The sequence below is a fragment of the Ovis canadensis genome, chromosome 15 (genome assembly GCF_042477335.2).
Source record: "Ovis canadensis isolate MfBH-ARS-UI-01 breed Bighorn chromosome 15, ARS-UI_OviCan_v2, whole genome shotgun sequence".
Taxonomy (NCBI): domain Eukaryota; kingdom Metazoa; phylum Chordata; class Mammalia; order Artiodactyla; family Bovidae; genus Ovis; species Ovis canadensis.
The window spans coordinates 85,773,213-85,917,391 of NC_091259.1; the positions used below are offsets into that span (position 1 = coordinate 85,773,213).

Genomic DNA, 144,179 nt, shown 5'->3' on the forward strand with positions numbered 1-144,179 from the left:
TTCAGCTTCAGCCTCAGTCCTTCCAATGAGAATTCAGGGTTGATCTCCTGTAGGACTGACCTGGTTTGATCTCCTTGCTGTTCAATGGGTTCTTAAGAGTTTTCTCCAGCACCACAATTTGAAAGCTACAATTCAGCCCTCAGCCTTCTTTATGGTCCAACACTCACATCTATACATGACTATTGGAAAAACCATAACTTGGACTATATGGACCTTTGTCAACAAAGTGATGCCTCTGCTTTTTAATACACTGTCTATGATCATCATAGCTTTCTTTCCAAGGAATCATAGGTGAATGAATCATAGATGCAAACATAAAAATGAAAACTAAAAAAATATTTAGTATAAAACAGAAAAGATCTTTCAAAAGTTAGGATGATAATTTTTTGAATGAACATAAAAAGGATGGATCTTTAAAAAACAATAAAAGGAGCTTCATGGCATTAAAAAATGTTTGGTGAAAGTTTCTTAAGCATAAATGACACCATTAATAAGGTGAAAATACAAGCCATAGATTGTGAGTAGGTATTTGCAGAACTAATATTTGATAAATGATTTCAATGTAAAACATACAGAGGAAGTCTTCATACTCAATACAAGAAAAAAGCCTACTTAAGGTTTTGATGAACCATCTGAGCACACATTTGACAAAACAGAACACACAAATACACACATGAAAAAATGCTAAGGATAGCTAGTCATCAATGACATTCTTATTAAAGTTAAAGCTTAAACCACAAGGAGAAACTACTGTACTCCATTTAGAATAGCTAAAATGAATAAAAGTTTCAAATGCTGGTGAAAACGTGGAGCAAGTTAAATGCTTATACATGTCAGATAAGACTACAGGGTTAAATAACTTTGAAAATAGTTTAGCAGTATCTTATGAAGTTACAAAAGGACTTCCCCGATTATTATGTGACAGAAACTGTGATAGCAGTTTAAGCCTCAAAGTTGGTGGCAATTTGTTGTGCAGCATGGAAAACTAATGTCCAACAAGGTTGCTAGCTCTGGGGGACTAGGATGTAGACATTGGCTCCAAAGCTAGTCTAGGGGACAGAGGTGTCAGCAATCGGGGGAAGATGCATTGTGGAACTCAAGCCTATCTCAGTGAAAGAATAACCATGCAGACTTGTGGGATTTTGGATCAAGCCATACTATGTACAATACTACTATGCCTGGTGGGAAACAGCCCCTGGTGTGTTATGCCTTCCTGGTAGAGTCTGGCAAGTGTTAGTCAGGTTGTCAGGAGCCTAGGGAAAGCATTTGTTGCTGTTGTTTAGTCACTAAATTGTGTCCAAATCTTGTGCATATCCATGGACTGCAGCCCACCAGGCTTCTCTGTCCAAAAGATTTCCCAGGCAAGAACACTGGAGTGGGTGGCCGTTTTCGCTACCAAGGGTTATTCCCAACTCCAAGCAGGGATAGAACCTATGTCTCTTGCACTGCAGATGATTTTCTTTTTTTTTCTTACCACCGAACCACCAGGCAAGACAGTGGATCTAATTGTGTGATATTTCAGTATGGTAGAACCAGTGGATTGATTGACACTCAGAGGTTTTAGAGATTTAAACATGTTTCCAAAATGCATTTTCCATTTATGAGACTGTATTATTTAATTGTATTAATATAAGCTTGAAAGTGTGGATTGCTTATATGTATTGCTTATAAGAAAACACAGTTTAGTTTCAGTAAAGAACATCACTGTTTCTGAAGACAATAATATTTATTTAGGTTAAGCAATAAAATCAGAGACCAAGTTATATTGTTTATACATCTCAAAGCACATGCACTTCATACACAGAATGGCAAAGAAAAATCACACTGGAAATATATATGATAGCAGTTAATATCTCTGAACAGTTTCATTTTAGCTTATTTATCTTTTGTTTGGGGTTTTATTATAGTCACCAAGTTTTCTTATTCAGTTCATATACTTTTTTATAATTATTTTTAAAGAAATTAATGAAATGGGGTATTTGAGGTGCCATCTCCAGTGATTCAGAAGGAACTACCTTCTTGCAAATTGCCACATGAAAAAAGCATTCAAGCTAGTTTATTCATGTGTGATATAAAAATAAAGACCTCAAGAAATGCTCTCTGGGGCCTAAATCCCCGAGGTCCTGGAAGCATACACAAGCCCTACGTTTTGTTCATAGGAGTCAGATTCAGCTTCCACATCCCTCTCCCCCTCTCTCTGTTTCTTCTTTCTCTGAGTTTTTCTGGATGTTAAGAAAGAAGTATATTCCGGTCACATTAAATTTTTGTGGGCTCCTCCTATATTGGTTCACTCCTTAAGGTTTTACATGATGTTTGAATTCTGAGTGGAAACGCCCCTGGAGACAATTAATAGTAGAAACAGAATCTTCAGGTGAGTTGGTTTCAGGTGGGATGATCTATCTTGTTTCTTTTCCCTCCTTTGGGGAACACTGAGATCCTGAAACCTCTAAAGCAGTGGACACTGTCAGTCTCCGTGCGGCAATGTCTCCCAAGTCCGTTTTCCTGAAGGCTGAGCTTTGATCTCCTCCCCCGTCACTGGGGTATCATCCTGGATTTTGCTTTGAGAATATCCACACTGTGCTTTGCAGAGTAGTCACAATGAACTTTTTAAAAAGAATATTATAATTCCTCAACACCTCAAAATTGACTCGAAAGAAGATAAGAATCATCTGTATAAAATAACAATAAACCCCATAATATACAATTCCATTTTTCTGACAGTAATGTGTGCAGGTATGTCAAGGGTGTGGAAAACATGGCTGAAGTGAAAAGGAAACGTGTCCTCGTGACAGTAATTTGCATGAAATGCTGTATATACTGTTCAAGTGCTGCATCAGTGTGTAAGAAAAAAGGAAATTGCAGGCATTATCTTCTGAGAATACTGACTTGATTAAAGAGGGTTGAAAATTGAATATAGCTAGGATAAGGGTTTAGGTAAAATGGAGCAGAGAAATTTAGATTTGATAAATTAGTTAATAGGGAGAAATGAAAGTTTTTAAGAGTCAGAAACTGTCATAACAGCCACAGTAATCAAGAAAAGAAGAAAGTGATTTTCTCACAGTGCAGGTTACCAGCAGCACAGAGCAGCTGGCTGAGCCTCGGTGACCAGGAGATTAAAGAGGGCTGATTAATAAGAGTCAGATAATGATGAGAAAACACAAGGGGAACAGAGACAGTTATTGAAGGACAGTGATTGATGAATTAGCATGAACAGGGCCAAGAGGAAATAGAGAAAAAGAGCTGAGCTACTCTTTGACCTCACAAACTGTTCCTGCAGTTCTGTTGCTGCCAACTTTGAACCTTGATCTGTTTCTTAGATTGTTTAAAATAATAGGTGTTTAAAAATAATACCAGTTATTCAGAGTATTAAGAATTAAAATGGATGAGGGTGGGAAAACCTATATATTTTGAATTGCACAACTGTCAGACTTGGTGCTAATTATATTAACGTCATCTCCTAACTTAATACTTATACACCTATAAAATATATATTTTCATGTCATTATTATTGATAAAGAAGCTGAGGCTCATAAAATCTGAGTGATTCACCAAAGATCATACGGTAAATGCCTAAGCTTGGAGCTGAATTTAAATGTCTGTTTCCAACTCCTTGCTTCTTGCACTGTGCCAGGCTGCCTGTCACTAACTCTCTTCCACTTCCCACCCATTCCCTTTTCTGCATATGGGAAATACATTTTTTGAGTGTCAAAAGTACCATGAAGCTATTAAGAAATAATGAATTATTTCTCCCTTCACAGGGTCAGACAAAACTAAAATTGCATCTGTGTTTATGAGAGTCAAACTAACAGTCCCTTTATTAATGAATATTTCAGATGTGTGCTTGTTATTGGTTAAACTTATTTTAAAATCTTTGCTAAATAAATATACTTCTGTTGTTATAAACTGCTTACCAGTACAAGATGCTTTTGGTTTCTCAAAATAATGTATACAAATAATGACTGTATGACTCAAAGCAAGGTTATCACCTGTAGTTTTAATCAAACTCAATATTCCTGTCACCAGAAGTCTTGAGGGTGATAATGTAACCTCTTGTGTTTATTACTGTATTTTCTGATTTTCTTGAGAAACAGTATAGAATGTGAAAGAGTTGAGCAAAATATATTTTAAGTTTCTCTGTAACTGAGATATTCTATAAGCCTTTAGTGCTATAAGATTCCTAATAAATTTATTGGATTAGAAATATTGATAGCAGGTTAAGAGATATTGATCAAAGAGTTTAAAAGGCTATACTGAGAGCATCAGTGAGAAAGAGAGAGACATCAGTGGCGCTGTGTGAGATAAAATGATAAACGGCCACAAATAGGAAAGAAACAAAAGGGAGGGTACAAATTATAATACAGCTTCCTGACTTTACCAGGTCGCTGCGTTGAACCCAAGGCCAGTAATTTTAGCATCAAACTGCAGTCGTTGGAAAACTTGAAGATAGAGCTTTATTTTCTTCAATGTCCATTTATGCTTTCCAAGATGTGAAAATTCTTGTGGTGACTCATGACCTCTGCCTTTTCAATGATCTTCAGTTAGAACGTAACGACAGAAGTACTACGGCCTCTAACAACATTACGCCTCCTGCTTTTAAACATAAATCTGAGTGCCATGTTTTCCTTTATTGTTCTGTTACTCCCACCAAACAACACCGACCTTCAGAATGGTGGAACTGTGAAAAACACGTTTTTCTGCAACACTATAGAAAATATTTCTCTCTCACTCTACACTAAATTCAATTTCTGTCACTCATGATCAACTTCAAACCTAACTCATCACTAGCACGCTGTGTTAATTCAAACAAGTGTCTTAACTCAGATATGCTTCCATTTCCCTTTGTAAAATATGAGACTGCTTGTTTTGAAATTCAAAGTCTTTTTTTTTCAAAGTCTCGTTTAGTGGTCAAAACTGCTACTGCTAAGTTGCTTTAGTCGTGTCTGACTCTCTTCAACCCCATAGACGGCAGCCCACCAGGCTTCCCCGTCTCTGGGATTCTCCAGGCAAGAACACCGGAGTGGGTTGCCATTTCCTTCTCCAATGCAGGAAAGTGAAAAGTGTAAGTGAAGTCGCTCAGTCGTGCCCGACTCTTAGCGACCCCATGGACTGCAGCCTCCCAGGCTCCTCCGTCCATGGGATTTTCCAGGCAAGAGTACTGGAGTGGGTTGCCATCGCCTTCTCCGAAGTGGTCAAAACTAAGGCACTAGTATTTTAAGACAATGTCTGCTGCACGATAAATGAGCTATCCATGCACTGTCATCATTATCCTTGTTATTTTATTATCGCTGTCTCAGATTTTCTCCAACAACAATTATGTGGTTTGCTGAAGGAAATCAGAGTGCTGGAGCCATCTTCACCCTTTGGGCTTCTCAGAATATCCCGACCTCCAGGTTCCCTTGTTCCTGGTTTTCCTCACCGTCTATGCAGTCACCGTGGTGGGGAACCTGGGCATGGTCACCATCATCAGGATCAGTCCCAAACTCCACACCCCCATGTACTTTTTTCTCAGTCACTTGTCCTTGGTTGATTTCTGCTATTCCACCACAGTTACACCCAAACTCTTGGAGAATTTGGTTGTGGAAGACAGAACCCTCTCGTTCACGGGATGCATCATGCGATTGTTCTCGGCTTGTATGTTTGCAGTGGCAGAGGCATTCATGTTGGCAGTCATGGCCTGTGACCGATTTGTGGCCATTTGTAAGCCTCTGCTCTATACAGCAGTCATGTCCCCAAAGCTCTGTGCATCCTTAGTGGCCTGTCCCTATATGTGGGGTGTAGTCTCCTCCCTGACACTCACCTGTCCTCTCCAGACATTATCCTTCTGTGGGTTTAACATCATAAATAATTTCCCCTGTGAGCACTCTGCCATTGTCTCCGTCTCCCGCTCTGACCCCTTTATCAGCCAAGTGATCTCTTTTGCCATCTCCATATTCAACGAGGTGAGCAGCCTGGCAATTATCCTCACTACGTATATTTCCATTTTTGGCACTATCATAAAATGCCCTCTGCTGGGGGGCGCCAAAAAGCCTTCTCTACTTGTGCCCGCCATCTGACCACCATCACCATGCTCCACGGGATAATCTTGTTCCTTATTGTGTACCCAGGCCCCAAACTCATGGCTCAGGGTCAAAGTAGGTTCTGTGTTTTATATAGTAGTGAGTCCCATGCTGAACCCTCTAATCTATAGCCTCAGGAACAAAGATGTGAAAGAGAGTGTCAGGAAATTAATGAATCACTTAATACAATTTGGTCGAAGATCTGTATGTCCAAAAGAAATATGATCTATTACATAGTGTTGATTAAATCTTCTTGTAGAGATGATGACTCAAATTACGTAGTCAACTCACTAGATTGTTAATTTAGAGTCATAAATTGGCTATTTGATCTCTTAGTTTTTGTTCCGTTCAATGCCAAATAAAACAGCTGTATATCATGTGTAAAATGATGTGTGTTGTGGGTGTATGAAAGTGAAACTGTGAGTTGTTCAGTCATGTTTGACTCTTTGCCGCCCCACGGACTGTAGCCTGCCAGGTTCTTCTGTCCGTGGAAGTCTCCAGGAAAGAATAATGGAGCGGGTAGCCATTGCCTTCTCCAGGGGATCTTCCTCACCCAGGGATTAAACCTGGGTTTCCTGCATTTCAGGGAGCTTCTTCAACTTCTGAGCCAACATGGAAGTGCTGTGGGTGAAGAGTATCTCCCAGATATCCATGTCACCCAGCACTCAGAATGTCACCTTATTTGGAAATAAGAGCTTTGCAGATGTAATTAAAGAAAGAGTCAAGATGAGCTTAAAGTGAACCCAAAATCCATTGAGAGTGTCCTTATAAGAGACAGAAAAAGATACACAGAGACACAGGGAAGGAGGGTGTGTGACTTCTGCTTCTCTCTCTTTCCTCCTAAACCACACACAACTCTTAAACAACAACAACAACAACTAATTTTTAGTATTGTTGCACATAACTGCTTCTTGGCTGTTTGTAAACCTGCACTCTACACAGCTGTTGTGCCCCAGAAGCTGTGTTCCATCCTCCTGGCTGGTGCTACAGCTGAGCATAGACTGTTTCTCACACTCATCCTTTCAGTTGTACTCCCTACTGTGAGTCCATCTTAGTAAACATATTTTGTATGAGTATTCTGCTGCCCTTTTGGATCTTGTTTTACTTTAGCCAATTCAATGAACTAAGAAAGTTCATAGCCATCATTTCCTAGCTTTCCCTTCTGTCACTATTTTAAAGATACTTTCTACCTGTGGGCATCACAGAGTCCTGTCTACCTGTGCCTTCCACACATCATCATCCTTTCTCTCTATAGCACGTGCATGCTGTGTGCTAAGTCACTTCACTCATGTCTGGCTCTTTGAGACCCTGGACTGTAGCCTGCCAGGCTCCTCTGCCCATGGGATTCTCCAGGCAAGAATACAGGAGTTGGTTGCCAAGCCTTCTTCCAGGGCATCTCCCAGATGCAGGGACTGAACCAGAATCGCTTATGTCTCCTGCAGGTACCTTATCACTAGCGCCAACTGGGAAGCCCTCTATAGTATGCTCAGTTCCAAATGCTCATAAGTGATTGTTCAAGTAGAGTCTGTTTTATACCATGCCAATCCTCACACTGAACTCAGTGACATACAGTATACATACTGCCACACTCACTGACATAATAACTTGAAATGGAGAAAGATGAAACACCTTGTAAGGAAGTTAATAGGCTCCAAAATATTTTAGTGCTCAATCCACTGTTAATAAATATATTTCTATTAAATCATGTATGTGCCTATTCAAATACCACCTACCAAGAAAAGTCTTTTCTGAAAATCTAATAAAATGAGATAATCACTCTTTACCCCCTTAATGATAATCTTTTTGCAGGAACAGATGATATGTTAAGTACACGCAATAATTTATTTGCCTCATTTCCTTCTCCCTCTATACACTCCAAGAGAGTAGAAATTTCTGGTATTATTATTGGATCTTATATCTCTAATGCCTAGAAATTTACCTAGAAAACAAATTCGGCCTTCAATGAATACTTGCTGGATGAATAAAAATGAAAATTTCTGACTAAATTCATAACATTTACTACTGTGCTCACCTAGGTAAGGGAGATTCCCTGGTGGCTCAGATGGTAAAGAATCTCCGTGCAATGCAGGAGACCCAGGCTCAATCCCTGGGTCAGGAAGATGCCCTGGAGAAGGAATGGCAACCCACTCCATATTCTTGTCTGGAGAATCCCAGGGACAGAATAACCTAACTACAGTCCATGGGGTCACAAAGAGATGGACACGACTAGGTGACTGACTATTCACCTGGGTAAGACTTTAGATGACGTCTCCTTAATGAATATAGTTGTCACAGGAGATTTAAAAAGCTAAAATAGCATACATAATACACTCAATGACTTAAATGAGTGCTTCTATTGCTAAGTACTCTAACTTGAAGTATATTTCTTTGTCTAATTTTAAGTCTTTAGCTGTAGCTGCACATTCTATAAACATTTGACTCTCCTGCAGTTTTCAGAACCACAAAATGACACTTCCATTATAAAAAGGGTATCTCACAAATAGTTCTTGAATGTAGTTTATTGGCACTGGTCATGTTCAATTTAGAGATCCTGCCGTTTCTAAGCTAATACCGATTTCAGAAAGTCTGGAGTTTATTCAAAATTCTCCAAGCCAGGCTTCAACAATACATGAACTGTGAACTTCCTGATGTTCAAGCTGGTTTTAGAAAAGGCAGAGGAACCAGAGATCAAATTGCCAACATATGCTGAATCATCGAAAAAGCAAGAGAGTTTCAGAAAAACATCTATTTCTGCTTTATTGACTATGCCAAAACTTTTGACTGCGTGGATCACCATAAACTGTGAAAAATTCTGAAGGGGATGGGAATACCAAACCACCAGACCTGCCTCTTGAGAAACCTGCATGCAGGTCAGGAAGTAACAGTTAGAACCGGACATGGGACAACAGAATGGTTCTGAATAGGAAAAGGAGTACATCAAGGCTGTATATTGTCACCCTGCTTATTTAACTTATATGCAGAGTACATCATGAGAAACGCTGGGCTGGAGGAAGCACAAGCTAGAATCAAGATTGCCAGGAGAAATGTCAATAACCTCAAATAGCAGATGACATCACCCTTAGGGCAGAAAGTGAAGAGGAACTAAAGAGCCTCTTGATGAAAGTGAAAGAGGAGAGTGAAAATGTTGGCTTAAAGCTCAACATTCAGAAAACGAAGATCATGGCATCTGGTCCCATCACTTCATGGCAAATAGATGAGGAAACAGTGGAAACAGTGGCTGACTTAAATTTTTTTGGCTCCAAAATCACTGCAGATTGTGATTGCAGCCATGAAATTAAAAGACGCTTACTCCTTGGAAGGAAAGTTATCACCAGCTTAGACCGCATATTAAAAAGCAGAGACATTACTTTGTCAACAAAGATCTATCTAGTCAAGGATATGGTTTTTCCAGTAGTCATGTATGGATGTGAGATTTGGACTACAGAGAAAGCTGAGCGCCGAAGAATTGATGCTTTTGAACTGTGATGTTGGAGAAGACTCTTGAGAGTCCCTTGGACTACAAGGAGATCCAACAAGTCCATCCTAAAGGAGATCTATCCTCTGTGTTCATTGGAAGGACTGATGTTGAAGCTGAAACTCCAATACTTCAGCCATGTGATGTGAAGAGCTGACTCATTTGAAAAGACCCTGATACTGGGAAAGATTGAGGGCAGGAGGAGAATGGGACGACAGAGGATGAGATGGTTGGATGGCATCACCAACTCGATGGACACTGATTTGGGTAGACTCCGGGAGTTGGTGATGGACAGGGAGGCCTGGTGTGCTGCGGTTTATGGGGTCGAAAAGAGTCAGACACGACTGAGCGACTGAACTGAACTGAAACTGAGGGGGTGTTTATATCACTCAAGAGCTTTACTACCACTATCTGCTTCTCTAGTCACATATTTGAACATTGGAGTTTGTCCTTGCTTACTTCATTATGATTATTTTCCAAAATCACTTTCCATCAGGCACTTCTCTATTTCCAGGGATACCAGATCTCTTAGGGTTTCACTCTATTGAGAAGCACTTAAATTCTTGTCTTGTTCCTTATCTTTGAGGGAAAGATTTTACCTTTTCACTGTTTAATGTGATGAAGGAATGATGCTGAAGCTGAAACTCCAGTACTCTGGCCACCTCATGTGAAGAATTGACTCATTGAAAAATACTCCGATGCTGGGAGGGATTGGGGGCAGGAGGAGAACGGGACGACAGAGGATGAGATGGCTGGATGGCATCACTGATTCGATGGATGTGAGTCTGAGTGAACTCCGGGAGTTGGTGATGGACAGGGAGGCCTGGCGTGCTGCGATTCATGGGGTCGCAAAGAGCTGGACATGACTGAGCGACTGAACTGAAGCTGAGTTTGTCACATATGTCCTTTATTTATGTTGAGACAGTTTCCCTCCCTAACTGGTTTGCTGAGAATTTCATCATGAAAAATTTTTGAATTTTGTAATTTGTTTTCTGCATTTATTGAGATGATTAATTACTTTTATTTGTGTTTGTTAATGTGGCATATCACACTAGTTGATTCGCACATGTTGAACTGTCCTTGCATGCTTGGAATAAATAACACTTGATCATAGTGTATGATCTTTTCAATGCAGTTTTGAATTTGGTTTTCCAACAGAAATTTTTGCATTTATGTTCAATAGGAATATTGACTCTTAATTTTCATTCCTTGTTGTGTTTTTTCTGGTATTGAGATAAAGGTAATGCTGGATTCATAATATGAGTTTGGAAGTACTGCCTATGCTTCTATTTTTTTTTAAAAGATTAAAAATTACTAATTCTTCAAATGTTAAAGTTCACCAATGAAGCCATGTGGTCCTGGACTTATCTTGTGGGGGAGCTTTGGATAACTGATTCAATCTCCTTATCAGTATTTTGTCTATTCAGATTTTCTATTTTTTCTTCATTCAGTCTTTGTAGGGTGTTATGCTTTAGGAATTTAACAATTTCTTCTAAGTCATTTGATTTCTTTTTTTTGGGGGGGGGAAGGGATGTATATTGTTCATAGTAGTTTCTTATGATCCTTGGTTTTTGTGTAGTATCAATGGTCATATCCCTTCTGCCATTTATAGTATTTATTTGAGACTTCTCCCTTATTCTTGATAAATTTAGCTATTTTTCCCTCCATTTTGCTTACCTTTTCAAAAGTACAGCCTTCATGTTGATTGACTTTTTCTATTGCATTTGTTTTAACTCTGATCTTTGTTATTTCTTTTCTTTTACTAACTTTTGACTTAGCATGTTGTGCGTTTCTAGTTCCTTGGGGTATAGAAAGGTCTTAGCTTTTTTTTTTCTTAATGTAAGCATTTTTTCACTGCAAACTTTTCTCTTAAAGCTGTATTTATTGTAATTTGTTATTGTCCTCTAATTTTGGTCATGATATTTTTCTATTTCCATTTGTCTCAGGATATTTTTAAATTCTTTTTTTGTTTCTTCTCTGAACTACTGGTTGTTCAGGGATATGTTTAATCTCCATACATTTGTAAAATTTTTAAACTTATTTCTCTAGCTGATTTCTAGTTTTACACTGTCGGGGTTGGGAAAGTGTTTGATATGGCTTAAATTTTCTGTGACATCCTTGAATGAAGGTCTTACTGTCTGCCAGAGTCAGATGGTATGGAGACATGTCAGCCTCAGTCATGTCAGACTCTTTGTGACCTCATGGACTGTAACCCACCAGGCACCTATGTCCACAGAATTCTCCAGGCAAGAATACTGAAGTGGGTAGCCATTTCCTTCTCCAAGGGATCTTCCAGACCCAGGGGTCAAACCCAGGTCTCCCATATTCCGGGCAGATTCTTTACCATATCCCTAGGATAGTCAGAAAAGCTGAGGTATATCTATGTGTACAAGTTCCTTCCAGGGAGATACTGGTAAATTGAGGTTGGAGGCCCTCAGACAGTTGAATAAGTCAATTTTAATTTTATAATTCCATTGATAGGACTTAAAATATTCTTGCCTTTTGTTCACATCCACTAGATCTCATAATAACAGCCAATTTGTAGATCAAATGAATCTCTACATGCTCTGATACAGGGCAGTCAAATAGAGATTACTTAACCAGATTACACATTTATATTCCCTAAATTAGCAACAATCCACCAACACTCCATTTTTCTTGGACAATATAGCTCAAAAAATGATTTCTACCATGTTTCTGCTGATAAAGAACAGTTCTAAAATATTGTGTGTAAAATGAGAAAACATAGTACAGGTGAAAACCTCTGAGGTCTTTTTTTTTAAAAAAATTATTCATAAGTTCTTTCCAGTATGATTCTGTGGAAGAGGTCAGTTTCTCACAAATGCCCCCTGTGGAAGCCAGAGAATCTTCTTGGGCTTTAATTTCATTCTGAAATGTTTTTTGCACAAAGTCACTCTACAATAATAGCTAGAAAATCTAACAAACAGTGGGCTTTTTAACTTTTGCAACTGTAATAAATAAGTACATGAATTTTACATGTTTCTTCAAATATATCTGTATTGTTTAGACATGCTGATTCAGTGGTTTAGCATCAGATTCTAGAGCAGAAACCCACAAAATAGATACACATTAAGAGTGTATCCAGATGAATGCTCTTTACTTCTAGTGTAATATGTATCTTCTTTATAGATCAGCACCCTGGTATTCACAACCATTTTATATTCTTTCTTAACATTTATTATATATATATGCATTCAAGCCACATACCATATCTTCAGTTAATTTTTATTTTGTTAATTATTGATGTCTAATGAACACTCACAAATGTTATCTACTCTGTTTATTCCTTCCTTTTTCTTTACTTTGTTCTCCCTCTCTCTCTTTCTCCACTTGTGTCCCAAACATTAGGTAAGTGCTTTGGATAATACAGACAGAATGTAGGATCCTTGAGCAAAGATTGTTCACAATCTCATACTGTAGGTCATGATTTCACAAACAGGACAATATTAAATAGACTGATTAAAGAAAATGGTTGTCTGTGAACTATAAAAAGGAACATTTAATCAGAGCTAAGAATGGGAGGAGTTGATAGCTAATTATTAAGGAAAACTATGCAATTTACCAAGGCACTTTATTTTTTATTTATTTGTTTCTGCTAGGGAAATGTAATTTTATTTATTTATTTATTTTTTACATATAAATTTATTTATTTTAATTAGAGGTTAATTACTTTACAATATTGTATTGGTTTTGCCATACATCAACATGAATCTGCCACAGGTATACACGTGTTCCCCATCCTGAACCCTCTCCCTCCTCCCTCCCTGTACCATCCCTCTCGGTAGTCTCAGGGCACCAGCCCCAAGCATCCAGTATCCTGCATCGAACCTGGACTAGTTATTCGTTTCATATATGATATTATACATGTTTCAGTGACATTCTTCCAAATCATCCCACCCTCTCCCTCTCCCACGGAGTCCAAATTGCTTTCAGTTTTGGATTTCTTAAGTCTAAAAAGGTGTGTGTATGTATGTGTCTGTGTGTTCAGTTGCATCCAGCTCTTTGTGACCCCAGGAACCACAGCCTGCCCAGCTCCTCAGTTAATGGAACTTTCCAAGCAAGAATACTGGAGCAAGTTGCCATTTCCTATTCCAGGGGATATGCCTGACCCAAGGATTAAATTCGAGTCCCCTGCATCTCTTGCATTGGCAGGCAGATTGTTTACCACTGAGCCACTGGGAATCCCCTGAAAAGGTATACAGCTGCTCAACTCAAGACCTCTATAAGTGTCAAATTATCTTCCTAGAATCATTTCCTTCCCAAAGTTTTGGATCTGACAATATCTCCTTTAAAGAAAACCTTTCTTCTGCACACTATGTTTTGACATTTTTTCCTAGATTTTTAACCCTACTTTTTTTTTGTTTTTAATTAATGAAAGTCTTAAACTTTACTATGAATTGTATGTGTGGTTAGTTAGTAAATGTTTCTTTATTCATCTAGATTATACGGTTCATTTTTATACAAACTAATGGGTTTTTAAAGAAATGTAAAGCACTTAGAGACAGACAAAGAAGAATTAAATAGTTGATAAATATTAATACACTTGAAATAATAATGTTTGAATGAATGGATACATACAAAACGTATGATAGAATTTGAAGAGCCAGGAAGTTTTACACAGGGTTTCACAGATAAGGTCAAGACATAAAATGAAGCATGACAAGTTTTGAAAACTGCAACAATTTCCTATGGCTTAACTTTACTATAGATACTCATTTATTAAGTAATTTGATAAAATTATATTTCTCATGCATCATACCGTATAATTTTGCAAAAATAATAACTACTATATGTGTGTGCATATGTGTTATATAAATCTTTGAAACCATCTTTTATTTTTTAGTTTTCCTAGAGCATTTTTCACATCCTTGTTCCGTAGGCTATAAATCAGAGGATTTAACATGGGAATCATAAGGGTGTAAAACAATGAGGTCATTTTGTCTTGATCTAAAGAGTAGATTGAACTTGGCCTAAAGTACATAAAAAGCATAGTTCCCTGGAAAATTGCCACAGCGGTTAAGTGGGAGGCGCAGGTGGAGAAAGCTTTGAACCTCCCCTTAGTAGAATGGATCTTTGAGACTGCTAGGATGATATAACAGTAAGAGACAAGAACTCCTGAAATTGAGCTCAATTCAATGAAGCCGAAAACAATAAATACTATCCATTCATTGACCTGTGTATCAGAGCAGGAAAGAAGGTAGAGTGGAGGTAAGTCACAGAAGAAGTGGTTAATCTCATTTGACCCACAAAAGCATAAGTGGAATGCTAATGTCGTGTGGATCAAAGCATCTGTCATTCCCACCAGGTAAACCCCAGCCACCAGCAGGGAGCACACCCCACTGGACATGCTGACTGCATAGAGCAAGGGGCTGCTGATGGCCCTGTGTCGATCATAGGCCATCACTGCCAGCAGGAGACACTCAGAATCTGCAAAGGTACAGGCAATCAAGAACTGTAGGGCACAGCCATAGAAGGGGATTGATTTGTTCTTGGCTAAAAGGTCAACCAGCATTTTGGGCCCAATGGCTGTGGAATAGCAGAGGTCACAGAAGGAGAGGTGGCTGAGGAAAAAGTACATTGGCGTTTGCAGCTGGGGATCCATTCTAATCAAAATGATCATACCAAGATTTCCCAGAAGATTAATGAGATAGACCATCAGCAACATGGCAAATAAGGTCACTTTCACTTCCAGATCACTGGTAATCCCCAAGAAAATGAATTCAGTCACAGAGGAGCAATTTTCTTTCTCCATTCTTTAATTTTTCTTATCTAAATTTTTGACAAAATGATCAGGAAAAGTGTAGACAAATGTACGGACATCTGCAAAATATCTGTAAAGGAGAGCACAGTCTCTTTGTGTAAATGTCATTTTATACTCAGAAAATTACCCAATCATGCCCCTACTTTTTGAAGGAACATTGTTACCTACCTGGCAAAATAAAAACAAACAAAAAACTATATTACACATTGAAAAAGTTTTATCTAAGTCTGCATGTCATTATGATGTATATAAAACTCTATGAGTTTTTCATTTTCCTAGGTTTTTGCCTTCTTACCTCTGGAGGTATAATTGGAAGAATTAATGTCTTATTTTATGTTCAAAATACCATAGAAGAGACACCAATGTTTGAGAGACCTGGCTGTTAGTTATAGGATTAAGCATTTTCCATCTCTGGAAATAGTCATTTGGGCACAAAAATTTGTTACCATTGTTATGTTTCTCAGAATACAGCTCAGCTAATGTTGATTTGAAATGATTGTCTATACATTCTAGAGCATATCAGCAACCATTCATAATGAAAATTACTATGTTACCGTCCTGGTCTGTTACCTTCAGCATCTGGTAGACATAAAATAGGCACTATTGAGCTTTACTGTAGAAACGTGTTGCTCCTTTGCCACAGTTCTCTTTACTGATCTCTGCTTCGCCCTGGTGCCAGAGGATGGATCCCTTGACCAGCCAAAGAAGAACAATACAAAGAAGTGAAAACAACAGAATTTAACACACACATCTGTGTGTCTTTGATTTTAATTGACTTTTGTATTAAAAAGAAAATGAGATGAGGTGTAATGAACACTTCCGATGTGTCGAGTGTCCTCCTTGTGTATGTATCTGCTTGCGTCATGTCTGCATGTCTCTACTGATCTAAGAATTAGCATATTGGAGACAGGTTTTCTTTAAGTACATATTGGCGTATGATTTACATGGAGTTAAGTTTCCAAATATTGCTATTTATACTGTTCTGCCTATATTATGTTTGAAATAAAATTTTAAAAAATATGTATATGCTTCCCCAGTGACAAAGAGTAAAGGCTTTCCTGTGAATCTAAATTAAAAGAAAATAATTAAACAATCATTTTATAGATACTAGAGACAGATTCTTCCAATTCTGAGAAGAAAATATTTTCTGATTTTTTAACTCATGAGTTTATTATATTGAATTGGTAGGCATAAGTAATTAATTGAGAAATTTCTCATTTTTTAATGCTAAAAAAATTTTATTCCTCTATTCTTAAATCTGGAGACTCAAGAACATACCTGGAATGAGCAGGTCTTTCTGTCTTTGCTGCTGCTGCTAAGTTGCTTCAGTCGTGTCCGACTCTGTGCGACTCCATGTCCTTGCTACTGATGTCTAAAAAATAAACAGCTAACCTTTTATTTTGCCAGGTAGCATTTGGGACTTAAGTCTCTGAAGCATCCACCCTCTGGCTCAGTGTTTGCTAACATTTGGCTAATTATATTTTCTGCTCTGCATTTTCCCCTGTGAAAACAGTAACAATCTTTGCAAAAAATAAGCTTCATTTCTTCACTATTGTCAACATACTGATCTGACAGTAAGAAAAATACAGATTATGTTAAGTCTAAGCTGCACAGTTACACTGAATCTGAACTCCCCTTACCTAGTCAAAGCAGAGATCCCAGGAATTACAAGATTTCCCAACTTAGTAATTTACATCTTCCTATTATTCATTTGGTTTCTTTCTTTTTGAAATATTCACCTTCTCTATGTCATTTAGCAATATTTCTAGTAATAAAAATATATGAAGAAATGTCAAAGCAATGCATGAAAAGCCAATAGATTCAAATAATCCATACCTAAAATCAATTATTTTTGATTAAGGCAATGATTTGACATAGTTTGTGGGGATACTTGGATTCAAACAAACATTAGAAATGAAAAGTGGGGAAAATGCACTTATTTTATTCCTGCACTATATCTTTTTAGAATAAAGATTGACTCAGGTGTTAAAGCCTTTTTATGACTCACAATTTCCTCTCTTATTAAAGAGGCAAAAACAAGATATGTGTATTAAAGAAAATTGATGATGAATTTAAGTCCTCTTAGGCTTCAAATTACTGCAGATGATGACTACAGCCATGAAACAAAAAGATGCTTGTGACTTGCCTGGTGGCTAGATGGTAAAGCGTCTGTCTACAATGCAGGAGACCCGGGTTCGAGACTTGGGTTGGGAAGGTTGCCTGGAGAAGGAAATGGCAATCCACTCCAGTACTATTGCCTGGAAAATCCCATGGATAGAGGAGCCTGGTAGGCCTGAGTCTATGGGGTTGCAAAGAGTCGGACACAACTGAGTGACTTCACTTCACTGTGCCTTGGAAGAAAAGCTAGGACTAACCTTGGAAGGAAAGTTATGACCAACCTAGATAGCATATTCAAAAGCAGAGATATTACTTTGCCAAAAAAGTCTGTCTATCAAGGCTATGGCTTTTCCAGTGGTCGTGTATGGATGTGACAGTTGGACTGTGAAGAAAGCTGAGTGCCAAAGAATTGATGCTTTTGAACTGTGGTGTTGGAGAAGACTCTTGAGAGTCTCTTGGACTGCAAGGAGACTCAACCAGTCCATTCTGAAGGAGATCAGTCCTGAATGATCATTGGAAAGACTTATGCTAAAGCTGCAACTCCAGTACCTTGGCCACCTCCTGCAAACAGTTGACTCATTGGAAAAGACCCTGATGCTGGGAGGGATTGGGGGCAGGAGGAGAAGGGGACGACAGAGGATAAGATGGCTGGGTGGCATCACGGACTCAATGAACGTGAGTCTGAGTGAACTCCGGGAGATGGTGATGGACAGGGAGGCCTGGTGTGCTGAAATACATGAGATCACAAAGAGTTGGACACGACTCAAGCGACTTAACAGCAGCAGCAGCAGTAGGCATAAAATGTTTTATTTACAAATTTATTTTACCAAAACAGTAGCTATGACTGTGGCTTTGTAGTATAGCCTGAAGTCAGGCAGGTTTATTCCTCCAGTTCCATTCTTCTTTCTCAAGATTGCTTTGGCTATTCGAGGTTTTTTGTATTTCCATACAAATTGTGAAATTATTTGTTCTAGCTCTGTGAAAAATACCTCTGGTAGTTTGATAGGGATTGTGTTGAACTGCTTTGGGTAGTATACTCATTTTCACTATATTGATTCTTCTGATCCATGAACATGGTATATTTCTCCATCTATTAGTGTCCTCTTTGTTTTCTTTCATCAGTGTTTTATAGTTTTCTATATATAGGTCTTTAGTTTCTTTAGGTAGATATATTCCTAAGTATTTTATTCTTTTGGTTGCAATGGTGAATGGAATTGTTTCCTTAATTTCCTTTTCTACTTTCTCATTATTAGTGTATAGGAATGCAAGGGATTACTGTGTGTTGATTTTATATCCTGCAACTTTACTATATTCATTGATTAGCTCTAGTAATTTTCTGGTAAAAGAATGAAATTAAATCACTTTCTAAAACCATACACAAAAATAAACTCAAAATGGATTAAAGATCCAAACGTAAGACCAGAAACTATAAAACTCCTAGAGGAGAACATCGGCAAAACACTCTCTGACATAAATCATAGCAGGATCCTCTAAGATTCACCTCTCAGAATACTGGAAATAAAAACAAAAATAAACAAATGGGATCTAATTAAAATTAAAAGTTTCTGCACAATAAAGGAAACTATAAGCAAGGTGAAAAGACAGCCTCCTGAATGGGAGAAAATAATAGCAAATGAAGCAAATGACAAGCAACTTACCTCAAAAATATACAAGCAACTTATGCAGCTCAATTCCAGAAAAATAAATGACCCAATCAAAAAATGGGCCAAAGAACTAAATAGACATTTCTCCAAAGAAGACATATGGATGGCTAACAAACACATGAAAAGATGCTCAACATCTCTCATTATCAGAGAAATGCAAATCAAGACCACAATGAGGTACCATTTCACGCCAGTCAGAATGGCTGCAATCCAAAAGTCTACAAGCAATAATGCTGGAGAGGGTGTGGAAAAAAGGGAACCCTCTTATACTCTTGGTGGGAATGCAAACTAGTACAGCCACTATGGAGAACAGTGTGGAGATTCCTTAAAAAACTGGAAATAGAACTGCCTTATGACCCAGCAATCCCACCGCTGGGCATACACACTGAGGAAACCAGAATTGAAAGAGACACATGTACCCTAATGTTCATCGCAGCACTGTTTATAATAGCCAGGACATGGAAACAACCTAGATGTCCATCAGCAGATGAATGGATAAGAAAGCTGTGGTACATATACACAATGGAATATTACTCAGCCATTAAAAAGAATACATTTGAATCAGTTCTAATGAGGTGGATGAAACTGGAGCCTATTATACAGAGTGAAGTAAGCCAGAAAGAAAAACACCAACACAGTGTACTAACACACATATATGGAATTTAGAAAGATAGTAATGATAACCCTGTATGTGAGACAGCAAAAGAGACCCAGATGTATAGGATGGACTTTTGGACTCTGAGGGAGAGGGAGAGTGTGGGATGATTTGGGAGAATGGCACTGAAACATGTATACTATCATGTAAGAAATGAATCGCCAGTCTATGTTTGATACAGGATACAGGATGCTTGGGGCTGGTGCAAGGGATGATCCAGAGAGATGATATGGGGAGGGAGGTGAGAGGGGGGCTCAGGACTGGGAACTCATGTACACCCATGGTGGATTCATGTCAATGTATGGCAAAACCAATACAGTATTGTAAAGTAAAATAAAGTAAAAAATAAAAATTAAAAAAAAGAAAGATTAAATGGGAAAAGAATGAAGACTATTGAGATAGACAGAGTGTTAATATATATTAGTTAGCCAATAATTAATGGCATAACATTGAAACCATGGGCTTCCCTTGTGGCTCAGCTGGTAAAGAATTTGCCTGTAATGCGAGAGCCCTGGGTTTGATCTCTGGATTGGGAAGATCCCCTGGAGAAGGGAACAGCTACCCACCCCAGTATTCTGGCCTGGAGAATTCCATGGACTGTTTAGTCCATGAGGTGGCAAAGAGTCAGACATGACTGAATGCCTTTCAGTCACTCATTGACACCATATTTTATCTGACTTTAATATATTCTAGCCAATGTTTTCTTATAAGCAACAGTTGAAAAGAAGTTTGAGTAAAGTAATAAAATATACCAGAAATAGAAACCCATAAATCTTTTATAATATAGAATAGCTATTTTACGGTGTTTTTACCATGATAACTCTTCTTAACATGCCATCAGTTCAGTTCAGTTCAGTCACTCAGTCGTGTCCGACTCTTTGCGACCCCATGAATCACAGCACGCCAGGCCTCCCTGTCCAACCCCAACTCCCTGAGTTCACTCAGACTCTCGTCCATCAAGTCAGTGATGTTATCCAGCCATCTCACCCTCTGTCGTCCCCTTCTCCTCCTGCCCCCAATCCCTCCCAGCATCAGAGTCTTTTCCAGTGAGTCAATTCTTCACATGAGGTGGCCAAAGTACTGGAGCTTCAGCTTTATCATCATTCCTTCCAAAGAAATCCCAGGGCTGATCTCCTTCAGAATGGACTGGTTGGATCTCCTTGCAGTCCAAGGGACTCTCAAGAGTCTTCTCCAACACCACAGTTCAAAGGCATCAATTCTTTGGCACTCAGCCTTCTTCACAGTCCAACTCTCACATCCATACATGACTACTGGAAAAACCACAGCCTTGACTAGACAGACCTTAGTTGGCAAAGTAATGTCTCTGCTTTTGAATATGCTATCTAGGTTGCTCATAACTTTTCTTCCAAGGAGTAAGCGTCTTTTAATTTCATGGCTGCAATCACCATAGTGTTTTACAAATACCACCATGAAAAGCAAAGTAATTTCATAGGCTTTATTTTTTCACTCTGAAATACTTTTACATAAGGACGTTTTATTTACAATGGCAGCTGGAAAGTTTAAGACCATCTGAGGCTTTTAACTTTGCAATTTTAATGTGTAAATAAGAGTGTTCTTCAGTAGTTTATGGCATTTCAAAAATATGATTGGACTGTAGCCTAGCTTTCTCAGCAAACTGATTCAGTGTTTTAGCCTTCAGGAAGCCATATCAAAGTCAGATGTAATAGTCAAATATCAAGAAGTTATAGCTTCTTACTTCTAGTGCAATTAACAAATACATGTGTCTTTATAAGAATATTATCTTAGTGTCCATAACAATTTTATGCATCTTCCAAAAAACTGTTGTGTATATACATACAATATATATACACTGTTGTGAGGTATGTGTCTATGTGTGTGTGTGTGTGTTAAGATACTTAACAAATCTTCAATGAATTTTGTATTATTGAGACATAAGTAATAGTCAAAAAATGTTGCCGACTGTTTTTAGGTAAATTCATGTTTATTTATTTTATATCCCGGGCAAAATTCAGTGCTTGTTAACAAGGATGAAATGCTAGTTCTTTAGCAAAGAATGCTCACAAAAAGGGTGATATAAAGCAATGCCTTAAAGGTGATCGTTTGTAAACCACAGAGAGGTGGGCATTTAACCAGGGTTGAAGATGAGGAGGCAGGAAAGAAAATTATCTTGGAAGAAGTGCAGAAGAATTGATAGTTGATAACAACAGCACAATATTGTACTTTAACAAGTAGAGAGCTCTTCTGTATGTCTTTAAAATCTAATCTTTAGATATCTTATTTTTGTCAAACTTTAACTTATATGCAGAGTACATCATGAGAAACGCTGGGCTGGAAGAAGCACAAGCTGGAATCAAGATTGCTGGGAGAAATATCAATAACCTCAGATATGCAGATGACACCCCCTTATGGCAGAAAGTGAAGAGGAACTCAAAAGCCTCCTGATGAGAGTGAAAGAAGCGAGTGAAAAAGTTGGCTTAAAGCTCAACATTCAAAAAACCAAGATCATGGCATCTTGTTCCATCACTTCATGGGAAATAGATGGGGAAACAGTGGAAACAGTGACACAAAACTTTATTTTGGGGGGCTTCAAAATCACTGCAGATGGTGATAGCAGCCATGAAATTAAAAGACGCTTATTCCTTGGAAGGAAAGTTATGACCAACCTAGATAGCCTATTCAAAAGCAGAGACATTACTTTGCCAATAAATGTCCGTCTAGTCAAGGTTTTGGTTTTTCCAGTGGTTATGTATGGATGTGAGATTTGGACTGTGAAGAAAGCTGAGCACCGAAGAATTGATGCTTTTGAACTGTGGTGTTGGAGAAGACTCTTGAGAGTCCCTTGGACTGCAAGGAGATCCAACCAGTCCATCCTAAAGGAAATCAACCCTGAATATTCATTAAAAGGAATGATGTTGAAGCTGAAACTCCAGTACTTTGGCCACTTCATGTGAAGAATTGACTCACTGGAAAGACTCTGATGCTGGGAGGGATTGGGGGCAGGAGAAGAAGGGGACGACAGAGGATGAGATGGCTGGATGGCATCACCAACTCAATGGACATGAGTTTGGGTAAACTCCAGGAGTTAGTGATGTACAGGGAGGCCTGCCGTGCTGCGATTCATGGGATCTCAAGGAGTCAGACACGAATGAGAGACTGAACTGAAGTGAACTTATTCAAATGTGATGTGAACTTATTCAAATGTACACCATGTGTAATTATTAGTACAGAATGTGATATAATGTATGCATTGAGAAATGATTAACACAATAAGGTTGATTAACACAGGCTTCATCTCACAGTGTTACCATTTTGAGTGTGTGTATAGTGAGGACAGTTAAGATATACTTTTTTTTGCAAATTTCTCAAGTTTTCATTATTGTTAACTAGATATACCATATACATTTAGATCCCCTTAATTATTCGTCAAATAACAAAGTTTGTACACTTTTTCTTATATCACCAATTTCCCCTACCTTTTGGGCCCTAGCAACATTCAACTCAGTCTGTTTTTGTGAATTTCATCTTCTTCTTCTTATTATTATTTTTGGACTGTAGCACTCAGCTTGCCGGGATCTTAGTTCCCTGATCAGGGATCAAACTGGACCCAGTTCGTGAATGCATTGAGTTCTAATCACTGGGCTGTCAGGGAGTTCCTGAATTTGACTTTTTAGATTTTACACATATGTGAGATCATACAGTACTTGTCTTCCTCTCTATTGATATTTCACATAACACATGACCTCACAGTTCTTCCATGTTGTAGAAAACATGACTTCTAAAAGACATAGACATGCACACTTCAGTTCAGTTCAGTTCAGTCACTCGGTTGTGTCCAACTCTTTGGGACCCCATGGACTGCAGCACGCCAGGCCTCCTTGTCCATCACCAATGCTGGAGTTTACTTAAACTCATGTCCATTGAGTCAGTAATGCCACTTTAAGATCTGAATAACTGTCAGATCCTTTGACTACAACCTTTTCATTTCCCAGATTGAATCTTTTTAAAATTTGACTGAAGATCTCTATCCAAAGTAGCTTTTCATTTTGAATAGTTTTAGATATTTTTGTTTTGAAATTATAGCCCTTTATGTTTTATGTCATGATGAATTTGAGGCCAATGATGAATTACTTGACTGTTTTTTTAAATTTGTTTTTAGTACTAACTTCTGTAGTACATAAACTATAAGATCTAGAATAATATATAAAAAGGCTACAGGCTCAAAGATCACTGAGTAAACGCACAATAAATCTTAGTGTAATTGAAAACAATGTTTGAATTAAACAATGAACAAAATTACTACAATGGAAAAGACAGAAAAGGTTTTCACACAGACAAAGTGCTACACACACACACACACACACACACACACACACACAAATCCTTAAAGCATAATGAAACACGACATGTGTGGGGGAAACAAAATTAAGATTTAGTACAAATATCACTTTAATAATTTGAGAAATTATTATTCTCATGTATCCTATCATTTAATTTTAGTAAATCAACAAACAATATATGTATTTGAATGCATAGGTATACACAAATGCCTAATACAAAAAACTAAAACCATTTATTTTTCAATTTTTCCAGGGCCTGTTTCACATCCTTGTTCCTTAGGCTGTAAATCAGAGGGTTTAACATGGGAATCACGAGGGTGTAAAACAATGAGGCCATTTTGTCTTCATCTAGAGAGTAGGATGAGCTCGGCCTGAAATACATGAAGAGCAGAGTTCCCTGGAAAATTGCCACAGCAGTTAGGTGGGAGGTGCAGGTGGAGAAAGCTTTGAACCTCCCTTCAGCAGAGTGGATCTTCAAGACTGCTAGGATGATATAACAATAAGAGACAAGGACTCCTGAAATGGAGCTTAATTCAATGAAGCCAAAAATCATGAATATCACTAACTCATTGACCTGCGTGTCTGAGCAAGATATCAACAGGAGAGGAGGAACATCACAAAAAAAGTGGTTAATCTCATTTGACCCACAGAAGCATAAATGGAATGCTAATGTCGTGTTTATCAAACCATCTATCATTCCCACCAGGTAAACCCCCACCATGAGCAGGGAGCACACCCTGCTGGACATGCTGACTGCGTAGAGCAAGGGGCTGCTGATGGCCTTGTACCGGTCATAGGCCATCACTGCCAGCAGGAGACACTCAGAATCGACAAAGATACAGAAAACCAAAAATTGCAGAGCACAGCTATAGGAGGGGATTGATTTGTTCTTGGCAAACAGGTCCACCAGCATCTTAGGGCCGATGGCTGTGGAATAGCAGAGGTCACAGAAGGAGAGGTGGCTGAGGAAAAAGTACATGGGTGTGTGCAGCTGGGGATCCATCCTAATGAGGGTGATCATTCCCAGATTTGCCAGAAGATTGATGAGATAAACAAGGAGAAACATTGTAAATAGGATGAGTTTGTTCTCAGCGTTATCAGTAATTCCCAAGAAAATGAACTCAGTCACGGAGGAGCAATTCTCTCTTTCCATTCTTCTTTGATCTTGTGCAAACTTTTGAGAAAGTTATCAAGAAAATCACATATGCGTGTTCAATGCTTCTGCACAACAACAACAAAAATCATAAGGCAGAGCCTGCTGTTTTTCCTTAATTGTCTTTTTATCCTTAGAAAATAATCCAGTCTTGTACCTACTCTTTGAAGAGGCATAACTGTCTATTCTGCAATAATAAAAGGCATATGAGGAAGACCTTTGAGAATGTTTCAAGTCAATCTGGTTGCCACTCATGAGGTTGCTACTTTCTACAAACTCTTCTCTGAGCCTTATTTTTCTTATATCAGAGAGAAGAGCTGGATGATTTTGCCTTTCTAAAGTTCTTTAAAACCACATGGAAGAGACACCAGTGTTAGCAAGACCAGATTCTAAGACTTTGTACTGAGCTTTCCCTTTGTTTAAAAATATTCACTTGAATACAAAAAAGATTACTATTTTTTGTCTCTCAAAAAGACATGATTGGTTTAAGAATGTTCTTCTTAGTTCCAGAAACAGTGAGTACATCAATGACTAGTAATAGTAAAAATCATTGTGTTGCTGGTTTTAGCTTATCTTCTGCTTAGCATTTGGTGAGACATGAAATAAGTTATTACTGACCTGCTCCTAGAAACTTGCTATTGCTTTCCCATAATGCTCATTACCTCTTTGTGGAGAGGTTACCGTCTAGGATGACTCTCTTGACCAGTGGAAGAAAAAGAGCTAAAGAAGTGAAAACAACAGAATGTACCACATATATTTGCATCACTTTAGATTTTAAATGACTTTCAATTTAATTGAATGTAAATTAGATGAGGGATAATAAATGCTTCTAAAATGCAAAGACCTTGCTCTCTCTGTTGTGTTTATGTGTATGCCTGTGTATATATCTAAATTGAAGTGAAAGCAATGGACTTTTTTTTTTAGACCTAAGTAAATATAGTACCTGGTTTACATGGAGGTGAATTTGGACAGGTTTTTGTTTTTATTGTGGTACCTATGCTATAAAAGAAAACACACCTTAATTTTTTTGTTTCTATAAAGCAAAACACACTTTATATTCATGAACAGTTGCTCATTGAAAAAAGAGCAAAGACTTTTATGTGAGCCAGCATGAAAATAAAATTACATTATGAATGTTAACAAGTTCAGACAGACTCTTCCAATTTTGTGAAGAAAATATTATTTGCTATTAAATGCAGATTTTAGTGAGTAGGTAGGCATAAAGTCCTTCATTTACAAACTTTTATCCCCCCGCCCCCAGTTTAAATATTTTCTCTTATTTTTCTTCAGTTAGGATCTGGAAACATACCTGGAAAGAGCAGGTCTTGGTTAGTTGAACAGTAATGTGCATTTGGTCTTTTATTTCACCAGGTATATTGGGACTTAAATCCCTGTGCTATGGCCCTTAGGCTTTAGTGTTATTCAAACACTTCATTAATTATATTTCTGCTTCCGTATATTCCCCTGGCAGAGGAAGACATGGCTAGATAGCATCACTGACTCAATGGACGTTAATTTGAGCAAACTCTGGGAGATAGTGGAGGACAGAGGAGCCTGGTGCGCTGCCATCCCTGAGGGTGCAGAGTCAGACAGACTTTGAAACAGGACAACCAGCACAACATTCCCCTGTGAATTCAGAAACAATTTAGCAGAAACGGAGTTTTTCTGCTTCATTATTGTGTCCAAATTGCTCTGTGGAAGGAAGGGTACAGCAAATGGTGTGTATGGTGTGTGTCAGCTACCCGAAAACTACCTCCTCTTTCTTGAGTCAAAGAGGAAACTTAGTGAAATTCTAAAAGATCCCCCTTCATCCAACTCTTTTTGATTGTTCATTGTGTTTTTGAACACAAAATATTCTCCTTCACTACCTCATGTCAGAATATTACACTTTGATCACATTTTCTTTTATCTTGAAATATAATCCTATGTCATAAAATCATCCTTCTAATGTATACAGTTCTCTGATTTTTAGTGCACTTTCAAATTTGTTCACTCATTACTACAATCTACTTCCAGAACATCTTCATCAGCCCCAGAAGAAATCTACACCTTCTAGCTCTCACTCTCCTTTCCTCCCTCTTGAGCCTGGCAACTGCTAATCTACTTTCTGATCCTGTGTGGTTTCCTATTATTGGCCTTGCGTATAAAGAGAATCATGCTGTGTGTGTGTGCTTCTTGTCAGGTTTATTTTCTTTGGTAAAATATTTACAAGTTTCATCCATGTTGTTACATGTGTTAGAATTCCGTTTCATTATATGGCTGAGTAGCATTTCATGTTAAGGATATAATATACTTTAGTGATCCATTTTTTGGAAGGATGAACACTGGCTTGCTTCTACTGTTCAGCTGATATGACTAATGACACTGTAAACATTCCTGTCAATCCCTTTCAAGATAGCCCTCATTACCAAATATCAGCTTTTTCCCATTCTCCAACCACATATCATCCAAGGACATTTCACTGATTTTGTGACTTCATCACATCGTCTAAATAGTGCACTCTTTTCTGAATTATGTTTATTTTATTTATTTAAGGTTTTTTTTTTTTTTTTTTTTTTTACTACATTAAAGGCCACAGGAATGAAATCAATGGTTGCTTTGTACTTCCTAAACTATATGGTGTTAGGATTTGTAAAGGTAGTGGTTTCTAAATATTTATTGTTATGCATTTTTCACTATCAAATGAAGAACAGAGAACAATTACAAGGATAAAAACATACTTGCTTTGGGAATTTTTTATGTATATAGATCACATGAGTGAAGATGTCTCATTTAAAAATTGTACAGGGTGACGATTTTTTCTAAATCAACGGAGTTCTTTTCAGTTCAGTTCAGTTCAGTCGCTCAGTCGTGTCCAACTCTTTGCGACCCCATGAATTGCAGTACGCCAGGCCTCCCTGTCCATCATCAACTCCTGGAGTTCACTCAGATTCATGTCCATAGAGTCGGTGATGCCATCCAGCCATCTCATCCTCTGTCGTCCCCTTCTCCTCCTGCCCCCCCAATCCCTCCCAGCATCAGTCTTTTCCAATGAGTCCACTCTTCGCATGAGGTGGCCAAAGTACTGGAGTTTCAACTTTAGCATCATTCCTTCCAAAGAACACCCAGGACTGATCTCCTTTAGAATGGACTGGTTAGATCTCCTTGCAGTCCAAGGGACCCTCAAGAGTCTTCTCCAACACCACAGTTCAAAAGCATCAATTCTTTGGTTCTCAGCTTTCTTCACAGTCCAACTCTCATATCCATACATGACTACTGGAGAAACCATAGCCTTGACTAATGTCTCTGCTTTTGAATATGCTGTCTAGGTTGGTCATAACTTTTCTTCCATGGAGTAAGTGTCTTTTAATTTCATGGCTGCAATCACCATCTGCAGTGATTTTGGAGCCCCCCAGAATAAAGTCTGACACTGTTTCCATTGTTTCCCCGTCTATTTCCCATGAAGTGATGGGACCAGATACCATAATCCTAGTTTTCTGAATGTTGAGCTTTAAGCCAACTTTTTCACTCTCCTCTTTCACTTTCATCAAGAGGCTTTTTAGTTCCTCTTCACTTTCTGCCATAAGGGTGGTTTCATCTGCATATCTAAGATTACTGATATTTCTCCTGGCAATCTTGATTCCACCTTGTGCTTCTTCCAGCCCAGCGTTTCTCATGATGTACTCTGCATATAAGTTCAATAAGCAGGGTGACAATATACAGCCTTGACGTACTCCTTTTCCTATTTGGAACCAGTCTGTTGCTCCATGTGCAGTTGTAATATTTTTCTTAAAATAATTTGTTTTTTATTATTTATATTAGTTATACATAAAATTGGAAAAAAAACATCTTGGACATTACACTTTTATGTCCTCCTTAAGCCCTCCCAAACAGATAGCAATTGAATTCTCCATACTCCTCAAACATGGTCTTCCATCTTGGTATCTGGTGTGACTGGGCTGCTTCCTAAGGTCACAGAAAGTAAAATAATGCCTTAAGTAGATGGTTGTTTGTGGAATTCAAAGAGACAAAGAACAATGTTTAACAATGGTGGAAAATGAGGGAAAAGGAAAGGCAATCATCTTAGGCGATATGACACACTGTTGATAGCTGATAATGGCAGCGCAGTAATACAGTTTACCAAGGCTTTCCCCATTGCTCTTTGTAACCTAATTTCCAACTTCCTTTCTTCTTTTTTCCCCTGATTTATTCAGATATAACTGTCATATAGCATTTGCATTCAATAGATAAACAAAGTGATGATTTGCTATATGTATACATTGTGAAATGATTACAACACTAAAATTGTTTAACAGATTCACACCTCACATAGTTACCATTGTAGTGTATAGTGAGACCATTTAAGATCCACTTTTGTAGCTCATTTCAAGCTTATAATATGGCATGGTTAACTAGAGTCACCATGGATATTAGATCCCCAGAACTTATTCGTCAAATGTAATAACAAAAGCTTTGCACACTTTGAACAGCATCACCCATTTCTCCCACCTTCCAACTCCTAGCAACCAATAATCTTTCTGTTTCTATGAGTTCATTCTACCTTTTTAGGTCCCACATGTACATGAGATCATACATTACTAGTTTTTCTCCGACTGACATAGTTTACTTAGATTAACATCCTTGGAATACCCCATGTTGCAGAAAACATGACTTCTTTACCGCTAAAGACAGGGGATTCTCTACTTCAAGACTTGTCCAATGGTCACATCCTCTGACGGCTATCTGTTCATCACCCAAAATGGATCTTTCTTAGATATGAGACGGAATATCTTTATCCGAAGATGCTTTTACTTTATACTAGTTTTATAGAGTTTGCTTTTGGATTTACAGCACTCAATTTTTTATTCCATGATGATTTTAAGTCTAATTATGACTTACTTGACTGTTTAGTTCATTATTGTCTAATATTAGCACCAACTTAAGTTCATTAAAATCTAAAAAAAAAAGTACTATATAAAATATAAAGAACCTAAGTGGTGGAAGATTGCTCAATACATGCATAATGTCTTAGTGAAATTGAAATAATGTTTGAATGGAAAATTAGTCCAGAATTAGCACAGCTAGAAATGTCAAAAGGTTTTTCAAAAATAGCAAGTGCCTTATAGAAACTCTGGCCACATATTAAGCATAACATTTGAGGGGAACTGCAATACCTCTTAAGAGCGGGGTTTAATACAAATAATTGTTCATTTAGGAATCTGGAAAAATTATGTTTCTCATGTATCATGCCATATAATTTTAATTAAGCAATTACTATATGTGTATAGCCATATGTAGAGATATATAATAAAATATTTAAAAATATAGTTTATTTTTCAATTTCTCTAGGGCCTCTTTTACATCATTGTTCCGCAAACTATAAATCAGAGGGTTTAACGTGGGAATCACAAGGGTGTAAAACAATGAGGTCATTTTGTCTGATCGAGAGAGTAGGAAGAGCTTGGTCGGAAATTCATGAAGAGCAGAGATCCCTGGAAAATGGCCACCGCAGTTAGGTGGAAAGTGCAGGTGGAGAAAGCTTTGAACCTCCCCTCAGCAGAGTGGATTTTCAAGACTGAAAGGATGATATAACAATAAGAGACAAGGACTCCTGAAATTGTACTCAGCTCAATGAAACCGAAAACAAGAAACAACACCAACTCATTGACCTGTATATCAGAGCAGGAAAGGAGGAAAAGTGGAGGTAAATCACAGAAGAAATGGTTAATCACATTTGACCCACAGAAACATAAGCGGAATGCTAATGTAGTGTGTATCAGAGCATCTGCCATTGCCACCAGGTAAACCCCAGCCACCAGCAGGGAGCGCACCCTGCTGGACATGCTGACTGCATAGAGCAAGGGGCTGCTGATGGCCTTGTACTGGTCATAGGCCATCACTGCCAGCAGGAGACACTCCGAATCGGCAAAGATACAGAAGACCAAGAATTGCAGAGCGCAGCCACAGAAAGAGATTGACTTGTTCTTGGCAAATAGGTCCACCAGCATCTTAGGGCCGATGGCTGTAGAATAGCAGAGGTCACAGAAGGAGAGGTGGCTGAGGAAAAAGTACATGGGTGTGTGCAGCTGGGGATCCATCCTAATGAGGGGGTGATCATTCCCAGATTTGCCAGAAGATTGATGAGATAAACAAGGAGAAACATTGTAAATAGGATCACTTTGTTCTCAGTGTTCTCAGTAATTCCTAAGAAAATGAACTCAGTCAAGGAGGAGCAATTCTCTCTAATCATTCTTCTTTGTTCTTGTCTAAAGTTTTAGCAAGTGATCAAGAAAATGACACCTGGATGTGTAACACTTCTGCACATCTGCAAAATATAAAATAGAGCATGATTTTTTTCTGTATCTTTATATTTAGAAAATAATTCATGTCAGGTGTATGTATACTTGAAGAGGGATATCTATATATCAAGCAGTAATAAAAATTATCTGGAATTGAGCTTTGAGAAATAGTGATGTAAATTTAGATATCATTCATGAGGTATGCTCCTTTCCACAAGCTCTTCTCTGAGCATTATTTTCCTTATCTCAGTGGGTAGATATCAACAAATTCCACTCTCCTTATCTCTTCAAAATAATTTGTAAGAGACATCAGTGATAGAGAAGCCAGGTTTAAGATATGAGACTAAGCATTTTCTATGTTTGAAAATATTCACTTGAATACAAAAAATGATTAGAAAAGATAATTACAAAATTTATGTTTCTCAAAAACACATGATAAATTTAAGAGTCTTTAACTTAGTTCCAGAAACAATGAGTATAACACTGTCTAGCAGTAATAAAAAAATTATTATGGTACAGATTTTAGTTTATGTTGTGTTTAGTATTTGGAGATACATGAAGTAAGTATTATTTACCTTTTTGCTAGAAATTTATAATTGCTTTCCCAAAATGCTCATTATCTCTTTTGTAATAGTTGTAGTCAAGGGATGAATCTATTGACCAGTGGAAGAAAAAAGTTAAAAAGAAATAAAAGCAACAGAATGAACCACATACATTTGCATCACTTTAGATTTTAAATCTCCTTTCTGGATTCAATTTATGATAGGAACATATTTCTATCTCAATTTGTAAACACTGGACCATTCAGAGATGGCTTAGTTATTTCAGCACCAAAGTATCAAATCAGTAGTTTAAAAAAAGAGTCAGCATAGCAGTTGGCGAAAGTAATTTGGAGGTAAATGGAGTCCACAAGTGAGAAAACAATAAAGAAGTGTAGGAACAACAGCATGCCATAAAAAAGAAATCTGAAGAAAAAGCCACATGCTCTTTCTGGCTCATCAACAAGGATTTGTAGGGACTTCCCAGAGGAAGGTGCACTTCCTGGGGCTGTGGGAGGCCTGGGAGAGAATTAATTAGGCCTGACCTTGAGGCTAAGTCGCCAAGTTGCCTTTCCCCTGTAAAACAGCATCATTCCTGTGGTTAGGAGAAGGCCCGGCCTGCAGGTCTGCCAAAGTGAAGGTAGTGCTGAAGGAAAGAGGGGAAAGGTTTAGCACTGGGATGGTTCTGTGAGAACAGAGGGTGATGTGGGTAACCAGCTGTCCCAGTTTGTCTGGGATTAAGGTTTCCTGAGTGCAGAGCTGTCACTGAGCCTGGACCAGCAAGGCATTAGCAGCCATATGTCTATTCATTGCCAGGTACCTCATGTTCTTTCCCCTGAAATCTCAGATCCTGTTATGAGCTTTCATAAGTATATCAGCAAATGTTACGCAACTCCCCCAAGTGCAGGCATAGCTTGTTTTGTTGGGCTTCACTTCATTGTGCTTCTTGCATGTGGTATGTTTCACAGATTGAAGGACTGTGGCACTCCTTCATTGAGCAAGTCTACTGGCGCCATTTTTCCAACAGCATTTGCTCACTTTGTGTCTTTGGGTCACATGTTGGTAATGCTCACAATATTTCAACATTTTTCATTATTACTATGTTTGTTATGGTGATCAGTGATCTTTGATGTTACTGTTGTGATTGTTCTGGTATTTTTTAGCAATAAAGTGATTTTAAATAAAAAAAAATCTCCTTTAATTTAATAAAATATAAATGAAAAGAGTGACAATAAATACTTCTAAAATATATAGATTTCTCCCTGTGTTATATGTATGTATTTATGTGTGTGAATGTGTATATACATATTTAATGTATCTGAGAACAGAATATAAGTAATAGACTTTTTCTTTTAGTTCAGTTCAGTCGCTCATTCATATCTGACTCTTTGTGACCCCCGGGGCATATGGTTCATGTGGAGATGAATTTCTACATGTTTTTATTTTTACTGTGGTATGTACACTATTTTTTCAATAAAACAATATATACCTTAAGTTGTTTTTTAGTACTTACAAAATGATAAAAAGAGTGAAGGTGTTCCCATGAACCAAGAATAAAATGAAATAAATTAAAAGTAATTATGTGTGGATATTAACAAGTTCAGACTCATTCAGTTCTGAGAAGAAAATATTACTAGCCATTAAATGCAGATTTTAGAGATAGGAGGTATAAATATTCCATTTACAAAACTTTTTCTCAAAAAGTTAAGTGTTTTCTCCTATATTCCTTAAGTTAGGATCTAGAAACTTATCTGAGATGAGCAGGGCTTGAGTAGCTGAACAACCACCAGGGTGTGTTAGTCACTCAGTCGTGTCCAGCTCTTTGTGACCCCGTGTGACCCTCTCTGGCTCCTCTGTCCATGGACTTCTCCAAGCAAGAATACTGGAGTGGGTTGCTATTCCCTTCTCCCAGGGATCTTCCCCATCCAGGGATCACACCTCAGTCTCTTGTACTGCAAGCGGGAGCTTTACCACCTGAGCCACCAGGGAAGACCCACAGGCAGGTGGCCTTTTACTTTACCAGGTACATTAGGACTTAAATCCCAATGCTACTGCCCTTAGGCTTTGATGTTATATAAACACTCCATTAATTATATTTCTGTTTCTCTATATTCCCTTGAGAATTCAAAACAGCTTAGCACCAGCTGAGCTTTTGTGCTCACTATTGTTACCAAATCGCTCTGTGTTAGGAAGAAAACTGCAAATTTTAGGACTGCTTAACAGTTACCCTGAAACCATCTCCTCCTTCTCTCGTAAAACAGGAAACCTAAGGAAACTCAAAAAAGGTCCCTCCCTCCATCACTTCTACCTTCTTCACATTATTCATTGTTTTTGAAACATTCTCTTTCATACCTCATTTAGGAGTATTACTACATTCCTATTGTATTTTCTTTTATATTGAAATATAATACTCATATCACATATACCATAAAATTCACCCTTTTAATGTAGATAGTTTTTTTTAAAAAATTTTATTGTGTTGTCAAGGCTTTTCAGTCATCACTACTATCTACCTCCAGAACACTTTCATCAGTTCAGTAAGAAGCCCACACCTATTAGCTCTCATTCCCTGTCCCTGCTGACCCCAGCCCTGGCAACCACTAATCTATATTCTGACTCTGAGCAGTTTCTTATTCTTAGTCTTGCATATAAACAGAATTATGCAATATGTATTGTATTTTTTCTTCTCTCAAGCTTCTTTTCTTCAGTGAAATATTATCAAGGCTCATCCATGTTGTTCACGTGTCAGAATCAGAATTCTGTTTCATTGAAGGGCACAATAATATTTCCTTTTATGGATATTACACACTTATTGACCCATTGTTCAGTTGGATAAATGTTGGGTTGTTTCTACTCTCTATCTGTCATGGATAATGATGCTAAGTTATTCTTGTCAATGCTACCTTTCAAGGCAGCCATCATCACCAAACATTATCTTACTCCTATCTTCCAACCACATACCAAAGGGTATTTCATAGATTTTATGTCCCTCTCACATTCTCTAAACTATGCACTGTTTTTCTGAGTTATGTTGATTTGTTCTTGTAAGAATCTCTGCTAAATTTAAGACCTCCTAAATTAGAGCACTGATTATTGTGTATTTTCTAAACTGAATGGCACAAGGATTTGAAAAGGTAGCACTTTCTAAAGATTTGCCATTAAGTATTTATGACTATAAGGGTAGAAAACAGTGTGCTGTGCTCAGTTGCTCGATCATGTGCAACTGTTTGCAACCCCCTGGACCATAATCAGCCAGGATCCTCTGTCCATGGAATTTTCCCAGCAAGAAAACTGACGCTCCTCCAGTCTATCTTCCCAACCCAAGGATGGAACCTGTGTCTCCTGCATCTCCTGCACTGGCTTGCAGATTCTTTATCACTGAGCCACCTGGGAAAACAATGTAAAAAATAGTAGTATACCTGCTTTGAAAATTTTTCTACAGATATAGCTCAATTGTACAAAAAAAGGTTTTAGTGACCTGGATAACTACGATGGTGTGGACATAAACTTAAAGCCAGACATTCTAGAGTGTGAAGCCAAGTGGGCCTTGGAAAGCAGTACTATGAACAAAGCTAGTGGAAGTGATGGAATTATAGCTGAGTTATTTCAAATCTTAAAAAGATGCTGTTAAATTGCTGCTTTCAATATGCCAGCAAACTTGGAAAACTCACAAGACTGGAAAAGGTCAGATTTCATTCCAATGTGAAAGAAGAGCAATGGCAAAGAATGCTCAGACTACCATGCATTTGTGCTCATTACACATGCTTGCCAAGGAAATGCTCAAAATCCTTCAAGCTAGGCTTCAACAGACATGAGGTAAGAGCTTCCAGATGTACAAGCTGGCTTTAGAAAGGGCAGAGGAACCAGAGATCAAATTGCAAACATCAGTTATTCCAGAAAAAAAAAATTTATTTCTGCTTCATTGACTGTGCAAAAGCCTTTGACTGTGTGGATCACAAAGAACTGCGGAAAATTCTTAAAGAGATGCAAATACCAGACCACATTACCTGCCTCCTGATAAACCTGTATGCAGTCAAGAAACAACAGTCAGAATTGGGACTTACATCAAGGTTGTATATTGTCACCATGTTTATTTAGCTTGTATATGCAGAGTACATCATGCAAAATTCCAGATAGGATGAAGCCCAAGCTGGAATCAAGATTGCCTTAAGAAATATCAACAACCTCAGGTATGCAGATGATACCACTCTAATGGCAGAAATGAAGAGGAACTAAAGAGTCTCTTGATGAAGGTGAAAGAAGAGAGTGAAAACGATGTCTTAACACTCAATATTCAAAAAACAAAGATTACAGCATCTGGTCCCATCACTTCATGGCAAATAGATGAGGAAAAAGTGGAAGCAGTGATAGATTTTATTTTCTTGGGTTTCAAAATCCCTATGGACATTGAAATTAAAAGATGCTTGCTCCTTGGAAGGAAAGCTATGACAAACCTAGAGTGTGTATTAAAAAGCAGAGATACCACTTTGCTGACAAAGACCCAAACAGCTAAAGCTATGGTTTTCCCAGTAGTCATGTAAGGTTGCGAGAGCAGGACCATAAAGAAGGCTGAGGCTAGAGAATGGATTCTTTCAAGTTGTGGTGCTGGAAAAGACTCTTGAAAGTCCCTTAGGAGCAAAGGGATCAAATCAGTTAATCCTGAAAGAAATAAACCCTGAATATTCATTGCAAAGACTGATGCTGATGCTGAAGCTCCAATATTTTGGCCATCTGCTATGAAGAGGCAACTCACTGGAAAAGACCTTGATGCTGGGAAAGATTGAGGGCAGGAGGAGAAGGGGGTTACCATGTATGAGATTGTTGGATGGCATCACTGACTCATTGGACATGAGTTTAAGCAAACTCAGAGAGATACTGGAGGATAGGAGAGCCTGGCATGCTACAGCTCATGGGGTCACAAAGAGTCCAACATGACTTGGCAACTGAACAATAATAACAATATTGGAAAGTGAGGAAAATGTTTGAAAATCATGTATGTATATATCTGACAAAGAACTTGTATGCAAACTTTATGAAAATCTCTCATAAATAATACAAATCAAATTAATAAAATTTATACAAAGGATTGGCTAGATAATCTCACCAAGAAGATGTATAAATAGCAAGGTCATGTATAACAGTTTGCTCAGCATCTTTACTTGCTAGGGACATGACAATAAAGTAAATTATGATCATGCCTAATTTTCTGTTTTATCTGAATTTTCATTATATATTAAAAGGAACAAAGATTATATTTTTATTTGTTTGGGTTACATTTCTATTGTTTGTTTCCTGCTTTTTGTGTGTGTGTGTAAACCTAAGAAACTCATCAAGCTAAATTTTGTATCATTAGCACAGTTTTAATTTGGGAAGAAAGATTTATAGGGACAATTGTTGATTCACTTTTAATGTGTTGCCATTCTCGGTGTGATCAACCCAATACTCAGATATAGCTGAGTCCCTTCATTGTTCACCTGAAACTACCATAACATTGTTAAATGGCTGTACCCCAATAAAAAACAAAAAGATTAAAAAATAAAAGAACTATGACTTATGAAAAAAAATCAAATATCTAATGTGTTACGTGTAGATATTGTTGAGACAAAGCTCAAAGCACATAGCTAATTGCCAATAATTTTCCACTGGTTAAAATCAAGAAATTGATGCATTTATGTCACAAAAGAATTTCAGTGTCATTATTAACCTCTCTGGCACATATTTGCTGTATGTAGAATTGTCCTTGATTACCTAATTCTATTTCTATCCAAATTAATTTTCCCTCAGGTACTTCCTGATCTTCTGGGATTCAAAAATCCCTTGAGTTGCATTTTATTCCCCCAGAACCTGACTTTAGCTTTGTAACAGCTCCTCAAAACCATGTAGACTATTGTGGCTTCAATCTGGTCCCACCTAGCCACTTAAAACTGAGTTTGGATAGCTACATTACAATTGTAAGTTGGATAAACTAAAGTATTTCCCAAAGGGATCTATGTCTCATTACAAATGGAGACCTGAAATAATTGGAAAACATGTCTTAAGGAGAAAATATATTCCTCTGGTACAAACGAGTGAGAGGAAAGCAATCTATACTTAGGGTTTCTCAAGTGCCCCTAGTGACAGTGCAATTGTGTGTAGGTAGATGTCTACCCAGAAGGTCACCTTTTCAGGACACAGTTGTATGTTCCTCACACTTGGAGTTTTGAGATGCAGAGTTCACTGCATGATCGGGCACCAAAGTTCATTATGTCCCACTGCTGGTGGGAGTAAGACTAGGAGAACCTGTGAATGGATGCAGACTGTGCTGTTCCCCAAACAGAGCAATGCTCTAGTAGCATAAAGATTAATTATGCTCTGAGATAATCTACAAAACAATGCACCACATCATTTTCACAAATATATCAACACTTATTTGCACAAGAAACTGTTAGATAAAAAGTTAACAACCTGCAGTGAGCATATTTTGTTTATGGAAATTTCTTTTTAGAGTATGATACACATAAAGAAAACATTCTTCTATAAAAGTATACCACAAGAAAATTTTCAATAATGAAAAGATGCTAATCCCAGAACACCAAAGATAAAACATGCCTAGTGTCTCAGAAACTGTCATCCCACATCTGTCACAAATTGATATCCAATACAGTGCTTTGTGTTTCCCTGATGGCTCAGTGGTAAAGAATCTGCTTGCAATGCAGGAGACAGGGGTTCTATCCCTGGGTCAGGAAGATCACCTGAGAAGAGGAAATGGCAACCAACTCCAGTATTCTTGTCTAAGAAGTCCCATGAATAGAGGAGCCTTGTGGATCTATGGGGTGGCAAAAGAGTCAGACAAGACTTAGCAACTAAACTACCACCACCACCACAATAATTTAGTTTTAATATTTTGAGTTATATAGTAGTATAATCATAGGTTTTATATTTTCATTTCTGACTTCTTCCACTCAATATTTTTTTATGAAATTTCTCTACACTTTTGTGTCTCAAGGCAGTTCATTCATCCTCATTGTTGTGTAGTCTTCCTAGGTATAAACTTACCATATAGTAATTTATTTAATCAAGAGCAGGCATCAGTATACTTGACCCATAAGTTTTCATTGGAACTGAACATACCATTTATTTATATGCTATTCATGGTTGCTTTCATGATTCAGAGAAAACCTGAGGGTTGTGACGTAGTTTATGAACTGTGACCTCTAAAATGTACATTATGAACACTACTTAAAACTTTGTTAGGTCTTTAATGTGTTGAAGAAAATTGAGTTTAAGAAGAAAAGCTGAAGAAAATTTTAGTTCTATATTATTATAAATAAAGCAATGAAGAATAGTTTGTGTACATCTTTTGGTTGGCATAGTCACTCATTTATTTTGGGTAACATTCAAAGAATTGCATTTTTTGAGTTGTATGACATGTACATGTCCAGCTATATTAGACCCCCCTTAGAGTTTTACAAGACTTCCCTGGTGGCTCAGAGGGTAAAGCGTCTGTCTACAATGTGAGAGACTTGGGTTCGATCCCTGGGTTGGGAAGATTCCCTGGAGAAGGAAATGGCAACCCACTCCAGTACTCTTGTCTTGAAAATCCCATGGACGGAGGAGCTTGGTGCAGGCTACTATCCATGGGGTCACAAAGAGTCGGGCATGACTGAGCGACTTCAGTTTTACGAAGTGTAGCAACAATTTTTATTCTGCTGTTAATGTGTCAAAGGTTGTTCCACATCCTCACCAAGAGTTTCTAATTCAAATATTTGCATCTTGCAATCTTTTAGGTTGATTAATTTGATCAAACCAGTCAATCCTAAGGAAATCAACTCTGGATATGTATTGGAAGAACTGGTGCTGAAAACAGACCTCCAATACTTTGACCACCTGATGTGAAGGGCTGACTCATTGGAAAAGACCCTGATGGTGGGAAAGGTTGAGGGCAGGAGAGAAGAGGGTGACAGAGGATGAGATGGTTGGATGGCATCACTGTCTCAGTGGACATGAGCTTGAGCAAACTCTGGGAGATCATGAAAGACAGGGAAACCTGGTGCTACAGTTCATGGGGTCACAGATAATTGGACGATTTAGTGACTGAACAATGAAGAAAATCTTTAGATGGATCATAATACTGTGTTTATTTACTGTTTTAATTTGTTTTACTTACTGGAGTGCCGGGGTCCAGCCCCGGGAGATCCAGGGAATTCGAAGCGGGGACGGCGTTGGCGTGGAAAGACTTATTTGTTTATTGATATAAGATTAGATTAAGAAACAATAGTGTAGTAGGAAAATTAAGTGGAGAAAGAGGGCTGAATGACTTAGATTACGTGGAAGACCAATAAAATTCCAGACAAGGAATTTGCACCATCTACGTTGGGCCACTGGCGCCCGCTTGAATATCTAAGGGTGCCTCACCTTAGGCTCCCTTTTGCGCGGGTCTTAACAGCCAGGGCAAGTAAGTAGACTTGGCGAGCTGGGATTCAGCCTGAAATTAAAGTAAAGAGGAGAGGGAGGGAAAGGGAGAAAAGGAGAGAGAGAGAGAGACACGGGGGAAACCAGTCCAGCGACTGGCTCTGTCCTCTATTGTTCAGAAGGCCTTTTATACTTTTGATAAAACATGGAGATCAATGGGTAACACAAAGTTATGCAGCGTTAGCAGTCCAGACTCTTATCAAAACCAGGCTTTTCTCTCTGCATACCTAGTTGTATACACAAGTCTTAGGTAATTTACATCATCTTCCAGCCAAAAGGGTCTATTAACATTTTACAGCCTTTTTTCTGATAAGGGTTTGTCAACCAGAAGACTTATTTGTGTTGATCTTCCCAAAGTCTGGTGCCATTCTCAGAAAGCACTAAATAAAGTTACATTCTTACATAGCAAGGACACAAGAGGAGTGCAGTGATATATAACAAAGAGAAAAGTAATTAACTCAAAAGTCTAGTGTTGCTAACATCAAAACTACTATATACCTTTTTCCATATCCCGTTTACATTGATTAACATCCTCCCAGGTGCCTAAAAGATAAAGAATATGGAGGCCTGGTGGCAATCATTGAGTCAACAGTGAAAACCCGTCACCAATATGATTTTTAACTCTTTAGAAAAGGCTCTGTATCTTTAAAATGCTTTTAAGCTTTGTGCCTCTTGCGGTTGGGGGCTGCAAGCAATTCACAAGCTGTAAGAGGTCAGGGAAGATATTAGGCAAGCTAGAGAGCAATCAGAGGAGGTTTAACTGAAACATCCCTTTCAAATGCAGAAGACTAAAGCCCTGAATTGACTTTTGTCCAGAGAATATCAGAAGAGTGGAAAAGCAGAGTACAAAGGCCAGCAGTTTTTTGGTTTGGGGGGTACATGCTCAGGAAATGCCAGGGGGAACTCCTGAAGTCTGATCACGACCTTGCGTATGTCAGCTTCCTCCCTCATGACCTTGTCACGGGTGGGATTCCTCACACTGGCTTCCGGCACTGGAGGGCTACTAAATTTGGATATCCACTTCTGTGAGGAGTCTATATGATTCTGAATTTGAATAACAAGCCACACCAAAGAGTCATGATTAAAAGCTTATGGCTTCCTGAAACTCATTCTATCCCCAGAGCTTCATGTCATCATTATTGCAGGTTAATACAGCCTAGATTAATAGTATAATTTTTTTCCCTTGAAATTAAACAATTTTTAAAAACATTTTCCAAATTTTTAGTACTTTTCAATAGTAGGCATGGATTGAAACACCAGCAGAGTCATATTTTATAGACAAAGAGTGTATCAGCTGGAGAGGACATTACAGGTAATCTAGTTGAAGTCTTGTTTTACACAGGGGGCTCAGAGGCATTGAAAAGAAGTTTTGCTTTAGAGTTGCACTGCTATCTGAATCATAGCACATTTCTAGAGAGAGATATCCAGGGACATTAAATGTTGCTGCCTCTGTATTTAACACAGAACTTTGTGCTTATTGAATTGATGAAAACTCATACTGCTCTATTTTCACAAATATAGTTATACAGCCAGTGACCCACATGTATCTCTCTATTTTCTGCATTGGACATATGCTCAAATCTATCATTGTTGCATCATATTTGTACTTAAGTATTTCGGTGACAGATGCTTCTTTGATGGCTCAACAGTTACAGAATCTACCTGCAATTCAGGAGACATAGGAGTTGTGGGTTTGATCCCTGGGTCTGAAAGATGTCCTGGAGAAGGAAATGGCAACTCACTGCAGTATTCTTGCCTGAGAATTTCATGGACAGAGGAGCCTGGCAGGTTCCATGGGGCTGCAAAGAGTCAGACATGACTGAGCAACTAAGCACACACACACATTTCAGTTGCAAAGATGAAGGGGTCAAACTACAGGAACTTGACTATAGTATTAGTCTACCAATGGGGTTCCCAGGTGCACAGAGGTAAAGAATATGCCTGTCAATGCAGGAGACACAAGAGGCACAGGTTCAACTCCTAGGCAGGGAAGATCCCCTGGAGGAGAAAATGGTAACCCACTCCAGTAGTCTTAGCAGGAAAGTTCTCTGAACAGATGGGCCTGGCAGGGTACAGTTCATGGTGCCACAAGAGTTGGACACAACTGAGGGACTGAGTACACAAACACAAATTAGCCTACTACACACTGTCATTGATAACACTGCAGTTGTACGATGACACTTTTTATTAGTCATTGGTGGATATATGAGATGGAAGTGATGTAAGAAGGGGAGTGAAGTGATGAGATTGAAGCAGATAGGCTAGAACACATCAATGTCTTTAGTGTAGATTTCTTATTTTGTAAAATCTCAAGATAGAAGAGTTATTATACATTCTTATACTTTTTTTTAATTTTAGATTTTGATTCCTAAAATAATTTTCCCATAATTGGTTATTCAACCATGCAAGGAGAAGGCAATGGCAACCCACTCCAGTACTCTTGCTTGGAGAATCCCAGGGATGGAGGGGCCTGGTGGGCTGCCATCTATGGGGTCGCACAGAGTCGGACACAACTGAAGCGACTTAGCAGCAGCAGCAGCAACCATGCAAATTCTGGGAGAGGCAGAATCAGTCAGGCAGTTCCATTTTTGGCCTTCCATTTAATGGGCTTTATATATATATATATATATATATATATATATATATATATATATATATATATATATACCACACAAGTAGATCTAATAAAATGAGCCAATTTTAGGTGAAATTAGTCTTTAGATACTATAATAAATTTCCATTATATAGATGAAAGTTGGTTATTCATGGCAATCTATTGACAGTCTATTCTGCTTGGAATTTAATATATTTCAAAGTTTTTCTGCCATATTTCTGCTCATAAGCAGCAATTCCAAAAGAGTTAGCATGAATTGATAAAATACGTTAGAGATAGACTTTTGAAGCTTTTCCCTAAAACAATAATTTTCTGGAGGTTTTTAATCTACCATGAGATCTTTGCCTAAAATGCCATAATCTCTAACAAAGGCCTTCCTGAGTATCAGAGGCATTTCTTAGACTTTACTTATATCTAGAATATTTTCACACAGGAAATTGTATAGGGCAGTGTGAACACCTAAAACCTCAGTGGCTTTTAGCTTTATCATTTTAATAGGTAATTAAGAATGTCTTTCAGTCTTGCAAGGTTTTTCAAATACATGACCACATCCACACTTTCTCAACAAATAGATTTAGCTTTAGCCTTCAAGAAACAAAAACAAAAACAGATGAAGTAGTCAAATATCAAGAGCCTATAGCTCTTTGTACCTGTATGTGTGTGTGCTCAGTCATGTCCTACGCTTTATGACCCCATGAACTGTAGTCTGCCAGAATCCTCTCTCCACGGAATTTTCCAGGTAAGAATACTTTAGTAGGTTGCTGTTTCCTCCTCCAGGGGATCTCCCGACCCAGGGATTGAACTTGCATCTCTTGCATTGGCAGGTAGATTCTTGGCCATTGTACCACCTAGTATAATTAATATGCACGTCTTCATCGTGCCATTATTTTAGTATCCACACGGTGTGACGGACCTTCCCCTAAATCTGTTGTGTATACAATGCATATACTGTAATATATGTATATGTTTGTACTATTCCTCTGGTCATTTTTTATTAGGTGTTTGTTTATTTTCCTTTTGTGACCCAGACAACATGGAGTGTTTTGGATAACAGTATGGCATGCTCAGTCCTTCAACAAAGAATGCTCACACATAGGATGAAATAAAATAACACTTAAATAGATGACTGTTCATCACAAAAAGACAGAGACATTAAAACAGGCATGAGAAGAGGAAACAAGGGAAGGAAATGATCATGGAGAAAGTGATGAAATTGATAGTTGATAAATATTTTCAAAAAACCAAACACTCAGTTGATGGCATCCAGCCCCATTACTGCCTGCGAACAGAAGGGGAAAATGTGGACGCGGTGACAGATTTCCTCTTCTTGGGCAAATCACTGTGGAGGGCAGCTGCAGCCATGATAGCAGAAGGCAATTGCTTCTTGGCAGGAAAGCACTGACAAGCCCAGACAGTGTGTTGAAAAGCAGAGACATTACTCTGCCGACAAAGGTCTGTATGGTCAAGGATATGGTCTTCCCAGTGGTCACATATGGTTGTGGGAGCTGGACCATAAAGAAAGCAGAGTGACAAAGAATTTAAGCCCTGGAACTGTGGTGCTGGAGAAGACTCCTGAAGGTCCCTTGGACAGCAAGGAGACCAAACCTGTCAATCTTAAGTGAGATCAACCCTGACTATTCACTAGAAGGACTGATGCTGAAGCTGAAGCTCCAATATTTTGATCATCTGATGCAAACAGATCACTCATTGGAAAAATCCCTGATGCTGGGAAAGATTGCGAGCAGAAGGAAAAGAGGGCATCAGAGGATGAGATGGCTGGATGGCATCACCGATGCAATGAATGTGAACTTGTGCAAACTCTGGGAGATGGCCAGGGACAGGGAGGCCCGGTGTGCTACAGACCACGGGGTTGCAAAGAGTCGGACATGGCTGAGCGACTGGACAACAACAAAGACAGCATGGTGATGCACGAAACTAATGTCCTGTCCATTGGTCTTTATATCAATACTACTGTCCTGTCCATCAGTCCTTATAATGAAACGACTGTCCTGTCCATCAGTTCTATAACGAAACTACTGTCCTGTCCATTGGTCCTTATAATGAAACTACTGTCCTGTCCATCGGTCCTTATACCAATACTACTGTCCTGTCCATCGGTCCTTATAATGAAACTACTGTCCTGTCCATCTGTCTTTATACCGATACTATTGTCCTATCCATTGGTCTTGATACTACTGTCCTATCCATTGGTCTTGATACTACTGTCCTGTCCCTTGGTCTTTAAACCGATACTACTGTCCTGTCCATTGGTCCTTATAACGATACTACTCTTCTGTCTATTGGTCCTTATAGCCTTCTTTCCTTCCTTTTATCCAAGCTTTATTGAGTTAAAATTCACAAATAGCACGTATAAGGTATTCAAAATGAAGATCTGATATATGCATGTGTTGTGAAATGGTCACCACCGTATGGTTAGTAAACAGTTTGTTAATTCATAGAGTTAACATTTAGAGTATGTGTATGATAAGGACCATTAAGATCTACTCTCCTGGGAAATTTCAAGTTTATAACATAGAATGATTTCCTAGAGTCATCATATACATTAGATCCCCAGAACTTATTCACTAAATAATAGTAAGTTTGGCCATTATTACTCATTTCACCCACCTTTGAGACTCTGGAAAAAAAACACCAGTCTATGCTCTAGTTCTATAAGTTTGAACTTTTAAGATTCAATGTATATGTGAAGCTATACAGTATTTATCTTTATCTGTTTGCCTATTTTAGTCAGCATAATGCATTTATGGTTCTTCCATATGTGGTAAACAAAGCTTCTTGAATTCTGAAAGACAGTCTTGTCCCTCTCAAGACCCATCTAATTGTCAGATCCTCTGCCCACTATCATTTTATCTCCCAAGTAGAATAATTATTAGAGCTAAGCCTGAATATATCTATCAAAAGATACACTAGTTTTAGATTTTATTTTGGATTTTAAATCCTCATTTTTTATTTCATAGATTTTGAGATTTCTTAAAAGTTATATACTATTTAATCAATTAATGCTTCTTATTAGCATTAGCTTATATTCATTTGTATAGAAAGTACAGTGTATACCATAGAACATAAAGAGACTCAAAGATTTCTCAGGAAATACAATAATTCTTAAGGTAGCCAAAATATTATTCAAATGAAAGAATAAAGCAGAAATACTTGACAAAATTAGAAAATTCTGGAAAGTTTTCAACAAAGGGAAAGCATCATATGCAAACTCTTGATACATGAATCGAAGTAAGCAATATTTCAGAACCAAAATATTTTCTAAAACTTAGACTTTATAACAACAAATTCTCATTTGAACTGTTTAAGACAACTGTTTCTCTTGCATTGCTCAGTATAAGTTTATATTAAAAAAACACAACAATGTGTGTGTACTTGTGACTATGAGAGTGTGTGAAATAAAAACCTTTAAAGTCACATTTAAAGTTTCAGTTTTTCCAGGGCCTGTTTCACATCCTTGTTCCTTAGGCTGTAAATCAGAGGGTTTAACATGGGAATCACGAGGGTGTAAAACAACGAGGACCTTTTGTCTTCATCGAGAGAGTAGGATGAACTCGGCCTGAAATACATGAAGAGCAGAGTTCCCTGGAAAATTGCCACGGCAGTTAGGTGGGAGGTGCAGGTGGAGAAAGCTTTGAACCTCCCTTCGGCAGAGTGGATCTTCAAGACTGCTAGGATGATATAACAATAAGAGACAAAGACTCCTGAAACGGAGGTCAGTTCAACACAGCCAAAAAAAATGAATAATGCCAATTCATTGACCCGTGTATCAGAGCATGAAAGGGAGAGAAGTGGAGGTAAGTCACAAAAAAAGTGGTTAATCACATTTGACCCACAGAAGCATAAGCGGAATGCTAATGTCGTGCGTATCAAAGTATCTGTCATTCCCAACAGGTAAACCCCTGCCATGAGCAGGGAGCACACCCTGCTGGACATGCTGACCGCATAGAGCAAGGGGCTGCTGACGGCCTTGTACCTGTCATAGGCCATCACTGCCAGCAGGAGACACTCACAGTCTATAAAGTTAGAGAAGACCAAAAATTGCAGAGCGCAGCCATAGAAGGAGATTGATCTCTTTTTGGCTAAAAGGTCCACCAGCATCTTGGGGCCAATAGCTGTGGAATAGCAGAGGTCACAGAAGGAGAGGTGGCTGAGGAAAAAGTACATGGGTGTGTGCAGCTGGGGATCCATCCTAATGAGGGTGATCATTCCCAGATTTGCCAGAAGGTTAATTAGATAGACAATAACAAACATGGTAAATAAGATCATCTTGACTCCAGGCTTCTCCGTGATTCCCCACAATATGAACTCAGTGAAGGAGGAGCAGTTTCCTCTTTGAATTCTTCTGTCTTCTGGTCTAAAGTCTTGAGGAATGATCAAGAAAATGATACACGTCAGGGTACCACTTCGGGGTGTTTGCAAATATCTGCAGGGGAGAACACAATTTATTTCTGCAATGGTCTTTTTTGTTTTTTTTTTCTTTAACATTCTCAGCCTGATGTGTCTAAGATCAGTGTTTTCTGCACACTATTTTGAAGATGTGATGAGATATCAGTTCATCCAAATATCCCTCTTGATACAAGGAAGGTGGTGCTCAGAGGAACTGAAGAGTTCATGGCAGCAACCAGTCTATCCCTAAAGGAAATTGGAAGGACCCACTGATGCTGCAGCTGAAGCTCCAATACTTTGGCCACCTGTTGCAAAGAACCAACTCATTAGAAAAATCCTAATGCTGGGAAAGATTGAAGGCAGAAGAAGAGGCAGCAGAAGATGAGATGGTTAGATAGCATCACCAGCTCTATTGACATAGATTTGAACAAACTCCAAGAGACAGTGAGGGACAAGGAAGCCTAGAGTGCTGCAGTCCATGGGGTCACAGAGAGTCAGACATGACTTAGTGACTGGACAACAACGTAGGCAGTGACATACTTCAGCAATTACATCTAGATTTGCACAGGTTTCTCAACTGCCCATCTCAGATACTTTTATTATTATCAGGCTGATAGCAATACCTCTTTAAAGAGTGCCCACTGATCCAGTCATTTTCTGAGTGTGTGCCTCCATGCATGCTCTGTCGCTCAGCTCTGTTTGACTCGTTGCGTTCTCATAGACTGCAGCCCTCCAGGCTCCCTATCCACGGGATTTTCCAGGCACAATTCTTATCCCGTGGAGAAGGAAGCCTGGTGGGCTGCAGTTCATGAGGTCGCAACGAGTGAGACAGAACGTAGCAACAGAGCATACACTCAGAAAATGACTAAGTCAGTGGGCATTCTTTAAAGAGGTATTGCCATCTACTTGATAATAATAAAAAAGACCCGAGATAGATAGTTTTGAAACTTCTGTCTATTTCTAGATGTTGTTCCTAACTAAACTACTACCATAAGCTCTTTAATTTCTCTGAGCACTGTATTCTTTGTATCGAGAAGGATATTTAGATGAATTGACATCTCGTTACATCGCCAAAGCAATGTGAAAAAAACACCGATGCTGGAGACAGCAGGTTGAAAGTATATAAATAATCATTCACTATGCTGAAAAAATTCCTTGGCTACAAAATTTTATTTTCATTATCATGTTGCAAACATAATTTAAAATACTTATTATTAGTTTACAATCTATAGCATGCACTGATAGCAATGAAAATAACTGTTATTGATCCTAGTCTTTAGTATTTAGTGAGACATGAAATAAGTAACATTGAAACCTTTCTCTAAATATTCATCACTGCTTTGCCACATGACTTATTACCTACTTACAGAGTTTCTGCTGCCAAAGGAGGAGGCTCTTGAACAAAGAAAAATGCTAAAATGAAGTGAAGACCACAGAATCTAACACCTACTGTTGCATCTCTTTGGATTTTAACGGACTTTTATATTATAAAAATGGAAATAGGTTTAGGGACGCTAAGTGCTTCTGCGATACGTAGGTCTCTCTGTCTAGGATGAACGCATTATGGGTCTGCCGTATGTTTGCATGCAGGTTACATGTCTCTGATGTAGATAAGAACAGTGAGTGGGTAAGGAATTTTTTCTTCTGATCTTAGCAGCTATGGGGCTTCACATGAAGATGAATATGCACATTTTAACTTTTAAATTCACTCATACATTATATTTTAAATAAAAGAGAACAAACCCACCAAGCTCCCTTTAAACTCACCTGTATGCTACTCTGATTATAAAAGGAGTAATATCTTTCCTATAAACCAGAATCAAAATAAATTAATTTAATAGTTATATTATGGATATTAACAAGTACAGAATCTGCCAGTTCCGAGAAGAAAATATTGTTCCTGAACATTAAGCTACAGAATGTACTCAACTGAGTAAACAGGTATAAAATGTTGTATTTATAAATTGATTTTCCACCAAATGGGAATGTTTTTGTCCTATGTTCTTTAAATCAGGACCTCAAAACCTACCTGAGATGAGCTGGTCTTAGGTAGCTGAACAAGCAGATAGCATTTTATTTTACCAGGTACATTGGGATTTAAATCCCTGGGCCACTGCCTTTGGATGTTGGTGTTGTACAAACATGTCATTAATTATGTTTCTGCTTCTGCGTTTTGGCTCATGAATCAGGGACAATTTTAGCACAGGATGACCTTGTACACATCAGTTATTTAGTGACCTTGTCACTAAATTTATCTAGCATAAGGGGGGCTTCCCTCATAGATCAGTCGGTAAAGGATATGCCTGCAATGCAGGAGACCCGGGTTTGATTCCTGGGTCAGGAAGATCCCTGGAGAAGGAAATGGCAACCCACTCCAGTACTCTTGCCTGGAAAATCCCATGGATAGAGGAGCCTGGCGGGCTACAGTCCATGGGGTCCCAAGGGTTGTACAAGACTTAGTGACTAAACCACCACCACCAAGGATGAAGCAGTGTGAGAGAATACAGAGAGAAATGTCTTCATAATATATGATGAAAATACTTAAAATATTGAAAAACCATACATTTGTATATATAACAATTTGTATCCAAAATATATGAACATTCATCAATAGTAAAAAAAAAAAAAAAAAGTGAGCAAAAAAAAAAATTGAACAAATACTCTCAACAAGATGATAAATCAGCAAGACGTTAATGCTTAAGAATTTCATTCTTATGTGAATCAGTAGGTTTTAAGGCAGTGACATGGAGAAGGCAATGGCACCCCACTCCAGTACTCTTGCCTGGAAAATCCCATGGACGGAGGAGACTGGTAGGCTGCAGTCCATGGGGTCGTGAAGAGTCAGACATGACTGAGGGACTTCACTTTCACTTTTCCTTTCATGCATTGGAGAAGGAAATGGCAACCCACTCCAGTGTTCTTGCCTGGAGAATCCCAGGGACGGCAGAGACTGCTGGGCTGCTGTCTATGGGGTCACACAGAGTCGGACACAATTAAAGTGAATTAGCAGCAGCAGCAGCAGCAGCAGCAGCAAGGCAGTGGCAATAAAGCCACAATAAGATAACATGACCTGAAGGTTAGTGGACTGAAATTAAATACTGATCATAACTAATTTTCTCTTTCATCTGAATTATCATTTGTGAAATACACAGGCTTTCTTATCAGTTTGGGTGTTTTCTCAGTTCTTTCCATTTTTTTGTTTGTTTTTCTACTTTTTTCCTTATAAATCTGAGAAATTATTTATGCTAAAATTCATAAGTGTAATACATATATAATTTTGTAAAAGTGATTCTCAATTTTTTAAAATGCCTTTTATATGTCATTGTCACTCTTGCCTATGAGGAGCTCAACACTAAAATGTCACCTGTAACCTGGGGAGATATCATTGAGGCAAATCTCAAACCACAATATGATTGCTAATAATTTCCCACTAAAATTAGGAAGGGCTCCCAGGTAGCTCAGTGGTAAAGAATCCAACTACCAATGCAGGAGACTCAGGAAACATATGTTCAATCCCTGGGTCAGGAAGATCCCCAGAGGAGGAAATGGCACCCCATTCCAGTATTCTTGCCTGGAAAATTCCAAGGACAGAGGAGCCTGGCAGGCTACAATCCAGGGGTTGCAAAGAGTCAGACATGACTGAGCAGGCACAAACACACACACACACATACACACAAAATCACGAAACTGATTATGTTTCAAAAGCATTTTGATATCATTATTTACTTCTCTGTTACACATATGGTGTATGTACAGTTGTCCTCAATCCCCTAATTCTACTCCAATCCAAATTAATTTTTCCCTCAGGTATATCCCTATCTTCAGGGATGCAAAAATCCCTTGGGTTACATTTCGTTCAGCCAGAAGTAAGTGTTAATTTTTAAGAGGCCTCCTCCTCAAAAACATGTGGACTAACATCATTTCTACCTTCCCCCACATAACAATTTAAACCTGAGTTTGGGCAGCTACATTACAAATTGCAAGGTGGGTATCCTAAAATATCTCCCAATGGGATTGGTGCTTCATTAAAAATGGAGATTTTAAATAATCAAAAAACATCTTAAGGAGAAATGTATGCTTCAGATACAAGTGAGGAAAAAACAATTGTTTTTTCGTGTTCTGCTGAAACAAAAACAATTTTATGTTGGCCAATACTACCCAAAGATGATCTTTTTTTAGAATATAATGGTCAGTTCCTCAAACCTTGAGTAGTATGACACAGAGCGCATTGCGTGGTCTGGTATTAAAGTACATTTCAGCTCCCCGCTGCTGTGAGAGTGACCAGGAAAGTCAGTGGGACGAACGCAGTGCTGTTCTACAAGAAAGGCAGCGCTTTCAGTGATATAAAGATCAATAAGGTACTGAGATACTCTGGTAATTATACTCTACATCAGTTTCATAAGTCTATATGAATAATCATTTTATATAAAAGAATTTTAGACTTAAAAATAAATATTAATATTTTTATAATCTCATAGAAAAAATAAAGACAATGATTTTAAAGTATAATATACATACAGCAAAAATTTCCATCTAAAAATGTAGGCTTCAAAAATCTTTCAAAAATGGAAAGATTCCTGCACCCAGAACCAAATCCAAAAAAAAAAAAAAAAAACATTACTAGATTCTCAGAAACTGTCCCTACATCCATCAGGAATTGATTTTCCATATGATATGTGAGTTTGTATATTTTTAAGGTATAAAGTAGTGAGATCATACAGCTTTTACACTTCTATGTTTGGCTTTTTTCACTTAAGATTATGTTTGTGAAGTTTTCCCATGCTCTTGTATGAGGGTGTGGTTATTCATTTTCATTGCTGTGTACTTTTCCAGCATATAATAAAGTCATTTGTCTAATCTAAAGCAGGAGTCAGTGAACTTGACCTGTGAAGTTTTATTGGAGCTGTGACACACCATTTATTCATGTTTTATGGATGGCTGCTTTTGTGGTAGAGGACAAAACAGTTCAGATGTACCAAGATTTTATCATCTACAAACCCTAAAATATACATTATTAAATACTGTCAGAAAAGTATGTCATCTTGATCTAGTGTATTAAAAGAAATGAGTTGCTTTTGGTGTTACACTACTGTAATTAATACAATGGTGAGCATTTCTATGAGTGCCTTTTGGGTGCGTATTCATTCTATATGCTTGGACATGCTTCTGTGAGTGATATTTTTGGACATTTATTTGTTCAGCTATAGGAGACTCAGACATAGAATTTTGCCAGGTGCAGTGTCAAATCTCAATCTACTGTCAATGCATAAAAACCATGGTTGTTTCACATCCTCAACAATAGTAGATACTTGTTTACTATTTGGTGTGTAAACAAGTACTTTTGCCATTTGGTAAACTCTTAACATTTTATTTCACTTCCATTTACTTCAGCACTAATAAAGCCAGATATCTATCCACTTCTATCAGCCTCGAGCCATGAGCTACTCCAGAATTCGTGACCTCCAGAGGAGAGGATTTTGATCTGGAGTTAGAGGAGGCTTGATCACTTGAAGGTTTTGTGTAATAAAGTTTTATTGAAGTATAAATGGATAGAGGAAGGTCTGACATAGACATCAGAAGGGGGCAGAAAGAATGACTCCCTTGCTAGCTTTCAGCAAGGAGTTATATATCTGTTAAAGAATCACCTAAAAACAGAGAGTTGCATCAGGCCCCTCTCCCACAACACGCATTTTGAGACAGCATTGGGCACAAGGTGAGTCATCCCTGGCCATGAAACAATTGACATGAACCTTAAAGAAAGGCAGATTTCCAAGCAAATACATAGTTTCATTAACATAGCTTAAGAGAACATTCCCATGAGTAAGAGATATGGATTTGTTGAGCCATTATCAGTTCAAGGTTTGAGAAAAGTTAAGTCCAGGCTGAACCAGGGGTCTTCCTGACAACACAGAATTTAAAACAAACCTTCTTTAAATTTTGTGTAGAGAAGGAACAAACAAACAAAAAACATCTGCCACTTGCAGCTTATTTCCTCTTCTCGGGGATCCCTCACCTTCCTGCCTGTGACCTTCTCATAAGGAGTCCACGAGATGTGGAACTTGGATAACAGGGCATGTAACACAGCTGTTTTTAAAAGTTTTTGGCCGACTAAAACTCACACTGTCTTAATGGCTTCATGTAACTGACATTTCAGGTTGAGTGAGTGAGTGAAAGTCACTCAGTCGTGTCCAACTCTTTGCAACCCCATGTACTATACAGTCCATGGAATTCTCCAGGCAGAATATTGGAGTGGGTAGCCTTTCCCTTCTCCAAGGGATCTTCCCAACCCAGGGATCAAACCCAGGTCTTGTGCATTTCAGGCAGATTCTTTACCAGCTGAGAGACAACGGAAACCCTAAAATACTGGGATAGGTAGCCTATCTCTTCTCCAGGGGATCTTCCCGACCCGGGAATTGAACTGGGGTCTCCTGCACTGCAAGCTGAGATACCCAGCCTATATGTTCAGATCAATTCTTTGACTGAATGTGAAGTGACTCTTTTTGTTTTTTCTTCATATTCTTTCCACTGATATGGATGGGTTTACACTACAGTAAAGCCATATTTTATAGAGGCAGATCATACCGCCTGAAAAGAACTTTAGAGGTAATATAGCTTAAATCCCTCTTCTTCACAGGGTGATCTGAGGGATAGAAAGCAAGTGTGAGGTATTTAGAGTGGTGCTCCTGCCTGGTTTATAGCATGGTTCTAATGAAAGAGAAAGACATCCAGGGTGGTTAAAGATTTCTGCTTCTAGCTTTAACCCAGATCCTCCTACTTACTGGTGTGTTGAACATTACTGCTTTTCTATTTGTAACGAGTATACTTGTACAGCCTGTAACAAGTATGAGTCTGTCTGTCCTCTGCCTTAGACATTTGCTAAATCTAACATTGCTTTGCCATGATTCATTTCAGTTCAGTCTCTCAGTTGTGTCTGACTATTTGCGACCCCATGGACTGCAGCACGCCAGACTTCCCTGTCCATCCCAAACTCCCAGAGCTTGCTCAAACTCATGCCATTGAGTTGGTGATTGTCATGTTTATGTTAAAGTATTTCAGTGGCAAGGATGAAGAAAGAGGTCAAGATATAGGAATTTGACTGTAATATTAAAACATTACATATGTCATTGATAAATTGCATTTGCACAATGGTATTTTCCATGAGTCATTGGTGCATGTATGAGGATAATGTGATGTGAAGACATTAAAATGGTAAAGAATGAAGAATACTGAAGCTGACAGGCTAGAATACAGTTTTTGATATATTGTTCCCTTTTTTCCACAGATTACTGTCAAGAAAGAAGAATCATTTTTGCCCAAATTCCTATCTGAAATTCCTGTTTAGAAATTATCTAAAAAAAAAATTCCATAATTTCTCATTAATTTCTTCAATTTGAGGAGAGGAAGCCTACAATTAACTGAATCAGTCAGTTCTATTTTTGGAATTCCATTTAATGGGCTTATTCTTCTATTTACATATTCCTCACTATATACAATAAAATGGGCTAGTATTCATGTTGAATTAGTCTTTAGATGGTGACATAAAACTTATCATATATATGAAGATGGATTAATTAGATCCATGTTTATTAATCACTGAATTAATGGTAGCCCACTGACTCCCTATTCTAACTATATTTCTGACCATATTTGCTGCCATTTTGCTGCTCATCAGCAACAAGTCAAAAGAAGTCTGAGTGAATTGATGAAGTATGCCAGGAGTACACATATTTAAGTCTTTTCTATTAGGCAGGAATTATCCTAATTTTTTTCACTATGAGAATTTTTCTTAACATGGCATAGTGCTTTACAAGTACCACCCTGAACAACAGAGGAATTATGTAGGCTTTATTTTTCCATTCTGAAATATTGTCACATAAGGTCATTTTACAATGGCAGCAAGAAAATTGAAGACCATCAGAGGCTTTTAATCTTATAATTGCAATGGATAAATATGTCTCTTTCAGTACCTTACGGTATTTTAAATACATGGTCACATCCTAGCTTTCTCAACAAACTAATTTAGTGCTTTAGCCTTCAGGAAACCAGATCAAAAGCAGATGAAATAGTCACATAGTAACAACTTAGAGCTCATTCTTTCTAGTGAAATTAATAAGCATGTCTTTATAGTATATTGTCTTAATGTCCAAAACCATTTTATGGACCTTCAAAACAAACATGTGCATATGTGTTCAATATGTTAACTATATTCTGATATACATTTTTAAGCTACTTATCAAACCCTTGTTTTATTACTGACATATAATAAGCAGTGAAAAAGTGTTGTATTCTATTTTTAGTTTATTATACTTTTGTTTATTTGATCTTCCAGACAATATGCAGTGCTTTGTTTATATGATGCAATGCTCAGTCTTTAGCAAAGAACTCTGATAAACAGGGTGATATAAAGTAATCTTTTAAATAGGTGGTTTTTTTTTTTTGTGAACACAAAGAGACAAAGAGGGGTATTTGCATGCAATGTGGGAGACCTTGGTTTGATCCCTGGGTCGGGAAGTTCCCCTGGAGAAGGAAATGGCAACCTACTCCAGAATCCTTGCCTGGAGAATCCCATGGATGGAAGAGCCTGGTGGGCTACAGTCCATGGGGTCGCAAAGAGTCGGACACGACTGAGAGAGCTCACTTCAAGAGTAAGGAAAATGGGAAGGAAATTGGTGTGCAGAGAGTCACAGAAGAATCGATAGCTGATAATGAAGCACAATTATGTACTTTGCCATGATTCTGTCCACTGGGCCTTAACTACTTTTACCTTTTTTTTTTAAAAAAAAACTGTATTGCCATCTTCCTAAATTCCATATATATGTGTTAGTATACTGTATTGGTGTTTTTCTTTCTGGCTTACTTCACTCTGTATAATCGGCTCCAGTTTCATCCATCTCATCAGAACTGATTCAAATGAATTCTTTTTAACGGCTGAGTAATACTCCATTGTGTATATGTACCACTGCTTTCTTATCCATTCATCTGCTGATGGACATCTAGGTTGTTTCCATGTCCTGGCTATTATAAACAGTGCTGCGATGAACATTGGGGTACATGTGTCTCTTTCAATTCTGGTTTCCTCGGTGTGTATGCCCAGAAGTGGGATTGCTGGGTCATAAGGTAGTTCTATTTGCAATTTTTTAAGGAATCTCCACACTGTTCTCTATAGTGGCTGTACTAGTTTGCATTCCCACCAACAGTGTAGGAGGGTTCCCAATGACGACTCTGTATGCAAGACAGGGAAAGAGACACAGATGTGTATAACGGACTTTTGGACTCAGAGGGAGAGGGAGAGGGTGGGATGATTTGGGAGAATGCCATTCTAACATGTATACTATCATGTGAATTGAATCGCCAGTCTATGTCTGACGCAGGATGCAGCATGCTTGGGGCTGGTGCATGGGGATGACCCAGAAAGATGTTATGGGGAGGGAGGTGGGAGGGGGGTTCATGTCTGGGAATGCATGTAAGAATTAAAGATTTTAAAATTTAAAAAATAAAAATAAATAAAAATAAAAAAAAATAAAAAAAAATAAAAATGCTTTGTTTTTCTAAAAAAAAATAAAAAATAAAAAAAAACTGTATTCAGATAAAATTGACAAATAACATGCTTATGATATAGGGCATGAAGATTTAATATATGTGTACATTGTGAAATAAGTACTACAATAAAGTTAGTTAACACAGTCATCAATTTACATAGCTATCACTTTGAGTGTGCATACCATGGAAACCCTTAAGAACTCCGCTCTCAGCAAATTTCAGTCTTACAATACACAACTGTTAAGTAGAGTCACAGTGCACATTAGACCCCCAGAACTTACCCATCGAGTAACAGAAGGTCTGTAAACTTTGACCAACATCACCCATTGCCCCCACCTTTCAGCCCGTAGCAACAGCCACTCTACTCTCTATTTCTATGTGCTTGACCAGTTGGATTCCATGTGTTGGTGAGACCGCACAGTACTTGTCTTCCTCTGTATGAATTATTCCATTAGCATTTCCCCCTCACGGTTCTTCCCTATTGTAGCCAATATGACTTCTTCTAACAGGCATGGACTCGTACACTTCAAGATCAGAGGAACTGTCAGATCCTCTGCCTGCTATTTTTTCATCTCCCAAATTGAATCTTTTTCTGATTTGAGTGAATATCCAAAGATGCCTTTCCTTTAGACTGGTTTTAGATATTTTTACTTTTGAATAATAGACCACTATGTGTTATCACATGATGAATTTCAGGCTTCTTATGAATTACTTGACTGTTTAGTTAATACATTATTGATGCTAGCTTATATTTAGTAGTATTTAAACTACAAGATGTATTGTAGTACATAAAGAACTGAAAGGCTCAAAGATCAGTGAACAAAATGCACTGCATATCTTTAGTGTAATTTAAATAGTGCTTGACTAAAAACTGAACAAAATTCACATATTGAAAAAGTCAGTAAAGTTTTCCCCAGAAACTACTACCATGTACAAATTCTGGAAATATAAAGAAGCATGACAGGTGGGGAAATAGAAATATACTTCAAATAGAAATTATGTTTCTCATGTAACCTACCATTTAATTTTAATAAATCAACAATCACCGTATATGTATGGATGGATGTGTATGTGTGCACATACAAAAAGTTTAAATTTTTAAAACCATTTATCCTTCAATTTTTTCAGAGTCTGTTTCACATCCTTATTCCTTAGGCTATAAATCAGAGGGTTCAACATGGGAATCACAAGGGTGTAAAACAAAGAGGTCATTTTGTCTTCATCTAGAGAGTAGGATGAACTCGGCCTGAAATACATGAAGAGCATCGTCCCCTGGAAAATTGCCACAGAAGTTAGGTGAGAGATGCAAGTAGAGAAAGCTTTGAACCCCCCTTTGGCAGAGTGGATCTTCAAGACTGATAGGATAATATAACAATAAGAGACAAGAACTCCTGAAACTGTACTCAGTTCAATGAAGCCAAAAGCAGTAAATATCAGTAACTCATTGACCTGTGTGTCTGAGCAAGATAGCAATAGGAGAGGAGCCACATCACAGAAAAAGTGGTTAATCTCATTTGACCCACAGAAGCATAAGCGGAATGCTAATGTCATGTGTATCAAAGTCTCTGCTATACTCACCAGGTAAACCCCTGCCATGAGCAGGGAGCACACCCTGCTGGACATGCTGACTGCATAGAGCAAGGGGCTGCTGATGGCCCTGTATCGATCATAGGCCATCACTGCCAGCAGGAGACACTCACAATCTATAAAGGTATACAGCACCAGTAATTGCAGGGCACAGCCATAGAAGGGAATTGGTTTGTTCTTAGCCAATAGGTCCACCAGCATCTTGGGGCCAACTGCTGTGGAAATGCAGAGGTCACAGAAGGAGAGGTGGCTGAGGAAAAAGTACATGGGTGTGTGCAGCTGGGGATCCATCCTAATGAGGGTGATCATTCCCAGATTTGCCAGAAGAGCAATGAGATAAACAAGGAGAAACATGGTAAATAGAATCACTTTGGTCTTGGTGTTATCAGTAATTCCCAAGAAAATGAATTCAGTTAAGGAAGAGCAATTCCCTGTGTCCATTCTTCTTTGCTCTTGTGTAAACTTTTGGAGGAAATGATCAAGAAAATGATACTTGCAAGCCTAACACTTTTCGGCATCTACAAAATGAAATAAGACAGAATATTTTTTCTGTAAGTGTCTTTTTATACTTAGAAAATTATTCAGTCATGCACCCACTCTTTAAAGAGGCATGGCTTTCTATTCTGCAATAATAAGAAAGTCTCTAAGAAAGACCTTTGAGAAATTGGATGTAAATCTAGATGTCATTCATGAGGTTTTGTTACTTTCTATAAGCTCTTCTCTGAGTGTTAGTTTCTTCATCCCAGGGAGCAGATTTAGAGAAATTTAACTCTTTACCTCTTGAGGAAAACCTAGAAGAGAGAGACACCAGTGTTAGAGAGACCAGACTGTAAGACATAGGACTGAGTATTTATGAGGGCTGACAATAGTCATTTAGATACAAAAAATGATAACGATTTTAATGTTTCTCAAAAAAGTATGATTGGTTTCAGAGCATTTGATTTAGTTCCAGAAACAGTGAGTATATCAATGACTAGTAATAAAAAATAATTATATTCCTGGTTTTAGTTTATATTATGATCAGTATTTGCTTGGATGTGAATTAAGTGTTACTGATCTGATTTTCTAGAAATTTATTCTTGCTTCCCCACAATGCTCATTACCTCTTTGTGGAGTGGCAGTTGTCAAAAGGTGAATCTCTTTTTACGAGTGGGAAAAAAAGAGCTAAAAGAAAGTGAAAACAACAGAATTTATAGTCTGATTCACATCATTTTAGATTTTAAATGGCCCATCAGTTACTAAACTGGAAATAAGATGAGGGATAATAATGTTTCTAAAATGCATAGACTTTCCTCTTTGTTATATGTGAGTGTGTGTATACATTTTAATGTTTATAAGAATAGAATGGAAACAATGAACTTTTTCTCCCCTCAGACCTAAGTAAATATGGCATGTGGTTCACATGGGGATGAATTTGTACATGTTTTTATTTTTATTGCAGTACCTGCTCTATTTTAATAAAGCAAAACATACTTTAAATTCATGTGTACACTTTTTCAATGATAAAAAGAGTAAATATTTCCTGTGAAGAAAAAGCAAAATAAAATAAATAAACAGTTGCATTGTAGATATTAACAAGTTCAGTTTCTTGTGATTCTGAGGTAGAAATATTTCTAGCCATTGATTTCAGATTTTCATGAGTAGGCAGGCACACAATGGTTCATTTACAAATTTTTTCCCTCAAAATGTTACATATTTTCTTCTATACTCTTTAAGTTAGGAACTGGAAACCTACCTGAGACTAGCAGGTCTTGACTAGCTGAACAATAAGCAGATGGCCTCTTATTTTACCAGGTACATTGGGACTTAAATCCCTGTGCTACTGCCCCTCTGCTTTGATCTTATGCAAACATTTCCTTAATTGTACTTCTGCTTCTGTATTTTCCCCTGAGAATTCAGAAGCCACTTGGCACAGGCTGAATTTTCATACTTCACTATTGTCATCAAATTGATCTGTGGGAAAAAGAAAACTGCAAATTTTTTTGCATGATGTGCTTCACAGTCATCCTGAAATGGTTTCGTCCTTCTTTAGTTAAAGAGTAAACCTACTGAAACTCAAAAGACCTCCCTTCATTATTTCCGTTTAGTTAGATTTGTTCATAGTGTTTAAGAGCCTCCTTCACATCTCATGTAAGGATATGACCACACTTGGTCCATGTTTTCTTTTTTTACTGAAATGTAATGTGTACATCCTAAAATCCACCCTTCTAATGTATACTGTTCTTTGTTTTTACTGTATTTTTAAGGTTCTTAGGTTATCGCCAGTATTTACTTCCACAACATTTTCATTATTACAATAAGATAGCCATATTTATTCGTTGTTGCTTTCCCTTCCTTCCTCCCTGAGCCCTGGCAACTACTACTTTACTTTCTGATTCTTTGTGCTTTCCAATTCTCGGCCTCCTTTTAAACAGAAATATTTGTTTTTGTTGTTGTTATTCTTTTCATCAGCCTTCTTGTCATCACTGAAATATATTCAAGGTTCATCTATATTGCATATTTATCCTTCTTTGAATTTTTGCCATACTTCATCTGTTTTGACAAAATTAGCAGAAATATTGTAAGTCACTTCTGGGTTTTGTCTTGAAGAAGACAGTATGTGAAAGCCATGAATTACTATTACAACTAGCCATATGATTAAACAATGTGGCACATTCTGAGATTACATGAACTAAAAGGGGAGAATTTGGGTTCATCTTTCTAGATATTCTCATCTAATGTCAATTATTAAAGTACTTGCAACCTAGCCAGTCTTTCCACTGAATATTCCATGCAACCTCAGTAAACACGAGAAAGAACAAAATAAGGAGTCAGTGGTCATTCTCTTAAGTTAGTTTTGAAATACAGTTTATGTAGGAAGAGATAACTAGAACACTGTGCAAAAATAAATCAGAGAAACAAGCTTTTGAATATATATAACTGCATGTATATTCAAAGATTGAGGAAAAGTGTTTGAAAACTATCTATCTATGTATATATGTGTGTGTATGTATACACACACACATATATATATATATATATATATATATATATATATATATATATATATCTGACAAAGAACTTGTAGCTAAAGTATATGAACAGTCCTCACAGACAGTAAGAAAACAAACAATCTAATAAAAATTGAACAAAGAATTTGAACAAATTTGTTAGGGAATGTTTAGCAGGAGGATTCCTACGTGCTGTTTCTCATAAATCCTCTGTTCCTTAGTTTCTGTTGTCAGAAACCAGTGGAGCAGCAAGCTGCTCCCAGGACTGAGGTCATGATATAAGACAGGCTTGAATCTCTTTCAGTAAACATTCTCTTTATGACAAGACTGCTTCGTCTCAATCCTCTTTCTTGAGATGTGGATTGTCTCCTGACCTTGTGCCCATTACTAATCCCTTGTTCCCTTGGTAATGGTGGCTATACATTTGCTTTTCTGATCTTTATCATTGTCAAAAGAAATTTCTTGTACAGCAGCCTATATATCCTCACAGAAAGATCATTAAAGCACCTTGGCTCCATCAGAGCTTGGATCCCTGTGTCTTTCTTTCTTTCTCTCTCTCTCTGCCCCTCCCTTCAGCTCTCTCACTTTCTTATTGTTGACTCTGGACCACCAGGTTCCAGTCCATTAAAGGACCCCAACACTAATTAAGTCTCATCAAGAAGATATACACAAAGAAACTCACTTCAGACCTAGAGACACATACAGACTGAAAATGAGGGGATATAAGAAGATATTCCACATGCAAATGAAAATCAAGGAAGGCTGGAAAAGCAATATTCATAGCAGACAAGATAGACTTTAAAATACAGAATGTTAAAAGAGACAAGGAAAGACACTACACAATGGCCAAGGGATAAATCCATGAATAAGACACAACAATCGTAAATATATATGCACCCAACACAGGAACACTTCAATATATAAGGCAAATGCTAATATCTTTAAAAGGGGAAATTAGCAGTAACACAATAGTGGGGAACTTTAACACTCAAATTACACCAATGGATGGATCACCCAGGCAGAAAATTAATAAGTAAACCAATTCTTAAATAACACAATAGACCAGATAGCTTTGATATTTGTAGGACATTTCATCTGAAAGAAGCAGAATACACATTCATCTCAAGTAAACATGGAACATTTTCTACAATAGATCATATCATGGATCACAAAGCAAGACTTCATAAACTTTTAAATTTTAAAATAATAACAAGCATCTGTTTCCAATGACAATATGAGAAATCCATTACAAGATAAAGCTGTAAAAAACACAAACATATGGAAGCTAAACTCTATGTGACTAAACAGCCAATATCACTGAAGAAAACAAAGAGGAAATAAAAAAAAAATACTTAGAGACAAATGTCCAAAAAAAAGACAATCCAAAACCTAAGGTGCTCAGCTAAAACAGTTCTAAGAAGGCAGCCTATTGCAATACAATCTTACCTCAGGAAACAAGAAAAATCACAAATAAACAACCTTACATTACATCTAAAGCAACTAGAGAAAGAATAAACAAAACCCGAAGTTAATAGAAGGAACCAAAACATAAGGATCAGAGCATAAATAAATGAAAAACATAAAATCATAACAAAGCTCAGTGAAACTAAAAGCTGGTTCTTTAAGAATATAAAGTTGATAAACCTTCAGTCAGATTCATCAAGAGAAGCAAAGAGAAGACTCAAGTCAATAAAATTAGAAATGAAAGATGAGAAGTAACAACTGACATTACAGATATTTTCCATCAGTCATCAGTAATGTGTAAGAGGGATGTGCTATGGAAAGAAGAAGGAAAGTTAGTGATGAGGACTGAAGTAGACAGCCTAGAATACATCACAGTCTTTTGACATGCCGTTCCCTATTTTTGTGGAATTTCAAGAATTTTCATGGAATAGAAGAGTATCTCCATGCCATTGCCACAACTTGGATTTGAATTGTGAATTTCCTAAAAAAACACTCAGTTCTTCTTTAAGTTATCCAATTCCAGATGAGGAAGTTGATTTTAATCAAATGTTGTCTGCTGCAATACTATTTTTGACTTCCATTTAATTGGCTTTTTTTCTTTTTTTTATATTTATTAGATCCAATAAAATGGACCAATATGTAGGTCGCATCAGTCTTTAGATGCTGTAATATACATCTGACATTTGAATGGAGACAAATTAACTAGATTACATGTTTATTTACTGCACAATACCTGCCAATCCACTGATGCCCTGTTTGCCTTAGACTTTAATTTTCAGACATATTTTCAGTTAGGCTGCCTTTTATGAGCAACACTTTCAAAAGAATTCAGTGAAATGATAAAATATGGTAGAAATAGAAACCTATACATCTTTTATAAAATAAGACTTTCATAAGTTTGTAGCTTTTTTTCCTAACATGCCATAATGTTTCTAAATGCCCTTAAATCTTTTATCCCATGATGATTTTGTGGCTCATTTATTGCTAAACTGCTTAGTTCATTAATGTCTACTACTAGTATAAGCTTGAATTCATTAGTATAGACCATATAAGATGTACTATAAAATATAAAAAACCTGAGTTCTGAAAGATTGCTCAGTAAATCTTTGATTTACTTTATGACAAAACCTTTAAGACATTGCATAATGTTTTAGTGAGACTGAAATAATGTTTGAATGACAAGTGAACCAAAAATTAGCATAAGTAGAAAAGTCAAAATGTTTTTCAAAAACAGTAAGTGCCATATATAAACCCTGCCCACATACTGAGCATGATATCTGATGAAATCTGCACTATTTCTTAACAGTGAAGCTGTGCTTAGTCACACAGTCGTGTCTGACTCTTTGCGACCCCATGGATTGTAGCCCACCAGGCTCTTCTCTCTATAGAGATTCTCCAGGCAAGAATACTGGAGTGGGTTGCCATTTCCTCTTCCAGCCTTAACAGTGGAGTTTAATACAAATAATTATTCACTTAGGAACTTGAGAAAATTGTTTCTCACGTGTCATGCCATAAAATTTTAATTCCAAAATTACGATATATGTGTGGTTGTGTCCACATATGCATAGTATAAATGTTTAAAAATATAGTTTAGCTTTCGATTTTACTAAGGCCTCTTTTACATCCTTGTTCCATAGGCTAAATATCAGAGGGCTTAGCAGGGGAATCACACGAGTGTAAAACAAAGAGGTCATTTTGTCTTCATCTAGACAGTAGGATGAACTTGGTCTGAAATACATAAAGAGCAGAGTTCCCTGGAAAATCGACACTGCAGTTAAGTGGAAGGTGCAGGTGGTAAAAGCTTTGACTTTCCCCTCAGCAGAGTGGATCTTCAAGACTGAAAGGATGATATAAAAATAAGAGCAAGGACTCCTGAAATAGTACTCAGTTAAATAAAACCCAAAGCAGTGAATATCACTAACTCCTTGACCTGTGTATCCGAGCAGGACGGGGGGGAAAAAAATGGAGGTAAACCACAGAAAAAAATGGTTAATCACATTTGACCCACAGAAACATACATGGAATGGTAATGGTGTGTGAATCTGAGAAACTGTTATCACCACCAGGAAAACCCCAGATATGAGCAGGGAGCAGACCCTGCTGGACATGCTCACTGAATAGAGCAAAGGATTGCTAATGGCCTTGTCCCAGTAACAGGCCATCATTGACAACAAGAAACACTCAGAATTGGCAAAGATACGGAAGACCAAGAATTGCAGAGCACAGCCATAGAAAGAGATTGACTTGTTGGCAAATCGGTCCACCATCATCTTGGGGCTGATAGCTGTGGAACAGCAGAGGTTACAGAAGGAGAGGTGGCTGAGGAAAAAGTACATGGGTGTGTGCAGCTGGGGATCCATCCTAATGAGGGTGATCATTCCCAGATTTGCCAGAAGATTGATGAGATAAACAAGGAGAACCATGGTAAATAGGGTCAATTTGTTCACAGTGTTATCAGTAATTCCCAAGAAAATGAACTCAGCCACAGAGGAGCACTTGTCTGTCTATCCTTCTTTGTTCTTGTCTAAACTCTTAGAAAAATATTTTAAAAACCCAAATAACGAAGATACATGGATAGGTAACACTTCTGCACATCCCCAAAATATCATAAGGCAGAACATGTTTCTTTCTACAATTGTGTTTTTGTATTCAGAAAATCATCCAGTCATGTGCTCACTCTTTAAAGAGGCAAACTATCTATCGGGGCTTCTCTTACTGGTTCAGACAATAAAGAATCTGCCTGCAACATGGGAGACCCAGGTTTGATCCCCAAGTCAGGAAGATCCCTTGGAGAAGGGAATGGCTACTCACTCCAGTATTCTTGCCTGAAGAATTCCATGGACAGAGGAGCCTGGTGGGCTACAGTTCTTGGGGTCACAAAGAGGCCAACATGACTGAGTGACTAACACTTGTTCAGCTATCTATTATCCAACAAAAAAAAATCACCTAGAATAGACTGTTGAGAAATTGAACCAAATCTATTATGTCATTTATGAGGCATGTTACTTCCTACAAGGTTATGTCAGAGTCTGACTTCTTTTTATCTCAATGGATACATTTGAATTAATTTACCTCTCTTTTCCTCTTCAAAATAATATGAACAAGACTCTAATGTATTAGAGATGTTGAGCTGTAAGACAGGGCTAAGGATTCTCTACACTTGAAAGTATTTACATGGAAACAAACTGGGATTACAGTTTTAATGTTTCTTACTACATGATTGGTTTAAGAATATTTGTACTAATTCCTGAAATAATGACCATGTCACTGACTAATAACAATCATCACTATTTTGTTACTGGTTTTATGTTGTGTTTAATAGTGAGACATCTAAGTATTATCAACCTTTATTTCTAGCAATTTATTATTGATTTGTCACAATATTCATTATCCCTTTGCAGAGATAGTTGTCAAAAATCAAGTCACTTGCTGAGTGAAAGAAAAGATCTAAAAGGAATTGAAAAAAATAGAACACATTTGCATCTGTTTGGATTTTAAATGAGCTCTAATATTATAAAATGGAAATGATATGAGAGACAATAAATTCTTCTGAGATAGGCACATACTGTCTCTTAGGTATGTGTCCTTGTGTGTGTGTCATGTTGATTTGCCTATTTTTTTTAAATTGGAGTAAAATTACTTTACAGTGTTATGTTGGTTTCTGCCATACAGCAAAGCAACTCAGCCACAATTATAAGTATATTACCTCCCTCTTGGCTTGTATATGTGTTTGACGTATATGAGAATGAAGTGAGTGAGTGAGTGAAGTCGCTCAGTCATGTCTGACTCTTTGCAGCCACATGGACTGTAGCCTACCAGGCTCCTCTGTCCATGGGATTTTCCAGGCAGTAGTACTGGAGTGGATTGCCATTTCCTTCTGCAGCGGATCTTCCCAATCCAGGGATGGAACCCAGGTCTCCCACATTGTAGACAGACGCTTTACTGTCTGAGCCACCAGGGAAATCCATATGGGACTACAAGCATCCATTCAAATCAAGTAGTTAACATAGTTGATGCTACTTGCCCCTCAAAACAACTGAGTTACATCTTATTATTACTGTATGTATTTTCAACTAAGAAAAAACAAGCTCTGGTAATTTAAGTAAAGATATATTACAAGAATATATCTAAGTTTTATTTTTAAGTTATTCAATGTCAGAATCTTTGGTCAGTGAGTACTTAAATCTGTTTAAATGGACCATGATTGCTGAGATGAGTAGAAAATCGACATGCATGCAGTCGCCTGTCAAGAAATCCTTATATATAAGCTACTCACCTATGTAAATGCTTGACCAGTTTTGGAATATGAATCTGAGTAAGTATATGAGTGCATTTTTTTTTTCCTGGAGAATATTTTATTGTGTTTTCTTAAAGTAAAAATAAAAGAATAATCCTATGATACCCTAAGATATGACAGTCTTCCCCAAGTTATTTTCTGGACCTCCCGTAATGCCTTTTAATTCTCACTGCATAGACTCTACACATCCTAGGTTTCTGTCTGACTCATCTATCTGAAGCCACACTAGTTTCTGAGTTTCTAATGACAGAAACTAAATTCATATTATTTATGCTTAGTGTCCATAGTATATAACACACTTTTTATTTAGCACATGCTTAGTATTAACAGCTATCCTCAATAAACTATAATATGTATGACAAAATATATATTGATTTACTGCCTTATACATCCAAACAAGGGTTTCCCAGAGGCTCAGTGGTAAAGAATCCACCTGCCAATGCAGGAGTCGCAGGGAGGAGACGTCGTGGGTTTGATCCCTGGGTCAGGAAGTTTCCCTGGAGCTGGAAATGGCAACCCATCCAGTATTCTTGCCTGGAAAATCCCACAGAGGAGCCTCATGGGGTCACAAAGAGTCAGACACGACAGCGAATGAAGACCCACAGACACAGTCATACAAACATCTGTGTCACTGAAAATTTAACCCCCCCTTTCCTCAGCTGGTTTTCAAATGCTATCATTTCTGAAGAAAAATAAAACATATATACGTACATAGAGGTATAAAATCTTGAAAGTGTGAGATGATATAACATGCAAAAGTAGCTACCTAAAAGTGAAAAGAAGAGGAAATAAGAGCAAAGAGATCAGAAAATGTAAAGATATAGATGGCAAGAGAAGATTCATAGAACCACACGAAGTCTGAGTTTGAGCAACATATCATTAATATTTGAACTAGAACTTCTCAGACCCTTGTTCCCTTCTCTTGACACTTTCGAGCTGTAGACAGAGATGAAAAAGGAGGGAACCTCTGCCTTTAGAATTCACTCTGAAGAAGTAATCACTGACAAGGATAATTCACTACAATAAGAAGGGAAAAACTTGAAATTAATGAGAGCTAAGAAGTTAAAGTAGAAACGGTAAATATTTGAGTTGTCTGGGTTTTGTGTCAACACTAGGAAACTGGAGAGATCCTTAAAAGAAGAGAGGGTAGTTGTGCTCTAAAGGAAGCAAAGGCAAATTAGGGAAATGAAGGTAAAAGTTAGAAAGAATGCATGATAGTGTGGATCTAGGAAATTGCAGCAATCTGTGAAAAAAGTCACAGTTTAGCATTAACGAAGGTTGGCTGGAAATCACAAAAAAATGATTTCTAGGAAGCAGTCTGGTGATGGAGAGACTAAATGTGTTTGGTGAAAATGCTTAAGTATTAAAAGGAGTTGATTAGAGAAATGCTACACTGCATTTAGCACTGTGTATTTGATAGTTATTCAGATTCAGATATTTAGAATATATATTACTCGTTCACAATACATTATACATATATATAATATAATCCATATATTAAGAAAGTCATATTTAAAGATAATAACACATACAAATGGACCTCTTACATTTTGTCTGGCATGAACTCTGAGATTAAATTCTCTTAGACATTTTATTTTCCCTTTCTCATATTTAGTTACCTTGTGAAGGCTATAATCTTTTAGTTTTTGTTGTTTAGTCACTAAGTCATACCTGACTCTTTTAGACAGTATGCCCTGAGCCGCCTGGGAAGCCTCCATAATCTTACTTCTAAAGGTCTAAAATTTGGTAAGCAGGTTTATCGGTCATTAAGATTGTTGAGGGGCTATGGTAGGGGTGAGGACGTATTCCAACAATTCTTATTGCCTTTATGTCATGTTCTAAACTTCAAGTGAATGTCTGACCCACTATAATGTTTTATTTCTAATATTAATTTCTATGATATATTAAGTGGAATATTGTCCTCTATGATGGAGGCAAGTGGAGAGTTTTATTTATTTATTTATTTATTTTTCTATCTGGAATCTAAGCCTCTTTCCCAGCGAGTGAGTGACCCAGGCTGACCTGAGCTCCATCTTGCAGTTGAGTGTTATGATGACCATGCCCTTTGGTTATCTGAGATGGAGCTCACTTCAAATCAGATATGAAAGACTCTTATAAGCTAATTGCAAATTAGAAGGTGCTAGGCAGAACAAACACAGCTAAAAAGCAAACAGAGACCAGGAAGGGGAAATTTATTTCTTTAGAGAATTTCCCAAGTTAACTAGAGCTGTTCTTATCCTGAGAATAGGCTACTTTTCATGTTTGCTCTTATTTTACTGTTGTCTGTCTTTCCGTGTTATTCATATTTCAAAATCTCTCACATGAGTCAAAAGAACTCCAAAGGACAAAAGAATTCAAGATTATTTTGTTTTTACATTGTGGAATTTGAGGATATTGGATTTGATATATCTTAAACACAAAACAAATAAAGTTTTAAATGGATAAATATATTATATTGTGTGTGAGCATGCATTAATTCCCTTCAGTCATGTCTGAGTCTTTGTGACTCCATGAATCCCCACGCTTCTCTAGCCATGGGATTCTCCAGGCAAGAATACTGGAGTGGGTTGCCATGCCCTCCTCCAGGGGATCTTCCCAACCCAGGGATTGGACTTGTGTCTCTTACACGTCCTGCATTGGCAGACAGGTTCTCTATATTCTGTCAGTGAAGTTAAAATCATCAATTTATTTTAACCCATTTCACTGCTGGGTCCAGTGAATTGTAGTGACTTCTAACCCTTTTGTTTGCAGATGGGATCCAGAGGACAAAATCCCCCACAGTGGAACCAGACTACATTGGTGGATTTCATCTGGCTTGGCTTCTCCGATATTCCTGACCTACAGGGATTTCTTTTCGGGGTGTTTTTGATCATGTATACGATTATTCTGATGGGAAACAGTCTCATTATTATAATAACCAAGATGGATCCTTCCCTCCAGACTCCCATGTACTTTTTCCTAGGGAATTTTTCTTCCTTGGAAATATGCTATGCATCAGTCACTGTCCCCAGGTTATTAATAGATCTTTGCAGTCAAAACAGAAATATACCCTTTCTGGCCTGTGCTGCTCAAATGTATTTCTTTCTGGTGTTTGGAGCCACTGAGTGCCTTCTTCTGACTTCAATGGCTTATGACAGGTATGTCGCCATTTGCAACCCACTGCTGTACCCTCTCCTCATGAACAGCAGGCTGTGTGTCCAACTGGCCGCTGGCTGTTGGGTCAGTGGAGTTCCAGTGCATATAGTGTTAACCTACCAGATCTTCTCTCTACCCTTCTGTAGCTCTAACCAGTTGAATCACTTCTTCTGTGATGTACCTCCAGTGCTTAAGCTTGCCTGTGGGGACACCCTTCTAACTGAGACATTAGTTTATGTAGTTGCTGTTCTAGTTGTCACTGTTCCTTTTATGTTGATTCTTGGATCTTATGTGAGAATAATTGAGACCATCTTGAAGCTGCCTTCAGCCACTGGGCGAGCCAAGGCCTTCTCCACCTGCTCTTCCCATCTCATGGTTGTGGCTTTATTCTTTGGATCAGGACTCATTGCATATTTAAGACCAAAGTCCAGTCATTCTATAGGAATGGACAAATTTCTCTCTCTTTTTTATGCCATTGTAACACCAATGTTTAACCCCATGATATATTGTCTGAGAAATAAAGAGGTTATGGTGGCACTGAGAAAAATTTTACTGAAATGAATTGTAATATGACTCAAAGCCATCACTTCATAAAATGTGTTTCTTATTTATTATGCACTAATCTCTGTTCTTTTCCAAGTTTTCTATGAATCTTAACTATTATAGATAAGTGGTATCATATGTCTAGATTAAACAAAGCCTCCTGCTAGTTTTAAATAACAAATTCATCCCAAACTCAGTCTGAGGTATTGAAATCCCTGAAATAACGCATGGTGGTGTTGGTTTAGTCACTAAGTCTTGTCCGCCTCTCGTGGCCAGGCTGGTTTGTCCATGGGATTCTCCAGGCAAGAACAGTGGAGTGGGTTTCCGTTTCCTTCTCCAGGGTATCTTCCCATCCCAGGTATCGAACCCGGGTCTGCTGCGTTGCAGGCAGTCTCTACCAACTGAGCTACGAGGGAAGATCTCATAGCAGTTATTAATGGTTTTTGTTAGTGTTGTTGCTTTTTAACATTCAAGAACATTGCCTCTCTGCCCGCATGCATGCTCTGTTGCTTGGTCCTGTCTAACCCTTTGCAGCCCCATTGTCTGCAGCCCCCAAGCTCCTCTGTCCACGGGATTTCCCAGACAAGAACACTGGAGTGAGTTGCCATTTCCTCCTCCATGGGATTTTCCTGACCCAGGGATCCAACCCTTGTCCAACCACCTGGGAAGTCCCACTGCCTACATATTCTGATTAAACAAGAATATTCAAGCTTATATCCCCAGTGCCAACATGTTGTCTAAAGAATAATAGACTAAAATAGTGACTTACAACAAAGTGTAGCAGGCCTAGTACTTTTTGTCCCATTTGAAGATGAGCACTTGAACTGAAAATATGACATCATTTTTCAAGACATAAATAAAATGTTAACTTAGGGTAGATATACCTCTGATGACTTCGCAGAATGATGGGAAGAAGTAGTAATAACTTGTTGCATTTGAGTTCAGAAAGTTTTTTCCAGATTTTCCTTGTGAAATGTGGCAAGGCAAGTCAGGAAGTTTTTTTTTTTTTTTTTTCACTGCAAAACACCTCTCATGAAGGTAACACTGGAAACCAGTTTCTAGAGTGAGGAAGCTAGACAGTGCTGGGAGATAGCCTCTAAAGCTGCAGTACAGATGTGACCAGAGTGATGCAAAAGGCTGGTGCCTGTATGATCATCAATCACTCAGTGTGTATAGAAAGCTGTGAGTCCTATAGGATGAGAATCAATGTAGATGCTCCTACACACACCCCTATTTCTACAAGAATTAGAGAGGGAAGAATCTGGGGATGCCTCCATATACGCTGGTAGGGCATCCCCAGGTACTGGCTTCTGAATATAGTATTCATCTCAGAACACACTAACTGGTTGAGGGTATGAAAAGACTGTCTTATTTTATAGGAAAAGAACCATTCTGGGGGTCAGTGTTGGTGCCAAAGAGAGATTTTCTGCAATGGCCAACTCATTGATCTCCTGGGTAAAAGATCACTTCTATATCATAACATGCATAGAGTTCATTGAGTCCCATTGAGTGAAAGTCCCTCAGCTGCGTCCAACTCTTTGCGACCCCATGGACGATAGCCCACCTGGCTCCTCTCTCCATGGAATTCTCCAGGCAAGAATACTGGAGTGGGTAGCCTTTCCTTTCTGCAGAGTATCTTCCCAACCCAGGGATCAAACCCAGGTTTCCACATTGCCGATTCTTTATCATCTGGATCACATGCATAGAAAACCTTCCCAAGCTGGTTCCATGGTTTTGACCATTTAAATCTTATTTTAAACTGGGCATTTCTTTCTGAATATGCCTTCTAGCATGCTATGTATTATTGTTTGCTTTGCAACATGCTTCCTAGTGTTAGTCACTCAGTCATGTCTGACTCTTTGCAATCCCATGAACTGTATCCCACCAGACTCCTCTCTCAGTGGAATTCTCCAGGCAAGAATACTGAACTGGGTAGCTATTTCCTACTCCAGGGGGTCTTTCCAACCCAGGGATCTAACTGTTGTCTCCTGCACTGCAGCAGTCTCTTTACCAGTTGAGTCACTGGGGAAGCCCCTGGGATATCCTTATCCTTCCTCAAAAATCCAGGTCAATACTGGCATGTGAACAGGTCTGTTTTCCTCTGATATGAGAGGGAAAAGTTCAATGATGCTTTGTAAAAATAAGCTTACATGAAAATATTATGAATATTAGAATGAAATTTCTTTACAAATGAGGACAAAAAGTTTTACAAAGACTAATAGTTAACAAAGGAATTCAGAGCTTTTAATAAGTAGGTACAATATAGGGCAGATTGTTTAGAAGTGAAGTACCACTATGAACATAGGGGTGCATATATCTTTTCCAACTATAATTTTGTTTGGATATATGCCCAGAAGTAAATTGCTGGATCATATGACAACTCTATTTTCAGTTTATAAAGGAACCTGCATACTGTTTGCTGTAGTAGCTATATCAATTTGCATTCTCACCTACAATATAGGAGGGTTCCCTTTTCTACACACCTCCAGCATTTACTATTTGTAGACTATTTAATGGGCTTCTGTTGTTGCTCAGTTGGTAAAGAATCTGCCTGCAATATGGAAGACCTGGGTTTGACCCCTGGGTTGGGAAGATCTCCTGCAGAAGGGAACGGCTGCCCACTCCAATATTCTGGCCTAGAGAATTCCATAGATTATATAGCCCACTGTGTCATGAAGGGTCAGACACGACTGAGTGACTTTCACTTACTTAGACTTTTTAATGTGGCCATTCCGACTTATATGAGGTGCCACTGAATTGTAGTCTTGATTTGCATTTCTCTAATAATTAAGAAAGTTGAGACTTTTTCATGTGCCTGTTAGCCATCTGTATGTCTTCCTTGTAGAAATGTCTATTTAGGCCACCTGTCCATTTTTGGATTGGACTGTCTGTTGGTGGTATTGTTATTGAGCTATATGAGCTGTTTGTTTATTTTGGAAGTTAAGTGCTTGTTGGTTGCATTGTTTGTAAACATTTTGACCCAATTGGAAGATTGTCTTTTCATCTTCTTTATACTTTCCTTTCCTGTGGAAAAGCTTTTAAGTTTCATTAGGTCCCATTGGTTTATTTTTGCTCTTATTTCTATTGCTTTGAAAGAATGACAAAAGAAAATGTTCCTATAGTTTATTTATTTCTGTAAATATTCTCTCTTTTCATATGGACACCCAATGTAATTTATTTCACCTGTGGCTTGTGTATTTGATATGGAAAATCTGTAGTTAATCCACATGTAAGTTAAGAATCACAGACAATTTCAAAAAAAACAAATGCATACGTGCTCTGAGGCATATAGTAATTCCCATTGGCTCTCTATTTTACATATGGTAATATAAGTTTCCATGTATACCTGTGGCTGATTCATATTGACATTTGGCAGAAACCAACACAATTCTGTAAAGCAATTATTCTTCATTAAAAAAAATCAACAAATTTAAAAAAAAAAGAAAAAAGAAACAACAAATGCAATTCTAAACCCAAGAAAAAATTTATATTTTCACATTATTTCCTTACTTGCTCAGGTAGAGTGTTTCTTCAATAAGTGGATGTAGTTAGTGTCCCCTTCTCATTTATTTCACTCAAGAAATGAGCTGGATTAACACAGGAATGGGATAAATTCCTTGCCCTAAGGTTGAAAAGCAGAGACATTACTTTGCCAACAAAGGTCCGCCTAGTCAAGGCTATGGTTTTTCCAGTGGTCATGTATGGATGTGAGAGTTGGACTGTGAAGAAAGCTGAGTGTCAAGGAATTGATGCTTTTGAACTGTGGTGTTGGAGAAGACTCTTGACAGTCCCTTGGACTTCAAGGAGATCCAACCAGTTCATTCTAAAGGAGATCAGCCCTGGGTGTTCTTTGGAGGGAATGATGCTAAAGCTGAAGCTCCAGTACTTTGCTCACCTCATGCGAAGAGTTGACTCATTGGAAAAGTCTCTGATGCTGGGAGGGATTGGGGGCAGGAGGAGAAGGGGTCGACAGAGGATGAGATGGTTGGACGGCATCACTGACTCGACAGACGCGAGTCTGAGTGAACTCCGGGAGATGGTGATGGACAGGGAGGCCTAGCGTGCTGCGATTCATGGGGTCGCAAAGAGTCAGACATGACTGAGCCACTGAACTGAACTGAACTGAAGGAAAGTATAATAACTTGATTGAGGATGTGCACCATTTTGGAATAAGCTAAAACTACAGAGAAAAAGTATATTAAATAATCAATCAAAATAATTCTTAAACTTCCGCAAGAAACATTAAAGTAACAAAGAGATCTGTAACCACATCATGAGTCAAGTCCACATAGTGTTTTACTGCATCCACCTACATGTGATCTTATGTAATTACTTTTGATAATAGAGTTTCCACTTTAGAGGATTGATTCTATAATTAAATCCTATTATCTAGTCCCCAAGGTTACCCTGCCCTCTTTAAGAAATAACATTGTAAAAAGGCAGCAATGAGCATGTATTCAAAGTTGTCTCAAATTTTTACAAAGATATAATTCAAATTTTCTCTGCTTATCATTTTATTTGAAGTGACAAATTGCCTATTTTTGTGCCTTAGCTGAGTTAATAGTGATTATAGTACAAAAGGAAACAATAGACTAGATAAGTTAGTACTAAGACAGATGCTATTAAGTGTGTGGTGCTATCTCTGTCTTTTACTATTGTGGACAGATATATGGCATTAATTCGTTAGTGAGCTGTGTAAAGATAACAGCCGTCTGATTTAAACTACTACAGAAATTAAAAGACGCTTACTCCTTGGAAGGAAAGTTATGACCAACCTAGACAGCATATTAAAAAGCAGAGACATTACTTTACCAACAAAGGTCCATCTAGTCAAGGCTATGGTTTTTCCAGTGGTCATGTATGGATGTGAGAGTTGGACTATAGAGAAAGCTGAGCGCTGAAGAATGGATGCTTTTGAGCTGTGGTGTTGGAGAAGACTCTTGAGAGTCCCTTGGACTGCAAGGAGATCCAACCGGTCCATCCTAAGGGAGATCAGTCCTGGGTGTTCATTGGAAGGACTGATGTTGAAGCTGAAGCTCCAGTACTTTGGCCACCTGATGCGAAGAGCTGACTCATTTGAAAAGACCCCGATGCTGGGAAAGATTGAAGGTGGGAGGAGAAGGGGAGGACAGAGGATGAGATGGTTGGATGGCATCACCAGCTCAATGGACATGGATTTGGGTAGACTCCAGCAGTTGGTGATGGATACAGAGGCCTGGCATGCTGCAGTTCATGGGGTCACAAAGAGTCGGACATGACTGAGCTACTGAACTGAACTACAGAAATATTCTTAAGAACATGAAAAATGTCAAAATAGCAGTTATTTAAAATGGGTTATTTTTGTTATTTGGAGAACACAGAAGTGATTTCAGAGTGATGATGCATGAATTTGGGGTTGAAAAATATAGAGAAATATCTTTATGAGAAAAAAAAATCCATTTGAGTTAATTCAAATACCTGTGAATATTTCAGCAAAGATAGTTCTGTACTTAGGATGTGGGCTAAGAGAGAAAGAATAGAACATAGATGTTGCATTTGCAAAAAGCAAAAGTGAAACGTTGATTTAGATAAATTATTTGAGAGTCATACAACCAAGATACAACACAGTAAACTGCTTAATAAATGTCAATGCTTAGTCACTTGTACATTAATTTTCTTCTTTCTTTGGTTACTTTGTTTAGTATGCTCTGTTTTCCTTAGTTTTTATTCATATTTGACTTATTTTGTTAATATTTATTAATAATCTATTACTATTATTTATTACTATTTCTACTATGTCCAGCAAACTTTTTACTCCCAATGTAAGTTTAAGTAGAAATTAAAAGATGTTACTCTTGGAAGGAAAACTATGATTAACCCTAGACAGTGCATTAGAAAGCAAAGGCATCACTTTGCTGACAAGGGTCTGTATAGTCAAAGCTACAGTTTCTCCAGTAGTCATGCATGGATGTGAGAGCTGGACCATAAAGAAGGCTAACCTCTATAGAATTGATGCTTTTGAATTGTGGTGCTGGGGGAGACTCTTGAGAGTCCCTTAGACTGCAAGGAGATCAAACCAGTCAATTTTAAGTAGATCAAACCAGCCAATTCCAAAGGAAATCAACCCTGAATATTTACTGGGAAGATTGATGCTGAAGCTGCAATACTTCAGCCACCTGATGTGAAAAGCCAATTCACTGGAAAAAAAAAAATACCCTGATGCTGGGAAAGATTAAAGGCAAAAGGAGGAGGGTGGTGGAAGATGAGATGGTTAGATAGTATCATTGACTCAATAGACATGTATTTAAGCAAACTCCAGGAGATTGTGAAGGACAGGGAAGCCTGACATGCTACAGTGCATATGGGGTCACAAAGAGTCGGACACAACTTAATTACTGGCAGCACACACACTAATTTACTTATAATAAATGGCCAGAAAAAAATATATTTCACTGACTGATTTCATCTTTTCAGGATTAGCAGACACACTGGAGCAGCAGGTTATCCGCTTTTTGCTCTTTTCTGTGATTTATACACTTACAGTTGGGAATGTTAGGATGATCCTCTTAATCAGGACTGATTTCTGACTTCACACACCATGTACTTTTTCCTGGCTAACCTGTCCTTTGTGAGTGCTTGTTATTCATCCATCATCACTACAAAGATGCGGGTAGATTTATATCAGAGAAGACCATCTCCTTTGCTGGCTGCTTTCTGCAGATTGAATGGTTTTATGAAGGCCTTACAAGACCTTTTAGAACTAACACCCAAAAAAGATGTCCTTTTCATTATAGGGGACTGGAATGCAAAAGTAGGAAGTCAAGAAACACCTGGAGTAACAGGCAAATTTGGCCTTGGAATGCGGAATGAAGCAGGGCAAAGACTAATCGAGTTTTGCCAAGAAAATGCACTGGTCATAGCAAGCACCCTCTTCCAACAACACAAGAGAAGACTCTACACATGGACATCACCAGATGGTCAACACCAAAATCAGATTGATTATATTCTATGCAGCCAAAGATGGAGAAGCTCTATACAGTCAACAAAAACAAGACCAGGGCTGACTGTGACTCAGATCATGAACTCCTTATTACCAAATTTAGACTCAAATTGAAGAAAGTAGGGAAACACACTATACCATTCAGGTATGACCTCAGTCAAATCCCTTATAATTGTACAGTGGAAGTGAGAAATAGATTTAAGGGCCTAGATCTGATAGATAGAGTGCCTGATGAACTATGGAATGAGATTCATGACATTGTACAGGAGACAGGGATCAAGACCATCCCCATGGAAAAGAAATGCAAAAAAGCAAAATGGCTGTCTGGGGAGGCCTTACAAATAGCTGTGAAAAGAAGAGAAGCGAAAAGCAAAGTAGAAAAGGAAAGATATAAGCATCTGAATGCAGAATTCCAGAGAATACCAAGAAGAGATAAGAAAGCCTTCTTCAGTGATCAATGCAAAGAAATAGAGGAAAACAACAGAATGGAAAAGACTAGAGATCTCTTCAAGAAAATTAGAGATACCAAGGGAACATTCCATGCCAAGATGGGCTCAATAAAGGACAGAAACGGTATGGACCTAACAGAAGCAGAAGATATTAAGAAGAGGTGGCAAGAATACACAGAAAAACTGCACAAAAAAGATCTTCACAACCTGGATAATCATGATGGTGTGATCACTAATCTAGAGCCAGACATCCTGTAATGTGAAGTCAAGTGGGCCTTGGAAAGCATCCCTATGAACAAAGCTAGTGGAGGTGATGGCATTCCAGTTGAGCTGTTTCAAATCCTGAAAGATGATGCTGTGAAAGTGCTGCACTCAGTATGCCAGCAAGTTTAAAAAACTCAGCAGTGGCCACAGGATTGGAAAAGGTCAGTTTTCATTCCAATTTCAAACAAAGGCAATGCGAAAGAATGCTCAAACAACCGCACAATTGCACTCATCTCACATGTTGGTAAAGTAATGCTCAAAATTCTCCAAGCCAGGCTTCAGCAAAACATGAACCGTGAACTTCCTGAAGTTCACGCTGGTTTTAGAAAAGGCAGAGGAACCAGAGATCAAATTGCCAACATCCACTGTATCATGGAAAAGGCAAGAGAGTTCCAGAAAAACTTCTATTTCTGCTTTATTGACTATGCCAAAACCTTTGACTGTGTGGATCGCAATAAACTGTGGAAAATTCTGAAAGAGATGGGAATACCAGACCACCTAACCTGCCTCTTGAGAAATCTGTATGCAGGTCAGGAAGCAGCAGTTAAAGCTGGACATGGAACAACAGACTGGTTCCAAATAGGAAACGGAGTATGTCAAGGCAGTATATTGTCACCCTGCTTATTTAACTTGTATGCAAAGTACATCATGAGAAACGCTGGACTGGAAGAAACACAAGCTGGAATCAAGATTGCCGGCAGAAATATCAATAACCTCAGATATGCAGAGGACACCACCCTTATGGCATAAAGTGAAGAAGAATTAAAAAGCCTCTTGATGAAAGTGAAAGAGGAGGGTGAAAAGTTGGCCTAAAGCTCAACACTCAGAAAACGAAGATCATGTCATCCAGTCCTATCACTTCATGGCAAATAGATGGGGAAACAAAGGCTCCCAAATCACTGCAGATGGTGACTGCAGCCATGAAATTAAAAGACACTTACTCCTTGGAAGACAAGTTATGACCAACCTAGATAGCATATTCAAAAGCAGAGACATTACTTTGCCGACTAAGGTCCATCTAGTCAAGGCTATAGTTTTTCCTGTGATCATGTATGGATGTGAGAGTTGGACTGTGAAGAAGGCTGAGTGCTGAAGAATTGATGCTTTTGAAGTGTGGTATTGGAGAAGACTCTTGAGAGTCCCTTGGACTCTCTCCCTGGAGATCCAACCAGTCCATTCTGAAGGAGATCAGTCCTGGGATTTCTTTGGAAGGAATGATGCTAAAGCTGAAACTCCAGTACTTTGGCCACCTCATGAGAAGAGTTGACTCATTGGAAAAAACTTTGATGCTGGGAGGGATTGGGGTCAGGAGGAGAAGGGGACGACAGAGGGTGAGATGGCTGGTTGGCATCACTGACTCGATGGACATGAGTCTGAGTGAACTCCGGGAGTTGGTGATGGACAGGGAGGCCTGGCATGCTGCGATTCATGGGGTTGCAGAATCGGACACGACTGAGTGACTGAACTTCTGCAGATGAACTTCTTTTTAGCCTTGGCCACAAATGAATGCATCCTTTTAGGGTAAATGGCCGTGACCGCTATGTGGCCATATGCAGCCCTCTCCTTTACTCCTTGATCATGTCCAGGATGGTCTGCCTGAAAATGGCAACAGGGGTTTTCACTGTAGGACTGCTCAACTCCAAGTTTCAGACAAGTTGAAGAAGCAGCTTCGCATTCTGCAGTTCTAATGTTATCCATCACTTCTGTGACTTCCCTTCAATTATTAAGCTCTCATGTTCAGACACGTATCTGTATGAAATCATCTTGTCTGTAGTGTGGGTGTGGATACAGTCAGAAGTCCGCTGGTGAGCCTCACTTCCGACTCCTACATTCCCTTCTCCACCTTTTGTATGCATCCAGGGAGGAAAAGTGCAAAGAGTTCTGCACATGTGCCTCTCACTTGACTGATGTTATTCTGATTTATTCCACCTCCATCTACACTTATCTGAGACCTACTTCCAGCTACTCCCTGACTCAGGATTAATTGGCTTCTGTGTTTTACACGGTGGTGATCCCCATGTTGAATCCTCTGATCTACAGCCTCGGAGATAAGGATTTAAAAAAGGGTTTATGAAACATAATTACTAGGAAAAGGGTTCCTTTATTTTGTGAGTGGTTCAGGCCTAAATAGACTATGTCTTGAAATTTGAAATACTGGTCCAACTTATTTTCATTAGAGCATTATCTATGTAATCATGTTCTGTTAATACTCAGTTCAGTTCAGTTAGGTTGCTCAGTCGTGTCTGACTATTTGTGACCCCATGGACTGCAGCATGCCAAGCTTCCCTGTTCATCACCAACTCCCAGACTTAACTCAAACTCATGTCCATTGAGTCAGTGATGCCATCCAATCATCTCATCCTCTGTCGTCCCCTTCTCCTCCCACCTTCAATATTTCCCAGCATCAGGGTCCTTTCAAATGAGTCAGTTCTTCACCTCAGGTGGCCAAAGGATTAGAGTATCAGCTTCAGCACTATTCCTTCAATGGATATTCAGGACTGATTTCATTTAGCACAGACTGGTTGGATCTCCTTGCAGTCCGAGGGACTTTCAAAACTTTTCTCCAACACCACAGTTCAAAAGCATCAATTCTTCAGCACTCAGCTTTATTTATGGTTCAACTCACATCCATATATGACCACTGGAAAAACCATAGCTTTGACTAGACGGTCCTTTGTTGGAAAAGTAATGTCTCTGCTTTTTAATAGGCTGTCTAGATTGCTCATAACTTTTCTTCCAAGGAGCAAACATCTTTTAATTTTATGGCTGCAGTCAGCATCTGCAGTGATTTTGGAGACCCCCAAAATAGTTTGTTACTGTTTTCCCATTTATTTCCCATGAAGTGATGGGACCAGATGCCATGATCTTAGTTTTCTGAATGTTGAGTTTTAAGCCAACTTTTTCACTCTCCTCTTTCACTTTCATCAAGAGACTCTTTATTTCTTCACTTTCTGCCATTAGGGTGGTGTCATCTGCATATCTGAGGTTATTGATATTTCCAGCTTATGCTTCATCCATTCCAGCATTTCTCATGACATATTCTGCATATAAGTTAATATTATACAGTATTTATTTGATGAATATAATTTATCCTCATTAGGTAAGAGCATAGAGCTTTCTTCTAATCATTGCATATTTCACTAGATCCCTAAAATAGGGCTTAGTTATAAAGAAATTTAGATTAGGGAAATAAAGGACTAAGTATATAGAGACAAAAGTAACAAGGTCACATGAAATGAACCATTTACTGAATTTTCCCTTTTTTTGATGCATTTGTTTTCACCATTTATGATTTGTAAGTGATATATATATATCACCGGTGGCAAAATATTTTAAATTCATAATATATTTCCATTTTATTTTGCTGAATCATTTTCTGGGGATATGCTTAAATACAATTCAAGAATGTTATTTTAAATGTAATAGTAAGCCCTTCACCTTTTTTTCCTTTATTTCCACAAATGCATACATATTCACTAAAGTATAAATATGAATTGTGTGGCAGTGTTCTGTATAGAAAACAGCTGTTTGGTTAAAAAGCACAATTAGACCAGTTTTTTTTTTTTTTCTATTCCTTTCTTTTCTTCTCAAACATTTCCTATTTTTCTGTGAGTCTCTCCTCCAGAGTGACACATACACACAAAGCCACATGAGCACGCACTCGGTTATGTTTAATCAGGGCATAGTTCCAAAACAGGCATTGCAGTGTTTAATGGGTGAAACTGACATGTTCTGTATAATAGACTCATGGATTTCCTGCTTATGGTAATCTTCTGCAAACTACCAAAAAAATCCTTTAAAGTTAATCTGACTATTAAAAGTAAGCCTTAATATGAAAGTGGAATGGGAGTGACTTAATAGAACTCAGAAGGAAATTGAGAGGGGGTCAGCTCTTGTTAAAATGTTAACTTTATTATATAGTTTTTTAAACATAAATATTTTTTTCTACTCCACCATTTTATCTCTGGACTTTTATTTGTGTATTTAAATTTCCTTTTTTACACAAAAAGTAACATACAGTGTGAACTCTTCTGCATTTTTCTTTTTTTTACTTTAACTCCATACACTAAAAACCACTGTATATTGCTTCATAGAGTATCATTATTATTTTTTAACCTGTATAAAACTATATTGTATGGCCTGTACTTTTGCATTTTAACTGTTTCTGATATTTGTAATCATAAATAATGCTGAAGTAAATAATTTTGTACATATTGTATCTTGAACAGTTTCCCTCCCCAGAGTGGTACCCTTAGTACAACTGATGAACCTACAGAGATACTTACTTTGGGTTTGAATTTGCTTTCCCTACCCACCATGCATCTCCCAGCAATGTCACTTATGGACTTCCTGAATATCTATATATCTCTGTATTTTTGACAAAAAAGCTCACTTCATAAAGAAGTAAGGCAATTGGAAAGTAAAAAATGAGTTTCACTTCCTACATACCCAGAAGCATCTCACTTCATAACAACATAGCCTAGAGAAGACAAATATATTGCCAACAACACCTTATGACAACGGCATGCTGTCTCATGGGACATGCAAACACTTGGACTCGGTGACCAATGGTGTGGTTTTTCCCCACTGACAGAATTAATGAGTTGAAAAAGGTATGACACCTCTTACTATTACATAAAAAAAAGAAAAAAAACACAAATTAAAACTATACTGACATACTATTTCTCTCCTATCTCACTGGAAAATTTCTAAAGCACGTGAGTAAAGTGTTGATGAGTGTGTGGAAACAGACACTTTTATACATTGCTAGTAAACATGAAAAATGGAACAAATCCTATGGAAGGGAACTTGACAATATCTAACTAATCTACACATCCATCTAGGTTGCTTCCATGTCCTGACTATTATAAACAATGCTGTGATGAACATTGGGGTACACGTGTCTCTTCAATTCTGGTTTCCTCACTGTGTATGCCCAGCGGTGGGATTGCTGGGTCATAAGGCAGTTCTAGTTCCAGTTTTTAAAGGAATCTCCACACTGTTCTCCATAGTGGCTGTACGAGTTTGCATTCCCACCAACAGTGGAAGAGGGTTCCCTTTTCTCCACACCCTCTCCAGCATTTATTCCTTATAGACTTTTGGATCACAGCCATTCTGACTGACGTGAAATGGTACCTCATTGTGGTTTTGATTTGCATTTCTCTGATGATGAGTGATGTTGAGCATCTTTTCATGTGTTTGTTAGCCATCTGTATGTCTTCTTTGGAACAATGTTTATTTAGTTCTTTGGCCCGTTTTTTGATTGGGTCGTTTATTTTTCTGGAATTGAGCTGCAGGAGTTCCTTGTATATTTTTGAGATTAGTTGTTTGTCAGTTGCTTCATACGCCATTATTTTCTCCCATTCTGAAGGCTGTTTTTTCACCTTGCTTATAGTTTCATTTGTTGTACAGAAGTTTTTAATTTTGATTAGTTCCCATTTGTTCATTTTTGCTTTTATTTCTAGTATTCTGGGAGGTGGGTCATAGAGGATCCTGCTGTGATTTATGTCAGAGAGTGTTTTGCCTATGTTCTCCTCTAGGAATTTTATAGTTTCTGGTCTTAATGTTTAGATCTTTAATCCATTTTGAGTTTATTTTTGTATATGGTGTTAGAAAGTGATGTTATTTTAAACAGAAAATTAATCCCAAACTCTATTCAGGATATTGATATCTCTGATATAACACATGGCATTTATTAATGGGTCTTGTTACTGTTGTTGCTTTTTAATTTTGCAGAATATTGCCTATGTTTCTCTTTCCAATGAAATTATTCAGCTTTCTTTCTCTAGTCCCAATGTATAGCCTGAAAACTAATAGACATCAAATTAACTTTATTAGATTAAAAGACAAAGCATGATATAGCAGGCCTGGTATTGATAGTCTCATGAAAAGATGCATGTTTGAGCAAAAATTATGAAATCATATTCGAGACATTTAATGTTAACTCATTGGCAGTTGTACCTCTGCTGACTGCACAGAACAATAGGAAGAAGCAAAGATCATGTGTTGCATTTAATTCTGAGAAAGGTTTTCCAAAATTTTCCATATATGCTGGTAGGGCGTCTTCAGATACTGGTTTCTGAATATAACTTTCATGTCAGAACATACTACCTGCATGAGAAGAATATCGCTTTCTAGCAGAACCATTATTCTGATTGGTAAAGGGTAGAAAAGAGAGATTTTCCAGCCATGGCTGGCTCGTCGACCTCTTCAATACAAGATCACTTCTGTAAACTTCATTTCCTTCAGCTAATATGAAAAGAAAGCCTTCCCTAATTTGATTCTCTGGGTTTGACCACTTATTCAGGCTCAGAAATCTTGCTTTTAACTGGGTGACTTGCTCTGAATATGCCTTTTAACATTCTGTCTATTATTATTTCCTTTGAGATATCCTTATTTTCCTCACTGAGGATGGTGACTGAAGTCATGAAATTAAAAGATGTTTGCTCCTTGGAAAGAAAGCTATGACAAACCTAGACAAAGTATTAAAAAGCAAAGACATCACTCTGTGGATAAAGGTACATATAGTCAAAGCTATGGTTTTTCCAGCAGTCATGTATGGATGTGAGAGTCAGACCATAAAGAAGGCTAGGTGCTGAAGAGTTGATGCCTTCTAATTGTTGTGCTCAGGAAGACTCTTGAGAGTCCTTTGGCCTGCAAAGAGAGCAAACTGGTCAATTCTAAAGGAAGTCAATGCTGAATATTCATTAGAAGAACTGATGATGAAGCTGAAGCTACAATACTTTGGCCACCTAATGGGAAGAGACTCATTGGAAAAAAATCCTGATGCTGGGAATGATTGAGTTTAGGAGGAGAAGGGGGCAACAGAGAATGACATGGTTGGATGGCATCACAGACTCAACAGACATGAGTTTAAACAAACTGTGGGAGATAGTAAAGGATGGGGAAGCCTGGCATGCTGCAGTCCATGGGTCACAGAGTCAGTCATAGCTGAGTGAATGAACAACAACGACATAGGATATTAAATATAGATCCTTGTGTGTGTATACACATGCACGTGTGCACACACGCATGCACACACACACACACACACACACTAGGACCTTGCTGGTCATCTATTTTGTAAATAATAGTTTGTATCTGCTAATCCTAAACTCCAAATTTGCCCCCCATACCCTTTTTCTCCTTTGGTAACGATCAATTTATTTTCTATGTTTGTGAGTCTCTTTGTTTTGTAAATAAGTTCATTTGCATCATTTTTTTAGATTCCACATATAAATAATATCATTCCATATTTGGATATTTGTCTCTCTCTTTATGAGTTGCTTCATTTAATATGATAATCTCTAGGTCAATCCATGTTGCTGTGAATGGTATTATTTTATTCTTTTTTATGGCTAATATTCCATTGTATATATGTACCATATTTTTATCCATTCATCTGTCAACAGACATTAAGATTGCTTTCATGCCTTAGCTATTGTAAATAACACTACTAGGACCATAAGGGAGCATATATCTTTTCGAATTATAGTTTTATTCAGATATATGCTGAGGGTTGTGATTGCTGGATCATATGGCAATTTTATTTTAGATTTTTAAGGAAGGTCAGTAAGTTTTCCACAGTGGCTGCACCAGTTTGCATTCCCACCAACAATGTACTAGGATCCCCTTTTCTCCACAAGCTCTCTGCTGCTGCTGCTGCTGCTAAGCTAGCATTTATTAGTAGTAGTTTTTTTTTTTTTTAATGATGGCTATTTTGATTGGTGTGAGGTGATACTTCGTTGTAGCTTTAATTTACCTTTCATGAACAACTATTGTTGTTGAGCATCTTTTCATGTGCCTGTTGGCCATCTGTATGTTTTCTTTGTAAAAATGTCTAATCAGGTCTTCTGGCAATTTTTTTCATGGATTGTTTGCTATTTTGGTGTGTTGTTGTGATTGAGTTATATGGGCTGTTTGTAACTTTTGGAAATTAAGCCCTTGTCATTTGCATGGTTTGCAAAAATTTTTACCCAGACCTAGGTTGTTTTTTCATTTTGCTTATGCTTTCTTATGCTGGCAAAAACTTTTATGTTTCATTAGATTCTATTTATTTATTTTGATTTTTAGTTCTATTACCTTAGAGATTGAACTAAGAATATGTTGCCATGATTTATTTATTTCTCTATGCAAATAGACTCTCTCTTCTTATGGACACACAGTATGATTCATTTCTCTTTGTGATTTGTGTTTTTGCTATGGAATATTTGTAGTTTAAATTCTTTGTAAGATCAGAATCACAGGCAGTTTCAACAAACAAATGTAATTACAGAATCTTAAAAATATGTTTTATTTAAATATATTATTTAATCAGAGTAGAGTATTTAAAAGGGTTTTTTTTTTTAAGGATTGAAGTGAGTGTCATTTTCTTATTTATTTCACTCAATTACTGAGCTGGAATAAAGATTAAATTCACTGAGACAAGGAGAGGGGTGAACACACACACGAACATACACAAACTCAAACAGAAATGGAAAAATAATAACTTGGTAGTGGGAAATGCACCCTTATGGAATATGCTAAAGCTACAAAGAAGCAATTAAACGGCCAATTAAAATTAACATCTTATAAACATTGGGGAAACATTAAGGTAACAAAGAGATCAATAGTCACATGGGGATGCAGGATCCACGTCCCGTTTGACTGCATCCGGCTGCATGTGATCTTATTTTAACTGCCTCTGAGATTAGAGTTTATGCCTTTAGAGGACTGATGCCACAACCAAAACCTGTAATCCCGTCCTCAAGGTTATGCAACCCTCCTCAAGAAAAAACAAATAAAAGGCAGCCGTGTGTATACGTTCAAAACGTGTCTCAGATTCTTACAAAAAGGTAATTCAAATCCATTTCCTTTAGAAAATGAAAATCTTCTTTTCATTTTTGTGCAACTGAGTTATTTGGATTTCTAATAAAAAAGAAAACAATAAACTAGAAAAGTTAGTAATGGGGAGGATGCTGTTAAGTACTTGGTGCTGCCATTGATTAATGTGGACAGGTACAGTGTGTGCTAATATTAATACATGGCATTAATTTGATAGTGTGCTTTGTATTGAAGGAGTCATTTGGTTTAAGTTAAAACATGACAAAATCATGCTTATGAATATGGTAAATGTCAAAATGATGATTATTTGAAATGGAATTTTTTTACTGCATGGGGAATACAGAAGCAATTTTCAAGAGTTGATACATAGATTTTATTTTATTTTTTAAATTTATTTATTTTAATTGGAGGCTAATTACTTTACATAGATTTTAGAGTTGTAGAATATGAAGAGTGGTCCTGAGGAGAAAAAATTGCATTGAGTTAAACTCACGTACCTATTCAGACCATGGGAGGGCCTTCAGCTAGAATAGTTTGGTTCTTTGCATTTTGGATGTAGGCTAGAAGAGAAAGTACAGAATATATGTGTGTATATATATATATATTGCATTTGCAGAAACTGAAGTGAAATATGTGTACTTAGCCCAATAATTTGAGAATCCTTCAACCGAGGTGCACTTTAACACGGAGAATAGCTTAATAAATGCCAATGCTTATTCTTGGAGAAGGAAACGGCAACCCACTCCACCATCCTTGCTTGCAAAAATCCCATGGACAGAGGAGCCTGGTGGGCTACAGTCTGTGGTGTCGCAAAGAGTCGGACATGACTGAGCAACTAAGCACGATGTGTATTCATTTGTCCACTAGTTTTCCTCTTGCTCCACTTGTTCTGTATATTATGCTCTGTTACCCTAGATTTTTTTTTTCATGTGTGATTGATTTTATTAGACCTACCACTTCCTGTAAACTTTTGAGAGGAAAATATTAAGAATGAATTCAACTTTAAGCATAAAATTTCTGTAATAAATGGCCAGAAAAAATTATACTGTGCTCACTGAGTTCATCCTGTTGGGCTTAGCAGACTCACTGGAGTTACAGATTACCCTATTTTGCCTTTTTTCTGTGAATTATACACTTACAGTTGTGGGGAATGTTGGAATGATTCTCCTAATCGGAATTGATTCCCAGCTTCATACACCCATGTATTTCTTCCTGGCTAACCTGTCCTTTGTGGATGTTTGTTACTCATCCACCATCACCCCAAAGATGCTGGTAGATCTATTATCAGAAAAGAAGTCCATCTCCTTTGCTGGCTGCTTTCTGCAGATGTATTTCTTTATAGCCTTGGCCACGACTGAATGCATCCTTTTTGGGTTAATGGCCCATGACTGCTATGTGGCCATATGCAACCCTCTCCTTTACTCCTTGATCATGTCCAGGACGGTCTGCCTGAAAATGGCAGCAGGGGCTTTTACAGCAGGACTGTTGAACTCTGTGGTGAACACCAGTTGTGTAAGCAGCTTGCCATTCTGCGGTTCCAATATCATCAATCACTTCTTCTGTGACAGTCCCCCACTTTTTAAGCTCTCATGTTCTGACACACGCCTGCATGAAAGCATCTTGTCCACATTCGCTGGTGTGAATATGGTTGGGGCTCTGCTGGTGATCCTCACCTCCTACTGCTACATTCTCTTCTCCATCTTCCGCATGCATGCAGGGGAGGGGAGGCGCAAAGCCTTCTCCACGTGTGCGTCTCACCTGACAGCCATCAGGCTGTTCTATTCCACCTCCATCTACACTTATCTCAGACCTTCCTCCAGCTACTCCCTGACTCAGGACAAAGTGGCTTCGTGTTCTACACAGTGGTCATCCCCGTGTTGAACCCTCTGATCTACAGCCTCAGGAACAGGGAAGTGAAGAAGGCTTTATGGAATGTGACTACTATGAAACGGATTCCCTCATTTCTGTGATTGATTAATTTTCTGAACTAAATAGAACATGCAATTTAACTTTCAGAAACTGGATCAAGCTTATCTTCATTAAAACTTTGTCTGTATAATCATGTTCTGGTAATGTTCATGGACACGAGTCCTGTTAGATATAACTTATCAAACTTATGTAAGATTATGAAACTTTTTTCTAATCATTGTATGTGTTCCTATAGATTTCTAAAATGTGATTTATTCATAAAGCTGTCTTGATTACGGAAATAAAGGGTTAAGTATATGGAGATAACTTTTGCAATGTCACATGTATCTAGTTGTGTATTATATTTGTAATTGTCAGCTTTTTAAATGTATTTTTTCAACATTTATGATCTGTAAAGGATTGTATATATCACATGTGCCAAAATGTTTTCAAAGTAGATTTCCATTTTATTAAATTAGGGAGGTAATGCTTAAATCAAAAAACAGGAATATCATTTAACTGCTATAGTAAACATGTGGACTTTCATTTCCTTTATCCCCATAAACACATACTTATTCATTAAGAATATATAGGAATTTGTTTAAATGTATTTTGTTTAGAAAACTGCTGTCTGGTTAGAAGGCACCAACTGCAACAGCTTTTCTTCTCTTCCCATCTTTTCTTCTCAAAAGTTTCCTGTTCTCTCACATTTCATCTCCCAGACTGATCCACATATTATACACAAAGCCACATGCAATCACAGTCAGCTACAGCAGAGTTTAATCAATGTATAGTTCAAAGTGTGTAGACTGATCTTTGAAGGATAAAGCAGACTCATATCCTAAAAACAGTCTCAGGGATTCCCTAATTATGGAAATATTCTACCAGTCACCAACAAAATCCATTAAAGTTAATCTGTATATTATATTAAAGGTAAGCAATAATATATAGATGGAATGGAGTGGCATAGTAGAATTCTGGAGGAAATTTAGTGGGGTTCAGGGCTTGCTAAGATGCTAACCACACTTAGAACTTTTGGAGGGATATTCCCTGTGGCTCTTCCCTTGCCCTTGCTACTGAAATTGCTCCTGATAGAAGTTGCAATATTGAAGTCATCTGGGATATAACAAAGCAGATCCCATGACCTGTCACACCATCCAATGCCCTCTGCTGTCCATATAGTCCAGCAGGGTCTGATGAATATTCATGTAGGCATGTAATTAGAAGTTAGTATCTCCTTCTAATTTATTTCACTTAAAAACAGAGCTTCCATGTTGGCTCAGTTGGTAAAGAATTTTCCTGCAATGCAGGAGACCTGGGTTCAATCCCTGGGTTGGGAAGGTCCCTGGAGAAGGAAACGGCAATCCGTTCCAGTATTCTTGCCTGGAGAACTCTGTGGACAAAGGAGTTCAGCGGGCTACAGACCAGGGGGTCCCAAAGAGTCAGACACAACTGAGTGACTAACATACTTTCAAGAACAGAGCTAGACTGAAGGTTAAATTCAGCCAGAGAGTGTAGGGGTACACACACACACACAAAGGGAAGAATCAGAATTTGGTAGAGGATTATGTAACCATTGGAATAAGCTAAAACTTCAAAGAAAGAGCAAATTAAATAGATCTTTTTTTTTAAATTTGGCAAATAAATAACTTTGAAATAGCAGAGAAATCAGCAAGTTCCATACAGCGTTTAATCACATCTACTTGCACATGATCATATTTAAATACTTCTGAGACTGCAATTTCTACCTTTAGAGGATTCATGACACAATTAAAACCTATAATCCAGTCCCTATGGTTACCCAACCTTCTTTAAGGAGAACAAAATAAAAGGATAGCAAAATGCATATACTCAGAATGTGTCTCAAATTTTTACAAAGTGGTCATTCAAAATTTCACTGCTTTACATTTCATTTAAAACATGAAAATTGCATTTTTATGTTTTTGTGTGTGTGTGTGTGTGTGTGTGTGTGTGTGCCTCACCTGAGTTATTAGGGATTCTAGTAAAAACAGAAATAATAGATTAGACAAGTTAGTACTGAGAAAAATGCTGTTCAGTACTTGGTGCAGTCTCTGCCATTCACCGCCATAAATAGTTATAATGTGTGCTACCACACGGCATTAATCTGATAGTGTGCTTTGAAAGAAGAATACTTATTTGTGTGCCTTAATACACTACAATATCACCATTAAGAATATGATAGATGCCAAAATATCAGTTATCGAACTGGGCTATTTCTTGCTGCCTGGAGAAGACACAAGTGATTTCCAAGTGACCATGCATACATTTTGGAGTTGAAGAATATAGAGAGCAGACTTGAGGAGGAAAAAAAAAAGTGATTTCAGTTAAATTCAAATGCCTGCTCAGAGAATGGAAAAAAAAAAAAAAACTTCAGCAAGAATAATTCTGTACTTTGCATTTGGATATGGAAGGGAAAGAATAGAACATAGATGCTGCACTCGAAAAAGAACCTTAGGTGATGTATCTGTGTTTAGATGAGTCACTTGCAGATCCCTCAGTCCAGAATTAATACAGCCAATTACTTAATAAAATCCAGTGCTTATTCATTTGTCTGGTAGTTCTCCTCTGACTCTGTTTACCGTGCTCTGTTGTCCTAGGTTTCTTTTCCATATATGTTTTACTTTATCAATATTTCTATTTCTGGTAAATTGTGCAATGGGAAATATGCACACCCAGTTTAAGTTTAAGCATACTGTATCTGTAATCAATGGGCAGAAAAAATTGCACTTCACTCACAGAGTTCATCCTGTTGGGATTAACAGATACATTGGAGCTACAGGTAATCCCCTTTTGCCTTTTCTTGGTGATTTACATGCTTACCGTTGTGGGAAATGTTGGGATGATCCTCTTAATCAGGACTGATTTCAAACCTCATACGCCCATGTATTTCTTCCTGGCTAACCTGTCCTTTGTGGACGTTTTTTATTCCTCCACCATCACTCCAAAGATGTTGGTAGATTTATTATCCGGGAAGAAGACAATCTCTTTTGTTGGCTGCTTTTTGCAGATGTACTTCTTTATACACTTTGCCACACCAAATGCATCCTTTTGGCGTTAATGGCCTATGACTCTATGTGGCCATAAGCAACCCTCTCCTTTACTCCTTGATCATGTCCAGGATGGCCTGCATAGAAATGGCAGTGGGGGCTTTTACAGCAGGACTGTTGAACTCCACGGTAAACACCAGTTATGTAAGCAGCTTACCATTCTGCAGTTCCAATGTCATACATCACTTCTTCTGTGACAACACCCCCCCACACACACTTTTTAAGCTCTCCTTTCTGACACATGCCTGCATGAAAGCATCTTTTCCACGTTTACTGGTGAATATGGTCGGAACTCTGCTGGTGACCCTCACCTTCTACTCCTACATGCTCTCTCATGAAGTTGTCATCCGCCGCAACCATCTGTGGTCCATGTGGTTCATCTCGGTCAATAAATATTCATGTAGGCACGAGGTTAGTAGTTATTTTCTCCTTCTGATTAATTCCACTCAAGAACAAATGTGGAATAAAAGTTAAAATTACTCTGCTAAGGGGAGGGATACACAGAAACCCACACAGGGAAGGACAGTAGTATGGTAGTAGGTTATATACCCGTTTGGACTAAGCTGCTAACACCACAAAGAAAGAGACAATTAAATAACCATTTTTATTTATTTATTTTTAATTGTCACCCAGCATCTTTTTTTAAAAAAATTTTACTTTATTTTACTTTACAATACTGTATTGGTTTTGCCATACATCAACATGCATCCGTCACGGGTGTACACGTGTTCCCCATCCTGAACCCCGCTCCCACCTCCCTCCCCATACCATCTCTCCGGGTCATCCCAGTGCAAGTCTATAAGCAATAAATGCTGGAGAGGGCGTGGAGAAAAGGGAACCCTCTTCCACTGTTGGTGGGAATGCAAACTAGTACAGCCACTATGGAGAACAGTGTGGAGATTCCTTAAAAAACTGGAAATAGAACTTCCTTATGACCCAGCAATCCCACTGCTGGGCATACACACCGAGGAAACCAGAATTGAAAGAGACACGTGTACTGCAATGTTCATCGCAGCACTGTTTATAATAGCCAGGACATGGAACCATTTTTAAATAAAGTTATGTTCATCGCAGCACTGTTACAACAGCCAGGACCTGGAGCCATTTTTAAATAAAGCAATGTTCATCGCAGCACTGTTATAACAGCCAGGACATGGAACCATTTTTAAATAAAGCAAAGACTTTAAAAAGACAGAGATCAGGAGCCGTGTTGTGATGAAGATCACACTAGTGTTTGATTCCATCTCTCTGGGTGTGATCACATTTTAATTACTTTTGAGACTTCAGCTTCTGCCTTTAGAGGATTGATTTCACAATCAAAATCCATAAATCAGTCCCCAAGTGCGCCCAACCCTGTTTAAGAACAAAATAAAAGGGCAGCAATGTGTATATACTCAGAAGATGCCTCACATTTTTACAAAGAGCTGATTCATATTTTTACTGATTTTTATTTCATTTAAAACATGAAAACTGTCTTCATTTTATTTTTGTGCCTCAACAGATTTATTAGGGATTTTGATGAAAAAGAAAATACTTAACTAAAAAGTTAGTACTGAGAAGAATGCAATAAGAACTTGGTACTGTCATTCACTGCCGTGGACAGGTATAGTGTCTGTTAATATATGGCATTCATTGGACAGTGTGGTTTGTGATGAGGATGGTTACTGGTTTACTACAGAATCATTCTTAACAATATGCTGTGCTGTGCTTAGTCACTCAGTCGTGTCTGACTCTTTGCGACCCCATGGACTGTAGCCCACCAGGCTCCTCTGTCCATGGAATTCTCCAGGCACGCATACTGGAGCAGGTTGCCTTGCCCTCCTCTTCTAAACAATATAATACATGCCCAAATTTTGGTTATTTGAAATGGGCTGCTTTTGCTGCTTGGAGAACACAAAAGCAATTTCCAGGTGGTGATGCATGAATTATTGAGTTGAAGAACATATAGAGTGATCTTGAGGAGAAGAAAAAAAATGTATTTGAGTTAAAATTAAGTGTCTGTTCAGAAGATATGGGAGAGACTTCAGCAAGAACACGTCTCTATTTTATATTTTGTATGTGGGCTAAATGAGAAAGAATACAACATAGATACTGGCACCCCACTCCAGTCCTCTTGCCTGGAAAATCCCATGGACGGAGGAGTCTGGAAGGCTGCAGTCCATGGGGTCGCTGAGGGTCTGGCACGACTGAGCAGCTTCGGTTTCACTCTTCAGTTTCATGCATTGGAGAAAGAAATGGCACCCCACTCCAGTGTTCTTGCCTGGAGAATCCCAGGGACGGGGGAGTCTCGTAGGCTGCCATCTATGGGGTCACACAGAGTCGGACACGACTGAAATGACTTAGCAGCAGCAACTGGATTTGCAAAAAAAAAAAAAATTAATCTGAAATGAAATACGCTGGCCTTGACCAGTCATTTTTTAATCCCTCAACCCAAATGTGATACAACTGCTTAATAAATTCCAAGAGTTATTAATTTTCTTCTACTAACTTAACTGTTATGTCAGTTTCAGTATTTATTATGCTCTATGATCCTAGGTGTTATGTTTTCTATATGCCAACCACTAAAAATCATTCATATTTGTACTATTTTCTGCAAACTTTGTGCCTAATGCAAACTTAAGCATATTATACCTGCGACACCTAATGTAAATTTAAGCATACTGTACCTGTGACAAATGGCCAGAAAAAATTATACTCTGCTGACTGAGTTCATCCTGTTGGGCTTAACAGACACATGGGAGCAGCAGGTTTTCCTCTTTTTCTTTTTTTCTGTGATTTACACAGTGACAATTGTGGGGAATGTTGGGATGATCCTCTTAATCAGAGTGGATTCCAGACTTCACACACCCATGCACTTCTTCCTGGCTAACCTGTCCTTTGTGGATGTTTGTTACTCATCCACCATCACCCCAAAGATGCTGGTAGATCTATTATCAGAGAAGAAGTCCATCTCATTTGCTGGCTGCTTTCTGCAGATGTACTTCCTTATAGCCTTGGCCACAACTGAATGCATCCTTTTTGGGTTAATGGCCCATGACCGCTATGTGGCCATATGCAACCCTCTCCTTTACTCCTTGATCATGTCCAGGACGGTCTGCCTGAAAATGGCAGCAGGGGCTTTTACAGCAGGACTGTTGAACTCTGTGGTGAACACCAGTTGTGTAAGCAGCTTGCCATTCTGCAGTTCCAGTATCATCCATCACTTCTTCTGTGACAGTCCCCCACTTTTTAAGCTCTCATGTTCTGACACACGCCTGCATGAAAGCATCTTGTCCACATTCACTGGTGTGAATATGGTTGGGGCTCTGCTGGTGATCCTCACCTCCTACTGCTACATTCTCTTCTCCATCTTCCGCATGCATGCAGGGGAGGGGAGGCGCAAAGCCTTCTCCACGTGTGCATCTCACCTGACAGCCATCAGGCTGTTCTATTCCACCTCCATCTACACTTATCTCAGACCTTCCTCCAGCTACTCCCTGACTCAGGACAAAGTGGCTTCGTGTTCTACACAGTGGTCATCCCCGTGTTGAACCCTCTGATCTACAGCCTCATGAATAAGTAAAGATGGCTTTATGGAATGTAATTACTAGGAAAATGGTCCCTTCACTTCTGGGATTGTTTGGTGAATTTTCTGCATTAAATAGAGTACACTGAAATTTGAAAAGCTAGACTCAAGTTAGTTTTTCATTAGAATATTTTCGAATTAATCAAATCCATTCATATTCACATACATGTATCCAATTAGATATAAGCAAAGTTACCAAAGTTATATGTAAAACTGGGGAAGTGTCATCTAATCATTCTATATTTATTTTGGGTTCTTAGAAATAGGGATAACTTGTAAAGAAATTTGGACTATGAAAATAAGCAATTCAGTATTTAGAGTCAAAATCGACAATATCACATGAAACCAGCCATGTAGAGTATTTGCAACTGTCAATTTATTTTTTCCTGGTGCATGTTTTTTCACAATTTATAGTTCGTGAGAGAGTGTTATATCCAACCTATATCAAACTTTTTAAACTTTAAAATAGATTCCAGTTTTATTTATGGAATTATTTCCTGCAGAGTTGTTTAAGTCTAAATTCAGGATTATCCTTTTAATAGCAACAGTAAACATGCCAACTATCATTTCCTTTATCCCTGGAAAAACACACATATCTGTTAAAGAAAAAATATGAATTGGTGTAAAAGAGTGCTATTTAAAAAACTGCTGTCTGACTTTGAATGCACAAATTTATGCTAGTTTTTCTTCTATTCTTTGTCTTCTTCTCAAAAGTTCCCTACCATTCTCTCACTTCCTCTGTCCCAGATGATATTAGTACCTAAACACAGACACACACATACTCAGCTAATCACGTTTCAAAGGAAAATAAACAGTATACCGTCAAGAAGGTAAAATGCAAATGGCTAAGTGTAGAAGAATAAAAACTCCAATGTAAAGGAGCTGAATTATGTGAAAATATGTAGACTGTAGAGGTTAATGTGCACATAACTTCACTGCAAATGCGTAGTGGTAGTGGCAGCGGTAGTTGTTTGGTTGCATCCGATTCTTTGCCACCCCACGCGCTGTAGCCCGCCAGGCTCCTCTACCCAAGAGATTCTCCAGGCAAGAATACCGGAGTAGGTTGCAAATATATAACTTATTGCAACTAGATAGCTTTGTTGTCAATCTGTAGCCTTATAGAAAAAATTTTAAAACAAATAGCTTTATTGAAACTATATGGGATGTATGTCAAATGAAAGTGCGGCACCAGAAAACAGAAATGTGGTCATTTTTTGCTTAGCTGAGATATAATTTACTGCCTTGGATGGGAAATTGACATGTACTTATGTTAGCGTTCTCTTTAAACTCTTAATACTAGCCCTTCTGTGGACACATTGCTATGTCTAAAACTCTGAATTTGTGAATTGGGCTCAAAGCGTTAAATCTCCTGAAATTGTATTATCATGTTTCCCTTTGTTATAAAATAAATAAGATGTAAAAACATAATTTATTACTCATGGTTGCATTGTGTGTCAGTCATTAACTCATGGGTAAAGGAGAACAGAAAGATGAAAAATGAAATGCATACGTACTATTTATATATCTGTTTGATTATCCTCTATCTCCCTGATGTTTGACTTTAAATTTTCTCCAGTCAATACTGAGGAAGATATGGAAAACAATTCCCAGTCTAAAAAAAATAAATAAATACAACTACAGAAGTAAAGAGATAAACACTTTCTCTTGGTTCTTATTTAAACAGCTGCAGTAAATAGTTTGGTTGAACCATCTTTGTATAACAGGCACTGTGGACTCAATCACTTGTGGCCAGGTGAGTGCTTTCACATGCTCGTTCAATGGCTATGTGGAATGTGGGAGATGAGTGTGAAGAATGCTCTTAGATAATTTAGGCAGAGGGAGAGTAGAGAGAAAAAAGCAGTGCATCTGTGCTAACTTGGTTAAACTCTGATAAAGATAGGAAACTCCTGCATTTTTAAGATCTGAGTGTTCTAAAGCACAGTATTTGCAAAGAGTCGGGTGCTACTGAGTGACAGACACACACACGTCCTAATTTAGAGAGAAGTTGAAGGTGAAGTGAAGTCGCTCAGTCGTGTCCGACTCTTTGCGACCCCATAGACTGTAGCCCGCCAGACTCCTCTGTCCATGGAATTCTCCAGGCAAGAATACTGGAGTGGGTTGCCAATTCCTTCTCCAGGGGATCTTCCCAACCCAGGGATCAGACCCAGGGATAGAACCCGGGTCTCCCCCATTGCGGGCAGACACTCTAACCTCTGAGCCGTAAACAATCATTCAGGGACAGGTGGCTTTGGTATTTTCCACTGATGACTCCCATGGGCTTCTGGTGTCATTTTGCGGCTTTGCAGCCAAAATAAGGAGGAGTGGAATTCTAGGAGATGTCCTCTTGTTACCGAGTCCAAGTTCGCTCTGCTCTCCACAAGACAGGCCAGTGACTGAATCTGAGAGACAAGGCGTTGAGGCAAGGAAAAGGGCTTTATTCAGAAAGCAGCTGACCCTGAATATTCACTGGGAGGACTGATGCTGAAGCTGAAGCTCAAATACTCAGCCTGATGTGAAGAGCCGACTCATTCTTAAACGACCTTGATGCTGGGAAAGACTGAGGGCAGGAAGAGGAGGGGTGACAGAGGATGAGATGGTTGGATGGCATCACTCAATTGTCATGAGTTTGAGTGAACTCAGGGAAACAGAGAAGGACAGGGACGCCTGATGTACTGCAGTCCATGGGGTCCCAAAGAGTCAGACGTGACCGCGACCGAACAATAACTGTCACATATGGTTGATTGTTCTCTCGAGGCCAGCTGTTTCCATGACATTTTCTTCAGCCATTTATTTTGGTCCCCTGGCCCTGGTCAAAATTCTCCTCCTTTGATAATTCTTGCTTTGCTGACTTTATGGCCTTGGGTTTCTGCGGTCAAGTCAGGAGGAAGGAGCAGGAAAGTTGTAGGAAGGGGAACACCTTCCAGAGCTCAAAAGGGGACCCTCGTCTAACGCTCAGAGATGAATTGTCCAAGGAGGCACACTTGGTGACAAAGCAAGAGACTTTATTGGGAAGGAGTGCCCGGGCAGAGGCCAGGGCGGTGAGGGAGCCCAGAAGGACTGCTCTGCCTCGTGACTCACAAGCTAGGGATTTACGTTGATGGAGTTGATTTCCAGGCTGTCTTTGGCTGATCATTCTGAGTCAGGGTCCTTCCTGGTGGTGCAAGCATTGCTCAGCCAAGGTGGATGTCAACAGGAAGGCTTCTGGGACGTGGTAGGACTCATGGAGTCTCCATTTGACTTTTCCCAGATTGTGGAAAATCTGACCTTTCCCAGATTGTTGATGGTGTCTTGTTAGTTCCTTACCCGGACTTCCTCTGGTAAAATAATCCATGCAAATATGTACTAAGATGTCTAGTCAGGGTGGGTAGTTTCAGTCAGTGTGTTTCCCTAAGAGAAGCAATGTGAATACCACGCACATGAGTCAGCAACAAGGAATGCGTATTAACGAAGAATGCAAATTTCATTTCTCAGCAGTGGCAGGAGAACATGGTGAGGGGGGATGGGGAACAGAATCGCTCATCACACAGGTTTAATTTTGAGGGTCTTATTACACAACAGTAAAGATAAAAGAGAAAAATGTTAGCTATTACTATACTCGGGAATTAGACTTTGGAGTTCAAAGATTGTGATAGCTTGAAATGTACATTAATTTTTTATTGTTGTGTAATACATTATCAAAATTTTAGTTTAAACACACACACACACAGATACATATACAAAGACACACAGTAATTATTTCCAAGTTCTGTGGACCAGGATTCTTATCACTGAGTTGCATATTCTGTGTAGGGTCTCACAAGGTTGCAATCAGGGTATTATCCAGGGTTGTAGGGCCAGCTGAGGATTAACTGGAGAAAGACCCAGTTGTGTTGGCATAATTCAATTGTTTGCAGTTGTTAGACTGAAGGCGTCACTTCTGGCTAGATACTGGCTGCAGGCTCTCTGTTCCTTTCTGCGTGGTCCTCATCATAAGCAACAACTAATATGACAGATTGCTTCTTTAAGGCAGCGTGGGCAATAGAGCCTCCTACCGAGATGGATGTTACAGGCTTCTGTAATGGATTCTTTTTTTTTTTAATTTAAATGTATTTATTTTAATTGGAAGTTAATTACTTTACAATATTGTATTGGTTTTGCAATACATCAACATGAATCCACCATGGGTGTACACGTGTTCCCAATCCTGAACCCCCCTCCCTCCTACCTCCCCGTACCATCCCTCTGGGTCATCCAAGTGCACCAGCCTCAAGTATCCTGTATCCTGCATCAAACCTGGACAATTCATTTCATATACAATATTATACATGTTTCAACGCCATTCTCCCAAATCATCCCACCCTCTCCCTCTCCCACAGAGTCCAAAAGACTGTTCTATACCTCTGTGTCTCTTTTGCTGTCTCTCATACAGGGTTATCATTACCATCTTTCTAAATTCCATATATATGCGTTAGTATACTATATCAGTGTTTTTCTTTCTGGCTTACTTCACTCTGTATAATCAGCTTCAGTTTCATCCACCTCATTAGAACTGATTCAAATGTATTCTTTTTAATGGCTGAGTAATACTCCATTGTGTATATGTATCACAGCTTTCTTATCCATTCATCTGCTGATGGAAATCTAGGTTGTTTCCATGTCCTGGCTATTATAAACAGTGCTGCGTTGAACATTGGGGTACATGTGTCTCTTTCAATTCTGGTTTCCTCAGTGTGTATGCCCAGCAGTGGGATTGCTGCGTCATAAGGTAGTTCTATTTGCAGTTTTTTAAGGAATCTCCACACTGTTCTCCATAGTGGCTGTACTAGTTTGCATTCCCACCAACAGCGTAAGAGGGTTCCCTTTTCTCCACACCCTCTCCAGCATTTATTGCTTGTAGACTTTTGGATCACAGCCATTCTAACTGGAGTGAAATGGTACCTCATTGAGGTTTTGTTTGCATTTCTCTGATAATGAGTGATATTGAGCATCTTTTCATGTGTTTGTTAGCCATCTGTATGTCTTCTTTGGAGAAATGTCTATTTAGTTCTTTGGCCCATTTTTTGATTGGGTCATTGATTTTTCTGGAATTGAGCTGCAGGGGTTGCTTGTATATTTTTGAAATTAGTTGTTTGTCAGCTGCTTCATTTGCTATTATTTTCTGAAGGCTGTCTTTTCACCTTGCTTATCATTTCTTTTGTTGTACAGAAGCTTTTAATTTTAATTAGGTCCTATTTGTTTATTTTTGCTTTTATTTCCAATATTCTGGGAGGTGGGTCATAGAGGATCCTGCTGAGATTTATGTCGGAGAGTGTTTTGCCTATGTTCTCCTCTAAGAGTTTTATAGTTTCTGGTCTTACATTTAGATCTTTAATCCATTTTGAGTTTATTTTTGTGTATGGTGTTAGAAAGTGTTTTAGCTTCATTCTTTTACAAGTGGTTGACCAGTTTTCTCAGCACCACTTGTTAAAGAGATTGTCTTTTCTCCTTTGTATCTTCTTGCCTCCTTTGTCAAAGATAAGGTGTCCATAGGTGCGCGGGTTTATCTCTGGGCTTTCCATTTTGTTCCATTGATCTATATTTCTGTCTTTGTACCAGTACCATACTGTCTTGATGACTGTGGCTTTGTAGTAGAGCCTGAAGTCAGGCAGGTTTATTCCTCCAGTTCCATTCTTCTTTCTCAAGATTGCTTTGGCTATTCGCGGATTCTTACTTACATAATCATAGGCATCCTATCGTGTTTCCCTGCTTGGACTAGTAGCAGCAGACATGACCAACTACCCGCAATTGGAAGGTATTGACCGAAAGCATGGCTATCAGGAGGACCACAGACCCCACCTTGAGTTTGTCCATCATGGAAGGAAACTCACAGTGTTAATCTCCTAGCCATGCTGGTTTTATTCCTGGAGACAAGTTCCTGATCGAAGTACGGATAAATAGAACTGAAAGAATAGCACAGATGTCTCACTGAACTGATGGGGCAGAGATCAGAACTCGACAAAAGATCCTAAGGTCTGTCCTGAGGCACAAAACGTAAGGGAGGTGTGTTGGTGGCTGGGGCTGGGGACCGGCCAAATTGATAGACCTGTATTAAATTTTCCTAAGAGTCTCTGGGAGAATGATGGGATATGCATATCCCAGAGAAAGTTGCAGGAGGCTTCTGGGAAAATGGCTACCATATGGTTGCGGAAGGAATGGAGATACTAGAGATAAACCATAGGTCAGAGTTATAGGAGTTGCCTCCCAACCAGAACAGTCAACATCTGGGTATATTTGTGAGGTGGGCAGCAGTGGGCCTCTGGGCCAGACACCTGGTGCTGTCAAGTGGAGTAGAATTCAGCCTTTCTTCTCACTCCAATACTCCAAGGACAAAGCCAGTGATAAAAGCTGAGCCCTGCTAAAGCCAAGAGACAGGTAGGTGCTCACTCCTGAGGTCAAGGAAGACTTCCCTGTCTGCACATGTGCAGGAAGTTCTTAGGTGTTGAAAAGAGAGGGGGCCCCACCCTGTAATAAGTGGACATGCATCCATACACCTCTGTGGTGGGATCCATCTTAGAAAAAAAATGTGCACTCCTCTTGAGGAGGATCCAGGGACCAGTCGGGTTGAAGGAAGAAACAAAACAATCGGCCAAAGGTAAACAAACCCCGGAAGGACGGTCCTATGTGTGTGATTTACACACCTCCACAGTGCACTCCTCCTCACCCAGGACACACCCCTTCCTCTCAGGGTGTGTATCTCTGCTTCGTTTCTGATGTACTGTACTCCTCCTCATTAGAGACAATGTCCATACTCTTTCTTTCTGGTGGTGCATCTCTGCCCTGCTCCTGAGTTGGATAAACGAACTGTTTTCCTGTGTGATCTCCCATGCATTGAGCGATATCTCTAATAGTAAAATTTGTACCTGTTTTTACAGTTTTTCTCTTCTTGAAACATTCTTGTTTTCAGCTAGGGCAAGAGTCAGAGATGCTTTAATTCTAGCCCCTGGTGGTCTTGTGGCTAGGACGCTTGGTTTTCATCCCATGCACCATCAGTTCAGTTCAGTTCAATCGCTCATTAAATTACCTATAATATGGAAAGCTCAGGAAGACTAACCGACTGTCCAAAGGAAAAAGAAAAAGAATCAATTGAAAATGACTGCAAGATGTCTCAAGTGATGGATTTAGCAATGCCTCCCATAATCTCTTAATAATAGCCAAGGCCTTGAAATAAAATATAGCTAAACAAAGTTTGAGTTAAATACAGAGTTTCAGGGCTTCCCTGGTGGTTCAGATGGTAAAGAATCATCCTGCAGAGGAAGACCTGGGTTTGATCCCTATCTTGGGAAGATTCCCTGGTGAAGGGAATGGCTACCCTTTCCAGTACTCTGGTCTGGAGAGTTCCATGGACAGAGGAGCCTGGCATTCTACAGTCCACGGGGTAACAAAGAGTCAGACACGACTGCATGACTTTTACTTTCACACACAGAGACTTTCAACAAATACATAAAACCTGTAAAAAATGCACTGAAATTTCTAGAGTGAAAGGTAAGAAGAAAGGAAATGAAATATAATTAAAAGTAAGTGAAATGAAAAATTAATAGGATTAGATTTACAGTAATTTGGACATGGTCAAAGAAATGTCAGTGACCTTGAATTCAAATTCTGGAAAGAATAAAACCCATAACGTGAAAGAAAGTGAAGTCGTTCAGTCGTGTCCGACTCTTTGCGACCCTGTGGACTGTAGCCCACCAGGCTCCTCCATCCATGGGATTCTCCAGGCAAGAATACTGGAGTGGGTTGCCATTTCCTTCTCCAGGGGATCTTCCCGATCCAGGGATCGAACCCAGGTCTCCTGCATTGCAGGCAGACGCTCTAATCTCTGAGCCACCAGGGTGTTCACTAAACCATAAGGAGTACTTTAAAAATGATATAAAAAAGTCACAGCCTTAGGAACAGGAGGATTGTCTAAAATTGTCTAAAATATGAATAACTGAAGGCCAAGTGTAAAGCACTAACTATAGTGACAGAACAATTTTCAAATTTCTTGGAAATCATGAATATATGTACTACAGTGAGCCCCTTTAGAATGAATAAGAATAAAATCTATCACACCACAGTGAGACTGTTACAGAATGCAAAATTGTGTCCCTGATGCACAGTGAAGCGAGACACAGCTGAAACATCCCATTTTGGAGCAGAGAAAGCTTGACTTCAGGGCCATGCAAGAACAGGTGCCTCATACTCCAAAAACATTTGGAACTCTGACAAGTGTTTTAACAAAACATTTTTAAAGACCAGATGAGGGAGAGGTCCCAGTGTACATGGTCAGCTCATTAGGTATAATGCAATTAGGTATTTGGTTGATTCTGAGGTAGCAGAGCAGCTAACATTATCAATCATTAAGTGCCAGTAGGTCTGGAAATCAAGCAGCTAATTTCTTCCACTTGGCAGTGGTAATAGCATTTGAGGACTTCCCTGGTGGCTCAGCTGGTAAAGAATCTCCCTGTACAGCAGGAGACCAGGGTTTGATCCTTGGGTCGGGAAGATCCCCTGGAGAAGGGAATGGAAACTCACCCCACTGTTCTTGCCTGGAAAATCCCATGGACAGAGGAGCCTCGTGGGCTACAGTCCCAAAGAGTAGGACATGACCGAACAACTAACACCTGACTTCTTCAGCATCTGAAAAACCCAGGAAATACGTGTGAACTGCTATTATCTGGGTACTTCACAGAGGAGCTAGACAGAGGATTTCAGGGAGGTGCAATAGGAGTCCTGATCTGTTAGACAAATGACTGCTTAAAGCTAAAATATTGACAGATAAGTTGGGATTATAATATACATACAAGTATAATATATGACATCAATAACACAAAGAATGCATCTGAGGACCTGGCAGAACACTGTTACAAGATTATGACGTTCGCAAAATGTCAGGTGTGACGTGCTTGATGTGAGACATGAAGTGGAATGTGGAAAGCTGTAAACAAAGATCAAAGTGGAACAATTTTAACTGTAGGCAAACATTGATATCTTGCACATTTTAAACTGTAAGCCCTGAAGCAATCACTGAAATAATAATAAAAAGTCAGAGTAAGATATCAAATGTAAAATATAAAACAATTAATTCCAAAATTGGCAGAAGAGCAGTAAAACAAAAGAATAAATGGAAACAAATAGGAATTTATAGTAAAAAAAAGAAAATGTTAAACAAATACTGACTAAGCAGTTCAAGTGAAAGGTAAACATTAAGATTTTAAAAAGCTATATGTTCAATATCAGCCACCTTGAACTGCATTTTGAATAAACAGATTAAAAGTGATTGAAAGTAAAAGAAATGAAAGAGTGAGATAATTTCCATACAATAAATTGTTAATAAATATTTTTGTGCAAAAATGGAGAGAAGAAAAGAATGAGATAATATATAAATAAGAAAGAAAGTGAGATCTTTGAGATCTCATGGACTGTAGCCCACCAAGCTCCTCAGTCCGTGGAATTTTCCAGGCAAGAGTACTGGCGTGGGTTGCCATTTCCTCCTCCAAGGGATCTTCCTCACCCAGGGATCTAACCCAGGTCTCCCACATTGCAGGCAGACGCTTTACCATCTGAGCCACCAGGGAAGCAAGGAATAAGAAAAACGTATATATATATACGTTATCGTGCAAGTATGTTCAGCATGGGGTGTGTGTGTGTGTGTGCTAAATAACTTCAGTCATGTCGGATTATTGGCCACCCTATGGATTATAGCTCTCCAGGTTCCTACGTCCAAGATTTCTCAGGCAAGAAAACTGGAGTGGGTTTCCATGTCCTCCTCCAGGGCATCTTCACAACCCAGGGATTAAACCCTGTGTCTCGTGGCTCCTGCACCTGTAGGTGGGGGTCTTTAGCACTAGCGCCGTCTAGAGTGTGTTCTGAGTATAAAGCAAATCTGTCAAAATCAGAAGCAAAGACAGCTCTCAAAGAACACTTTTGAAATAGGAAAGCATTTGTTAAGCAGCAGTCAGATGGGAAAAAATGAATCAGACTTTTGCTTGTGCTATATGTAGTTTATCTTGTTTCCCTGCTTCATCCATAACCTTCCATAGACAAATACAGGTTTGTTTGTTTGTTTGTTTGTTTTTTGAAGATTACATTTTTTTTAAGGCTAATTACTTTACTGCATTGGTTTTGCCATACATTGACAAGAATCAGCCATGGGTGTACATGTGTTCCCCATCCTGAACCCCCGTCCCTCCTCCCTCCCCATCCCATCCCACTGGGTCATCCCAGTGCACCAGCCCAGAGCATTCTGTCTCATGTGGAACCTGGACTGGAGATTCGTTTCACATGTGATAAAATACATGTTTCAATGCCATTCTCCCGAACCATCCAGCTTTTGTTGGTAATAAGAATATTTTCCAGCTTCAGGAAGAGATTTTTGTAAGAATTCCCCCTGGCGATGAGTGGTGTGTGTACACGGGGCGAGGGAGGCAGGATAGAAGACGCATCTTCTGTTTTCTGGCTACGGGGAGCCCGTGTCAGAGCCTAGTCATGATGTTCAAATTCTCACTTTGTGTACACTGGGCATTTAGGGATCCTCTTCCTAGGAATAGCGTGGTTTGAGTCACAGGGTACCTGGTCAAAATTCTGTGTATAACACAGTCATAAGGTTCCTGCTGGCACATGCTGCGTGATAAGTGTTTGCCCTAAAACCTGTGGGGATGGTAGGGGCACATGATTCAGAGTCAGAAAAAATAGACTTTATTGTTTTACTTAGAGTCAATTTCTACATTTTTTGGCAGTGAAAGTGGGATCCAGCCCATAGACGTCAGTGTTAGGTACTATTTGAAATTACCTAACATCCCCAATAGAACTGTGCTAAAATAATTGCAAGGGAGTATAACCTCCTGACTAAGGAAAAACACTGAGGCTCAAAATTTGAAGAAATAGTCTCCTAATACAGTGGAGATGAGCAGAAATCCAGGCCTGGAAAATGACTCTGTTACAGGAACAATAGCAAAACTTAGTCTGTAAATATTAGATTCATGCTTGAAGTGCTTCTTTCCACAAAATATATGCATGTGGGTTGAAACTGAGAAATGTAAATTACTAAATCTTTCAATGAAAAAGAGGAGTTTTTAATTTAGAGAATTTTATAAATAATGGTTGTTCTTGGGACTTCCATGGCAGTCCAGTGGTTAAGACTTCACCTTCAAGAGCAGGGGATGCAGGGTCCATTTCTGGTCAAAAAAACCAAAAAACATGAAACAGAAGCAATATTGAAACAAATTTAATAAAAACTTTAAAAATGATCCACATAAAAAAAAACTTCAAATAACGTAGTTGTTCTTAATTTTTGTTTATAGGTTTCATTAATGAGCTGTATGTGTCTATTCAGGGATTCCCAGGGTGTCTGAGAGATTATCACGCTTTAAATAAAATAATCTTAGTTTTGCTTAAAGGTGAGAGAATAAGTAGAGCATGTTCAGATGACAACGATGCATGGTTTTGTTTTGTTTTGTTTTGTTTTTAAAGACTATTCAGAGGAATTATAGAGAATAAAATAACACAGGTAATATATCAGTTGATAAAGAATTTGAACATTTTCCTGCTGGACTGTTGGACCATTCAAAGTGTTTCTTCTTCTAGGATATCTTTGCCCGCTGACTGTATTTAGGAAATGGAGAAGGCATGAAATTATATTATGTGGAAGGCCTGAAGGAAAGTCTGGTCTACCATGGAAGAATTGTTTGCAAAAACACACCAACTTAATTGCCAACAGGAGCATTTAACTAGCAATTTAGATGTACAGAGGGAAAAGAAATATTTCCTTGAGGAAGAAGTGAGGAGTTCCTCTAAAAAGAGCCTTGCTTTATGAAAGCAAGTTAAGTTCCTGTTTAAAAATCTTACAGATCTTAAACAATGTAACATTTTAAGATATATTAAAAAAATTCATCAGCAAGAATAAAGTAACCAGAAAAATTTGAAAAAGGTAAATATAAACTATTATGTATTAATATTCTATTTTAATTCAGATAGTTTCTAAATTTCAGGATCAAGATTTAATAAATAATATCAAACAACTATGGGCTTTCTCTTGTGGTTCAGATAATAAAGAATCTGTCTGCAATGCAGGAGAACCAGATTTGACCCCTTGATTGGGAAGATCCCCTGGAAAAGGGAATGACTACCCATTTCAGTGTTCTTCCCCGGAAAATTTCACAGGGTAGGTAGGCTGCTCTCTATGGTGTCACAAAGAGTCCGGCATGACTGAACGACTAAGACACATGTCCAACAACTAAAATCATGAGTATATAGGGGTTGAACACCTATTTATTCTTTAAGATATCCTTGTTTAAGTTAGATATCTTACTTTCTGCATTAAAAAGTTAATGTGTTTGAAGCATTTGAAATATATGCTTTTAATGTGTCTATTGCTAACATAATACTAACATTAATATTATTCATTTCTAGAAATAATCTATTAAAATGGTAATCAAAGAATGCTATATTGCATTCAAATTAATCAAACATATTTTGATAAACTGACAATAAAGTAAATGTTGCCATTACAACTAAAATAATTTCAATGAGAAAGAATCACATTTTACCAGTGAATTTCCTTCTGTAGAGCTTCCAGAGTGGCACTAGTGGTAAAGAATCTGCCTGCCAGTGCAGGAGACGTAAGAGTCACGGGTTCGATCAGCTGGTCAGGAAGATCCTTTGGATGAGGGTATGGCAACCCACCCCAGTATTCCTGCCTGGAGAATCCCATGAACAGAGGAGCCTGGCAGGCTACAGGGTCACAAAAAGTTGGACACGACTGAACATCTGAGCACTTTCCTCTATAGGGGAATACATGAAGCATTTTTCACACCCAAATTATAATTTCCTGAAAAAGAATATTTAACTTAACCTTTTTGGTTGATTCTTATTATTGTTTATGTTACCACAAACAGGGAAGGAAATGGACACAATATCTGACTACATTTGTGAAACTTTTATATGTATTGCTCTTTCTTTTCCTTAGGAACATTTAATTTTGGCAGAAAAGTATTTAAATGTCCAAAATTACTGCTGCTGCTGCTAAGTTGCCTCCGTCTTGTTCGACTCTGTGCGACCCCATACACAGCAGCCCACCAGGCTCCTCCGTCCCTGGGATTCTCCAGGGTTGCTATTTCTTTCTCCACCAAAATTATAGGATTAAAAACAGGTAAATGTCAAAAAGTTGTGTGTTTAAGCAATGAGATGTATTTTAATTCAGTACTTTGGAATTCTGATTGGTGGAACCTTATCCTCTTCAATATAAAAGCTTTGTCTCTTGCATTCTTACAGTTTTAACTTTCTCACTCCTTAGAAAATCACTTCTAATAATAATTTCTACTTTCAAGTTAATTCAGAAGCATTTATGAAGCAGCAAATTAGGGCAGAGCTTTATGCCATATCTTTATAACATGAGTTATTAGACATAATAAGGGTAAAAAGTATATATAAATAGCAAGTAGTACATTGTGTTAGATGTTTTAGACCAGATATAATATTATAGATGAGATTGATTGGGGAATAAAAGTCATGGAAGGTAGACAATTAATTGATGTTTTGACTGTAAGAAGTAGTTTATCTGCTTTCTCCATTCTCATGCCATAATTTAAATTAAAATAATGAGACATATAGATTTTATTAGAATATAGATGTAACATTATAAATCATTTCAGATTTTTTTCCTGCAGATGAGTTTATAGCTTCTGAATTCAAATCAAATCTCCCCAAATCACAGAACACAAGTGTGTCAGAAAGTAACTGAGAACTTATTAGAACTAAAGCCCATGTCCTAGTCCAATTGTACAAAAAGAAAATGCAGTCAAGAAATGTAAATGGGGATGACCCAGAGAGTTGTTGTGGGGAGGGAGGTGGGAGGGGGGGTCATGTTTGGGAATGCATGTAAGAATTAAAGATTTTAAAATTAAAAAAATAATAATAATAAAAAAAAGAAGAAAAAAAAGCAAAATCCTACAATAAAATTAGGTATTAAAATTAAAAAAAAATTTAGAGAGAGAAGACCATTTGAAAATTACAGAAACAAATCTCACTATCATGATGGACTTTGTCCTCTTGGGTTTCACTGATATTCCCCAATTTCAGTGGTTTCTTTTTGGGATATTCTTAGTCATCTATGTGATTATCCTGTTGGGGAATGGCACCATAATTCTAATAACCAGAGTAGATGCCACTCTTCAGACGCCCATGTATTTTTTCCTCGGCAATTTTTCCTTCCTAGAAATCTGTTATGTATCCATCACTCTTCCCAGGATGCTCATGGACCTTTGCACCCAGAAAGGAACCATTTCTTTTTTAACTTGTGCTACACAAATGTGCTTCTTCCTTATGCTGGGAGCCGCTGAGTGCTTCCTCCTGGCCATGATGGCCTACGACCGCTGTGTGGCCATCTGTGACCCTCTGCACTATCCCCTGGTCATGTGCCCCGAGGTCTGCATTGGGCTGGTGGTTGCCTCCTGGATCGGTGGTGTTCCAGTCCAGATAGGCCAAACATGCCAGATTTTCTCTCTGCCTTTCTGTGGCTCCAACACAATCAATCATTTCTTCTGTGACATTCCACCATTATTAAAACTGGCTTGCGGAGACATCTTTGTGAATGAGATGGTGGTCTATATATTTGGTATAATGTTTGTCACTGTTCCCTTTTTGCTGATACTTGGGTTCTATATCAGAATTATCTCCACCATCCTTAAGTTGCCAGCAAACACAGGACGGACCAAAGCTGTCTCCACTTGCTCTTCCCACATCACTGTTGTACTTTTATTCTATGGATCAGCCACCGTCACCTACTTAAAGCCTAAATCGAATCAGCATGAAGGTGTAGACAAACTGATATCTCTTTTCTACACCATTTTGACTCCAATGTTCAATCCTATCATATATAGTCTGCGGAACAAAGACGTTAGAAAGGCAATTGGAAAATTTCTTCCTTAATTGTCAGGATTATGAGACATTTGAAATAATACAGAAATTATGCTGCATTTATGTATGTGATTTGTTCAAAGACTTGATTGAAATTTGTCCTAAGTTTTTAAATACAGCTCATGCTGTAATTTCCTTTTAGTAGAGACTTATGTATTCAAGGTTATGGCAATGGTGTTCATTTACTTAGAAATGTTTCACTTTTAAAGATCAGTTTTCTCCTTACTGTAAACTAGTAAGTAGAGATGTCTAAGGGGATTCCCTGGTAGCTCAGACGGTAAAGCATAAGGTGTGATATTCAGGATGTGCTATAACTGAAAGAATGACATTTTCCCTTTTTTTATGCCTTTCTATACTCCATCACTTCATGGGAAATAGATGGGGAAACAGTGGAAACAGTGTCAGACTTTATTTTGGGGGGCTCTAAAATCAATGCAGATGGTGACTGCAGCCATGAAATTAAAAGACGCTTACTTCTTTGAAGGAAACTTATGACCAACCTAGATAGCATATTCAAAAGCAGAGACACTACTTTGCCAGCAAAGCCCATCTAGTCAAGGCTATGGTTTTTCCAGTAGTCATGTATGGATACGAGAGTTGGACTGTGAAGAAAGCTGAGCAGCAAAGAATTGATGCTTTTGAACTGTGGTGTTGGAGAAGACTCTTGACAGTCCCTTGGACAGCAAGGAGATCCAACCAGTCCATCCTAAAGGAGATCAGTCCTGAGTGTTCATTGGAAGGACTGGTGTTGAAGCTGAAACTCCAATACTTTGGCCACCTCATGTGAAGAGCTGACTTATTTGAAAAGACCCTGATGCTGGGAGGGATTGGGGGCAGGAGGAGAAGGGGACGACAGAGGATGAGATGGCTGGATCGCATCACTGACTCAATGGACATGAGTTTGGGTAAACTCCGGGAGTTGGTGATGGACAGGGAGGCCTGGCGTGCTGCGATTCATGGGGTCAGAAAGAGTCGGACACGACTGAGCGACTGAACTGAACTGAACTGATACTCTTACTTTTATGCTGCTGCTCCTGCTAAGCTGCTTCAGTCGTGTTCAACTCTGTGCGACCCCATAGATGGCAGCCCACCAAGCTTCCCTGTCCCTGGGATTCTCCAGCCAAGAACACTGGAGTGGGTTGCCATTTCCTTCTCCAGTGCATGAAAGTAAACAGTGAAAGTGAAGTCACTTAGTCGTGTCTGACTCCTAGCGACCCCATGGACTGCAGCCTACCAGACTCCTCCATCCATGGAGTTTCCAGGCAAGAGTACTGGAGTGGGGTACCATTGCCTTCTCCTTTTATATTCTCGGTTAAGTAAATAAAACACCCTCAGGTGCTACAGAATCATTACTAAGTGATTTCCTCATAGGGAAAAAACAAGCCTAAATATGTAAGGGTATAAGTATGAGAAGTACTTATAAAAACAATAATGTGTAGTGCAATGTTTATTGCAGCACTATTTCTCTAAGCAAAAAAAAAAAATGGAAAATGAATGTTCATATTGAGAAAGGTTTTAATAAATATTGTGAATAAATATAATAGACAAATATGGAGTCATTAATAAAACACATTACATCTATATTGTAAGGGCCCCCAGTAAATCATTTATTCTAGTATCCATGTTTTTTTGTCATTCCTTCCTAGACTGACCATTTGTTTAGCTATATTATTACCTTTGGCAAGGAAACTTTAGTAAATATGAATAGCACTTTGACATTATAATTTGTCCTCTCTAACAATGGAAATCTTTTCACCGCTGTGTTAAAAAGCTCAGTTTAGACACCTGGAACATTAAAGAGCACATAGAAAGAACCTACAGCTCATGTATAAATGATATAAAGATGGAATCAATTTCAACAGACTTGCAATCTGCTACTTTAAGTGTTTTTGAATTAATTACACAGCATTCTTTACATGTTCTTTAAAACGTATATTATTCATCGATGTTAAAAATTTCTCAATCTCGAGAGGAACCAGAAAAGATGGTGGAGGAATAGGACGGGAAGATCACTTTCTCCCTCACAAATTCCTCAAAAGAAGCTGAGCAAACTCCACAAAACAACTTCTGTAGGCTGGCAGAGGACATCAGGCAACCAGAAAAGCATACCATTGTCTTCAAAAACAGGTAGGAAAACATATAAAAGATGAAAAAGGAGACAAAAGAGGTGGGGAGGGAGCTCCTTCCCGGGAAGGGAATTTTAAGAAGAGAGGTTTCCAAACACCAGGAAACCTCTGTGGCGAGCCTTGGAAACACAGAGGGCAACATAACAGGAAGGAAAAATAGATAAATAATTAAAACCAACAGATTACAAGCCCAACAGTAACTCCCCCAGCGGAAAAGCAGCACAGACGCCTGCATCCGCCATTGGGAAGTGGGGGCAGGGCAGGGACGCGCGGGAGGCGCGGGCTGCAGTGCTTTGTAAGAATCGGGCAGGAACGCCCCACGTGCAACCAGAACGACCTAACTTGGGCTAGCAAACCAGACTGTGGGATAGCTACCACGCGAAAAGCTCGAACATAAGACACGGCCAGGACCGAGCACAGAACAAAGGACGGAACGGAAAAAGCCGGCTGCAGACCATCCCCCGCCAGGGACAGGCAGCCAGAGCCGTAAGGACTGGAAAGGGGCAATTGCAGACCCGGAGAGACTTTACTTACCTAACTGCAAGCAGGCTCCTTTGCTAAGACTTCTGGGGGTGCTGGACAGTCACAGTCTGCCTCACGGGGTGCGCCACCGGTCCACCCAGAGAGCTGAGCGGCAGCGGCAGAAAAGGTGACAAGCCACGGCAATTGCGCTCACCAAACTCCTGAGCTACTCGGACCTGGGAAGGGCACAAAGCGCAGTCCCAGCACATTTGTGCCTCTGAGGGCTGCCTGAGCGCCGAACCTGAGCAGCTTGGACCAGGGAAGTGCACGCAGCCTAGGGCTGGCCCCAGACGGTTCCCGGCTGAGCATCGTAGAGCCGGAGCGGTTTGTGCGCCGCGAGAAAGGACAGGTCAAGCGGAGCAGAGATACTGTGTGCACACGACAGTGCTATTTGTTTGCAGCATCCCCCCTCCCCACAGCGCAACAGAACTAGTGATCCTAAAAAACCAGCAAACAGAAGAAGTTAAACAGATGGAACCACCTTGGAAGTGAGCCCACACGGTCCATAACATCAGAGAAGGGCCAGATATATTTTTAATATTCTTAAAATCATTCCTTTTTTTTTTTTGCTTTTTGCTTTTTTGTTTTTGTTTTTCTTTTTTTCTAGCTTTTTTTAAACTGTTAAGTCTTCTATTTCTCCTCTAATTTTTATTTCTATAACCTAGTATTACTATTTAAAAAAAAAGACTTTTTTTTTTTTTTAAGGCAAACACCATATATACTCTTTGGATGGTTGTTGGTGTTGTTTTTTATTTTTTAATAATTCTTTTTTTTTCTTCCTTTTTCCTTCTGCTTTTCTTTAATATTGTATCTTTGAAAATCCAACCTCTACTCTAGATTTTTAATCTTTGCTCTTAGGTTTTTGTTGTCAATTTTGTACATTTAAAAACCCAAACTTCACTACCCAAGTTTACCTGAGAGCGAGATTACTGGCTTGACCACTCTCTCCTCCTTTGGACTCTCCTTTTTCTCCACCAGGTGGCCTCTGTCTCTTTTCTCCCCCATCTCTTCTCTATCCAACTCTGCGAATCTCTGTGTGTTCCAGACGGTAGAGAACACCTAAGGAACTGGTTACTGGCAGGATTTGTCTCTCTCCTTCTCATTCCTCTCTCTTATCCTCCTGGTCACCTCTGTCTACTTCCTCCCTCTCCTCTTCCCCGTATAACTCCATAAATACCTCTGAGCGGTCCAGACTATAGAGCGCACATAAGGAAGTGACTACTGGCTGGGTTGCTCTCTTCTCTTTTGATCTCACCCCATCTCATTCCAGTTACCTCTAACTACCCCCTCCATCTTCTCTTCTCCTTGTAACTCAGTGAACCTCTCTGAGTGTCCCTCAATGTGGAGAAACTTTTCATCTTTAACCTAGATGTTTTATCATCGGTGCTGTATAGATGGAGAAGTCTAGAGGCTACTGTAAAAATAAAACTGAAAACCAGAAGCAGGAGGCTTAAATCCAAAGCCTGAAAACATTAGAGAACTCTTGAATTCAGGGAACATTAAGCAATAGGAGCTCATCAAATGCCTTCATACCTACACCAAAACCAAGCTCCACCCAAGGGCCAACAAGTTCCAAAACAAGACATACCACGCAAATTCTCCAGCAACACAGGAACACTCCCCTGAGCGTCAATATACAGGCAGCTCAAAATTATCCCAAAACCTTTGATGTCTCATAACCCATTACGGGTCACTCCACTGCACTCCAGAGAGAAGAAACCCAGCTCCACCCACCAAAACTCCAACACAAGCCTCCCTAACCAGGAAACCTTGACAAGCCACTGATAGAACCCCACCCACAGTGAGGAAGCTCCATAATAAAGAGAACTCCACAAATTACCAGAATATAAAAAGGCCACCCCAAAAGGAGCAATATAACCAAGATGAAGAGACAGAGGAATACTCAGCAGGCAAAGGAACAGGAGAGTTGCCCACCAAACCAAACAAAAGAGGAAGAAGTAGGGAATCTACCGGAGAAGGAATTCCGAATATTGATAGTGAAAATGATCCAAAATCTTGAAATCAAAATGGAAACACAGATAAATAGCCTAGAGACAAGGATTGAGAAGATGCAAGAAAGGTTTAACAAGGACCTAGAAGAAATAAAAAAGAGTCAAAATATAATGAATAATGGAATAAATGAGATCAGAAACACTCTGGAGGCAACAAATAGTAGAATAACGGAGGCAGAAGACAGGATTAGTGAAATAGAAGATAGAATGGTAGAAATAAATGAATCAGAGAGGAAACAAGAAAAACGAATTAAAAGAAACGAGGACAATCTCAGAGACCTCCAGGACAATATGAAACGCTCCAACATTCGAATTATAGGAGTCCCAGAAGAAGAAGACAGAAAGAAAGATCATGAGAAAATCCTTGAGGAGATAATAGTTGAAAACTTCCCTAAAATGGGGAAGGAAATAATCACCCAAGTCCAAGAAACCCAGAGAGTTCCAAATAGGATAAACCCAAGGCAAAACACCCCAAGACACATATTAATCAAATTAACAAAGATCAAACACAAAGAACAAATATTAAAAGCAGCAAGGGAAAAACAACAAATAACACACAAGGGGATTCCCATAAGGATAACAGCTGAACTTTCAATAGAAACTCTTCAGGCCAGGAGGGAATGGCAAGACATACTTAAAGTGATGAAAGACAATAACCTACAGCCCAGATTACTGTACCCAGCAAGGATCTCATTCAAATACGAAGGAGAAATCAAAAGCTTTACAGACAAGCAAAAGCTGAGAGAATTCAGCACCATGAAACCAGCTCTCCAACAAATTCTAAAGGATATCCTCTAGACAGGAAACACGAAAAGGGTGTATAAACCCGAACCCAAAACAATGAAGTAAATGGTAACGGGATCATACATATCAATAATTACCTTAAACGTAAATGGGTTGAACGCCCCAACCAAAAGGCAAAGACTGGCCGAATGGATACAAAAACAAGACCCCTCTATATGCTGCTTACAAGAGACCCACCTCAAAACAAGGGACACATACAGACTGAAAGTGAAGGGCTGGAAAAAGATATACCACGCAAATAGAGACCAAAAGAAAGCAGGAGTGGCAATACTCATATCCAATAAAATAGACTTTAAAACAAAGGCTGTAAAAAGAGACAAAGAAGGCCTCTACATAATGATCAAAGGAACAATCCAAGAAGAAGATATAACAATTATAAATATATATGCGCCCAATATAGGAGCACCACAATATGTAAGACAAATGCTAACAAGTATGAAAGGGGAAATCAACAATAACACAATAATAGTGGGAGACTTTAATACCCCACTCACACCTATGGACAGATCAACTAAACAGAAAATTAACAAAGAAACGCAAACTTTAAATGATACATTAGATCAGTTAGACCTAATTGATATCTATAGGACATTTCACCCCCAAACAATGAATTTCTCCTTTTTTTCAAGTGCTCATGGATCCTTCTCCAGGATAGATCACATCCTGGGCCATAAATCTAAACTTGATAAATTCAAAAAAATCGAAATCATTCCAAGCATCTTTTCTGACCATAATGCATTAAGATTAGCTCTCAATTACAGGAGAAAAACTATTAAAAATTCCAACATATGGAGGATGAACAACACACTTCTGAATAACCAACAAATCACAGAAGAAATCAAAAAAAGAAATCAAAATATGCATAGAAACTAATGAAAATGAAAACACAACAACCGAAAACCTGTGGGACACTATAAAAGCAGTGCTAAGAGGAAAGTTCATAGCAATACAGGCATACCTCAAGAAACAAGAAAAAAGTCAAATAAATAACCTAACTCTACAACTAAAGCAACTAGAAAAGGAAGAATTGGAGAACCCCAGAGTGAGTAGAAGGAAAGAAATCTTAAAAATTAGGGCAGAAATAAATGCAAAAGAAACAAAAGAGACCATAGCAAAAATCAACAAAGCCAAAGGCTGGCTCTTTCAAAGGATAAATAAAATTGACAAACCATTAGCCAGACTCATCAAGAAGCAAACAGAGAAAAATCAAATCAATAAAATTAGAAATGATAATGGAGAGATCACAACAGACAACACAGAAATACAAAGGATCATAAGAGACTACTATCAGCAGTTGTATGCCAATAAAATGGACAACGTGGAAGAAATGGACCAATTCTTAGAAAAGTACAATTTTCCAAAACTGAACCAGGAAGAAATAGAAAATCTTAACAGACCCATCACAAGCACGGAAATTGAAACTGTAATCAGAAATCTTCCAGCAAACAAAAGCCCAGGTCCAGACGGCTTCACAGCTGAATTCTACCAAAAATTTCGAGAAGAGCTAACACCTATCTTACTCAAACTCTTCCAGAAAATTGCAGAGGAAGGTCAACTTCCAAACTCATTCTATGAGGCCACCATCACCCTAATACCAAAACCTGATAAAGATGTCACAAAAAAAGAAAACTACAGGCCAATATCACTGATGAACATAGATGCAAAAATCCTCAACAAAATTCTAGCAATCAGAATCCAACAACACATTAAAAAGATCATACACCATGACCAAGTGGGCTTTATCCCAGGGATGCAAGGATTCTTCAATATCCGCAAATCAATCAATGTAATTCACCACATTAACAAATTGAAAAATAAAAACCATATGACTATCTCAGTAGATGCAGAGAAGGCCTTTGACAAAATTCAACATCCATTTATGATAAAAACTCTCTAGAAAGCAGGAATAGAAGGAACATACCTCAACATAATAAAAGCTATCTATGACAAACCCACAGCAAACATTATCCTCAATGGTGAAAAATTGAAAGCATTTCCCCTAAAGTCAGGAACAAGACAAGGGTGTCCACTTTCACCGCTACTATTCAACATAGTTCTGGAAGTTTTGGCCACAGCAATCAGAGCAGAAAAAGAAATAAAAGGAATCCAAATTGGAAAAGAAGAAGTAAAACTCTCACTGTTTGCAGATGACATGATCCTCTACATGGAAAACCCTAAAGACTCCACCAGAAAATTACTAGAGGTCATCAATGAATATAGTAAAGTTGCAGGATATAAAATCAACACACAGAAATCCCTTGCATTCCTATACACGAATAATGAGAAAGTAGAAAAAGAAATTAAGGAAACAATTCCATTCACCATTGCAACGAAAAGAATAAAATAGTTAGGAATATATCTACCTAAAGAAACTAAAGACCTACATATAGAAAACTATAAAACACTGATGAAAGAAATCAAAGAGGACACTAATAGATGGAGAAATATACCATGTTCATGGATCGGAAGAATCAATATAGTGAAAATGAGTATACTACCCAAAGCAATTTACAAATTCAATGCAATCCCTATCAAGCTATCAGCCACATTTTTCACAGAACTAGAACAAATAATTTCAAGATTTGTATGGAAATACAAAAAACCTCAAATAGCCTAAGCAATCTTGAGAAAGAAGAATGGAACTGGAAGAATCAACTTGCCTGACTTCAGGCTCTACTACAAAGCCACAGTCATCAAGACAGTATGGTACTGGCACACAGACAGACATATAGATCAATGGAACAAAATAGAAAGCCCAGAGATAAATCCACACACATATGGACACCTTATCTTTGACAAAGGAGGCAAGAATATACAGTGGAGTAAAGACAATCTCTTTAACAAGTGGTGCTGGGAAAACTGGTCAACCACTTGTAAAAGAATGAAACTAGATCACTTTCTAACATCACACACAAAAATAAACTCAAAATGGATTAAAGATCTAAATGTAAGATCAGAAACTATAAAACTCCTAGAGGAGAACATAGGCAAAACACTCTCCGACATAAATCACAGCAGGATCCTCTAGGATCCACCTCCCAGAATTCTGGAAATAAAAGCAAAAATAAACAAATGGGATCTAATTAAAATTAAAAGCTTCTGCACAACAAAGGAAAATATAAGCAAGGTGAAAAGACAGCCTTCTGAATGGGAGAAAATAATAGCAAATGAAGCAACTGACAAACAACTAATCTCAAAAATATACAAGCAACTTATGCAGCTCAATTCCAGAAAAATAAACGACCCAATCAAAAAATGGGCCAAAGAACTAAATAGACATTTCTCCAAAGAAGACATACGGATGGCTAACAAACACATGAAAAGATGCTCAACTTCACTCATATTAGAGAAATGCAAATCAAAACCACAATGAGATACCACTTCACACCAGTCAGAATGGCTGCGATCCAAAAATCTGCAAGCAATAAATGCTGGAGAGGGTGTGGAGAAAAGGGAACCCTCCTACACTGTTGGTGGAAATGCAAACTAGTATAGCCACTATGGAGAACAGTGTGGAGATTCCTTAAAAAATTGCAAATAGAACTACCTTATGACCCAGCAATCCCACTTCTGGGCATACACACCGAGGAAACCAGAATTGAAAGAGACACATGTACCCCAATGTTCATCGCAGCACTGTTTATAATAGCCAGGACATGGAAACAACCTAGATGTCCATCAGCAGATGAATGGATAAGAAAGCAGTGGTACATATACACAATGGGGTATTACTCAGCCATTAAAAAGAATTCATTTGAATCAGTTCTGATGAGATGGATGAAACTGGAGCCGATTATACAGAGTGAAGTAAGCCAGAAAGAAAAACACCAATACAGTATACTAACACATATATATGGAATTTAGGAAGATGGCGATGACGACCCTGTATGCAAGACAGGGAAAGAGACACAGATGTGTATAATGGACCTTTGGACTCAGAGGGAGAGGGAGAGGGTGGGATGATTTGGGAGAATGACATTCTAACATGTATACTATCATGTAAGAATTGAATCGCCAGTCTATGTCTGACGCAGGATGCAGCATGCTTGGGGCTGGTGCATGGGGATGACCCAGAGAGATGTTATGGGGAGGGAGGTGGGAGGGGGGTTCATGTTTGGGAACGCATGTAAGAATTAAAGATATTAAAATAATAAATAAATAAATAAATGACTACTGGAAAAATCATAAAAAAATAAATAAAGAAAAAGTAAATAATCATGGTTTAGTAAAAAAAAATAAAAAGAAGTTTCTGGACTAGAGTGAAGTCACTCAAAAAAAATTTCTCAATCTCTTTCTATACTAAAATGTGCATTTTAATTGTTGTTTTGGAATACTTATATATGGTAAATTTTTCTAAGTACTTTCATGTCTGAAAATTTACTTCACAAAGTTAATATTTTTGGTCTAAAATAAAAGTCTCTCTGCTGAGTACTGTAGATCAAAATTTGAATGGCCTTCAGTTTTACTACAAAGGTATAAGGCACACACACTGTTAGATATTGGGAGTGAGGATAAAAATTTCACGACCTAATTTTTTTAAGTCTACAGTTCTCAACACAATGGTGCATGCATCTTTACTTTTTTAAGGAAAAAAATTACCAAAAAAGACCAAAAAGTGTAAAACTAAACTAACAAACAAAACTCAAACAAACGAACAAGTCAGATTATGTTCATATGTTCTATGGGCACAGTGGAATTAAATTTAAATGATATTTTGTGAGTGGTGGGGAATGATGAAGGGAGGGAGCATGAGAATATTTCTGCGTATGATAGACATGTTCTTTATCTTGGCTGAGATGGTGGTTTCACTGGTGTACACACATGCAAAGTATGTCTAATTATAAGTTTTCAATATTCACTGTTTATTACACTTCATGCAATAGGGATTCCCAGGCAGCTCAGCTGGTAAAAATTCCACCTGCAATACAGAAGACCCCAGTTCGATTTCTGGGTTGGGAAGATCCACTGGAAAAGGGACAGGTTCCACTTCAGTACTCTTAGGCTTCCCTTGTGGCTCAGCTGGTAAAGAATCTGCCTGAAATTGGGAGACCTGAGTTTGATCCCTAGGTTGGGAAGATCCCCTGGAGAAGGGAATGGCTATCCATTCCATTATTCTGGCCTGGAGAATTCCATTGACTGTATGGTCTGTAGGGTCCCAAAGAGTCGGACATAACTGAGAGACTTTCATTTTCACACATTAGCAAAATGTAAAAAGAAAGTTTTGAAAGATTGGAATTAAAAGTAGAAACTTTCAGTAGGCAAAATCAATACAATATTGTAAAGTAATTAATCTCCAATTAAAATAAATAAATTTATATTTAAAAATTTTAAAAAATAATAAATGCAAAAAAAGAAAACAAAGAGGAATTGTTACTATCAGTCTTGATCTATCAACAATGTTAAACAAACATTTAGCGTGTAGTAACATGAACTGTTGGTAATTTCATATCAGAAATAAACACTGGGATGACCCGGAGGGATGGTATGGGGAGGGAGGTGGGAGGGGAGTTCAGGATGGGAAACACGGGTACGCCCATGGTGGATTCACATTGATGTGTGGCAGAACTAATACAATATTGTAAAGTTAAAAAAAAAATAATTAAAAAATATGGTAAAGACAAGAATAACATGACATATGCTTCTATTTTATTTTCAATACATATGTGTCTTAAAACAAGCATTTTAACATTATAATTATATAACACTAGTTCATAAAAGGTATCATAGGTCTTACAGTAATTTGGTAGGTAATGATCAAGTGTTCAGTTTCTACTAATGCCCAGTAGCAAGTCAAGAGCTCAATATTAAAAAGAAGAGTACTTTGAAGAGAATGAAAGAGTCTTACTCAAAAATCCTAAAGGCTTGAGCTATAATTCACTTTTGGAGACCTGTCAAAGGCTTCAAGCAACATTCCTATCTGCCATGGACCCTTCAAACACCATTGGATCTACTGAAACATATGGACCAAGTGATAGAGAGGCTTAGATAATAGCTTGGACCTATTGCAGAGCCTTCTATTGTTCCAGGCTTCATTCAAAACTAGCATCTTTTTGGGTCACTTGGGAAATGGGCCATAGAAACATACTTAAAAAGGAATATGTTGCCTCCCAAATCTAAAAAGGCCCAGTAAATCTGATCCTTCTTTCTTTACTCTAGGAGACAACAGATGCAACAATGACTATTCCTCTGAGAAGAGCCATCTCAGCATGCTCCACTTCACTGGCCCCTAGAAATTTCATTGAGTCAGAAGACCCTTCAAATTTAGTCACGTTTATTTCTTACCCAGTGATAGGAAAGTACTTTACCAACAAGCCAGAGCATTTGCTGCTTCTTGTTCCCTCGGTCCAGTCAGCATCATTCCATCAGTGTTAGGACCAGTGTTCTGTACTTTGGAAGAGAAAGATGATGAAGAGCTCTACAAACTAAATTATGACAGAAGGATGGAGAGCTTCAGTTCAGTTCAGTGCAGTCACTCAGTCGTGTCCGACTCCTTGCTGCCCCATGGACTGCAGCATGCCAGGCTTCCCTGTCCATGACCAATTCCCGGAATTTACTCAAACTCATTTCCATTGAGTCAGTCATGCCATCCACCATCTCATCCTCTGTCAACCCCTTCTCCTCCCACCTTCAATCTTTCCCAGAATCAGGGTCTTTTCAAATGAGTCAGTTCTTATCAGGTGGTCAAAGTATTTGAGTTTCAGCTTCAGCATCAGTCCTTCCGATGAATATTCAGGACTGATCTCCTTTAGGATGGACTTGTTTGATCTCCTTGTAGTCCAAGGGACTCTCAAGAGTCTTCTCCAACACCACAGTTCAAAAGCATCAATTCTCTGGTGCTCAGCTTTCTTTATAGTCCAATTCTCACATCCATACAGGACTACTGGAAAAACCATAGCCTTGACTAGATGGACCTTTTTTGGCAAAGTAATGTCTTTGCTTTTTAACATGCTGTCTAGGTTGGTCATATATGTTCTTCCAAGGAGCAAGCATTTTTTAATTTCATGACTGCAGTCACCATCTGCAGTGATTTTGGAGCCCCCAAAATAAAGTGTCCAGTAGTTACAGAAAATTATGAGTATTTCCTTTTCCCCAGTGCATTTACCTTGAAAAAATCTTTGAGTCCCTTTGGGGAGGGTGGGATAAATATTAAAAATAAAAATTCTGGCTATTGTAACAAGTCCTTCTTTAGAGGACTCAGACTTCCTTTCATTGAATGGTTTCTGGGGCTGTAAAGTGGCTCAATTCTGGGAATTACTGAAGACCCATGGCTATCTATTTTAATAATTCTAGTTAGATTTTGTTTCCCTTGAATTAAATCTTTTCTGCTTACAGAGATCAAGTAGGAATTTAATAAGCATCTATTTTACTTCTAGGGAAACCACAATTACCTAGCCAATGCCACAGGTCCATGTGGATCATACTATTCCAATGCTGCTGTCCATTACAGTAACTAGGACCACTGGATCTTTGGTGATTGATTGCTGCCAGTTGGCACCTGCCACCCTGGGATCCATTAAATATCACTGCATTTTTTCAATTTAGTGGCTGTAGTTCCCTTTGTAGGATTTGGTCTTAGAGAAAACCACATATGGAGATCTTCAAGAGCTAGAGCTCCCTTCACAAATATATTTCTCATTTTGTTGGTGAAAAGGATGCCTTTTGCACAGTCCAAGTGTGAATTAATAGATTTTCAGTGACAAATCCACTTTAATTCTCCAATCCCTCCCTAAGACTGTGAGTTGCTTTCCCTACATCAAACAAAGTAGATTGTCCATTACCATATATCTCACTGTTGGCCACCTTTTTCTCCATGTTTTAGCCAACTCACCTGCTGGGAGCCAGCATGAGGAACTCTGCCCGTGGCAAAAGTCATGAGGAAGGAGGCTCCACATAAAGCAAAGGCAGGATCGAGACTCAGGAGACCCCCTGTTCCCGAGCATCTACCCCCGAAACCAGAGTCTGCCTACTTTACTGTTTTATGCTCTCACCTACACCTCTGACTTTATGCTCCCCACCAGCCCTCTCAGAGAAGGAGTTAACTTGCAGCTCCAGTCAATAAAAATTCCTGGGCATGACAAGAGTGTTTCAACTTACAGACTCCTCTGAAGGTTCTCTAGCCTGCCTGAGCAGGTTCGTCTGGCCAGGGTGTGATTTTTTACAGCCTCCCAACCATGAGAGGCACGAGATACTTTAAACTCTCTAAATACAGACTCTTTTGAGAAGTTAGAAAATTATTAGTATAATATAGTGGGTTGGTCAGAAATTATACCAGTGAAAGGTTTTCATTTGTTGGGCCAATATTTGCTGCTAAGTCTCCATATTCCTTGCCCTTATACAAATATATAACTAGCATATAGGAGAAATAAGTATTAACCTTTAAGAATAATCATGTTAAACCTTAGGCTAAGTAAATTCCTTTCTTGATTATAACCCCCTGCACCCTCACCCTATAGGAATGCAACTTTATCTGGTACCTTCGGAGGGTGGTGCCTGGTTTAAGAAAAAATCACCCCTGGAAAAAATAAGTTTTCTGGTTGACTGACCGTTATCAGAAAGGGCCATAAAATGTCAGCAGGCCTCATGGCCAGAAGATGATGTAAAACCCCTAAGACCTTTGTATAATTTTATATGAAGCACCTGATTTTGACAAGGGTCAGGTCTGCTGACCTCATGTGACTCTGTATTCATCCCTATGTATAACAAAAAGTATCTAAGCATATCTGAAAATAAAGAAAACGGATCAGTTTCTGGAAAGACGGATTCCCCTGTGTCATTCTTTCTTTCCCTTTTTGGCTGAATTCCCATCTGGAGCGTGGATGCTCGCCATGTCTACTTACTTGCCCTGGCTTCTAAGACCCAAGCCAGAGGGAGCCCAGGGTGGGGCACCCTCTGCTATTCAAGTGGGCGCCGGTGGCCTACGTAGATGGTGCAAATTCCTTGTCTTGGAGTTTTACTGGTATTCCATGTAAACCAAGTTATTCAGCCTCTTTTTCTCTACTAATTTTCCTACTACACTATTCTTTTCTAACCTTTCGTTATATTTCTAATTAAATAGCTTTTCCTAAAACACCAACTCCTTCTCCCCTTCGAATTACCCTGGATCCACCAGGGCTGGACCCCGGCACTCACCAATGAAACCTGTTGCAGTCCTTTTTAACTTCCAAAACTGTGGCCTAAAATAAGAATCTCTGCTAATTTGGTCCATACCAGTGTTTGGCCTAATCTAACATTATGTTCCTTCCACCATGCCTCCTCACTCTTAATAACCATACATGGTCCCCATATGACGCTCTGTGAAAATCAGAGACTCAGCACTGACAGAGCATGGCATACCTACACATGGGCACAGTTCATGGGTCACTCCACTGGGGTCTCACCTTCTGGGGACTCCTGGGACACATGTATACAGGTCTAGAAGCAAAGAGAGGCAGTTGGGGTGGGTCCTGAAGAGCGTGTGCAGTGAAGCGGACAATGGCAGCCTCAGAAGAGGCCGTAACCCTCCCCTCAGGCAATGCTGGCTTATCTGCCTTGTCTGCGCGGTCGTCTCCAGTGGGAAGATCAGAGCGCAACACCACTCCTCTTGGCCATACAGATTTATTGTTTTAATTTTTAGGTCCCTTGTTTTAAATTTTCCCCAGTCAATTCCCTCTCTTTAAACAGTAGGTACTATACAAGGCCAGCTGATATTAGTTGTGTTTTTAGCAAACTCATCTCTGTAGGTATAGAGATAAGGGCAGACACAGAAAATTTGAAGTCTCAGTAAGTAATTAACCTCCAATTAAAATAAATAAATTTATATTAAAAAATAATTTTTTTTAAAAGAAAATTTGAAGTCGTGTATATAGCACTCAAGTTGGGAATTTGAATCCTTTATTAGTAGAAGGTAGGGGTGTCAAGGGAAAACTGAGCCAAAGCTGAGTTGGGACCAGGAATGGAGAGAAACCCATATAAATGTTCTGCAGCTTAGTGGGGTAAGGGAACTGTTTAGCAGGTACTTGTATGTTATTCTTGAGTTGTGCTTTTCTTTAATTCTTTAGTTCATGAACATTATTGATAAATGCTAACACCAAGACTCTGTATTTTGTGAGAAAATGATGGTTTATACATGCTTCTATGTGTGGGTATAAGTAAATCCAATATTTGCCTGTTGAAGTCCTAAACTCCTTACCTCAGTCTGTCACTGAATTTAGAAATAGGGTGTTTGAGGGGGCAAGTGTAGGGTGGGGCCTTAATTCAAAATGATTGTGTATGTTGATGAGAGAAGCCTCAGAAGGAAAAAACCCTGGATACACCTTGATTTCAAACACAAAGCATCCAGGACAGTGAGAAAATACATTTGTGCTGTTCAGCCACACAGTGTTATGAGGTTTGTTATGGCAGCTTTGGCAAAAGTATATCACCAGTTATCAGCATATATATGTATATATGTTAGTGTATATGTGTATATTGGGGTGTGCATATGTTTATAAACTCATTAAGAAACCGATGGATGATCACTATCCTCATCTGCAAAAACTACACAGTTGCTTGTTGACCATAATCTTTTTTTATGAAATATCCAAGAAGAAATAAAAGGTATAAAATTAAAAATAAAAATCTTGTATCCTGAAGATACAAATATCCTGAAATCTTGTATCCTGAAATGTTGTAACCTTTTTATATGGAGACAATAACATAAGTCTTAATTTCTTCACCTCAGTGTTTAGAGTGAAAATGTACTTTATGAACAAACTGATTTTTTCCCAAACACTCTTCTGATTGCCTCTTTGACATCTTTGTTCCTTAAACTGTAGATGACAGGATTTAGCATGGGAATCACAATGCTATAAAATATTGACACAATCATGTCATGGTCTAAAGCATAGCTGTAACTTGGTCTCAAGTACATGAAGAGGATGGTCCCATGGTAAATGGACACTCCCGTTAGGTGAGAGCCACATGTAGAAAAGACTTTCCTTCTGCCTTCAGCGGAACGCATCCTCAGCATGGCCAGCAGAATGAAGCCATAGGAGATGAGGACAATCAGGACAGTGACCATCTCAATAGAGCCCATAAGGCAAAAGAGCAGAAGCTGGTTCGTGTGAGTGTCAGAGCAAGAAATAGCGAGGAGGGGAGGGATGTCACAGAAGACATGTCTGATTTCACTGGAGGCACAGAAGGAGAGGCTGAAAGTGGCCACTGTGTGTACAGTAGCATGCAAGATGCCACCCACATAGGAAGCAATGATGAGTGGCACATAGACTCTGGGTGCCATGCTGACTGAATACAGGAGGGGGTCGTAGATGGCCACATAGCGATCATGGGCCATTGCAGCCAGAAGAAGGCACTCTGTGGTCCCAAAAGTAACTAAAAGAAGTGTCTGTGTTACACACTCAGGATATGAAATAGTTTTATTTTCCACCAGGAAATTGACTATCATTTTTGGAGTGACAACTGAAGAACAGCAGGCATCCAAGAATGATAACACACTCAGAAAATAGTACATAGGATTGTGGAGCCTGGAATCCACAATGACCAAGGAAACCAATCCCAAATTCCCTATCAGTGTAAAAAGATAGGTTGCTAGAAATAGTAAAAATAGAAAAATTTGAACGTCAGAATCATCTGTAAACCCCATCAATATAAACATGGTAATTTCAGTCACATTTTTTACCTGAACCCTGTATAAATCTAAATCTGATAGTGGCCCTGACATTTCAGCTTTTATTGTTTTTGTTCTAAAGGCAGTATATAGTGAATATAAAGTCCACACAATTATACCCTCCTATCTGTTTCTTAGAAGGGTATATTGAATCCTAAAATTATTTGCAATGAGGGAATAAGCAGGGATTAAACATTGAGTTCAAGTGGATGTATCACCCTGTAAAAATAAATAAATTAATTATTGTCAGTTAAATTTGTTCCATTAAAATTTTTGCCAGTTTAGTTTATTTTCTGTTAAACTTAGTGCTTACTGTTTTAACATTACATCATTTTAAAAATCACAAATGCAAATAAATATAGGAAGTTTTAAATTAACAAATAATGGAAAGTACACATCTGAGTGCTAATCCTAGATTTTCATCAGTGATTATACCTTTCTTTCATTTTGCAACGTATAAATGGGAGCAAACACACATCATAAGATTGTGTTGAATTTAAATGATAAAAACCAATGTGGAAATTATTAAGCTTTAAAGAATGTCCAGATGACTAAATGGGATGTTAGACTTTCTTTTCAACTAGTGCACGAGGCAGCTTTTCCAAGCCAAATCATTTTATGTCCTCTTTTCTGACTACTTTCCCTGCGTAGCACTGCTGGAACAGTGGTGAACAGAACATTATTCTGCGGGTAAATGCAGTATGAACAAGAGCAGCAAGTGGTTGCTGTTTTTGTGGTTTTGCCTTTCAGCAGTCATTCTTTGAAAAACAACATTCAGTGTGCTCATTTTCTCCCCCACAATCTATTATAATGTTTTCTTGACTACCAACTGAAATTTTCTATACAAACGTTGTATCTCTGCAAAGTCCTTGCATGTGTGTCTGAGACATATTCTGAGCAAAAATAAACTATGGGACGTTCATTCCATATATTATAGTTGCATATGGAGTTTCTATAAATACTGTAAACCAAATGTCACCTGATGATACATAATAAAGTTCTTTCTCTAATGCATTGCTAAAAGTATAATATCCTGATTAAATCACAATGTAGTGTTTTATCACTGCTATATTTCCCTATGCTGGCAGTGTTGCTCATTCAAAGGAATATGAAAACAAGGAAAACGTACCATACATAATCAAAATGTTGATGAGTCACCAGTATCTGGTCCTACAGCTTCCATCTTTGAAACATAAGTATTGCATCTATATTATAGGAGCAAGATTTCAGCCTGTTAACTTTTGTTCTTCCTCAGCGTTCCATAGACCAATATGCATTAAGGGTGTGCAAAATCTGTAGTGCAGAGGACTGGGTTGAATTCAATGATTTAAAAATGATTTATATTCTTAACATGAAACATTATATTTTCTTTTGTTTAGACTTCCTTATACCAAGAGGAGAAGCAAATGATTGTTAGAAGAAAAAAAAAAAAACGAAAAAACAAAAGTTGTATGTCTTCGCTTTCCCAGAAACTTCCTTCTAACACACATAACAAGTAGTAATAATAATAATAATAATAATAGCACAATGTATGTGCTGAGTCATTTCAGTCTTCTCCAACTTTGCAACCCTATGGACCATAGTCCGTAGTCTGCCAGGCTCCTCTGTCTGTAGATTTTCCAGGCAAAAATACTGGAGTGTGTCACCATGCCCTCCTTCAGGGACTCTTCCTGACCCAGGCTGTTCTATCTTGATCACTGCAGGAACCCACGGCTCTTACGTCTGCAGTATCGTTAGGTGGGTTCTTTACCACGGGTGCCTCCTGGGAGGCCACGACAACAGCATAATACACAAAAGTATTAGGATAAACCAGTTTAGTTTGAAAGATACATTAGTAAAATAACTTATAAAACCACAATAATAATATTAAATAATGTATAGATTATCACAAAAATATATTTATGTTTTAAAATTTTCTCATTTTCTTTCACCCTCATCTATTTCTGTCTCTTGCTCTTCTCTCTCTCTTTTCTCTCTTTCAAGAAAAGAGGTATAGTGTACAAAAGTGTTTACCAGAGCGTGCCAGATACAAAACAGGAATTAGGCAAATAGGAAAACACACAGTGTAAAGAAAAAAAAAAACGATGCAAGCAAAATTTGAAAAATGTACCAATAGTTCCTCTACCAACCCTTGCCCAACATGAGTTGAACTGTGTAGATACACTTAAACATGGTGTTTTTCAATAAATATTTGAAAAAAATTTGGAGATTTGCAACAGTTTGAAAAGCTTTATAGAACTATGTAGCCTAAAAATATTTTAAAAATGAAAGATTATTTAGGTATGTCATGAATGCATGAAACCTATACAGATGCCAGTCTATCTTCATATATGCATTAATATAAAATTAATAATCTGTTAGTTTTCTCACTATTTTACAATTTTACTTTCGAGAAATTACTTGACTTTACAGAATGCTTCTCTTATTTAAATGGAGAAACCTGTGTATTGCCTGATCATTATAGGTATTTTTTAATGTAACAATGTTTTCAGTAACTGTATTATGAATATGACTGTAATATCATATGCCATAAAATGTAAGGACTTTATCTCCTGCATCCAAGGTGCTCCAGCACAGGCACTTCTATCAACTAATATTTCAGGAAATTAGAACTGATTATATCTAGCAAATATTACTTTAAGAGATAGAGCATAGAAAACCAAAAATATGGATTCCAAGTTTTTAACAAAATAGCCACATTCTGGAAAACTAAAACCAAATCAGTTCCTCAACTCTCATACAGTAAGAAAACATGCAGAACTTAATATCTGTGAAAAAAATACTACAAACACCAGCCTTGAAAAGAAGGAAAGACGTGGTAGCAGTTACCATGTGTTATTAAGGTTTAGAAAATGTGTGTACTTCATCTTAAGTGATCTACATAGCAACCTGCAGCTAAGTAATCCAGCATTTTATACATGAGAAACCTAAGGACTAGCTAGACACATAAGTTAACCAAGCTTACATAATAAGTTACTAGCAGAGTCAGGATTCAAATTCAGGATTTTTTGTTCCCGCATGTTAAGCTATTTCCCCTTGACCATATTGCAGACTCTTCGTGCTATGTCATAGTTCTGGAAATGGCATACCTTAGAAATAATGCCAAATAATATCTTCATGTATTTGAATTCATTTATTCAGTGGTCATGTATGGATGTGAGAGGTGGACTGTGAAGAAGGCTGAGTGCTGAAGAATTGATGCTTTTGAACTGTGGTGTTGGAGAAGACTCTTGACAGTCCCTTGGACTGCAAGGAGATCCAACCAGTCCATCCTAAAGGAGATCAGTCTTGGAATTTCTTTGGAAGGAATGATGCTCAAGCTGAAACTCCAGTACTTTGGCCACCTCATGCAAAGAGCTGACTCATTGGAAAAGACTCTGATGATGGGAGGGATTGGTGGCAGGAGGAGAAGGGGATGACAGAGGGTGAGGTGGCTGGATGGCATCACGGACTCGATGGATGTGAGTCTGAGTGAACTCCGGGAGATGGTGATGGACAGGGAGGCCTGGCGTGCTGCAATTCATGGGGTTGCAAAGAGTCGGACACAACTGAGCGACTGAGCTGAACTGAACTGATACAGCTCTTAGGTTAAGTATCAGGATATTAAAGCAAAACAAAACAAAACCCAGAAGTACCTTCTAGAGCAATTACCCGACTAGTAAAATAGATTTCAAACTTATTTATATCCCTCCATGAGAAAAACATCTTAATCACCAAATGGCACTTACCCAGTTGCTGACTGATAGTTAACTATCTCTCCCTTTAATATTTTTTCTTGTTTAAATCAACTTTTTTTTTCTACCATCCTCTTTCTGTTATCTTCCATTGAGGAAATTAATTTTCTAATCTATAATTCCGTATACCTAAGTCTAGTAAGAGTAGGTTCTAGTTCTCTACCATGTTCCCTGGAGTTCTTAAAGCTTCTAAAATGTTTTATAAGTGATGAAAAACCTTTCCTCTTACCTGTGGAAATTAATTGCTCAATTAAGGTATATATGAATATTAGGCATTAGGAGTCTTATACCAGATTGCCGAGCTTTTCTTGAAATCTACAGGGAAGCTCCAAGGAATAAACACACTAATTCTCTTCTGGGACAGAAAGTAACAACCTGATTTCATTTTTTCCCCCATAGTAAATGAGTAGCTGGTTCTGGAGCAATGAACTCTTATTATAAATAAAATTGAATAAGTGCAGTAGGCCTCTAAATAAAATGATCTTTAGTGGAAAAAGGATATTCATAGAATTGGAAATTAAATCTGATACAGGACATAGTCCTCATTCTGACGCTAAATACCTATGCACCAGGAAATATGACCTGTTATCTCTCAGAAATATGTAGTATTACTTCTCTCAAAATTATTTATACATACACATAATGAAATTATGTGAAAGCATAAGCTGTGAGATAATTCATAATCATTTAGTGATGATTACTACAGTTACTTAAAATTGCTAGATATCTGAGTATTATGGAAGACAAATTGTTTAAATAAACAGTTTAAATATATTAAATTTTAGTGAGTAGTTTAATGGAAGAGGCATGACATAAGTACATGAACAGAGAGTTTGACAGGAGACATGGTACAGTATACAGGTAACTTTAATATTCTGTGTGGTAGCACCTTTTAAATTAGAGATTTGGCAGATAAATTCCAAGCTTTTCAGTTGCATGGAGACTTGTATTTTGGAGTGTGCCATATACCACTCCATAAATTAGTACCTAGCAATGCATTTAAACTGTTTTCAAACAATTGTAAAACAACACATACATGCTTCCAGTCTACATCCTGAGATTCTAAATCAGTAATTAGGAAGTGCTGGTGATAGAGTCTGAGTACTAAACCAAAGAGAGAAAAAAGAAGAGAAAAGAATGAAAAGAAACAGGAAGAAAAAAAAAGGAGGGAAGAAAAGAGGAAAGGAAGGAAGGAAGAAGGAAGGAATTTTGTAAACAGCCCAACTGTAAACAAAGGCTCTACTGATTAAATGCAATCACAAGAGATCTTTATAGTCAGCATTTACACAAGCATTTTTACAGAAAAGACAAGGTAATAGAATATAATTTTTTATGAAAATGTGAAGGAGCTAAGGTATTCAAAACACTTTTGGAAGTGTTGGAGGCCTCACATAATTTCAAGATTTAACACAAACCTAAAATAACCAAGATATTGTGGCACTGGTTATAGGACAGACATCTAAGTCTGCAACAAAATAGACTTTTCAGAAGTAAACTTACACAGTATAGTCAACTGATTTTTGACAAAGCCGTTAAGGAAAATACAGAGAAGAAGGATAGCCCTTTTTCTAAATATGGATAACAGCTTAAAAGAATACTAAATCTTAACAATATGAAAATGAAAGATTAGCAGTAAAACATGGACATAAAGTGCAGATACTTTATCGCAAAATATACACAGATGGCAATTTAGTACATTTAAAAAAAAATGTTCAACACCATTTGCAATTCAGGTCAGTTCAGTTCAGTTGCTCAGTTGTGTCTGACTCTTTGCGACCCCATGAATTCAGCATGCCAGGCCTCCCTGCCCATCACCAACTCCCAGAACCTACCCAAACTCATGTCCATCAAGCCGGTGACACCATCCAACCATCTCACCCACTGTTGTCCCCTTCTCCGCCTGCCTTCAACCTTTCCCAGAATCAGGGTCTTTTCCAATGTGTCAGCACTTTGCATCAGGTGGTCAAAGTATTGGAGTTTCAGCTTCAACATCAGTCCTTCCAATGAACACGCAGGACTGGCCTCCTTTAGGAAGAACTGGTTGGATCTCCTTGCAGTCCAAGGGACCCTCAAGAGTCTTCTTCAACACCACAGTTCAAAAGCATCAATTCTTCTGCACTCAGTTTTCTTTATAGTCCAACTCTCACATCCATACATGACCATTGGAAAAACTATAGCCTTGACTAGATGGATCTTTGTTGACAAAGTAATGTCTCTGTTTTTCAATATGCTGCGTAGGTTGATCATAACTTTCCTTCCAAGAAGTAAGTGTCTTTTAATTTCATGGCTGCAATCACCATCCACAGTGATTTTGGAGCCCCCCAAAATAAAGTCAGCCACTGTTTCCACTGTTTCCCCCTCTTTTTGCCATGAAGTGATGGGACCAGATGCCATGATCTTCGTTTTCTGAATGTTGGTTAAGCCGACTTTTTCACTCTCCTCTTTCACTTTCATCAAGAGGCTCTTTAGTTCTTGTTCACTTTTTGCCATAAGGGTGGTGTCATCTACGTATCTGAGGTTATTGATATTTCTCCCAGCAATCTTGATTCCAGCTTGTGCTTCCTCCAACCCATCGTTTCTCATGATGTACTCTACATATAAGTTAAATAAGCAGGGTAACAATATACAGCCTTGACGTACTCCTTTTCCTATTTGGAACTAGTCTGTTTTTCCATGTCCAGTTCTAACTATTGCTTCCTGATCTGCATACAGGTTTCTCAAGAGGCAGGTCAAGTGGTCTGGCATTCCCATCTCTTTCAGAATTTGCCACAGTTTATTGTGATCCATACAGTCAAAGGCTTTGGCATAGTCAATAAAGCAGAAATAGATGTTTTATTGTGAAAAGAAGGGAAGCAAAAAGCAAAGGAGAAAAGGAAAGATATACCATTTGAATGCAGAGTTCCAAAGAATAGCAAAGAGAGATAAGAAAGCCTTCCTCAGCAATAAATGCAAAGAAATAGAGGAAAAGAATAGAATGGAAAAGACTAGAGATCTCTTCAAGAAAATTAGAGATACCAAGGGTAAATTAAATGCAAAGATGGGCTCGATAAAGGACAGAAATGGTAAGGACCTAACAGAAGCAGAAGATATTAAGAAGAGGTGGCAAGAATACACAGAAGAACTGTACAAAAAAGACTTCATGACCAAGATAATCACGATGGTGTGATCACTAATCTAGAGCCAGACATCCTGGAATATGAAGTCAAGTGGACCTTAGGAAGCATCATTATGAACGAAGTTAGTGGATGTGATGGAATTCCAGTTGAGCTATTACAAATCCTGAATGATGATGCTGTGAAGGTGCTGCACTCAATATGCCAGCAAATTTGGAAAACTCAGCAGTGGCCACAGGACTGGAAAAAGTCAGTTTTCATTCCAATCCCAAAGAAAGGTAATGACAAAAATGCTCAAACTACCGCACAATTGCACTCATCTCACACGCTAGTAAAGTAATGCTCAAAATTCTCCAAGCCAGGCTTCAGCAATACATGAACCGTGAACTCCCTGATGTTCAAGCTGGTTATAGAAAAGGCAGAGGAACCAGAGATCAAATTGCCAACATCTGCTGGATCATAAAAAAAGCAAAAGAATTCCAGAAAAACAACCAGTGTGTATGCATGCATATGTGTGTGTATACATGTGTATGTGTTTATCTGTAGATACATATATGTTTAGGTATATGTATACAGTCTTCATATGAATATGATAAGAAAATACATATTGCATACCCATGTTATGTGGAGAAAGGTGTACATAGATGTCACGGTTTCCTGCATGTGCAAAAACTGCATATGTGGTAGGTTGACTGTAATCTTTAAACATCTAAGAATAACAGGTAGACACAAATAAAATAATAGGAAATATTTTAATTATAACTTTTCAAAAACAAACAATTGAAAACAAAAAATTGTTTTTTGAAAGCAATAAACATCATCCTTAATTTATTTCAATTTAATGTTTAGTGTGAAAAGTATACTTTGTTGATAAACCAATTTTTCCCAAACACTTTCTTCATCGCCTCTTTGACATCTTTGTTCCTCAAACTATAGATGATGGGATTCAGCATGGGAATTATGATGGTGTAAAATACAGGCACGATCATGTCATGATCCAAGGCATAGCTGGAACTGGGTCTCACGTACATGAAGAGAACCATACCATGAAAAATGGACACTCCAGTTAGGTGAGAGCCACAGGTAGAAAAGACCTTCCTTCTCCCTTCAGCAGAACGCATCCTCAGAATGGCCAGCAGGATGAAGCCATAGGAGATCAGGACGATCAATATGGTGGATATCTCAATAGAGCCTGCAAAATAGAAAACTAGAAGCTGGTTCATGCGAGTATCAGAGCAAGAAATAGCAAGGAGGGGAGGGATGTCACAGAAGACATGTCTGATTTCATTGGAGGCACAGAAGGATAGGGTAAAAATAGCCACTGTGTGTAAAGTAGCATGCAAGATACCAACAACATAGCAGGAAATTATAAGTGGCACATAGACTCTGGGTGACATTGTAACTAAATACAGGAGAGGATTGCAGATGGCTACATAGCGGTCATAGGCCATTGCGGCCAAGATGAAGCACTCGTGGTCCCACAAGTAAGAAAGAGAAACATCTGTGTGGCATATCCAAGAAAGGAAATGGTTTTATTCTCTGATAGGAAATTGATCAGCATTTGGGGGGTGATAACAGAAGAATAGCAAGCATCCAAGAATGGTAATGCTGTCAGAAAATAGTACATGGGGTTGTGGAGCCGGGAATCCATAATGACCAAGAAAACCAACCCCAAATTTCCTATCACTGTAAAAAGATAGATTGCTAGAAATAGTAAAAAGAGAAAGATTTGCACCTCCGAATCATCTGTAAAGCCCATCAGTATAAACATGGTGACCTCAGTCCTATTTTTTATCTGAATCCTGTATAAGTCTAAACCTGATGGTAACCCTGACATCTCGGTTTTCATTTTAAGTTCCAAAAGCAATATATGGCAAAAATGGAGTCCACCAATTATATCCTCACGTCTGTTTCTCAGAAATCCTTTTCAGTGAGGGAACAGTCCAGTGATTAAAAGTTGAGTCCAAGTGGATGCATTACTCTGTAAAAATAAATTAACTGCTGTTGATTACATTTTCATGTTACAAATAGTGCCAGTTTACCTGTTTTAAGTTCCAATTTATTTTCTGTTAAATTTGTGACTGCTCACTTTCATATTATGTCGTCTTAAAATCCACAAATACAAATGAACATAGGAGTTTTTAATCCCAAAATTATTATAGTAGAAAATACACATCTAAGTGCTAATCCCAGATTTTCTACCGCATGCATGAAGTTTACAATTTGTAAAATGTGAACAAATACATTAACATCATAAGATAGTGTTAAATTTAAATGTTAAAACTGATGTGAAAATTACTTAACTTTATCATGTCCCCAGATTACTAGGAAATAGGATTATTATTATTACTATTATTGTGATATCACTTAGTCATGTCCAACTCTTTGCAACCCCATGGACTGCAGCCCACCAGGCTCCTCAGTCTAGGCAAGAAGACTGGAGTGTGTAGTAGACATTCCCTTCAGGGAACCTTCCTGACCCAGTGGTCGAACCTGGGTTTCCTGCATTGCAGGCAGACTCTTTATAATCTGAGTCACCAGGGAAGTCCAAGCAGATCCACTTGTACCAGAAGCGAGATTCGAACCCACAAGGATCTAAATCCATTGGATCTTAAGTCCAGTGCCTTAACTACTTGTGCATTCTGGTACCTGAATTTTCTATAATTACTATAAGATACAGTCATCCCTAGGTGGGGTTATGTAGTTCCAGAATTGCCCTCCCCCATACCCAAATGAAAGATGCACAAGTTCTTTATATAAAATGGGGAGATATTTACAGTGTGAGCAACACACCTCTTCTCACATACTTGAACCCATCTATAGATTACTTGTAAAACCTAATATAATGTGCATGTTGTCTAAAAGGCTGTAAATACCATTTAAACGCTTTTAAAATAGTTGTTATGTGCCGCAAGTTTGTTTTACTTTTGGAAGTAATAATGATCTGCACATCATTATTTTCACAGCACTTTGGATCTACAGTTGATTGAATCCAGGGAAAGTAGAACGCTTGGATATAAATGGCACTAATTGTAAATATCTCCTGATGACAGATAATAACTCTTTAGAAAGGATATTGCTAAAAGAAGTACATGACTGTATAAACCACAATGTAGTGTGTTACTATGGCTCATACTTCCCCATGATGTCAGACTGTTGCTTATTCAGTGGAGTATGAAGAAAGCTAAGTGCATAACAAACAAGCGAAATGCTAAAAGGTCATCAGTATCTGTACCTAAAGTCTGCAGTATTGAAGCAATTAGATATTTCATTTACTGTATTTAGGACCAAGATTTCAGTATCATGACTCTTGTTTTTCTTCAGTGTGCTATACAGATCAACATGTATCTAAAAGAATGAAAAATCTGCTCTGGGTGGGAACGAGCTGAATTCAGTGACCTACCAATAGCTTATATTACTAACATGAAATGTACTCTATCTTTGTTATAATGAGACATGCATACATCAAATAGAGAATGAGCAAATCAGCTTAAAACCACTTTTAGAAGTAAAACAAAGTCTTGTGTCTTCATTTTCCCAGATAGTTCCAGCATTCATGTGAAAATTTTTCTTAATTCATATAATAAATAATTTTTCACCTACGGAGTTGTCAAATCAAAAAGGAAAATCTTACTTAATCCTTAGAGAAATATATATGGTACAAATATAATATATAATTAAATCAAATGTTTATCTCTTTGTTAATTCAAAGAACTCACATATTACTCTTGAAAGCACATATATACACACAAATGTATTATAAAAATTCCAGTTTAGTTTGAATGGTTATATTAATAAAATATCTTATAAAACCATCAAGTTTATTAACATTAAAGGTATTAAGTGTACTAAATGTATTATTTGAGTATCGACAATATAGTCGTTTTTAAAATTCTTTATTATCAATCTTTCTCCTTCAAGAATCCATATATTACACACAAAAATATTGATTGACAAGAATAAGTTTCAAAATAGAAATTAGACAGATCAGAAATATGGTAAAGATAATAAAAATATGGAGGCAAATTTTGAAAAATACATCGATTGTCTAATAAGGAAATTCTTAAAATACATGTTCACTAACCTTCACAAGGGAAACTTTAGCTTTATTTTGATTCTAATTTTTATTTAACTGATGTGTTTGAGACAGCACAATTGTGGAAGATAAAAAATATTGTATTTAACTCTAGAACCTTACTATTAATCTCAGGTTTAGTGCCTAATGTGATTTAGCCAAAGTAACTTGAGTCTTCAAATGAAAGAATAAAATTGATCAAAATGTTGGTGCATATTTTGTTCTACTACATGAACATGGTATGATAACAGATTTCTTATTTATGAAATGCATTAAAATGTTTTATTAAAGTGTCATTGATATGTGAAGGATGCATACATATTAAATATGACTATAATTTGCTTCAAATTTTTAACTTGATGGGCAGTTATAAATAAATAGGAAGCTAGGAAATCAAATTTTTGTCAAAGCATTGGATAATAAATGGACTCCAAAATCTAAGTAGCTCTTCTTTTAGTTAAGCTTATGTGTTACATGACATTTAATGTAAATTAAAAATATCATTCTCATGAAATTAAACTAACTGAATTCCAGTATTTAATCCTATCAATCACCTTAAAATTTTTCTTTCATTGTATTCTGATGTGGGGGGCATATCAATAAAATAATAGTATGTTTACTTAAATATCCTGATAATTTTGTCCTTTACAACTTTCTCATAAACCTTTATATCTCTGATCTATTTTTTTTGCACTCCATTTTTTTCTTTTCTTTTCAAAATTTATTTATTCTTTAATTGAAGGATAATTGCTTTGCAGATTTTGTTGTTTTCTATCAAACTTCAACATGAATCAGCCATAGGTACAAAAGGTGGATTATGAGTGAAGCCATATGTTATTCTTAATCATGCTTCATTAGAGCAGTTACCTATCCATTATAGAAAAATTAGGAATGATAGACGAAACGAGTTTCCCAGGTGGTGCCAGTAGTAAAGAATCCATCTGCCAATGCAGGAGATGTGGGTTTGATCCCTGGATCACGAAGATACCCTGGAGAGGGAAATGGCAATCTAATCCAGTACTCTTGCCTGGAAAATTCCATGGACAGAGGAGCCTAGTGGGCCAGTCCACGGAGTGGCAAAGAGTCAGTCATGACTTAGCACACAAAGACAAAAAGTATGGGGTCATTTACTTCATCCAGGGTTCTCTTCAAACAGGCGATTCTGTCCACTAATTAAGGAAATTAGAACTAATTGTTTTTGCATCTAGCTGATTTCACTTTGAGAGAAAGAGTCTAGGAAGATGGATCCCAGATTATCGACAAAATATCATCATTCTGAAAAAATATAGCCATTTATTTATATCCTAATTCTGACTGCTGTCTTCCATCTAGGAAATTAAAACAATTCTCTAATTTATAGCTACTTTGGGTTAAAAATTCGGGAGTCTTTCTTATTTCCCCTACTATGTTCTCATAAATTTCCTCACTCAATCCTTAATTCAGTTCTGAATCAACTAGAAGAAAAATTTATCTAAGAGTTAAATATTAAGGCATAGAATCTAGTACAAGATTTAAGTTTATCACTTCTAAAATATTTTGTAGTCAAAGAAAATCCTTTCATATTACCTGTGAAAATGAACTGCGTGCTCAGTTAACAGATGCTGTGAGTGTTGAGCATCTGAACTCTCATACCAGACTCTCTGGCTCTTGAAATCTCTAGGGATATCTCAGGGACAAAAACACTGATTTTCTTCTGGGATAGAAAAGTAACAAGATTTTTTTTTTTCCTCTTCTTAGTGATAAAAAAAAAAAAAGCTTGATTCTGGAGCAATGAACAGCAAAGTGAAATGATTATGTCAATGCACTCTGGCCTCTGGTGTAAAATGATCTCTCAGTGGAAGAAGAATATGCACAGAACTGGAATGGCGTCTAATGATGTAGGACATGCAACAAGCTCTGATGTTTAACAGCTATGCCGTTGGGTAGATGATTTTATTACTCTGAAATCCAGTTTCCTCTACTTGAGAACATAACTTGCTCCTACTCTCAAAATTTTGTAAATGTTTACATAATGAAATGATATGAAAATACCTATAATAGACTTCATTATCATTAAATAAAGATTATTGTATATATTTAAATTTTAGAGTGCTACCCCCAACATAAAGTCCACTGGCAGTTTATAGAGGAGATATATTAATAAATGAATAAGATTATTGAAGGAGGGATTATAAAGTACACAAAAACAATATTTTATGTAGTAAAATCAAGTTGAATATAATTAGGAACATTTAAACAATGAAGATGTAACTTTCATTTCTGGTTGTGATGTATAGGGTCACAGCAAGACGTTCTTCCTACTGAAAACACTAGACAAATTTGGATAAAAAATTACAAAACTCCTATTTTGAAGGAAACAGATAGCTATGGAAAAAAGTAAAATCAATGACAACATCAAAATGAAGGCTCATTAAGTCAAAGAGAGACAGTCCACCTGATCATTTTCAATTGAGTGAATGATCATCTTTTACAAACAATGCTGAAAAATGCGGAAGGGCATAAATCATACTTATGCATGTTTATTGATTCAGAGAGTAATTGAAGGTGCCCAGTTCTTCTCCACAGGTTTGGGCATTGGCATTCTCATGAGTGTAAAAAGTATATTTTCCCAAGAGATTGATTGGGGAAATGTCTTAGACTGTTTTATGTACTAAATCTACACAACATACATTTTTCATTCCTTTTTCTTGAGTACAATTGAGATTTCGTCTCTATTTCTAAATGATGATTTTCCTCCGTTTTCTGTGAACTGTTACTTCAACTAGTTGGTTCATTTTTCTACTTTTTTAAAAATTTTGACTTCCTGATATTTAAGCGGAGGTTATTAATAAAAGCAAATAGCACTTTAGGTGAGGTATTATGTTTTGTTATCTTTATCAAAACATTTTAAATTTTACTCTTAGTGTAAGGTTGTACCAAGTAGAATTGTTTATTTTTGTGTAGATTTTTCGGGTTTTGTGTTCTGCGTTCTAATTCTGAGTCAATCGAGAAAAACTTTCTTTGCTTTAACAGTATAGAAACATGTACTATAAATCTTTTTTTATTTCACTTTCAAAATATATAAATGTGTAAACCCTTAGAAGATTTTCCTACTCTATTATACTGTATTAATAAAAATCCATATTTCTTTCTCAAAGTTTTCTCAGTAGTCCAATAGCAGTTTTTTTTTTAATACTCTTATTTTGCCAATTTAGAATGCTATTTTTATTATAGGATAAATTTTAATTTCTATCAGAGTTTTTCTCAATATACTTAGTGTATTAATGTGTTTTCCCAGAAAACTACATAGAAAAATATCAGATTATTTTTAACAACTAAATCTCTGTACAGTTAAATTTTACTCCTTGTTCATTAACAAGTTGAGTATCTTCCCATTATTAAACAATTGTTTCCCTCAGTTTTCTGTGAAGTGTTCCTTAAACTATTAGTATCATTTCCTAATTTCATTTTAGACTTTTCCTTGATAACTGAAACATATCTTTTTGTAATGGAAAATAAAAATCTATCTGAGATATGACATATTTTTTCAAAACCTTACCCATACTAGCTTAACTTTACTTCTGGTGCATGCTCATTTCCATCAGGTAGAATTACCTACTTTTATGTAGTTAACTTTTTTCATGCTTTGTATCCTGAATTCTAATTTGGAGTCAAAGTCAAAGTTTTCTTACCTCAAGATTATACAAATTTTAATTTAGAATGCTTTCATTGTTTCACTTACTTTCTACACTATTTTAAACCTATGCATCATGTAAAGCTTTCCTATTTTAAAGCTACCATGCTCTTCCAATAAAGTTAATTTAAAAGTCTATATTTTGCAAATACGTTATGGTATTTTGGTATTGGACAATAAATTTGTGTCTTTTTCTGAATTTTATTTTCTATGGCATTAGAAATTTCCTCTATCCATGCATAATACTGTACTGTGCTAATTATGAGACTTTAGAACTCCTTCCAGCACAGTTGCTTCTGGTTGTGCACCTGCAGTAGCTCAGACCTGGCTGGCTTCTCACATCACCCACTCCTCAGTCACCTTCCGTGATGTCTTCCACCTGATCCCTGATACTGTCTGTGTTATTACCTTCATATTCACTCTGTTATAACACTACCATCAGAGCTCGCTCTCAGGGAAATATTATATTTTTGTAAGCATAAACCCTTGGAAACCACTGTTTACCAAAAAGTAACATGACTGGGAACAAATCAACATTTTTAAAACAATATAGATGTTGGGAATAACTGTTTTTTCCCAGAACTGAGGTCCAGAAGACACAGGTTGTATCTTTTCCACACTATCTCAGTTGGAGAATTCAAGTTATTTTATCCTCTACAAAGTTTTGTAATTATTTTCTCTTACAACTGCATTCACACTAGGAATTTGAAACTGAGAAAATAAAACCTCTACTATCAGTGGTTCTAAATGTTTTTCTATGAAGGGAATGGCTAACCACGTCAGTATTCTTGCATTGAGAACCCTATGAGCAGTATGAAAAGGCAAAATGATAGGATACTGAAAGAGGAACTCCCCAGGTCAGTACTTGTCCAATATGCTACTGGAGATCAGTGGAGAAATAACTACAGAAAGAATGAAGGGATGGAGCCAAAGCAAAAACAACACCCAGCAGTGGATGTGACTGGTGATAGAAGCAAGGTCCGATGCTGTAAAGAGCAATACTGCATACGAACCTGGAATGTCAGGTCCATGAATCAAGGCAAATTGGAAGTGGTCAATCAAGAGATGGCAAGAGTGAACCATGACATTCTAGGGATCAGCAAACTAAAATGGACTGGAATGGGTGAATTTAACTCAGATGACCATTATATCTACTACTAGAGGCAGGAATCCCTCAGAAGAAATGGAGTAGCCATCATGGTCAACAAAGGAGTCCGAAATGCAGTATTTGGATGCGATCTCCAAAACGACATAATGGTCTCTGTTCATTTGCAAGGCAAATGATTCAATATTACAGTAATCCAAGTCTATGCCCCAGCCACTAAGGCTGAAGAAGCTGAAATAGAATGGTTCTATGAAGACCTACAAGACCTTTTCAGAACAATGATCTCCTATTCATTTTAGGGGACTGGAATGCAAAGATAGGAAGTCAAGAAACAGCTGGAG

At 38.1% G+C, this 144,179-nt stretch overlaps 8 protein-coding genes and 6 pseudogenes across 9 annotated transcripts; 7 read left to right on the top strand and 7 right to left on the bottom strand.

Annotated features, from left to right (window-relative positions):
• Positions 1 to 5,313: 5,313 nt before the first annotated feature.
• LOC138421030 (olfactory receptor 5D13-like) lies at positions 5,314 to 6,281 on the top strand (annotated as a pseudogene).
• An 8,078-nt stretch (positions 6,282 to 14,359) lies between these two features.
• On the bottom strand, positions 14,360 to 15,304 carry LOC138420532 (olfactory receptor 5W2-like). The gene has a single exon (XM_069553768.1). The coding sequence runs from the start codon at positions 15,302 to 15,304 to the stop codon at positions 14,360 to 14,362; it is 945 nt and encodes a 314-aa protein (XP_069409869.1).
• An 8,988-nt stretch (positions 15,305 to 24,292) lies between these two features.
• LOC138420511 (olfactory receptor 5W2-like) lies at positions 24,293 to 25,240 on the bottom strand. The gene has a single exon (XM_069553748.1). It carries the CDS (start codon positions 25,220 to 25,222, stop codon positions 24,293 to 24,295), a length of 930 nt encoding a protein of 309 aa, XP_069409849.1. The 5' UTR covers positions 25,223 to 25,240.
• A 5,277-nt stretch (positions 25,241 to 30,517) lies between these two features.
• LOC138420562 (olfactory receptor 5W2-like) lies at positions 30,518 to 31,454 on the bottom strand (annotated as a pseudogene).
• Positions 31,455 to 46,542: 15,088 nt separating this feature from the next.
• Positions 46,543 to 50,221, bottom strand: LOC138420538 (olfactory receptor 5W2-like). Its single transcript, XM_069553775.1, has 2 exons — positions 50,209 to 50,221; positions 46,543 to 47,474 (listed from the first exon to the last, which is right to left on the bottom strand). Exons 1-2 carry the CDS (start codon positions 50,219 to 50,221, stop codon positions 46,543 to 46,545), a joined length of 945 nt encoding a protein of 314 aa, XP_069409876.1.
• Positions 50,222 to 58,149: 7,928 nt separating this feature from the next.
• On the bottom strand, positions 58,150 to 59,085 carry LOC138420563 (olfactory receptor 5W2-like). The gene has a single exon (XM_069553854.1). It carries the CDS (start codon positions 59,077 to 59,079, stop codon positions 58,150 to 58,152), a length of 930 nt encoding a protein of 309 aa, XP_069409955.1. The 5' UTR covers positions 59,080 to 59,085.
• An 11,055-nt stretch (positions 59,086 to 70,140) lies between these two features.
• LOC138420922 (olfactory receptor 10AG1-like) lies at positions 70,141 to 71,085 on the top strand. Its single transcript, XM_069554618.1, has one exon. The coding sequence runs from the start codon at positions 70,141 to 70,143 to the stop codon at positions 71,083 to 71,085; it is 945 nt and encodes a 314-aa protein (XP_069410719.1).
• Positions 71,086 to 77,644: 6,559 nt separating this feature from the next.
• LOC138421031 (olfactory receptor 5F1-like) lies at positions 77,645 to 80,833 on the top strand (annotated as a pseudogene).
• A 7,775-nt stretch (positions 80,834 to 88,608) lies between these two features.
• Positions 88,609 to 89,552, top strand: LOC138420654 (olfactory receptor 5F1-like; annotated as a pseudogene).
• Positions 89,553 to 92,392: 2,840 nt separating this feature from the next.
• LOC138421032 (olfactory receptor 5F1-like) lies at positions 92,393 to 93,032 on the top strand (annotated as a pseudogene).
• A 2,201-nt stretch (positions 93,033 to 95,233) lies between these two features.
• On the top strand, positions 95,234 to 96,088 carry LOC138420655 (olfactory receptor 5F1-like). The gene has a single exon (XM_069553971.1). It carries the CDS (start codon positions 95,234 to 95,236, stop codon positions 96,086 to 96,088), a length of 855 nt encoding a protein of 284 aa, XP_069410072.1.
• An 11,032-nt stretch (positions 96,089 to 107,120) lies between these two features.
• Positions 107,121 to 111,045, top strand: LOC138420640 (olfactory receptor 10AG1-like). 2 transcript variants are annotated; one of them, XM_069553955.1, is made up of 2 exons: positions 107,121 to 107,139; positions 110,105 to 111,045. In XM_069553955.1, the coding sequence occupies exons 1-2, from the start codon at positions 107,130 to 107,132 to the stop codon at positions 111,043 to 111,045; spliced, it is 951 nt and encodes a 316-aa protein (XP_069410056.1). In that variant the 5' UTR covers positions 107,121 to 107,129. The 2 variants fall into 2 exon arrangements, with proteins under 2 accessions (XP_069410056.1, XP_069410057.1); XM_069553956.1 differs by lacking the exon at positions 107,121 to 107,139 and having other exon boundaries at positions 110,104 to 111,045.
• A 16,172-nt stretch (positions 111,046 to 127,217) lies between these two features.
• On the bottom strand, positions 127,218 to 128,192 carry LOC138420727 (olfactory receptor 5T9-like). The gene has a single exon (XM_069554151.1). It carries the CDS (start codon positions 128,190 to 128,192, stop codon positions 127,218 to 127,220), a length of 975 nt encoding a protein of 324 aa, XP_069410252.1.
• A 7,638-nt stretch (positions 128,193 to 135,830) lies between these two features.
• LOC138421033 (olfactory receptor 5T1-like) lies at positions 135,831 to 136,822 on the bottom strand (annotated as a pseudogene).
• Positions 136,823 to 144,179: the final 7,357 nt, after the last annotated feature.

What these genes read in the sequence shown, in the direction of transcription:
- LOC138420532 (XM_069553768.1), bottom strand. Translation starts at nt 15,304, where the DNA reads ATGGAGAAAGAAAATTGCTCCTCTGTGACTGAATTCATTTTCTTGGGG.
- LOC138420511 (XM_069553748.1), bottom strand. Translation starts at nt 25,222, where the DNA reads ATGGAAAGAGAGAATTGCTCCTCCGTGACTGAGTTCATTTTCTTGGGA.
- LOC138420563 (XM_069553854.1), bottom strand. Translation starts at nt 59,079, where the DNA reads ATGGACACAGGGAATTGCTCTTCCTTAACTGAATTCATTTTCTTGGGA.
- LOC138420922 (XM_069554618.1), top strand. Translation starts at nt 70,141, where the DNA reads ATGGGATCCAGAGGACAAAATCCCCCACAGTGGAACCAGACTACATTG.
- LOC138420655 (XM_069553971.1), top strand. Translation starts at nt 95,234, where the DNA reads ATGGCCAGAAAAAATTATACTCTGCTGACTGAGTTCATCCTGTTGGGC.
- LOC138420727 (XM_069554151.1), bottom strand. Translation starts at nt 128,192, where the DNA reads ATGTCAGGGCCACTATCAGATTTAGATTTATACAGGGTTCAGGTAAAA.